General features: G+C 43.5%; 5 protein-coding genes across 10 annotated transcripts; 3 read left to right on the top strand and 2 right to left on the bottom strand.

Annotated features, from left to right (window-relative positions):
* Positions 1-11,323: 11,323 nt before the first annotated feature.
* On the top strand, positions 11,324-65,128 carry LOC139914603 (uncharacterized). Of its 4 annotated transcripts, none has more exons than XM_078289325.1 (14): positions 11,324-11,539; positions 12,902-14,590; positions 15,698-16,039; positions 16,953-17,079; positions 17,329-17,432; positions 41,521-41,700; positions 43,689-43,889; positions 45,787-45,966; positions 47,123-47,355; positions 48,508-48,637; positions 48,748-48,879; positions 50,550-50,648; positions 64,342-64,494; positions 64,611-65,128. In XM_078289325.1, exons 2-14 carry the CDS (start codon positions 12,965-12,967, stop codon positions 64,872-64,874), a joined length of 3,771 nt encoding a protein of 1,256 aa, XP_078145451.1. In that variant the 5' UTR covers positions 11,324-11,539; positions 12,902-12,964; the 3' UTR covers positions 64,875-65,128. The 4 variants fall into 4 exon arrangements, with proteins under 4 accessions (XP_078145451.1, XP_071759076.2, XP_071759085.2 ...); XM_071902975.2 differs by having other exon boundaries at positions 11,324-11,543; XM_071902984.2 differs by lacking the exons at positions 64,342-64,494; positions 64,611-65,128 and adding exons at positions 51,299-51,367; positions 53,515-58,449 and having other exon boundaries at positions 11,324-11,543; positions 50,550-50,793.
* On the bottom strand, positions 59,629-61,293 carry asb12a (ankyrin repeat and SOCS box-containing 12a). The gene is made up of 3 exons (XM_071903017.2): positions 61,009-61,293; positions 59,921-60,449; positions 59,629-59,774 (listed from the first exon to the last, which is right to left on the bottom strand). Exons 1-3 carry the CDS (start codon positions 61,291-61,293, stop codon positions 59,629-59,631), a joined length of 960 nt encoding a protein of 319 aa, XP_071759118.1.
* zc4h2 (zinc finger, C4H2 domain containing) lies at positions 65,107-71,445 on the bottom strand. The gene is made up of 5 exons (XM_071903029.2): positions 71,253-71,445; positions 70,283-70,454; positions 69,798-69,970; positions 65,973-66,135; positions 65,107-65,867 (listed from the first exon to the last, which is right to left on the bottom strand). Exons 1-5 carry the CDS (start codon positions 71,414-71,416, stop codon positions 65,754-65,756), a joined length of 786 nt encoding a protein of 261 aa, XP_071759130.1. The 5' UTR covers positions 71,417-71,445; the 3' UTR covers positions 65,107-65,753.
* A 965-nt stretch (positions 71,446-72,410) lies between these two features.
* Positions 72,411-79,894, top strand: LOC139914976 (moesin a-like). 2 transcript variants are annotated; one of them, XM_071903445.2, is made up of 14 exons: positions 72,411-72,419; positions 73,417-73,500; positions 73,582-73,677; positions 73,876-73,998; positions 74,928-75,079; positions 75,193-75,276; positions 75,369-75,515; positions 75,602-75,698; positions 75,914-76,077; positions 76,220-76,350; positions 76,565-76,725; positions 77,517-77,609; positions 78,120-78,353; positions 79,379-79,894. In XM_071903445.2, the coding sequence occupies exons 1-14, from the start codon at positions 72,411-72,413 to the stop codon at positions 79,541-79,543; spliced, it is 1,740 nt and encodes a 579-aa protein (XP_071759546.1). In that variant the 3' UTR covers positions 79,544-79,894. The 2 variants fall into 2 exon arrangements, with proteins under 2 accessions (XP_071759546.1, XP_071759555.1); XM_071903454.2 differs by lacking the exons at positions 72,411-72,419; positions 73,582-73,677; positions 73,876-73,998; positions 74,928-75,079 and having other exon boundaries at positions 73,442-73,500.
* Positions 79,895-80,716: 822 nt separating this feature from the next.
* LOC139914965 (progesterone receptor-like) lies at positions 80,717-90,137 on the top strand. Of its 2 annotated transcripts, XM_071903436.2 has the most exons (9): positions 80,717-81,950; positions 84,026-84,168; positions 84,449-84,565; positions 84,969-85,079; positions 85,286-85,495; positions 86,219-86,363; positions 87,429-87,559; positions 87,714-87,865; positions 88,865-90,137. In XM_071903436.2, exons 1-9 carry the CDS (start codon positions 81,073-81,075, stop codon positions 89,027-89,029), a joined length of 2,052 nt encoding a protein of 683 aa, XP_071759537.1. In that variant the 5' UTR covers positions 80,717-81,072; the 3' UTR covers positions 89,030-90,137. The 2 variants fall into 2 exon arrangements, with proteins under 2 accessions (XP_071759537.1, XP_078145355.1); XM_078289229.1 differs by lacking the exon at positions 88,865-90,137 and having other exon boundaries at positions 87,429-87,608; positions 87,714-87,845.
* The last annotated feature ends 19,863 nt before the right edge of the window (positions 90,138-110,000 follow it).

Raw genomic sequence — 110,000 nt, 5'->3', positions numbered from 1 at the left:
ATAATTTTCTATCATCGGGCACTGGTTATAGTTTGATCTGGCAGACTGGGGTCTTCAAGAGAAGCTCCATGAATAGAGGGACAGGGGAGAGACCAAACAAGCCTGTCAGACAGCAGTAGTGTCTGGAACCCCTCCAGGTTGCTTTCTCTCCAGGGATCTTAGTCCCAGACACTCTCACTCGCTTGTTCTGTTTTGATCCAGGCTTAGTCCTCAACCGCATTTTGGGTGATCAGTGATGAATGTTGCTGCAAAGAGTGACTCATTTCAAAATATTTTGAAAACATTTTTTTTCAAGTGAGATAATAAGAATAATAATCTATGGCATTCCCAAGTAATGTTAAAATTAATTATTTGGTTAATAGCTACACTTGGCTTAAACGCAACCATAGCATGTCTGCATTTTTTTTTTTTTGCTGCCTTTTTCCCTGTTTTCTCTCAATATCATCACTGCCAATTGTAGGCTACAACATGGTTCATGTCATTGTGTGACCCCCCCCCGTCGGCCGGGGGGAGTACCTCCATGTCTCCTCCGATACACATGGACTTGCCAGCCGCTTCTTTTCTCCTGACAGCGAGAAGTTTTTCCAGGAGAGTGTAACGCACGTGGAGGTTCACGTTATCTCCCTCAGAACCCCCTACAGAACTGTGGGCTAGCATGTTTCTGCTGGTCCACCTGAGCACCCGACATTTCTCTAATGTGAGGTAAAATTATTATCAATACCATCAAACAAAGTGCTATTGTTGATTTAAGTTGATTGCTGGCTGCTCCTAATATGGCTCCACGCCATTTACTGTACTATAAGCAGTAAAAACTGGTTATTGTAGCCTTTAATGAGTGAATATGTTTGAAAAAAATCTTAAATGTAATGCAGCTGTCCAAGAAATACAAATAATACTGTAATAGCAGAAAAATGATGATCAGTGGAAAATCCAATGTTAGCATTCCACTAGTTTTGCTTGCCTATCAAAGATAGTGGATTATGAAATTGCTGTTGACATGTGTGTGTGTGTGTGTGTGTGTGTGTGTGTGTGTGTGTGTGCGAGCGCACATTCTGCGTGCGTGCCTGTGTGTGAAATGCCAGGATATCTTTTTGATATTTTTGTTGAAAAGTACTCAGTGCCACTTTCTGAAATCATCCCCAAATGTAGAGATTAAGTAACATTAATAAATAAGTGTATAACTTTTCTTATTCCAAGTCATTTTTCATTTGTCATTTCTATATAACTTTTGTTTTTTTCTCATTTCAAGATTTCTCCAGAAGCAGCTGACTGCTCACCACTGATCCCTGGGAACTGTAGAGGCTGTACAGGACCTAGCTCAGCACAGTGGCTGCTGAAGAGGTGAGGGAGATTATAGAGCCATCCAGCATCCCTTGGGCCTCTCTAGTTGTCCTGGTATTGAAGAAGGACAGTACCTCACTGTTCTGTCCAGACTACAGTAGGTCTCTGTTGGTCTTTGTAGGCCTCTGTAATGCGCCTGCCACTGTTAAGAGGCCAATGGAGCATGTGCTTGGCAAGATTCCTCAGAGCAAGTGTGTCACCTACTTGGATGATGTGTTGGTCCATGCCCCAGCGTTCCCTGTCCAACCTTTGAGAAGTCCTCATGGCAGTCCGCCAGGCTGGGCTCCACCTCAGCTGAAAGAAGTGCCACCTCCTTCAACTTGAGACTAAGTTCAAGGGCCATGTCGTGGGTCCCCCAGGGGGTTACCTGCTGATCCTGTGGGCCTACCAGTCCAAGAGTCCAGTGGGTGCACCCCTGCCTCAGTGATGTTCGGCAGACAGATGCGGACACCCATGGACTTGGCCTTTGGTCTACCCCCAGAATCAGAAGACCCTGGAGTCCCAGGGATTGAGTACCTGCACCGCCTGAAAGAGAGGCTTTGCCAGGCCTACCGAACTGATGCCAGTGGGCATCAGAAAAGGGCCTATATGACCCCCATTGCCAGGGCCGCCAGAGGAACCTACTGCCCCAGAGGGAAGCGAAGACTATGCCCCAAGTTGTCCAGTCATTGGCAAGGCCCTGCATGGTTCTAGAGCAGCTGTCAGATGTTGTCAACAAGGTTGAGGACCCACAACAAGACTGTTTTGCAGTAGCATAATTCCTCATGGGACTATAATTCAGCTGTACCTGTGTTACATAATTAGTTTGTCCATGAGGTAGATGTACATGGGAGAGTAACCCCTTTTTTTTATCATGATGGAGGAGAAAGGTGGAGGTTGTTCACTAAATGCACTGTTGAGTAAAATTGACTTTGCTCAAAAAGTTGTCTGCAAGTCTACTTTTTATATCTATGCTTTCATCTGTTTTATGTCTCTTTTTTGATGTTCTTTTCATCATTGGCTCAGTGGTTAGCACTGTCGCCTCAGCAAGAAGGCCCTGGCACTCGTCCTTTCTGTGTGGAGTTTGAGTCTTTGTGTGGGATTCCTCGGGGTGTTCCAGTTTATCCCACATTCCAAAGACTTTCAAGTCAGGTGGGGACACTAAATTGCCCATATTGATGGGTGAATGGGAGTGTGAGTGTGATTGTCTGTCTACCTGTGGTAGCCTTGTGGTAGACGGGTAACCTGTCTAGGCTGTCCCTGCATTCCGCCCAATGTATGGTGGGATAGGCTCCACCACCCTGTGAACCTGAATAGGAATGACACAATGAATAAATGAATAAATGAATGAATGAATGAATGAATGTGCCAGTTAACTGACACCTAGTACAGTTTACGATAATGTATGGCATTGCTGCTAATGCTAGCGGTTTGGTTCTACTTCCTTTGAGGGCTTCCTGGAGTTAAGGTTAGTTAACATATTTGAATTCAACAATCCACAACAGGAAAATATGGTTACAAGTGGTGATATGATTGTATGTGATGTCTGGTGACAAACACAAAAACACAAAAAAACAATGAACTGAGACATTAAGACAACAACTATAGACAGTGCAAATGGGAAATACATTAGATTGTGCTCATGTATATCCAATGAAAAGATAAAAGGAACAACTGACTGCCCTTCATAGCAATAGACAGTTTACAATGGCCCTGGGGGGAGATGACACACCAGGGGAGAGGAGACACAAGTGTTTTGATTAGTAATACTAATTATCTTCAGACCGTTAGCAAAGAAGAGAGAGCATTAAGTTAAATGGCCTGTTCCAAATTCTCTTTGTTTCAGCAACATAAATAGCTATCCAACCAATCAGATCTTCATCTCTTTCTTATTCTCTCTCCCTCTCTGTCCCTCTAACTCCTCCCTTCTTTCTCTCTCTCTCTCTCTGAGGAGAGTAAAAATGAGTTGAGATCTAGTTCATTACAATGAAATCAGACAACATTAAGCTGGTCTCCTATTAAATCAGCCCTTTGTCAGATGAGACATCTTCAATACACAGCACAAAATGACAACTCACATACACACTCGGGTCTCTGCAGACCAGTGAATGGACTCCAGCTCTGCTGTCACACGTAGACGATAATTACAGTAGATATTGTCACAGTGGATGCAGCCCGATAAAACACAGACACACCATATGCAGATTGGCCAGTTTAACAGGCTGAGGATAAATCAACATTTAGTGTGCACCAACGCTGGGGAAATATTTATCCTGGAGGACAAACGATGTGTGTGACAAAGCGGCCATATTGGGAGAAGTAAATAAGGCAGATTAACAGTTCTGGGGCTCTGGTGCTGTTGTGTTCCTAGACATGCTCTAGCAGGACAGATGGAGGCAGTGAGACATGCAACCCTCATTGTCATCATCACAGACTGGGCAAAACTATATTTGGATTGATCAAATGAAAAATAAACTAGGCATGAGGAGCGCTTGATTTAGTTTATCTCGCAAGTTCTGTGCCTGGCAACTGCCTGGCTGAAAATCATCATTAACAGGGGCCAAGACTCGACGTTGGTCCATGGAGGATAGGCAGCATCTTTCAACTTTTTGAGTAACCAGCTTCCAACTGCTTCAAATGCATTTTCATTCAGGTCCGTATTGCCACCCCTTTTCTATCTCTCGATGTCTCAGCATCATCATTCTCCTTTACAGGCATTTGTTCGCCTCTTGCATCAAAAACTCTACCCCACTGTTCACTTTACCTCCCCCATCATACTCTAAATAAAATAGTGTCTTTCTCTTTCTCTATCAGACGAGAGCGAGTCTGGTATTGATGTCAATCCGTTGGTAAGCTGTAGCTAGTCGGATGAAAGGTCACAAAACAGACTCAACAGGCCAGTTGCAATCAAAGCCACCCACACCTATACTTTGTGTTATATTATCAATCCTGTGTGAAAAGATGCCATGGCAATCTTTCATCTAACCTAACTGAGAAATGTCATCTCTTTCATTTGGATCCCACCTGTGGTTGAAGCCATTTGTGTTTGTAATCTCTTGGAAATTCGAAATGGCCTGGTTGATCTCTTTCAAAGCGCCAAGGAGCCCGTTCAAGTGAATACCGAAACTGAAAGAGTTGAAAAGAAGCCGGAAGAGAGACGGACAGCCATTTAAAACAACAAAATTTATGTTTTTAAGCTTTCATCTTGCGTGATGTGGATAGATTTGCTTTTAGACTGTGATAAAGCAAAAAAAAAAAATGCATGGATAAAAACACCAGGCTGTTGCTAAGTGAATATCATATATTTCCCAAAAGAAATAATATGCGTGCAATCTTTCAAGCTCTAACAGCATTTACCTTCTGGCAAAGATCAGACTGAGACACTGAGAGGCAGATCAGTGGAAGAGTCCCAGGGGAGAACTCTGTCTCCATCGCACTCTCAATAACACACGCATGCTCACAGACTCAAATATGCAGAGATACCACACGATCACACACTCTCTCTTTCTCTCTCCCACTCTTTACATGCACACATACATACACACTGTCAGTGTGTTTCTCTGCTTATTTACACTGCATAATCAATGTGAAAGGACTCAGAGACATTGCAATTACAATCATTATTACCATAAAAACAATCTCTGTGTATATTCACACACCAGCAGGACCCATCTAATTGAATCTATTTCCTTTGCAGATGATGGATTCACCTTCCGTCATGGTGGATGTTGTCTGATTTCCATGCTGTGGAAATAGGGTTTTATTTCCTGGCTTATCTCTGCTGCCTCTACCTCATCTGTTGTTGGTTCCCTCAGCCTCTCGCCCTCTCTCTCTCTCTCCCCCCTTCTCTCTCTCTCTCTCTCTCTCTCTCTCTCTCTCTCTCTCTCACTAACATTACCTCCACCACCAGCAGAGAAATGATGATAATTGGCCATTCTGGGCTCAGACAGCTGCTAACATGAAAGTGAAAGTGGCTTCAGCTTGGAGGGTTGGCTCTAACCTCTACAACAGTTTTCCCCTAATAACCAGGAATCCTCTCACTCACATACTCTCTACTCACTATAACCACACTAGTGAATGCATGTGCACCCAAGTAATAGCCATAAACAAATGAACACACACACACACCCATACACACATGACCATTGTCTCCACTGATTTGACCTCTGCTTGACTGATCTGAATCTGAGAGCTGGAACAGACGTATGTCTCCCATATACAGATTAAAAAGCCTCTTATCTTGCCTCTCAGAGGCTTTAAGCAAGGACGCTTTGCTCCACTGAATAATAAATGAGAAAGTTCCACTTGACTTGTAGCTTTTAATTTAAACCAAGCCATTACCTAACTTGTTTCAATTAGGCATCCTCGAACTATATGGAGTTGGCCGGCAAAAGTGTGAGATCATGCTTTTTTGACTGAGCCTCTTTGCAAATGTGTAAGGCAAATGAAATCATTTCATAGTGTTACAGTGGAAAATCACGAAATTGAATGGAGTGATTCCTCTATTCTGCAGAACAACCTGCGGCTTGGTACCTTGTAACAGAGATCCAATCGATGCCTCTGAAGCTTTAATCACATCTAACTTTAATGCTAGCCACATCTCCTAGGTCTAATTCTTTACTTTCACACCAAATTACTTTTTGGCCCAAGGCACATTTTCTCAAAAATGTATCTGTGGTCACAGCTTCAGTGGTCTGGCCATGATCCATTGATTGACACACGGCTAAAGGCTGAATCTAGTCGAGAGGGTCCCGGGTAACAAATATGGCTGGCTGTATGGAATTATTGCACATGTAACCACACCTTCATTATCGAAAACTGAGATTGAAGTTTAAGCCTTGGGGTATACTGGACTTATATTTGGGTGCAGACCGGCGTAGAGAGACAGTCATAACAGCTTAACCAGGTTTGGGCCCAATTTTCTCTGTAAGAATCCAATCACAGTGAACTAAAAGACAGAATTGTAGTAGTTAATTAAAATCCTCATAGAAAATCTGGTCAACTTCATTTAATCATTTTAGATCCATTTCACCAGTTTCACTCTATCAAAAATGATTTGCCTCAAATTGGGATTTGCCTGTGTGCTATTATGACTACTGAAACAGAAAATATTCTCAAATATATGCTGTATCTGATCTTTAATAATAAAGGATTGTCTTGTAATCCACTATTCCTTTGGCAAGTACTTTGTCCTGTAAAAGAGTCAGAGTGCCATCATGTGGCAAAGTCCCTTAACTGCAGCCAGGTGTGTAAAATACATTACATGTGTGGTTTCATACACAAAAACAGAGTATTTAGACTGAGAGCACATTTCAGTCGGATGCTCTATTTCTTTAGTAATTCCTCTGTGTACTTGAGATTCATCAATAATATACTGAAATAAATACACATTCACATTCTCTTAGTAAATGCTTGAAGAGAGAAGTTTCTTCTGGTTCCTGTAGATGTCTCTCCTCACCCAAAAGTACTTCTGTGTTTAGAATGGCAAATCCAATAACCTGGAGTAAATGCAGTTACATCACCATAGCAGAAGAGATACAGAGGGTCTCTGTGCATCTGTGTGTGTGCATGCGTGCGTGTGTGTGTATGTGTGTGTGTGTGTTTTGTGTTGGGGATGAGGGAGTATGCCTGTCCCTGTCAGATGGCTAGTCTGCCTGATTGTCCATAGGCTGTATCTGTACATGTGTGAGCTACATGTGCTTCTCGTACACGTGCAAGTTTGCATCATCTGTATCTGCTACGGAAAAAGTTTGGGAGAAAATCAATTTCAAGTAAAGAAACTGGGGACTGGGAAGCCAAATCCAATCACAGAAGCCTGTGTCGACGTTTCAGAGTTCATTTCCACACAGGACACACGGGTGCGATGGCACCGTCAGCATCATCATATTACTGGGATTAGTGTTAACTTGTTGGATGCCTACAGTGCCTTCTGTCTTTGATAATTAGCACTACTTCACACACCCAAATCTAATCCACTGTGGCTGGCCCTCAAATTAAATTGCTTGGTGGTTTGATTACTCACTAAACTTGCTTAACTTGTGAAACCTACGATGAAAGAAGACAGTATTGAAGCAGAAACTTACAGAATCACTGCCTACCTCCCCCAACTCTCTCTCTCTCTGATAAGACTGAGGAAGGGCAGGGAAGGAACGGGAAGAGCGACACTCACCAAGCATATCCCTCCTCTAACTGGGGCATGTATAAAGGAGCTGTAGGGAGGACAGAGAGAGGGAAGGATGGAGGGAAGGAGCGTGCCCTAACTATGTGTTTAATAGATAGGCCTAATAACTCGGCCATTGCTCCCCCTGCACTAATAAAGGCAGCTGTCCAGAGCCCGATTTTCACAGCTAAACCAGCACAGGGGATACTGACCAGAGACGATGATGTGGTCAGAGGTCAACATTCATCAGGGAGATAAAACAGACAGCTTTCTCAATGAGTTATCAGTGAGAGGAAAGTCAGTTTAACCATTGATCACACTACTAATTGTGTACTATCTCGCTTGAGGCCTCCACACCTCACAGGATACTCAACTCGCAAAAATGTTGAACCATTGATCTGGAATAATTTACCGTCCTTTTGTTCTTCTCTGTTAAATATCCCTCCACTGCTGACTCCAATCCTCTCTCTTCCCCGGGTTTTCCCTGTCAGAAACTTTGCTCTCCGAAGATGCGGAAGCTCACAGATGAGCGGAAATGGTGTTTTTGTGTGCCAGGCTGCCTTTCTCTCGCTGCTGCTGACCCACAAACACGGCCAAGTCCAGCTCAGCCCAAGGCCTGTCGAGCTAGATACAGAGCCAGATAAACACTCACACAGATAACTACAATGCAGCGCTGGGATAAACATCTGCCCGCTCCTCTAAAACACACACTGATCACACTTCACGAGTGTGTCAGACTCGGCAGCGCATGCACACACAGAGAGACACACACACACCAACGCAAAGCTAAAAACAAACAATTTACAAAAGTGACAGCTAAAAAAATGACCTACAAATGCTGCGTACTTTTCATAACACATAAGTAGCATATTATGTATCATACTGGAGATGTTCTTCTTTCCGGAGGGTTGATTCTGATTTGAATTCCTAAAAAATCTGCTGTTTCCTCCCTTGCTCTGAAGCAGGAAGTAGAACTCTGGTTGTCTTCCGCTCCTCTTGTTTATTGGAACCCGCCTTCCTGTTTTCAGATTCATCCTGATAATGGCTGAAAGTCCCCCACGCACATTCTCCCTCTTTTTCGCTCCCTCTCTCTCTCACTCACTCCCTCCCTCCCTCTCTCTCTCAGATGGCTGGCAGATAAGTAGTTCAGTGAGACCAGCCTCTCCTCTCTTCCCATCATGAACAACATTCATAACTTCCCCTTTAAACATCCCACCTATTCATATGTTTGCTGTGCGAGTTGGTACATATTGTGTGTGTGTGTGTGTGTGTGTGTGTGTGTGAGAGAGAGAGAGAGAGCGAGAGAGAGAGAGAGAGAGAGAGAGAGAGAGAGAGAGAGAGAGATTGTACAAAACTGTGCAATTCTGCTCAAACTCCATATTGTCCCAAACTGATTGCAGTTAACCTTAAAGTGTCTATGAGCTGATGGGATGAGCGCGTGTGTGTGTGTGTGTGTCTGTGTGTGTGTCTGTGTGTGTGTGTGTTGCAGTGATGGTGCCATGAGCAGCCAGGCCAGGGAAGAATGCAGATCAGTGCAGAGGGAATGTCAGGAATGTCAGTGTAATTTTATCTAACTCTCCTCTACCACTGGAGGCAACTATTACCTGGACATATTTCATATCCCAGAGTGGGCAAGAATGGGTGCGTGTGAGAGTGTGTCACAGTACGTACAGTATGTGTACATAAGTGTATGTATTAGTGGCAAGGAACAATACATGTACGCACACTCACAGCATTTATTCAGTATCTTCCTCCAACCCATACACACAGCAAGCCTACCCATCTATGGGCATGCAGAAACGCACAGCCCTAGACTATATTTCAGCCACAATGTCCACAAACACCTTATAAACACTGAACACCGAGTCCGACTGAACTCCCAGCTGTTCTCATGCTATACTATCCAGCTATACAAGCTGGATCCAGTTCCCAGGCTTTAGTAAGCCATTCATTTGATATCACAACATATCTGCCCCCTCTCCCTCCCCGTCTGGCTGGCTTTTTCACGGCAGCCTCTGTTTTCACTCAGCGGCTTTGACAAAGACTGGTGAAATAATTACAGCTGGGCCTAAACTCGGAGAGTGTTTGTCTCCAGTAATCTCCACCAAGCCCACCAGTGGGGACCGTGTCACAGGAAGAGGAGGAAGAAGTCGATTGTTCGGAAAAACGAGAAGCCGATGACATCATTTCAAAGAGCAGTATTCACAGTGTTCAACACTTGGGGGTAAATAGGCGGCACAGTAAACTAAATGTACACGACTTGCCCAACATTATATGCGAAAGCTGTCATTTTAAGCACAGGTCTAGCTGGTAGACAGACTTAATCTCTCTCTCTCTCTCCCTCTCTCTCTCTCTCACATACAGCTAATCTCTCTAACCCGTCATCTCCCTCTCTCTCTCTCTCTCTCCCTCTCCACTGCTCTCTCTGTTACACACTCAGAAAAACGGTCTGAATTAACGTATTTTCTAAAGCTTGACCGATAGCAGGTCAGTGTTATGTCTGCACGGGCCTGCCGATCTGAGCTGAGCCATGTTGGCCTGTTTTGGCCAGGATGTCTTTTGTGACGGGAGGGGACAGCAGGAAGACTGCCTGGGTCCTGAGGAAGTGAGTGAGTGTAAGAAGGGGAGGAGGGAAGAAGGGAGGGAATGGAAGGGAAACAGAGAGAAACAGAGACTCAGTCGACATAAAAACCATGAGAATAAATGACACTACAAAAAAGCTGCCACACAGCTATAATAAGAAACAGCAAAATCCCAAGGCTGCGCATGAGGCCACGTTCCTGCCCTTGTATTAAAGATGCTCCATTAGAGGAGAGGTCGTCTGAAGATGAGGTTAGTGTAATTCACGGTGACAGTTGGGGGTGAGTTATGGGGGAAGTGTAGCATGTAAATCACCGTGTTACTACTACTACCACTACACCCTGAAGTACCCCGGGCCGCTCCGGGGAGAGAAGCAGGGAGCAGAGAGTGGCTCCGCGGGCAGCAAGGGAAGCATGGACACACAGAGATATTTACATACAGTCAGACAGACTTCCTGGCATTGTCAGCCTGAGAGCGTTGATGTCAGATCCACTCCTTCCTGTGCAGAAGGGAGAACGCCATGCGATGACAATGGGCCCAAAACAGGACAAAGAGGAAATGTTTAAATTTAGGCCCCCTTCTCCACCATCTCCTCTTTCACAGCTATGGTACTCTGGAGCTGTTTAGTTTTTGTGAATTCCTTCAGTTTCCCCCCCTGTGCTCCCTCTCCCCATTGTGTCTTTTCAATAGAAGGATTTTCACATTCAACGCAAATCCCAGAGGAGGTTCAGCAAGTGAGACCAGAGTTCAGTCAATCACTTGTTTTCACTGACATGTTCCTTTGGAAATGATAAGTGCCACCTTAGATCCATCCAACAAACGGGCCAGACAAAATCTTTGATAAAAGAAGCATGGAGGTATATTTTGTGTGTCTTGATTTCAAAAAACAACTATAGAAATGATCGCTGTAATGAATTGAAGGATGCTACACAAATATCACAGTAAAACCACAGCAAGTGCCCCTAGAGGAATAGTTATTATAGAAATATTATAGCGATAAAATAGGAGATCAAAAATGCCATAAAGTATACTATAAACTCGCTATTGAGTATCATAGACACGAGTCCCTTCAAGTGTGTGTGTGTGTGTGTGTGTGTGTGTGTGTGTGTGTGTGTGTGTGTGTGTGTGTGTGGGCGCGCGCGCGCGCGCGCGTCCAAGTGTGTGTGTGTGTGTGTGTGTGTGTGTGTGTGGTTGCTCTGTCTGCGTGAGAGCTTTTATCACAAATCTGAGTGTCGGCGTCTGCTCGAGCTTACAGGGCAAGAGTTCACCGGTCTGTCGCTAACTTGGGGAGTTTCTCTCAGTTTGATGATAGCTGACGAAGTTTAGAGGCAAAACCAAACACATGTGATCTACAAAGGAGTCGCTCTCCGCAACATAACTTCAGCCTTACTCATGGATATAAAAAAGTTTAGCCAGTGTAAAAGGCGGCGTTTTTCTACTGTAACGACGATGCCCTTTTAAAAGGGCGGATTTCTGGGGGTAAGTGGACAGTTTTCACAGCTACGTGTTGTTAAATAGTTAGAAAATGAATTTAAGGCGGGCAGCCTAAATCTTGGTAGGCTATCCCCAGTTTGTGAAATGAGTGAATAGGCTACTTGAAAATGTTACCGATCGGTATTCAGTTTGAAGAAACTTACGTACCACCTTCATAAATTAATATTATGAAATTGAATCAGGCTCCCAGCTGTATTCATGTTAATTTTATTAACGGCATATTTAACAAATAAAGAAGCATACGAATCCATCTGTCGCCAAGCTGCAACGTGCCTAACGTTAATGTCCTGTGCGTTGAACCGGCTCTATTAGATGGGAACCGATAAGCTTGTTGACAGTGTGAAATACTGATGTTCAAACAACTTCCAATAAAAGAGTTGTTATGATTTTTATGGGTTTTTTAGTAGCTTATACTGCAGTTATTAAAACATATAGCCTGAAGAAATTCATATTCATATATGAATAACTGAATTGTTTGTAGTATAAGGAGACATTCTCAACAAGATTCAAAATCATATGAGACTTCAAATACATGGATAATATACTGTATAGGCTATACGTCCTCATCCTTTTTAAGTTATTCAGTATTTACCCTAAAGTAAATAACAGACAGAGAAACCTAGTCAGTCATTTCATCATTTAAATTGTAATATTCTAGGGGAAAGCTGAGCTATCTTGAAACACATCTTTAGTGATGATCTTCATATAATAACAAAGAAGTATGATTGTTGGAGGCCCAAATTATACACAATGCTTCCATACATTAAAGGGTATCATTATGAAATGGGGTTAATTAACATGCAGTTAGTAGACCTAACACTTGTCTAGCATCTTCCTCAGAAGAAGCTTATCCCGAAGCATGATGATGTCACAGTCGGAGCAGGCCTGAAATAACCAGACATCTCTGTAGTGAGTGTTTCCATGACAACACAGGCTCCTGGTTTAAATGGTGGACGGGGGACTGTGTCTCAATAATTACTTTGGATAATATGGACTAAATATGGGGGGAGGGGTGTGGTGGGTGTTTGTGACTGCTGACTCATGGTAAAAGGACCCTCGTACCAGCATCACTGCACAAAGCAAGACCTCTAATGCTTTCTCTGTGTTGCAGAAGCCTACACTACATCCTAAATGAGTTGTGATAAATATCCATTATTCCCCATCATGTGACTGCCTGCATAGATATATAATGGCTGTCCACCACTGAAAATATTTACTGTAATGAAATTCACATATACGGTACCATATACAGACATTCTGAGCAAGTTCAGGCAGAATAAGAGAATGAGTTTAATGTCAGTTTAATGTCAAGACCTCCTGAATAATAATGTGGTTTTGTTCCCGCAGGTGTGTGTGAGATAGACATGATGGCCGTTGGAGCTGATAGTTGACACTGTAGAATGAGAGAGGATGGAACAGACAGACAACCCCGCCCCTGAGAGCAACAACCCTAATGGGTTTGTCAACCGAGTGTTTAATGTTTCCCTGGATGTGGAGAATGAGACCAGCAGTGTGTATATCCAGGAGACTGGGCCTGGGCCTGCAGAGGGGCAGGGAGAGACCCAGGCTGCCCCTCCTGTGACCCCTGTCAAGGACAGGGTGGAGGTTAACCGGAGGCCCCGTGCCACAGGGGGCATCTGGAAGATATTGACCCGAAAGAGAGCAGCCTCAGAGCTGGAGCGGCGGCCCCACTCCATGATCCTCCCCGGGGAGGCTTCCATCCCCAAACTCTCCTTTGCTGACAAGGTTCGCTCCTTCAAGAAGCTTAAATCCCCCTCTGTGTTTAGAGGGAAGACAGGGAAATTGTCCACTGCCAAGTTCAGCAGCTCCTTGGTGGATGAGGAGTCTTTCTGCCGCGACTTTGGCTCTCCTCTGCAGTCCAGCAGGGGCACGCTCAGACACCGTGGCAAGAGGCACTCCTATGCCGGCTACACGGCTGAGTTTGACTGCTCGTTCGAAGACATTGACCTCTCAGCTCCCACGGACAGCCACCAGCCCGCCCCGGTGGGAGAGGCTGTGACCCAGAATGGCTGTAAACCATCAGAGAGAGTTTGCTACACTAAAAGAGGCCACAGCAACTCAACCAGCTGTAACAACTCAGCTGCAGGCTGTGAAGAGCCTGGTGTTAAGGGCAGCCCCAGGACCCACCTGGGGGGAGGGAGGAGACACAAGGGGCCAGATGTGTGGAGCTACCTGAGGAGGATCTCTATTCTGGGGAAGGCCAATCCTGTCTACTCAGAGAGGAGCTTTGAGTCTGAGCTTCACACTCTGGACAAGACCATGGACTCTGACTATGGCTCTGTAGACTTTGAGTCTGTCAGAGACTTCCAGCCAGCGCCCCCCAAACACTCGGACACCAAGGGACACTTTGGTGGTCTGTTCAAGTTCTTCAACAGCGTCGCGGAGACCGCCAGAAAATGGCGGACATCGTCACGCTCCTTCTCCCCTCCAGAGGGAGAGAGGACTCCGCTAGGTTCCCCGCAAGCACCACATCAGGCTATGGACAGAGTTCACAGTGTGTCCCTCACTCTCCACAGCAAAGGACATCCAAAACCTCAACCCACCCCATCGTCACCAGTGACCCCTAAATCCTCACACTCCAGTAGCTTAGACAGCGAGGCTCCAATACCTGTGACTGGTGGACGTTCGCCTAAGGTGGTCCTTAAGGCCTTTAGGGCATGCCCAGGATCGCCCAGTGTCAATGGCTTTCAATGTTTGAGTTCAGAGGGTACAGACAAACATATAGACAGACAGACTAACCACAGGTCCACAGCCATAGTAGAGAACCACGTAACCCAACCAGGTCTGAAGACAGAGACAGAAAAACAAGCTGAGGTGGAGGTTGAAAGAGATCCATTACACCGTCTCTGTCCAGAGGAAAAGGTAGAAGGGCACTCAGGAAATGAGCAGGATTCCAGAGACGCTCCACCTGACTCGCATCAGACACAGGAAGCAAACATCCAATCACAGCCAGGAGACAAAGAGAGCATAACCAATAGCGTACCAGCATCAAACTCCACAGAGGAAATATTCAAGGTATGTGAATTTGAATGGGCTGTGTTAATTATTTGCCACTGAATTTGATAAAAAATTACATATTTATGAATTCAGTAAATTGTGTTGCTATAGCGTGTTATTCAAAGAGAACCGCATTTCCGCATATGTCACTGGTTTATGCCTTAACCACATTCCATTGCAGCCTTTGTTCACCTCATTCACATCGCCAATGCCATGCCTCATGTAACTACAGCATATGGTCAAAATATCATCATTTATGTTTAACAGTTTTAACCATGGTCATTCTTTTGCTTCTTAAAATCATCAACAAACAACTAGACTGAATTATGCCATATACTATGCCAAATATCACACTTTGCCTCATGATATGAGGGGATGTATTGTACAGTTATCCTTTTGCCCCATCTGTTGGAGAGAAGAGGAAATAGAGTCACTATGATCACAATGGTGGACATCATACCAGAAGAGTTTGTCCTTTCCTGCTTAGCCAGCCCCCTGTAGCATGCCAGGAAACCCTGTTTCCCATAGAGCAGGCCATGTGTGACTGCGGTAGCCCTAGAGCTTTGTGACGTCTGCACTTCATGACGGCACCCCTCCCTTCTCACTCCAGCGGAGGCATTAGTCATCTCCCCTCTAGTCTCACACCAACGAGTCAGGACACGTTAGCCCCTTCTAACTCCCAATAACAAAATGAGATATGACATCTCAATAGTCAGCACACTTTCATAGGGGTTTATTATGCAAGGGCAAGAGCTGTGGGAAAGGGTGTTTGGGAGAGGGTGTTAATGTACAGTCATAGAGCAATTTAGGAGAAATGACGGCACCACAAAATCCTCCTCCCTAATCACCAACTGTTTACATTGTAAATCCACCTGTCTCCTGTATTTTTTTTTTCTTCTCTACAAATTAACTGCCATTAAAGGGGCAGTCGGAGGCTTGTGGCTTGTTACTGATGCATTGCAATGCATTGCAAAGTTCATGGCTGGCAGAACATTTTTAAAGGAAGTATGAGGTATATTTTGGTGGATCTATGGAGAGGACGTTATTTTCCCCCTTTGACATATCAGATGTGTTGTTGCCCTTATAAATATGGGCCAGGCTACTGAGTATCTGTGCCCACCACAGCTGTGTGAGCAGATTGCCGGGGGTCTGGCAGGCTGCAGTGTAGGACAGTCCAGCCCAGGCCCGTCCCGCTGTAGCTCAGGAAAGACCCCTGTACCTCACAAGCCCCCGCGGCCTCGTCCTCGCCCTGCCTCAGCCGTACTGGACCTGTGGAGGCCCATCCCAGAGCGAGACCTCTACAACCAGTATACTGAGGGGGGCTCGCTATGCCGGCGAAGACGCAGGCCTGCTCCCATCATGCAACTCTCTCCGGGGCAGAGGCGGACGGCTGCTCGCTCCAGGCCGTGCTCTGTCATAGAGACCAGTGTTACTAGGGAGACACAGTCCACGGAGCTGCACCACAGAGTAAGATGTCAAATCACAAACACAGGCATGCATGCATGAACAAACATACAAACAATTGCACAAACATATACGTGTGCACACAGTTATACAAAGTAAATATATATACACATAAATATATCTCATCCTGGTGTTGAAAGAATGAAAGTAGGAGAGCAGATTCTCTGACCAGTAGTCTCTGCCAACTCACAGATAAATATAGCCTTGCCAACAAGCCCATAATGAATCAAACACACACTACATACTTTGAAGGGGAGCCCAGTACTAACCCAGTATTTATATACTCACTGCTAGCTACAACAATGCATGCATGCTCTGGCCCATTTATAGAGGCCTGTATTTCTGGATGCTGCTTTTCCCTCAGCTCATCTCTCTCCCATTCTCTCTCTCTCTTTCTCTCTCCCTCTCTCTCTCCCTCTCCCTCTCTCTCTCTCTCTCTCTCTCTCTCTCCCTCCCCCGTTTCTCTCTCTCTCTCTCTCTCACTCAATCTCTTTCTTTCTGGCCAATTTTCTGCCTCATCGCTCCCATAAGCTCTACCTCTCGTTGCCCTAACTCAGAGTCAGTTCATTTTAACCTGAGAGACCGCCTGGTTGGCATGATGTATAGTCTCTCATGGTTTGCTGCAGGGCATGCACACCGACCAATGTACCAGAATAGACTCGCTGGATGTGAAATACTTTAATTCACTGCAAAAAGGGGACAAGGCAGTAAGGAAGAAATGCTTTTTCATGTGAAGGGCAGGGGAGCGTGTGCATTCAACCTTGTGCGTGCGTGCGTGCGTGCGTGTGCATGTGCGTGTGTGTGTGTGTGTGTGTGTGTGTGTGTGTGTATTGAAGTAATTGTGTATGGCATAGTAGGAGGTCATACAGTGTGATATGCTGTGGGGGGTATGTCCTAACCACTCAGTACCCTCCAGGCCCTCTCTCGTCCCCTGGGTGTGTCACCGTTAGAGCCCCCGCTCCGGGCGTCTCTCCAGCGGTGCCGCTCCCTTCCTCTGCCTCCCAGCACTCTCACCGCCTTGGCGTTGCTGCTGCCCCAAACAGGTACCATTACGTATCTTTTTTTACATATTTTGCATTAATAAGTAGCTTGCAATATTCCTTAGTTGCATGCCTCAGCAGTGCTTCGTTTTGCAATCATTGACTTGTACTTGGCCCCTCCACTGACACGGAACAAATTTAATTTTCCCAAAATGTGACCAGTATGTGTAATGTGTTGTACGTCTGTTTGTCAGTTCATTCATCTGTCTGCCTGTCGGTCTTTCTGTCTGTCGGCATCTGTCTCTCTCACAGACATGGGTCAGTCGTCATCGTCGGTGCGTCTGCGGTCTGGAGATTCTGGTAGCTGCAGGAGGAGGCTGTTGAGACCCGGGTCCGAACCACTGCAGGTTAACATAGTGAGTCAAACACACACAGACATACACAGAGCCATCCCCTCCCCCTCCCCCCATGCACACACACACACACACACACACACACACACACACCCATAAACACAGATTGATCTGGTCACAGCTACTCTCCGCTCTCTGTCAGGCTTTCATGGCCCTTAGCCTGATTTATATGTTAAAGTGCCTATATACTGCACACACACACACACACACATACATGCCCACACTGGGTTTGTTTGCTTGACGGATAGACAACTAGCCATGAGATAATAGAATTTTTAATTGAACAGGAGCCATGACTTTCATAAATAACCTCTTAACGAACTGTGAAGCTGGTATTGTGGCGCTGATAAGGTAATGGTCAACTTGTTATCCGATAACAGTGGAACTAGTGCGTGAAGATGGTGGCTTTGTGGATTAATGTCATCCAGTCTTCCCAGGCCATTCCTCATTCTGAATTGGGAACCCAACATTTCAGACGTTGTGGATGTAGACAAATGTATTGCTTTTAACTATAGAAAGGGGAATAACACCAAACCATTTTCATATACCTGGTGTGCTGGTATGTCAGGAAAAGTGAAGCATGTCATTGTCTGTTGTGCAAAATCAGCTTGAGAGTGCGTTGCAGTGGTAATACTCCGGAAGTCGACCCCGGCATTTCAGAATCAGTGCTTTGATGTGCAAGTGGCCCTAGGGGGATTCTACTGGAAGGAGATACAGAATTCTCTGAAACATCCTGACGGGGCAGTGAACGTTTCTGGGGCTGTGTCCAACAACTATACCCACAGAATTGAGATGCATAGTGCTCAACACTGTCTACATGACTATGTGAGTACACTTAATTCTGCCTGTGCTGAAGCCCAAACGCGGAGGTGCAACCACTGTGTCATGTTGTTGTTGTTTTCTTTGACTGGCTCATTTTGACATCACTCACTGCTGCAGAGCAACATGAGCAACATTTTGTCATACTATTTCCGCTAAAACATTTATGAATTCAGTATATTTTAAGAATTAACGTGCTGAATAATTAAGTAAAGGTATTTGGGCAGAGGTTGAGTTTTCTGTAGCAGATTCAAATTCTAATTACTTACAAGCACTCACTATGAATTGACTCAATTAATCACAACATTTGAAACTGATGTAAATAGGCAATTTTAATGACAGAGTTGCTGTTGACTCGACTGGGGTTGAATCTCCATCACAACGGCTGCATGGAGCTTAGTTTGGCCGGGGATGGAGCTATCGTTTTGATTATAACTTTTTCTTCCTGGTCTAAATAGTGTTTGTGAGCCGCTGCACGTTGTTGCCATGACACTCGCTGGCTCCTGTTCATCTTCTTGCTTCTATCTTTAGGCAGCCTTTTTAAGTGTGAGCTAAATAGAGACTGTGTGTGGGTGAGAGAGAGAAAAAGGGGTGGGAGAGAAACAGAGAGGGGAAGGGAGATGCTCCCATTGTATGTGCGCTTTTGTGTCGTGGCCCTCCCTTGGGGGAGGGGGAGGGGGGGGGGGGTACTTTTTAATTTGAAACGTGGACAGATAACATTGTGAATGTGTTGTGTGTGTTTGAATGGTGAGGGAAGTTCATTTGTAGCAGGCTCAACTGATGGGATTTATAACTGCATCTTGTGGGCATGGAGGTAGCATGTACGTATGCACTGTATGACATAACATGGTAACACAGCTGTATTGCAGTCACATGGACGGATGATTCTTCAGCATGAATATTGTGTGTGGTTTTCCTATTTCTGGTAAGTCATGCATTGTTTATTTGGTTTGGATCTCATGTCAGGATTGGATCTGTTGTGATACAGTGCCGTGTGTGTTACAGTCTTCCTGTTAGGATGACTGCTGGAGCCTAGAGGCCGCAGGCAGAGATAGAGCATTCTCACTGCAGTGGATTAACTACTAATGCTGACGCCTCTCTTCTCCCTTTCATTTCAATGGATTTCTCCCCCAGCCATCATCCTCTTTCTCCTCTCTCCTCTTCTTCTGTCTTTTCCTCTCCTCTCCTCTCCTCTCCTTTCCTCTCCTCTCCTCTCCTCTCCTCTCCTCTCCTCTCCTCCACCACTAATAGTAGCAGTAGCAGTCTTTGTTAATTCCCACGCAGAAGAGAGGACAGCTTCCAGTGTTAATGGGGCTGTGCCTGCCCCGAAGCTCTGCTGTCAACTTGTCAGAAAGGGGGCTGTTTTGCTGGGAGCTTCGTGCAGAATAAAGGAGTTTCACCAGACCTCTTGCGTGATTCAGTTTGGGCCAACCTGAGTCCAACGGTCCTAATCACATTATGCAACGCCATTTATTATGGATAGATGAGTCAGCAGGCAGTGGATAGTTGGGTAGTGAGGAGAAAGGACAACAACAAGATTTGTACGGTTGCGTATACACACACACACACCCTTTCATATACATGTGCTCATATGTTAATTTAATCTCACCATGCACAGATACTGTATGCAGTTGAAGACCGCCTCCTAGAGCTAGACCTCACTGACACACTCTCCTCACATCTCTCACTCTCTCTCTCTCTCTCTCTGTCTCTCTCTCGCTCTCACACACATACACACACTTCACATGCTCTTCTGATGTATTCAGGATTCATCTGCCAGGGATGCATGAGTCATTGCATTGACAATTTCATTATTTGCCAAGGAATGAATAGCATAGGCTAGTAATATCTCTGTCAAACAGACTGTGAATGCATAGCATTTGTTTCACCCCAAGCTTTATTTCAGAGCCCTGTCATGGGAATAGGTCCTCCTCAAAATAACTGTATGTATGTGCAATCCACGTTCTGAGCCACCGGCAACCTAGAATCCTTCATCAGTGTTGGTTCAATGCTGTTCTTCTGCCAAGTTACCGGCTTGTATCCACAGTGACTTGCTGCAGCCACCAGCTAATACTGTTTTGGAGGATGTGGTGGGCTGTGATAAATAGTAGTACTGCTGACTGAATCCGAGCAGGTGGGTGTGTCAGATCCTCTCTAGACTGTTTCTTCCAAAGAATGGGTTTCTCCTTGTCAGGTGTGTGTGTGTGTGTGGGTGTGTAGCTGCGTAGGTGTGTGTGTGCGGCTCTGTGCCTATGTGTGTGTTGTATGTATTTGTGTCTGTGTGTGTTAGAGAGAGTGAGACACAGAGAGGCTCAGGGCCTTTTCTCTTATATAACTGTTGAGAGGGTTTCCTTTGCTCCCTACAAAAGCCATTTCTACTTTTTTTTCAGATGGCTGCATGCTCCCTGGGACTGGAGGCACATTGCACTATGCTAATTCTCTGACTCACTGGTGTATCCTGTTTTAACTCTGTTTTAACTCCCTGTGTTCTGTCCAAACATGCATGTCTGTACATGCACACATGTGTGACTGTTGCTGCACATTCTGTTTTATACCTCGTGCGGGCCAGTAGTTCCGTCCGTGCATCCTCACTCTTAGTTGTGTATATGTTGCATCATTGCCACAATTTGACAGTGGCGATAAAGTGGTGGGTGATTTCAGGAATGTCACAGCATGCAGTGATTTTGCTATGAGATTATTTTGAGGCCTTAGGCACCCCAGCGCTTGTTATCCTGCATCAGCTGTATTGTTTGTGATGGTCTTTCAGGGCTGCCTAGGTGATTTTACCCACAGTCATCAAGTTCAAGTGCTTATGTCATAGGCCGTTTATTCTGATGGCTATTGTTTGACAGGTATATCTTGAGGATTAAGGCTTTTTGTTTTGTGGCCTCAAGTCAACACATGGAAGAGCGCCATCTAGGGGTTGGCGATATGACAATCTTATATTATCACTGGTTAAAATTTTGTCATGATTTGCTTTCACAGAGAGATTGTGGACATTGTGATATATTCTGGTAGCCTACAATCAATGGGTAAATTCCAATCATAACTTTTGCCATAGATGTTTACATTCACAGCTTTCACCCAACTTTTCACCCCAGTCTCTGCGTAACTGTCCTACTAACCTGAAAGTCTAAAATTGCATATTTCACCATCTCATTCGATTGCATTGTTGAGAACAGCCAAAGGGACTGAACTATGCTGCCTTCAAGTGCTGTCGTAAATATCATAATTGCAACTTGAGCGCACATGAATCAGCAAACAAAGTGGTAAATATGGCTAGGAAAGTCAGAATTTTATATGATACCCAAGTTGCAGAGATGTTATGTTGTTGTCGGCAGAGTGCAAGGTTCATTAAGATTTTCTGTTTTATTATTGTGGGGACCGAGTGTGTGATGCATCACTTGTTGGTGTCTAAATATGAGCCAGCTCGATCTGCCTTACTCAGAAATTGCCTGCAAATGGCAAGGTATTGATTCATAATTTTCAAGCAGGGAAACTGTTGTGTCCACAATGAAAGAAACAGCCTTTTTCAAAGTAACCACCACCATCCATTCAACACATCTCTCTGACTAACTCTGAGGTGGCATCCAATCTGATTGGTCAGGAAAAGCCCAACAGAAAGGAGAGGGGGCCAATGGCAGAGCAGAAAGGCAAGGATAACAGGATTATTACTGGGTGAGAAATAAATTGGTGTGTGCACCAATCCATTTGAGCCAGTTACTGACCAATCAACTGGTCCTTGATTGTAGTCACATCTCTTGATTGTTTATGCACTTTGTAACTTTGTTTTGAAAAGTGCTATATAAATAAAACTATACTGTACATTATGTCTTACTGGCCCTGGGCCATGGGGCAATCCTTATTGTCAACCCCTGAGAAAGCATGGAAACTGTTTACACAATTATTGGTATATTCTGGTTATTCTGATATTCTTGGTTGAAGCTTTAGTTGTCACACATTTCTGTTTTAATAAATTAGTTCTAACATCAATTACATGGTGCACATTTTCTCTCCATTCTGCTGCTGCAGCACAAAGTAGCTCTGTGCTGCTTGATGTCTAAAATAAAACAACAGCCACCAAAATAACTACTTTTGTTACAGGGCCCATTTTTTCCAAAAGTACCAGAATACACAACAAGTTGTGTTTGTGACTTCTGAACTCAGAAGAAAGAACTTAAGAGGAACACTTGAAGGCAGCATCATAACAAATTCATTTGAAAGAGACACTCCTTGTTAAAAGAAAAGCAAATGTTGATAAGAGGCAACGGATGATGTAATGTTTTACATATCTAGGGATGGTCCCTATTAAAACAGTTGAAAATTAAGGTTTCAGTAGATTGCTGATTGTGGTTGACCCTCATTATGAAATGTCTTGCCTCATTATTTTTTCTGACACTGCTGTTCCGTGACTGAACTTGGAATGCTGCGAGAAAATAGCAGGCAACTTAGAAGATTTAAAGCTGCACTATGCAATTTTGGCATGTTGGCGGCACCAAATGGCAGCAAGGGGTAACTGTTTGAATTTTGAGGACTTCAATACCCAGAAATAATGTAACATGATGTCAGTAGTAATAATAATACTATTAATAATAATAAACATTAGCCTTTGTATAGCAGCTTTTGAAAAACTGTTTACAAAGCCCTTTACAGAGACATTACACAAAAAGAAGAACAGAAAGAGAAAGCAATTTTATAAAAATGGGTTCAAAAATAGATTTAAAAGACTGGCCTGATTTAGCTAGCATAAACTCCTGAGACATGGTACGAGGGCTCTAGTGGAGAACTCGTCTCCTTTGGTCTTGAGTCTAGACTATGAAACGGTAGTAAAAGGCACACAGCACACTTGCGTTTATCAACTTGACTGGTCTGTGATTTCTTTATTCCAAAGGATACCAAAGGGACGGGAGAGGCAAAAGATTGTTTTTGACAAAAAATGAGGGGAAAAAAACATTTTCTCTGGATGGAGCGGTCACTCACTGCTGTTTACAAGCCAGTTTTTTGTTTCTCTGTTGCTTCTCTGTTGCAGCTCCACTTCAAAATTTAGGCTGATAAGACTGAGGCATATTTTTACATAAACATCTTGCATAATGCACTTTTAACTACAATGTTTTGCCACAACGAGCAATTTATTCTCTATTCATACTTCAGAGCCATAATTGAGTCTTACTATTCCTCTTGGAAGCTGGAAACTAGAATTTGTTGAAATAGGTCTGAAAATGTACTTACGACAATCTTGAAGGTCTTGAAGGAAGCTTAATAACTCTTATTTTTTGTAAGTTACTTTCATGAAAGGCTGAAAATAGAGCGCTGTGCTGTTGCCATTTGGGTTGCACACAGTAACTTGCAACCTAGCCCTAGAAAAGTAAAATACTGTAATGTATATTGTGAATCGTGATAATATCTGAAAATATTGTTGTTTATGTTATGACATTTATGATATATAGTGTGATATAGTTATATTTTATCCATATCGCCCACCATCAAAGCAAAAAACACCACAGCAAGAATAGTAATAGATATAACATAAGAGGATGCTAAAAGTGACCATATACATATATATACTTTAGTTACTGTAGTCAAGTCATATTTTGGAGTAACACTACTGATTATTGTTAAAGGTGCATATTTTCATGTTTACTTGAGGGTTATTTTAAAGTATGTACTCCTACCTTTAGTTGAGTACGTTTTATTTTTAGACATAGGAGCAGTGTGGACAATAAGATCTCGCATTTGAGTTTTTTGCATTGTCATTCTGGACTTAGCTTTGCTCAAAAGAAACCTTGTGCCGACACTGATCAAGTGCAATCTGTTAACTTTTGGGAGGAGGATTTTGGATCATGCAAGAAATCTTAATGCTTTATGCTCCAAAGTAACTTTGTTTTTGAGTGTTTTTACCAAGCTGCTGTTTTATATGTGTATTTTTTAGACGCGTACTCTGACTTGAATAGAAATTAACTGCAGTACTCTGAATACAATGCATAACAGCTCCGACCGTGCTCCCTTTGTCCCTGCTCTAAAATAATGAGACAGAAGCTTACTGCCTGTACAGTGTCCTGCTAGTTAGAGTGTGTCCTGCAGGCCTCTGAGAAGGATGGGGTGGATTTTTCTGGCAGCTGCCACTTCATGTATACATTATTTAGCTTAACTTTCTTCCTCTGACCTTCCTGGCTCCCTGCTACGCCACATGCGGTGTCAGAGAAAACTCTCCACCGCATATTACGCAACCCCTCGCTCCTTGTATCTCTTCCCCCATTCCCCCCTCTCCATCCGCCTCGCTCTCCCCGACCTCAGAGCTAGTCATCTCTCCCTCCATCACTTCCATCTCTGTTTTCTCCTCTCCTCACGTCAAGCCTGCTCTCCCCCAGTATTTTTTTTTCTCATCTCCCTCACCTTATCTTCCCCCTGTTCACTCCGTCCCTCCATCCTTCCTTCCCTCTAGGCATGTGAAAACACCTGCTGCCTGGGGCCTGCTGTGTGTGTGTGTGTGTGTGAGAGAGAGAGAGAGAGAGAGAGAGAGAGGGAGTTTGCATGTGTGAGAGTTTGCATGTGTGTGTATATGTTTGTGAGTTTGTATGTGCTTGTGTGCGAGTGCGTATGTGTTAGCTGGTAAACCTGCTGCTGAGTGTTTTTCAGGACTGCCAGATATCAGCAGGTGGAGTCTACGAAGCCTTTTGATAGGAGGAATTGACTTATCAACAAGAGACATGGTACTGAGAAACAGAATGCCGAACAACCCTGCACCCAAATACCGTTTCACTGCAGAGTTTTGCATTTCAATCCGGTGTTCTGCTTTTGAACTCTTGCGGCGTGTAAGCAGTTAGAATGTAAAATCATTTTAGCTGTGAGGACAGGTGGAGCTGCAGCTCTTTCATAACCAACTCCCCTTTATAGCGAGCTGCACATCTGTAGCATCTAGTGAGGATGATAGGGTTGATCAGAGCGGGCTCTGTCCTCATTTCACTGCCGACTGGAGCTTTCCACTGTCCCTCAGCTGGTGTGCCTAACCGCAAGAGAAATGTTACAATAGAAATGGAAATATGCATTATTCTGCTCCGATAGGCACATATTAAGAAAACCTAACCTAACCAAACATTGCATGTCATCGTACCAGCCAGAAAACTCCCAACTTGGATGGGAAGGTGCCACCGCTCCTAGCTCCTAGTGTGTGGGGACGCAGGTGGCTGGCGGTGCTCTAATGAATGGTGACACCAATGAGCACGCTCAGTAGACTCGCAGCCAGCACAGTGGAAGCACAGTAAAGCACTGCTGGCTCAGGTAACCAGCCAAGCTCCAGCATAGGTGACTTGGTTTCACGCTCTGTACCCCACAACTGGGCTCTCAAATGCCCAACCCATGGGTTTTATTTAAGCACACTCTGGTATCTGTGCAGAACAGAAACAGAAATGAAACGGCGGACTGTGCTTTTAATGGTGTTTCTTAATGATTCCTTTTTCCTTGCAATTTTTGAAACTGTTGAACTACAATGTCGTCTTAGGGGAGCTCATTACAGTGTCTTTTAGAAGAACCACTGTTTTTACGCTATGGAAAACTTCACAAGTATTTTAAACTTTAGAGACCACACCTTCACCGAAGAGTCAAGAGCATTTCAGTTTATTGGAGATTTGACTTACTGAGGGATATCAGAATGAATAGAATAAGGATTTTGAGTTGTTTATCTTGGGCCAGTTGGTTGAGTCAAGGAGTTGGTTTCATGGATGAGTGAATGAAACTGACATGATGTACAGTATGAGTGAAGGAGCAGACTGGACAGAGAAGTAGAGTGGAATAGATTAACAGAAAATGCTAATGTGATCAAACAAATGGTGGTGACTATTAGATAGGAGGTGCTACTCTTGCTCACAGTGAAAATATAGAGCAGATATACTGTATATATGTGAGCCAGAGCGTAGCATCTCCTATCTAGATTATGCTACTGATATTTCCACCTTGACTCACAGCCATTAGACGCACTGCCCTCATCTTTATCTATCCATCAGAACCCAGGGTGGAAATCATGTCTTCCAATATGATGTAGATAGATTTAATAGACGTAGGGGGAGAGTGACTAGATTGATGGGCTGAGGTTATCTCAGGGTTATCGGTATTTTATCCTTTCGCCTGCTATGAGGCAAGCATGTCACAATTTACCTACTTTTCCTTAGCAGAGAAAGGAGAATTTGCAAGGTGGTAGGTCACAAAGTGTTAGTTAGATTAAATTCAGATTTTATGTTTCTGCCCTGCAAGCTTCTCTGCATCACTCTGTTTTTATTATTCCATAAGATAAGAGATTTTAATCTTTACGCAAATGCTGGCAATGTTTATACAAAGACACTGTGTCTTCAGTCTTCTCTGCTAGAATTGCGCAAGTGTGTCATACAAACTCAAAGGGGGCTGGGATGAAGAGCACAGTCTTAGGGCAGAGTCATCTTGTGCTGCTGTCTCAGAAACAACACAGAAATTGGACAACTGGTTTATCATAAAACATAATTAATTTTTACTGGTCCAATGGCTATTAATCATGTTCCAGCAGTCTCATCTCCTTTCCATGTTTCCTTTCCTCTGTGATTTTCACCTTTTTCTCCTCAACACTCATCCAAGTCATCCTCCTAAATTAAGGATCTGGAAGACAAGAGACGATGAAACAATGTGATGAATGAATATGAATATTTCTGAAGCAGTTATGTCCCGAGAATCTAGACTGTTGTGATATCACGTGTGATATCTTTCACCCTGATCTCTCCACCCTCCTTGGTATGACCCACCTCATCTAATCTTACACTCTTTTTTGACTTTCTCCATTCGCTGACCTACTGACTGGCCTTCATACTAGCAGCCAAACTCAGTTGAACGAATTAACAGCTGATGCCTGAACAATGGTGACGGAGCTGTGTTCAGGAAAAGTCCAGCAATTTATTTTTAGGCGTTTTTGTGGCTGCAAAGGCATGGGAGGAAGCAGGAAGTCAGCGTGGTTGCCGTGGGGACGGGAGGGGAACAAAAGAATTGGGGCTGACTGGAGAGGAAATGGGTGTGGTGGGCTCTCCCTCCCATTAGCTAACCGTTGGCCGCAAATAGCTGAAATTTGTAGACTTCTGTGAGGGAGAACCATTCTGAAGAGGCTTAGCTCATTGGCTAAAGGCCAGACCAGTAGAGTTAGCACTGACCTCAAATTAGATCCACAGTTGGAATTTAAGGTCATGGACTGAGATTATCTCCTAAAGAGCTGATCTCAGATCAGACGAAATACATGGAGAAGTACATGGTCAGTGTTCGTTAATGCAGACTTTTTTCACTATTCTTTTGAAACAGGTGCTATGGGTAGAATCCAGCCGATGCATTATATTTCAACATTGTTTGGATGTGTACTGGTAAATGAATGAAGTACCAGCATTTTCATCCTATGCAGAATAATATCAAAAAAATATGCAGAAACAGGTGGGACGCTCCCACGGATTACGTTGAGAGTGTTTGAGTCACTCATTTCCTACACGTTGGGTTAAACCAATGCTTAAAATGAGGGAGAATCTGAAACAATTCTCAATATCTTCCATCCGAAGGTGAGAGGGGTAAACATACTCCCTCATATGGTTGTCAGTGTGGTAAAGCCTAACGATGGATGAAGTCAACTATTTTGCAGAATATCAGTGTTTGTTACATTAGGAGTGCTTCCTGCCTACATTCCCAGAGTATTCTGGGTAGATGTTGCCCTGAGGCACAGATCTTGGATTAGTACTCAGCTGCATTAGCGCCACGACACCCCAACAGTATCCAGAGACAAAAGCATTTTAGGACAGATCTTGTCCATCCCTGGTGCCTTGCCGTTGCGGATCTCAGCAACCACCGGCTAAGAAGATGGCTCAGACCCTCCAGAATTGTCCAGCACTGCCCTCTGAACAGAGGGTGTATGTGTTGGGTTTAGGAGTTCCTCAGAATGTTCCTTCCACCATCTGACAATATCTCCAGTTGAGGTCAGCATTTCCCTGCCTCTGCTAAGAACAGCCTGAGTGATGTTCTGCCTTCCCCTGCTAAGTTGTCAAATGGTTTGCTTTGAGGCCGCCTGGAAGTTGTTCTCCAAACTCCTCCTATACTCAGGCTTTCACGTAGTAACTACAGCAGCTGCAGCCGTTTTTGCCTGCCAGTGACTCTCTGCTGAATCAGGAGTCCACCATGCCCGCCAGGCCCAGAAGGCCTTGACTTCAGCTTTACAGCTCCCACCACCATCAGTGTCCACCAGCGGATTCTTGGGTTGGTCACCATGACAGGCACTGACCACATTTTGGCCACAGATCCCACCAGCTGCTTCCACAACAGAGGTTTTGAACAGGGTCCATCTTGACTCCATGTCTCCAACCTCCTCTCAAACAGAGTCTTCAACCAGTTGTTCCCAGGAAAATCCTCATTACACTTTTGGGGTTTCTAGGTCTGTATAGCAGCCTCTCCTGGCATCTGACCCAAGTCACCACCAGATGGTGATCTGTTGGCAGTTCAACTCAACTTCAGCCAAGTGTCCAGAACATGTGGCCTCAGGTCTGATGAAGCAGTCACAGAAGTTGATCAGCATCCTTTAGCCCAAGGTGCTCTTGTATCTTGTACCTATCCAACCACCCCACTCCACCCCTGGACTGGACACCACTGGAGGATGTTATGGACTGGGAAAAAAATCTTAGAGATGAAAAGTGCAAATGAAATAGCATACAGTTTTTTTTTTTAGTGTTTATAGTATGTTTGTGTATCAACCTCTTTTTTAAAAACTCTCATTTTACATCTGTTGTTAAATCTGCATATTCTGATCTAAATAAAAATGAAGAAATTGCAAACACTTCCCTGGGAGGAATAGCCTATATCTAAATTAGTAATCAAAATAATTAGACTATTCCCAGAGCAAACAGAAAGTGCACACATAGGCAACTCTATCTCTTTCTCACTCTCTCTCTCTCTCTCTCTCTATTGCCGCTCCGTGTGTGTGTCGCAGTAACGACGGCTGACTGGGGAACACAAACAAACCCCATCCTCTTCTCTTCTGAGTTCAATGATAAAAGCCAAGTTATTTTCAGTTGAACATGTTTTCTCCACGACTATGGCCACATGATTAAAACATTCAAATAATATTAAAAAAATTCGTAAGGAACAAGTATTCATTTAAAAGTCATTATTCGTGCTTTGAGAAATATGATAATCAGATTCTGGAACATTCCTAATGCCTAGCTCAGAAGTCCGATAACACACCGCTCGGGTTCAGATCAGGAAGGCCACTGCCCCCATACGCACAAACAAAGTCAGAGTTTTCCTATCTGCAGCTTGTTGTTGCATTTGTCATATTCTGGAGCAACAATGCAGATTTCATCCTGGCCCCGAACACTGGACCAGCTTTTTACCCTCTTACAGACTCGAGGGGTCATGGGAGTTTGCTAATCCTGTCTACTTGTGCCTTGTGGATTTGAATGGGACCTATGACCATGTTCCCTGAGGTATTCTGTGGGAGGTGCTGCAGGGGTGCCGCGTCCGCTGCTGCAAGCCATTCGGTTCCCATACAATCCAAGTGAGAGCTGCGTTTGCATTTTTGGCATTAATTCAAACTCGTTCAAGGTGAGCACCAGACTCTGACAAGGATGTGCCTTGTACTCTCTTCTGTTTGTCATATTCATGGACAGGATGTTGAGGCACAGCCAAGGTCTGGAGAGTATCCAGTTCGGTGACATTAGGGTGGCCTCTCTGCTGTTTGCAGATGATGTTGTCCTTTTGGCCTCATTGGAGTGTGACCTCCGATGTACTTGGAAGGGCGCCTCCCTTTGGAGGTTTACCAGACATGGCCTACTGAGAGGGCCCCGGGGCAGACTCATGATATGCTGGAGGGACTACATCTCCCAGCTAGCCTGGGAGCAGCTTGGGATCCCCAGGAGGAGGAAGATGCTGGGATAGAGGATGTCTCTGCTGCTCTGCTTGCCCTGTTGTTGCCACCTCGACCCTGATCTCAATAAGTGCAAAAAAATGGATGGATGGACAGATGATCAGATGGACGCATGGATGGATGGATGGAATAGTATCTTCACCTTAACCAGAACAGGAAGGCACACATATGCTGTAGATCAGTAGCTGCAGGCACAAAATTCATCTTTGTTTTTTGTATAATTTCCATAGGGAAAACTGAAGAGCTACATGGCCGTTGGCACATTATTTGGTCACTGCAATAAAGCTTAAAGGATAAGGCTGGTGTTTTTTAATGCATTGCTTACCGTCAACAAATCCTATGAAAATAACAAAATCAACAATGCATTTGCTCTACTCCCGTTACTTTCTGACTCCCCACGTACCGTTTTTAGCCGTCAACCTGGAAGTCACTGGCTCCAATTGTAAGCTAAAAACCTTGAAATACAGCTCACAAAGACTTCGTTTCAATTTTAAAAATCGCTAACTGTTACCACGAAAAGTCAGGCTGTTGTAGTTATTACCAAATCAAATTCAAATGGGAACAAATTCTTCATTATGCCGGGGACTATTTTCGGTGCTACGGAACTACTTTCCTGAGATCGCAAAGTGTTTACAGCCAGCTTATTAAGTTGTGTGAGGAAAAAGTCGGCTAGCCCGGTGCATTGCAATGATTCTGCTGGGACATGGCTGCATTGGGCACCGGCTACATGGATGAGACTTGTTGGCAAAACAACATCATTGTTGATTTTGTTATTTTCATAGGATTTGTTGACGGTAAGCAATGCATTAAAAAACACCAGCCTTATCCTTTAAGCTTTATTGCAGTGACCAAATAATGTGCCAACGGCCATGTAGCTCTTCAGTTTTCCCTATGGAAATTATACAAAAAACAAAGATGAATTTTGTGCCTGCAGCTACTGATCTATAGCATATGTGTGCCTTCCTGTTCTGGTTAAGGTGAAGATACTATTCCATCCATCCATCCGTCCGTCCGTCCATCAGCATACATACTGCAAATATACTTGATGTAAACCTTTGTGTTTGTTGTACCAGGTGGCAGAAAATGTTTGTTTTAAGCAACAAAGGGGCACGTAATGTTTTTTTTAGTTTATGACAAAAGTCTTTCCAAACCTTTTGTCTCCGCCGTAGGAATGCTCACGCCCAATCATTAAAGTATCAAATCACTTGCCTTTCAGATCCCCCCACCTTCCCATTCTGTTCTCAAGTCACATCAATACTGTACCCCCAATCTCCTCCCAAAAAATAAAATACAGTCCAATGGGTGTTTTTCAAGACAACCTTGAACTATGTTTGAGGGCTGACTTCACTCTGCTGCACAAGCATTCCATTTCATTCTACCTTGCCGCATGAATTCAAGACAAATGGGACACCTATTTTTAGATAAATGCATTCTTTGTGTTGGCCTACAGGACATTTGATGTATCTGAGAACCCTAACAAAAAACCCACAGCTCCCCAACTTGTGTCCCATGGTCTTTTTCAGAGGCTTTTCCACACAGCCAAGAATATAATTCTGAAAATAAAATAAAGATATTGAATCTTGTCTCAAAGTATCGGCTATCAGCAGCTTCAGTCCAAAAATATCGGTATCAGGATAGGCCTTAAAAAAACCTATATCGGTCGAACCCAAGTTATAATAGCACAAATCTCTCATAATGTTGGAAGTGTCTTATTAATTAGCTACATCTGTGCTGGTTCTGCATGTAGCTCACATACATATATGGTAAGTTTAAGTTCACACTTATTTGCCATGTGATTCTCCACTGGTGGGAGATGTGCAGACATTTATACAAACTCTCCCTCTCTGCTGTATATGTATGAGTGTATTAGCATTGGTGTCTGTGTAGATTTAGACTTTCAGATGTGACCTTTGTTGTCTAAATGTCAGGGAGATCGGAGAGGAAGCCCACAGAGGCTGGGCAGGCTTATGTAATCTGCTCACTCCGCTTCACACACACACACACATGCGCGCACACACAGGGCAGAAAAAAACCTTGTTTGAGGAAGGTTGTCATATCTCAGCCGTGATGCCTCATCCAGCTCTCTGCAACTCACTGAAAGCCTGGCTTTCAGGAGCCCTTGCTTTTATCAGCATGTATGTGCAGAAAGTGCCCTGGAAATTATTTATGGCTTTAAAAATACTGATATAGCGTACTCCTTTGGTTATTATTCTTTTAAACTTATTCTGAGATCTTTTGATCCATCCCAAAGCTTTCTGCTGAATGTGAAGACAGACTGTGCTTTGGTGAGGGGGGGCTGAGATTTTCCTGCATGAATTCATTCATGGCCATCTTGTGCTCCCCTCATGATCTGCCAACAATGTGCGGCACGGGCACCGGGGCAAATGCTGCAGGCCGGGACGCGCTCATGTGTAATACAATATTCGCCTTAAGTATCACAGTGAACATTCGAGCCAAAATAAGGATGTGCTTGCCAATGGCAAGCACGTGCACAGATGGGAACCGGAGCCACTTTGCCCTGTAACTCGCAACGTTGAGCCTTGATAACTCTGTCCATTTTTATTTTGAAATGGCACTGACTACAACACAAACTAAAAATGATAAGTTGTTCAGTGAGTTCAGTGTTTATACTTGATTAAACATCTTTGCAAGGCGACGTTTGGCTTCTACATTGGTTTCCAGTACAGCCATACCAAATGTTTGGGGTATAATGATACCCAACTGATTCAAAATTCACTTATAAAGCCTTGTTAGGTCAAGCTTTGGGGTCTTTAAATCCATGAGCTACTGATTTTGAGAAATCAATTTTTTGTCAGAATTGTTAGTTTGTTTGCTTGTTTTTTGTTTTCAAGATACACTCACAAAATCTGCTAGATACTGTGTGTTTTGGGGCAGCTTTTGATTGAGCTCTAAACAGAAAGGGTCTGCAGGAAGAGCAAGGTACCTATGTTTTGCAAGTTTCTCTGTGTGGTCAATTTCACCTAAGAGCTAATTTTATGTTTGTCCTTACTAGGGATGTGACGAAGTTTGTGACACTAAATTTCTCAATACAAAAACCGACGCTATGCATCGTGGAGTTGAAAAAATCGTAGCGATTTCAGCTGCGGTCTAATATCAGCACTGTTTGAACACTAGAGAGCTTGAATCATCATTCTTGCGGTGAGCCCAGCCGAACTCACTATTGTGTAGGCGCAGTAAGCTACAAAATGGACTCTGGCGAAATTGAGGACGCTTTGTCAAGTTGAAGTGCTGTGTGGCAGCAATTTGGGTTTCCAATTATGGAAGAAAACAGCAACTGACAAGACAAAGACTGCTTGCAAGTATTGTAAGAGAATCTTGCCTTACAGGTAACACTGGCAACATGTCGCACCATGTATAACAACAGCACAATGAGAAACTATATATGGTTATATGTTGCATTTGAATCTTATGGTTTCAGAGGTCTTAAAAACATATATGTTTGCTGCTTTTTGAGTGAGAAATTTCTGTGGTTGTGCAGATGTATACTTTACTGTTTGTTTTTGTTATGGGGGGGGTTTAGTCTTCAGGCTTATTCTGAAATTGGTCTTAAATTTTATTTAAACTGGCATTAAAAAGGTCTTAAAAAAAGTTTTAAATGTACCATACAGAAGCCTACAGTCACCTTGTTTGTGGTTTGGAAAATCACCAAGCTACTTCCTGGTATGTGGCTGTAAAGCGCACTGCCCTCCTGTTGGTTGATGCTTGTGTGACTTCTACCATACTGCCTGGTGTATGAGCGTCCGCTGTATTTCCTATATGCAGAGCTCTGCCACAGCCATTATAGTCAGGGACAGCCTTGGAACTCGCGAGTTGTTAGACTCTGTAATGATACACTCGTTACAATCGCTGTGTCAATGTATATAAAAAATATAAATGCTGATGATTTCTTGTTAATTGTTTTTCTGAGAGTCCATGCTTGTATATGTCCATGGTAGAATTGGGCTCATGAATAATAAGTAGCTGGCTCCCATGTCCGCACGACCCATTTATGACACTTGATGCCAGCAACCAAGTCAACAAGGCTGAAGCTATTCATTTTGTTTATAATATCAACTCAAAATGTAAATTCTGGATATAATCATCACAGTTCCATTATCACATACTGTAGCGACGGATTATTTACATTCACTTGTTCACGGAAATGACGTTGATGATTGACATCATCAGACGTCTATGAATTACTCACGAGGCAATAGACAAAAACTCACGTTTTATCAACAACAAAACATATTATCATGCAATACATCTAGAGGAATTACTACCTGAGTCGTATTGTACATGTCAGTAAATTCAATCCGCAATTTGAGGTTTCAATTATTCACAAGACACGCTTTTATGCAAATTCTCCATGGGGCCCTATTTTATCTGGTCTCTCTGCGAGGGAGAATACCTCGCAGATATGTGACCACTAGGGGCGCAAATGTGTTTTTTTTTTTTTTTTTTTTTTTTAACCCATAAAAGGTGTGGTTCTGTGCCGCCTAAACAGTGCATACTGTAATTCCCCTAAGCACTTTGCGTGGCAAAAAAGACACAGAGTCCGGGTCTTACAGAGGTTCTCTTCCCGAGCACCTAATAAAGAAAAAGGGTTGATCGCAGTGTGCACCTACATGCCTTGGGAAATAAAATGTGAGATTCATCATGGATATTATGGATTTGGCACATGGCACATGGGACTGTGTGTTTTTTTTTGTGTGTGTTTGTGTGTATGTGGGGGGGGGGGGGGGGGGGTTAGATTCCGTATTAATTTATTATCACTGTTTTGCAAATGTATCTTAGTTAAAAGTAGAATTGAAAGTTACATTTTGAAGACTAAGTCCTCATGGGCAGAACAGTCACAATACTGGATCCTGATTGGCAGAAAACGCCAGCTCCTCTGATTCAAATAAGGTAGACCTGCTGAGTGGAGGCTTTCCACAGAGTGTATCAGTTCAAATGCTGCAAACTGGCCTGAATGGAAGGATTTCAGTAATTCTTTATTGAGGGGAGCCAATCAAGACCAAATCCAGTTGTGATGCACTGAGTTAGTCTGAAACTGCCCGTAAAAAAGGATGGATTTTTGAACATTGTCTTCATTGAACATCTTTGATCATATACTGTATATATTTATAAATAGAGGACATTTTGAATTCCTATAATATGGCACCTTTAAATCCTTTGCCGTTGCCCCAGAGATGTTTGCGGGGAGCCCTGTAGCAGAGATAATAAAGTGTGAATTTGGTTATCAGAGAGATCATATCGGGCATATCTGATCGATGCATGCCCGCAGAGAAATTGGCAGAAAAGGCTGACATTATGCCAATGAAATTATAAGATGGTGAACACTTGGAGGAAAGCGCATTCCATTATTCTGACATTTATTCTCCTTCATCACTGGCTGTTAATGATAAATGATAAATCACCATGGCACGGTGATATTTTTAGATGGGGTGAGAGATGAATGAGGTTATGATTCTGGCCTCTGTGGTCGATATAGTCAGCGAGGGGCAAATTGTGCCCCTCCCCTGCCTCTTGGTGATGGCTGATGCCGGTAGTCTAGCAGTGGAGCGCTGATCAGTATTCATGCAGGACCGCCTCTCTCAGCCTCACAGCCGATCTCCCTGGTCCCTACTCACCGGAAGGCAGGCTCGGCAGCAGCGAACAGCCTGCGCACAGCCTCTCTGTTGTGTGCTTTGAGAATCTATTGGCCTGAGAGTCGGTCGGTTTAGGGGAAGAGGCGAACACCGGCGGGTGTTGACTAGCGAGGAGAAATCGCGGTGCAGACTGATGATGATGATGATGGTGAGGATGATGCATCTGTTCCCGTGCCTTTATGATATACAACGCGTAGTGTGAAGAGGCGTAGAGGCTTATATCTTTTTCCTTTTTTTTTTTTTTCATTTCTTGCCTTACTGTAATGGTGGATTTCTGGGCCGCTATTACGCGTCTAGACGGAGAGCTGAATACCGCCCGTCACTGAGAGCGCATCTCAGCATCGGCCCGCAGCGCTGCGCCATGGCCTTGGACGTCCAGACGTGCGCGGTGTTTACGGTGATCGCGGTTCTGGTGCTTGTGAACGTGCTGTTGATGTTCATCCTCGGTACTCGTTAATGGATCGGCGCTTGGGGCCCGGTTCGCAGCGCACCACAGTTTCACACAGGAGAGGAGAGAGAGGGAGTGCGCGTTGGTCGAGAGCGGGGACACCCGGCGCTCCATCACGGCTACGCGTTGAAATGAATGACGTTGGTACAACATAATGTATTTCTGTTATCTCCCCCACCCCCTGAATCCTCCGTTATGTCTTGTGTCCTCTCACCGTTTGTGACAGCTAGTGGTGTCTGGTGGTGGTCGTAGTTGTGCGGATACAGATCTGTGATGTTCTTACCTTTTGTGGTGACTGGGAATTCATATCCCCCGCATATAAACATGTCCCCCCCTCTACGTTGATTTCCCTCTCTCCTCCATGTTGTATTATGCCAGTTTTGCGCATGGGTAAATTTTGTTCTATAATTGTGCAAATGTTAGGTAATTATTGAATCCGATGGTCTTTTTTGAATCCCGACAATCCTGCTGCGTCAGGACTTGTTTTTCTATGATGGGAAATTGAAACCACAGCATCCACAATATCACAGCTAATGCCTGGGCAGCAGTAATCTCTCCAGTGAAGTGAATGTGATATTTAGTAGCAAATGGTGGTGCGATGGAGAGCTTTGTGCTTATGGTTTAGGATCAAAGACACTAAGGATCACTGTAATCTCTCACTGCACAGTAACCAATAGCAGGCAGGGCTAGGCCTAACAGAGGAGGGCCTCCATCACTTCCAGGTTTCCCCCATTTTAGATGCAGCTACACTCAGCTCCCATTTCATAACCCACAATATTCAGAATTCTCCCACTTGCAACATTTCAGTGTGTACCTGCTTTTGAAGCCCACACATTATTGCACCTGGTCACTAAATAGTGACAGATTAAATTTTTATCTATGTGCATATTTCTTAAACAGATGAAAAAAATTCCCCAAGTGAAAAGACATGTCAAATGAAAAAAAATGCCTTTCCATTTTTCCCACATGCAGTGGCATAATCTAATAAAGGATTGGAGGCAGGTGTCATGAATGTTGAATGAATGTCAGAAATAGATATGCTAAAAGCCTATCCCAGAGCTGTCCATGCAGTCCTATTAATAGGGCTGGTAGCCTGTCTAGGTTTTGAAGATATGTGCTCTCTCACACTCAAGGCTAAGTGCTCTGTCTGTGTTTTTGTGTGTGCATGTGTGCATCTAGTTAAGTGGTAACTGTTGTACTATAAGTGCAGTAGGAAGTGTGTGGCAGCCATGTATTATGAACAGAGATACCTCTATCACATGCAGTGGCATGTGGGCCCGTGAGCATGTTTTCATTACTGTGGTACAATGCACAAACATCCGTCCCAGCAGGGACCCCCAGCAGGACTGTAAACATATCATCATAATGTCGTATATTGCAGTGGCTACGCTTATCACCCAGTTGGCTAGCAGCAATAACAGAGTGCTACTTAAAGATGTGCGTTCACATGTATGCATCCGAGTGTGTCTGTGTGAATGTGTGCATCCGCGTATGTGTGTGTAAACGTCTGTGTGAGTGTTATCTGTAGTTCCTCTTTGAAGCTGAGTCCTGCACGCGTCCCTGGTGTTCACACATTTGAAATAATCCCCCGAGGGCAGGTGCCTCCTAATAGAGTTCTGTTAAATGCTGTGCAGTCAGAAGTGGCAATGTGTGGACGGTGTGTGTGAGCGAGACAACAGTGTGTGTGTGTGTGGACGTGTGTATATTTCTCACCGGTTTTAGGCAGAGCATCTTTGATTGGCTCCCAGACTCAGGGCATAAGTGTATTACATAACAGGGTTGGCAGACACAGGGAGGACGGACCGCGAGACTCACTCGGTGCGTCGGAAAGAGAAGCCTCTTTCTGGAATACAGCACCTCGTTACTCGACATCTCAGGCTCAGCTCTCGCGGAGGACCATCACCTCGACCTCTTCCAAAGGGAATTGATTATCATGATTGTATGAACCGGACTTCTCCATGCATACGCTCTCTGAACAGTTACATGCCACAAACATGGTAAGGCTGGCTAAAGGCGTGTGTGTTTGCTCAGGGATGCTGTGGGTGCTTTGGTGCAGCTGTGCTATGGATAGATAGAGGAGGATGTTGGAATGCAGTGGAGCTGCCAGTGCAGTGAATGCTGATGTGTTGTGGTGCAAAGATGATATTAGCTTCAGTTTCTTACATATTTCCTAGTCATTGTCCCTTCCTGTGATTGAACTTGAAATGGAAAGTATTGTCATATATATCCAAGCGAAGAGATAGATTCCTCTGCATTCATTTGCATTGACCCAAATACAGGTTTTGCGGTTTAAAGCGGCCGTTTCACCCTCTGATCTTTGATGTTGTAACTGCAGTGTAACCATGACGATGACATAGGTCATTACAGCTGGTAGACACACAGGTAATGAAGAGTGTGTCGTGGCAGACTCCTCTGTGTTTGTGTGTATGTGTGTGTATGTGTGTTGACTGTATTTCCTTTGATCAAGCTAGGTATCAGGCTGTGCCAAGGCTGGAATTGGAAAGATTGATTATGTAATGCTTTTAATTTATTCAGACATGTAGAGGGGGGGGGGGGAAAGGATGCAATGTATTGGAGAGGGCAGTGCTGATCTCGTTAGGGAGATGGAGGGACGGGGAAATGAGAGGAACGAGCAGGGAGGAACATTGGCTGTGAATGGATCTCTATCTGTCTTTCTCTCTCTCTCTCCCTCTCTCTCTTTCTCTCTCTCTCTCTCTCTCTCTCTCTCTCCCTCGCTCTCTCTGTCGCCTATATTACAGCAGATTGATGGGGACTGGGGAGATTGTGCTTGGAGTGAATGGGGCTGAAAATGGAGTGGTGTTGGGAAGCAGAGGGGGTTGGGGAGAAGAGGGGGGGATTAGGGCAAGCAGGCGTTACAGTGGGGGAGAAAGAAGCAAGACTGACCCAAGTGCCAAGGCTCCTCTGTGGTGTGAGTTGTTGCAGGCGGAGGTCCCGGTGTCGGGCGGGGATGGTAAGGCGAAACTGTTTTGGGTTCCACTTGTTATTCCTGCATGTTTTTTACTATCCATTTGTAAAAAAAAAAACATGATTCAAATCAAAATCCTCTGCCTGAATCAACAATGAATTGACCCCAGCGCGTTTGAGCACTATTCATCGGTCCTGTTTCCATGGCAGCGTGACACATGTTTTTGCGGTAATCCTCCTCTCTCCCTGTAGTGGAGAGGTCTGAGATATAGAGCTATTGTTATCCCGGCCTCCCAGCCCAATGCGATATGATACCTGATTGAATCAACCTACTCAGTGACATCCGGTAGCTCTCCTTTAATCTAAAACCTGCATACAGAGGCCTACATCATGTACGTTTTCACTTCTTTGACATGGAAATGTTCATTTCAGTGGATTCACTAATGCGATTGGTTTGTCATGTTAATATTTAACAACTTAGTGATTATAGCAATCATATTGTGGTCACTACACCTGCATCCCACGTGTGTATACACACATACACACACACATACACATGCACAAACAGAGACAACCCCTATTTTTGAATATTGTGGTGCATCCTGAAGTGTCCTTGCCTCATCCCATCATCTTGTCAATACCAGTGGAGCATCCTCATCTGTCGCCATGACGACGGCTGTTCTTTCCCTTCCAGGCATGGATGTCCCTCCCCACGTTCACTCCTCCGCCCTGATTGGTTTATATCCCCCATAGCTGTCTCAGCAACCCAACCCCATCAGGGAGGTGGGCTTGTCCACAGGTTTAAGGGCCGATGTAGCTGCTGAGTTTGAGAGCTTAGATCCTCATGGGGCTTGGATTAACAACACACACACACACAAACAGCTATCTCTCTGGAACACGCTCACACGCACACTGCATCAGCACATAGGTACAATTGTGCTGGTGTACAATAGGCCCTGTAATGATCAGATGCATTTCAAAAGGTGCTCTCATCCAGGGATTTGGTTTTCTTGGGGATGAGGCAAGAATTTAAAAGATTTGACTTGAGAAGGAAATATAGCATCTGTTGTGGCTGAGGAAAAAACACAAATAACACTATAATATTATGCTGAACTATAATGCAAGTAAACAACTAATTCCAAGTCCATCCATGTGACATCCCTGTCTCCAGGCCGTTGGTAGCTCCATACCTAGAAACTAAGCAGCTCCTGTCAGGCTTGGTTAGAGCTGGCTGCTCAGCCCACAGCCCCGGGGACTGGATGCATGGTTAGCTGTGGACTGGAGAATGCCGATGAACACCACGTCGGAGAGAACAATTGGAACAAACAGTTAGAGCTATACCACAGATGCGCGCGAGGTTCAAAGGTTGAAAGTGTGCCTGTGTGTGTGTGTGCATGCCAGTCTCAAGGCAACGAAGCTATTCCTCAGTGTGATGGATAGCGGTGCTGTTTGGTAGATGGATGATGTGAGGTCCGGGTCCCTCTCAGGAACATTCTCTGCTGTCTCTGGCCCTTTAATGAGAATAACCTTTACCCTCTCCAAAGCCCCTCTAAAGAATACTGATCACCTGGCAGGCGCATGCTTTCATGCACTCTCAGACGATCCCCCATGCATGCACATAACACAGACTCTGCTCACATACTCTTTTACAGCATTTAAACATTTATTTTCAGTGTCGCATAATGTCTACGTTATTTATTCATGATGATAAAATCAATAGAAAAGATCTGATGAGTCATCCTTCCACGTTTTGTCAAAGACTGTGCTGCAGATACAATAACAAGCTCTGGTGACAGCATGAGAGAAGGGAGATTATCCCCTCACATTTGTTTGCTCCTCAACATTTATATTACATTAACACATGTAATTATTCTAATGTCATAATGGGCCAATTACCGTCCCTGCGCGGAGACTGGTGCTGTGCTTCTGAACGCTGTGTTGTTTCATCCTCCACTAATGGCTTTGCCTTTTTGTGTTTTGTTGTGTTGTGTTGTAGACTAATGTGTTAGCTATTGTGTTGTGTTGTTCTATTTGCGATCCCTAAGCGGCTAATGGACCCTAGCTTTGAGGGTGTGTATTTGCATCCATTAGTAATCGGAGTGGGTTTAAGAACAAGGATTCACACAAAATGAGGCCAAGTGGGGGAGTACTGTGTTACCATCACCCCCAAATTTAATTTAATGCTGTTTCACAATCATGTGGATCCATATTTATGGCTCGGCCAGTGTCTGCAATACTGTTGACGCTGTTTCAGTGGTGTTCCCACAACAGTGGCTTCATGCAACATGAATATAGTACAGAATATTGTCTTGTCTCTCTGTCTCCCTCCAACCTCTCCAGTTGATAAGCGGAGGTTCAATCGTCAGCGCTGAGGCGGTATGGGACCATGTGACCATGGCGGACCGGGAGTTGGCGTTTAAGGCCGGTGACGTCATCAAGGTGCTGGACGCCTCCAACAAGGACTGGTGGTGGGGCCAGATTGACGAGGAGGAAGGATGGTTCCCTGCCAGCTTTGTACGGGTGAGTTAGCTCCAGCCACGGCTGGCCACTGACAATAGACACAACACACACCCACACACACACACACACAAATACAGGCACATGAACGCATAAGGACAAGCAGAATAAATACACAGACACAAAGGTGCACATGCACAAGATGTCTTTCCCATACACACACAAAAACACTAAACAAATACACATGCTCACACACATATGCACACACATATCCACATGTTTGCCCTCCCTCCTCCTCCCCACACACACACACACACATGCACACAGTTGAATAATGCCTTACTTTAATAATACATAACACACAAGAGATCAGAGAACAGCTAGCTAAGTGCCTCTATCTGGTGCTCTGGGAGGACAAAACAAAGAATGCTGATGAGCCCTTTTTTTAGTTTGGCAGCGCCTCCGACTCCTACCCTTGAAAGCCACTCGAATATACAGAACAAGTCCTCACTTTACACCATGTTTATGTAATCTAACCTGTATCTGAGCTCAAATAAGGCCAACAGTGTGTTAGCGCAGAGGTCTGATGCAGTTATGTTTTCCCATACCTCTCTCACATGGCAGTTGCAGGCTTAAAGAGGGAAGCGGTAGGGTCCTCGTAGCAGGCAGAGGCTTCCCACAGCAGAGCACCTCCCCAGACACTCCCCATGTCCATTCCCACCTGTCCACCCCTCCATTCCCACTCCTGAGAGGGCAGGGCAGACAGGCTGACTGACTGTCAACCAAAAAGTGTCTTTCTGTTCTGTCATTCTCTCTCCCCAAGGTGGAACCCCACCCTCCTCAGCCCCAAACAAAACAGGTTTTCTATATCAACCCCATAGCAACTCCACGGTTCCAAAACACCACGTCAAAGGTGCGTTTCCCAGCCTCATCCACCCATCCAGCCCGCCCGCCCACCCGCCCGCTCCAGTCTGTCCACGCAACGTTCCCCCAGCATTACCAAACATTACCGTTCCCATAACCTTCGCACATCATCCTCTACGGGGCCGATAGAGAGGCAGAACGGATGAGTCAAAAGTAAAGACATTCTTAAACGTCTACACTCAAATTAAAAATATATATATACTACTGTATTTTGAAATCATTATTCATATTTACATTCGTGGATATTTCTATTTTAAGTATGGGTCCTTTTTTCAGTACTCTACTCTATTTACTGTTGACTCTGACTATTTCTTAGTCTTAATGCTGCGCTACTAGTCCTCGTCTGCAGTCAGTGCTCTCCCACCCGTCACTCTGCTTGTCTGTGGCGCTGCATTTCTCATCTTGTGTTTGGCATTCTACCCGTCGGTTCTTTGATGTTCTCTTGGCAAACTGTGTGTCATCAGGTGTTGGCTGCTGGGCATCTGAAACCACGCTCACTTGGCCCTTTCTGAGTGGAATACCCTATGTATGTGGGCCTGCGTGTGTGTGTTGGCGTGTGTGTGTGTGCGTGAGAAAAACGTCAGGTTGTGTGTGAGTGCGTGCATACATATGTGTAGAGGGGAGCTTTCTGGGCACAGATTGGGCAGGAGTTGGGCACTGAATATCCTCTGGGCACCAGGCCCAGACAGAGGCTTTTTTATACTCTGGGGTGTTTGGCAGCATGTCCCTCACCTTTCTGACATGCTGGGCCAAGAGCCTCACTCACTGTCCAAACTACCAGCACCCCTCATCAAATGGGGCTGTGTGTGTGTGTGTGGGTGGGTGTATATGGGTGTGCGCGCACATGCGTGGGTGCATTCATACTCAGATTGACTATTACTAAAAATAAGTAGCACTATGTAGATGACAAAGATTTTGTGGTATGAATACTTATAGCTTTTCACAGATGCTATGATGGGGATGTATGAAATCAGAGTATTGCTGAATATTTTATTCAATATTTATATTTAAATGTGCACATTTCTCACTCAAGTGTGCGTGTGTGTGTGCGCGTGTGTTTGATGTTGGTGTATATGTGTGTATGCATTTATGTGGGCGCATGTGTGCATGTGTGTTGCCGTCCTCAGCTGTGGGTGAACCAGGAGGATGGGGGGGTGGAGCCAGCCGAAGGGACCAGTGAGGTGCAGAACGGCCACCTGGACCCGACCAATGACTGCCTGTGTCTGGGCTCGCCCCTCCAGAACCGCGACCAGATGAGAGCTAACGTCATTAATGAGATCATGAGCACAGAGAGACACTACATCAAACACCTCAAGGACATCTGTGAGGTACTAAACACGTGCACACACACGTACGCACTGCTGTCCCAAGGCGCGCTTTAGAGTCACACCACAGAGGCAGCAGCAAAGGTACAGTAACTGGTAAGAAAGTGAGGCATATGACAGAAGGATCTGGCAGAATTTGATGGTAGGCCAAGGCTGCCAACTGTCAGTGTGAGACACATGCAAATGACTCTCTCACGCTTTGAGACCCAAATTTGCCCAAAAACACATTCTCTTTTAGTTAGATATGAAATCATAGGATGTCAACTGCACACAGCAGTGGCAGCAGCCTCACTGGGAGAAAGCTAGCTATTCATATCTAAATGAAAATGAAACAAAAGCCTTGGCTTTGGCTAGTGGTATAAAGTCATTTATATACCAGCGCAGTACATTTCAGTTTCAGTGGGATGCAAAGGTGCATTTAGTGTTACAATGTTAACAAATGTTAAGATAACGTTAATTGCTTTTCATTTTTAGCATGGCAAGACTTTTTTAAATGCCCATGTCATTTTATAGTGGTTATGTTCCTTTTATCTTACAGTGCTTTAACTTTAAGTGAAAGAAAGAAAGAAAGAAGAAAAGTGCTTAATTGTCATTATTACTAGCAGTAGTAGTATATAGCTTAACATGAATTTTAAAGTATTTTGAAGCTGTATATGTTTTGGTAATTAATAATAATAATATGGCTACATTTTGGGTTAGGCCTATAATTAATTGGGATTTGTTTTATGTTTTCATAAATTATATTGGAATAAAGCATGTAATTATTAACCGTTTCATTCCTTAAATTCTGTGAGCTACTATACTTTTCTCTCATTCTGTGTAAATGCAGGTTTCATCTAATTGTGAATTTCTAGAACCTATTATGTATGGACCTGGTTTTCCATAGCATACTACTAGTCCACTGTGTAGCTTACTACATGCATACATGTACAGTCCAGATACATGGGTATTAACTGAAGCAGCATTCTATAAGGTTTTCATACTAACAGTTTTATATAAAATATAACAGTTTTATCAGTGTGAATATGACACAGTTAAAGATTGATCCGTCATTCCTGCTTGAAACTCAAAATGACATTAGCAAATTATGTGTTTTACCCACATAGGCTTGCATTGTATGTGTCAAAACTAATAGAGAGAAAAAGCACTGATATGATAATTACTTCACTAGAAATGTTCATGTTCATGCTGCGAAAGTGTTACCATTTTGTCAAACAAAGAAGATGCCCACTATCTTAAAAATAGCATAATTTGTTTTAATCTTGTGCCATCAATCATTTTTAAAAATAGGTATCACATTTTTCAAATGCTGGATATCCCAATGTGGAACCAGACTTTATGAATCACTGCTTTCATCATGATTATTTTGATTAAATTTGAGTTCAAGAAGCAAAACAAAAAGGTTGAGTATGTTTATTTGCACTTTCACTTACTGACATCACAGAGGCAACAGAGGGAATTCTGGGTGGTGGAGTGTGAAATAGCAAAGACTTACCTCTCGCAGCAAAACTGGCTGCCAGTGTGCCAAAGCTTCAGGGCATAGCTTTAATTAACCACAAGAATGGGACCGCCAAATTGGGGCCAAAGTTAGACCTCCACAAAATTGTTTTTGGCCCTTCAAAGGTTTCTAGAGAGTGGTATTTGTGTTGATACAATTTAATTATATTTGAGGAATTATTTTGGCATAACTTGTTTACTGCAAGGCATTAACAAATATAATGATGACATCAGACCTAAGAAGCTAATGCCTACTTGCTACATTTCTGGGCCCATGGCCCTCCAGCCAATCACATTTCAGCACCAGGCGCTCCATGTGAAAAAGTTTTGGCACCTCTGTACTGCATCATCTTTGGACACCTAACCTTAGTTCTAAACTAAAAACGAAACCCTTTTGTTGCAGGGCTACCTGCGCCAGTGCAGGAAGCGAGTGGACATGTTCAATGATGACCAGCTGAAGGTGATCTTTGGGAACATCGAGGACATCTACCGCTTCCAGATGGGCTTTGTTAGAGACTTGGAGAAACAGTACAACACAGAGGAGCCCCACCTCTCTGAGATCGGACCCTGCTTCCTAGAACACGTGAGTTTAAATAGACACACACAGTGTTGGGTACGCTCCTTTGAAGGCATAGTTTTACAAGCTACCAGATACTTTGCATTGTAAAGGGTTGAATGAGCACAGCTACCGTCATGAGAAATATAACTTTAACTGAAGTTACTTAGAAAAAGTCATTCAAACTACTTTGCAAAAGTGATCGTATCTACATCAGCAATGTCATATAATACAAAATCACATGACTGCAAACAATACCAGGATGTTAACAAAAGTTGTACTTTATTTAATGTTCACTGTGTTGCCCACACTCCAACTACTGCCTGCAAGAATATAAAGTCCGAACGTAAATGCAAACCATATAACCCATCTGGGTTCATCACAGGAAGGACTTCAAGGAATGTTGAATTTATTTTCACATCCATCACACTTACATTTTCACTCGACACCTGTCAACAACAGAAGTAGAGTCTGGACCTAAACCCAAACCAAACAACCCAGTTTGTGTTTTTCACAGAAAAAGGTGGAGAGAATGTTAACTTTGTGTTGAATGTAAACTTAATGTAACAATAAATAACAAGCTTTACAGTGAGTAAACTAAAAGAAAAAATAATAATGAAATGGTGAAAAAATGAAACTTTGTTCTTTTAATTAACTTCTCAAAACACTATCCAACTTGAAATTTAGTTGAACTACCGCCAAACTACTGCAAAATGCAGTTAACCTCCTAGTTTAAATTCATGTGGTGAAACTCCCTCCAACACTGCAGGCACACACACACACACACACACACACACACACACAATGATGTGATGAGTCAACTTGCCTGGGTCAGAAAAATCTATGTGTATAGCTCTTTGAATACTTATATTTTCTTACATATACAGTATAAGCACATGCATACACATACACACATATACACACTCACACACATATGAATTGCTGCACACTCATGCCATGATGTGAAGAACTGACAGTACAAAACTGTATGTCGTTCATTCCCAAGGATTTTCCTTTATTCAACCCACTTGAAATAAAATTCTGTTTAAAAAAAATGAATAGATTCATACACACTGTCCATATTGGCATGCTTCTCCCCAGTGTGTTGTATTCAAAAGAAGATTCATGTCTTCTTGCCTCTTTCTCCTCTGATCATGTACCTCTCTACACCTTTATCCCACAGCAAGATGGTTTCTGGATCTATTCAGAGTACTGTAACAACCACTTGGATGCCTGTATGGAGCTGAGCAAGCTGATGAGGGATGGCAGGTACCAGCACTTCTTTGAGGCCTGTCGCCTCCTCCAGCAAATGATTGACATTGCCATAGATGGCTTCCTGCTCACCCCCGTCCAGAAAATCTGCAAATATCCGCTCCAGTTGGCTGAGCTTCTCAAGTACACTGCGCAGGAGCACAGGTACTGTATGCTTATTCCAGGATCACACTTAATTTGCTGAATGTGTTACTGTCTGATGGAAGTTAATTCATTTCAAATGAGAGAATCAGTTACTGATGCATCATTCCATTGCAGATGCATTGCGTTGCGATGCAGCTGTTGCAAGCATTGGATTTTTCTCTACTACTCAGTGATTATGCATGCATGAACTAAAACAAATGTTGTTTTCTGCCGTTTTTTGCCAGCTCTCTATGAAGAGAGGAAAACATTTCATCACTGAGTTGCAACAAAAATTTATGTCGTAATGCTACAATCGATCGACAACCAGATCAAATCAGTTTCATCTCAATAAATTGCCATGGGATCGTTTTGTAGAACTCCCTACATAGTTTGTACCAACATAAATGCGTTACAGATTAAGTATGAACTCAGCCTCACGTTGTACCGATTACGTATGAAATCGGCCTCACGTTGGTGCAAACATTCTCCACATGTTGAACGTACCGCACACAAGCAAATGACACAATATTATAGACATATAATGCTCTCTTATGCACACACACACACACACGCGCGTGCATCCAGATGTGCAAACTCACGTACGCAAACCCACAGACACACGGTGTGAGTGAGGCAGCGTGTCTCCGCCAGCTCCAGGTCATTCACAAACCACACGTTCCCAGCCAGAGAGGGACAGGTGCCAGCTTTCCCAACTGGGCCTGCCAGATCACAGTGTTTGACTGTTAGAAGCTGTGGAGAATCTGCCAGATATAGGCCTGCTCTCTCTCTCACACACACACACACACACACACACATACACAGCATTGTCACACTTGCACACACATACGCACATTATCTTCCACAGCCAGGATTGGGTGCGTAGCACGTCTAAGCCAGAAGGATAAACCGAGCTCAGTTAGCTTAAGAGTCAGAATTAACTGTGGAGAGAGGCGGTGGCTGATTAGAATTAAATAGTGGTATGTTGTATTGACTGTGTTCCAGTTGAGTTACTGCTGTTACTTGAGTTTATGACCCCTGTCTTTAATAGGCTGTGCCCTGTCTTTCACTGCTGCAACATTATATCCTCCTTTTTTAATGAGTGGCCTGTCTCCGAAGGCTATAACTTGGGCCTTTAATACCCCAACAGTAATAACGTGTGTGCTGTCTCCATAGTGACTATCGCTACGTGGCGGCGGCCCTGGCGGTGATGCGGAACGTCACTCAGCAGATCAACGAGAGGAAGAGGAGGCTGGAGAACATTGACAAGATCGCCCAGTGGCAAGCCTCTGTTCTGGACTGGGAGGTATTGGTTGTGTTTGTGTGTTTGTGTTTGTGAGCGGTTGCATATTCCAGTCCAAGAATTATCTCGTTGGTATCCCTGAATTCATTCATGAATTGTGTGTGTGTGTCCAGGGGGACGATATCTTGGACAGGAGCTCTGAGCTAATCTACACAGGGGAGCTGTCATGGATCTACCAGCCGTACGGACGTAGCCAGCAACGAGTCTTCTTCCTCTTTGATCACCAGCTGGTCCTCTGTAAGAAGGTAAATCTCCCTCTTTCTCTCTCTCTGTCTCCCGCTCTCAATCTTCTCTCTCTCTCTGTCTCTCTCCCTTGTTCACTTTCTCCCTTTTATCCGAGGACTTTGTTAGGTGAAAACAAGCTGATAAGCTGACAAGCGCCTTCATCTTCTGTTTTTAAAAGTTGCGCATCGTCGTATACCGGTGGTAGGGACATTTTGAGGACTTGTGAGGAGACAATTTGACTTCTCACAACCTTACTCAAGAGCTGCAAACATATTACATAATATGAGCTGCAGCCCCCTCAGTGAAAACCTGTCCAAACACTCAGCGCCTGTCACAAAATGGAGCCGTGATAGTTTGGGCCCTAATGCACCAAGGCTTTGGTCTCCTGTCAGAGGGATGTTCACGCTTGGCTGGATCGTACAATACATGCACACAGAGACACAGACACAGACACACACACATACACGCGCATGCACACACACAGTAACAGCAATTGCACAATCACACACAAACACACAACATAAAAAAGGACACATGCACGTACTTTCTCCCTTTCTTTCTGTCCTCCTGTCCTCCTCTCTGTCCTCATCTTCTCCCCTGCTATCAGCGCTGAACATCTCTGGCACCAGGAAAGTGCAGCAGCGTGTCTGTCGACCACAACATGTGTTAGCGTGCTGTTAACATGAGTCTGCCTGTGTTGTTCTGTTCTGGTCCACTCAAAGAAGATGGCTCCAGGACACACTTAATTATGAATTCCACGTCTTTGTTCTGCATTTCCTTCTGCAGGATTCTCAGTACAACATGTGTGCTGGCCGCCCTCAGGGTGTGTTTGTAGTGCGTTGCATGTTGCCTTCCTTCTTTTTCTCTTCCTTATCAGCACAGAGATGCAGATTCATCTCTGCACGCTCATTAGAGGTTTGGCTCAGATAATCCCTTCTTTTTTGTCATTTTACCTTCTTTAACCTTAACATTAGAGTGTGGTTGTTATTTGGCCCCAGTGTAATAGACTTAGATGGAGATTGTTTTATGTGGACATGCAGCGTCTCATTCCTGCAAATAATGAAGGTTATGTTGCAGTACACTTCCTTAAAGTCTATTTTTGTGTTAGGTGTACTGGTGCAGTTGATATGAATATGTGTAAAATAACTATTTATAGTTGTTTTTGATTATTGCTTTGTGTATTTTATGAAAAATATTATATCTCAAAATTGACCAAACCAGCTAAAATTGCCATTTTCACCTGTGGTGCCTCACCTTAATTCATTTGGGAGCGAAAATTATGAAAGCAACCCATAAGTTTATAGAATTTCAGATAAGCATCGTTTTTTACTACAATTCACACGTACTCATTCAGCAGCACTGACCCAATCTAACATACAGTCATTATACAGGGTTTCTCTTATACTCACTGTTGGCAAATGTATCTCATAAGTATCACTGTTAAAATGGTAATTCCTACCATTTATTTTTCTGACGTTGTAGTGACAAGCAGATGTGCCGAGGAATCTCACATTGAGGAGTGTGTGTGCGGAGGGTGTTTGTAAGTGTGTGTTTGGCAGCAGATGGAGAGCGTTGCATAAGACAGATTCTCAGGATACGAAGGGAAAGATGCCTTCATGCTGACACCTCTGAGGCCCAGCACACACACACACACACACACTAATAAACATCATCCCCGCCTCTCCCATAGGATCTGATTCGCCGGGACATCCTGTACTATAAGGGGCGCATCGACATGGATCGCTATGAGGTGCGGGACGCCATAGACGGGCGTGACGATGACTTCAATGTAAGTGTGAAGAACGCTTTCAAATTGTGCAACAAAGACAGCGAGGAGATCCACATCTTTCTGGCCAAGAAGCTGGAGGAGAAGATCCGCTGGCTCAGGGCCTTCCACGAGGAGAGGAAGATGGTGCAGGAGGATGAGAAAATCGGTTAGTCATGCACCTCTCTGCGCCTCCCTATTTGGAAAGCATTAGTTTCATTCACAATGGGCATAGGAGCTTCAGTTATGTGCAGTATTTGCTGCAGCACACTACAAGGCGACTTTACCACAAAACATATAGCCTAACGAGAGTTCCCCACTAATACCACTGAAATTTAATATACAGTAATTCCATGTACTGTACATAGAATTATTGAATTATTGCTGAATTAGTACTGATTATAAATCAAAGTCTCAATGGACATTTACGTTCAGTCTGTATAATATAATGGTGTGTTAGTGCCGTTTTTTTTAAAAGCAATAAGCCACTTGACAGTGTGATTTTTGAAAAGCAAAAGCATTGCATCGTGCTTAACAATGCTTCTAAACTGTTTGAAAATCACTGTAAAGGACGGCTTCTCGTGGCTTATTGCTTAAATTTTAGCCTTTTGCACATGCACTACAGGCCTGGGTGTGGAACATTAATCGAATGTGCGATATTGTGCGTTGTTTAGGTTTTGAGATCTCTGAGTACCAGAAGCGGCAGGCGGCCATGACGGTGAGAAAGGTGACCAAACAGAAAGGTGAGGCAACAAGAAGATATCAGGTGATTTCCCTTTTCTTTTCCTCGCTGGTGTGCTCTGTCTTCTCATCGCTGTTTACTCTTCCCTTACCTGCTCTCTTTTTTACTCTCTACACCTTTTAAACACACGTACTTTGTTTATGAATGAACCTAGACTAGCTGTATACTAAATAACTTAGAAAAGTGGATTTATGTCTTTCCAGTATATTACTTTGAACATTTGGTTTCCTTTGAGTTAAATGTCTCTCAGCCCATATATGAAGATGACTTGATTTGATTTGTAAAACAGCTGTTAAGCATCAATGAAAAGACAGAGGGCTGTTTGCATGAAGTATGAAGTTTAAAGGGCAATACCAGTGTTTATGACATGTGGGTCCTATGTCTTCCTTATCTTGATACCATTTTAGTACCTCAGACAATTGTTTGGAATCTTTTTGCATTACTGAGCTGTTAGGGGAGGCTTTTTGTGCTTATCACTGCCATTCACATCTAGTGTATCTACCTTAAACACCCCGAGAAACCTGCAAAAATCACCTCTTTTGGGAAAATACCATACTTACCTCTGAGGTGCCATTTTTTGTCAGTAGTTGCTGCATTGTGTCTTCATACAGCATCCAGCAAGTAAGAAGAGAAGCCTTTCCTTCACATTGTGTACTCAAGCACAATGGAACAACATGACACCTTAAAGGCTGGGAAACATAAAGGTTACCATGTCATTTTCAGCAAATATGGTCTTTTTTGTGATTTGACAGGTTGTTTAAGTTGTGGTTTAACATCTGATACATCAAAATAATATGGCAGTGATCAATTTGCCCAATGGCCACCGACTATCTCAGTAATGGCAAAAGATGTCAGACATGTTAATCGAGATGTTAGCCCCTATCAAGGCAAGAGAGACAAAGGACCCACATGTCAAAACTGCTGGTGTCATCCTTTAAGATATAGCCATTTTAGTGCCAGTCTAGATGTATGTACATTTACCATTACTTACTGTTGTTGCTATTGCCAGTTTCACAATAAGCATGACCATCCATTAAGGTATTAATTAACCAATGACCACTGCTGGAATGTTCTCTCTGACGTTAGGATCCCTGTAGATGTCTGTCAGAAGTATATGTTGTGTGTTTCTAAGTGCTGTATGTGTACATGGCTGGCACAAGGTGAAGTACTCTCTTGAATTTCAGATTCATTTATAGATTTCATCTTGAGAAAGAGGGCCATGTTGTATGGACATGGTTTGAAAATGATAAAGGTATATGCATTAGAGTTCTACTTAGAGCTAGCGCAATAAGATGCCATGGCAACTGCTAAGCAGCATTGGGAGCTGTTGTGATTAGCGTTGGCATTGGAGCATGCAGTCACTGTCCAATCTGTTTCCAAGCATTATCTTGACTATCCAAGACAAACAGGTTTCACTAATACAAATATCGAACCCTTCCTGCTAAACAGTGTTTGGGAAAAGATCCTTAACAAAAGACACTGTTTTCATCTTGTTTTTCCCAAGATGCCATGGCAACTTTTGAATATTTCATCTCCAAATATTGATTGTACCTAGTTTTTAATTACACTAGCATAGTTGTGATGCTTGTAGACTGTAGTTAAACTACATTGTAGACTGTAGTTAAATGCATATTAACAGCTTTCTGTTGGATCTATTTTTGCCACTCTTGTGTTCTCAAGTCTTGAGGGTGCTATTCAAACAAATGTGCTGTCAGCAAACACGGAAGAACAATGTCTTTTGTCCAAATGCCTGGTTTCATCATTGTATCAGATGTAATCCGTTGGTTCTCTTGTTTGCCTGCTACGGAGTTTGTTTGAATAGCGTCTTTAGTCTCCCTTGTGTCATTACTAGAGCTGAATTCCACTATCTACCATTTCAGCTATCATCATATGATCATACTGTATCATATATCTCAGGTTTAATATGCAGGAATGTTAACACACTGACGATTCATTATGTATGTCTTTGTGCCTGTTTTTTGTGGAAGCATGACTTGATGTTGTGTTGTAGTGTCTGTTTCTGACGCAATACTGACGATGTTTCCTCTTTGCTACCCGCCTCCTCTCCTCCTTTCTCTTTGCTTTGTGCCCTGCACTGCCTCCTTGTCCCCCCACACCCCTCTTGCTCTATTGCACCTGCCTTCCCAGGTGTAAACAGGTGCACGCCCCCCTCATACCCGCCCCCCCAGGACCCCCTCAGCGCGGGGCAGTATGAGGTAACGGAGGACATGGCACAAGGAGAGGTTTTTGAATTCAGTCAATCCAAAAGAGGCCAGGCTCCTTTCTGGCAGAATTTTAGTAGATTAGCTCCATTTAAGAAATAGAGATACACAGACTCTTCTGAAGGACCAGCTATTTTTCTTAGAAGCACTAAACATCGGATGATCATGTCCCATGATGAAGAAAATATAAAAACACACATACACAAGAGACTTTGAAGTAAAGGACCAATGTTAATATAGAGTGTGATTGGAAGCAGCAAGAGGACTGAAGACTTGGATTTAAAAAAAAAAGAAAAACAAAAAAAAAAAACTTTACAATTCCTGTATGTTAGTAACGTTTAGTTATCATGCTTCTCCAACTGAGTCAACTGTCATGAACTCTTTCCCTCGGATTCTGCAATGCCCATAATAATCATGCCATCTGAATGTCCTGGAGTTATTGAGATTGTTTTATTATTTCATTTCAATTCGTCATTTGGAAAGGAACGCAAAGTCTTGCTATCCCTTGCGAGGCCAAGCCGGGTCATTCCTAGTAGTATGATTGTGTCCAGAAGCTGAGATCTTGCTGTGCTGCTATGTGAGATTGCTCGTTGTATTCTTCTGAATGTGTTGAGCTTGAGTAACGACAGGCCTCGGCTATGGGCTGTGGCGTCTGTGAGGCTCTGTTGTCAGCATTACCCTCGAGTTAGATCCGTTCTAGCACTGATCACAGACTGGTTAGACCATCTTTTGCTCTACTGATGTCTGTGTCTGGATCTCCTCCTCCCTCTCAATGTTTCATATTCCTCTTCCCCCTCTCTCTAGCTCTCCCGCACTATCTCCCTCTTTCTCACATGCTGGCCCTCTCTTCACCCGGTCTCACGTTTTCAGTGTAGTCCTCACTCCGTCGCTCTCCGCGTCCCTCTCTTGTCCTCTCTATCTCTCTATCCACCTGCTCAGCCTCTGTGAGTCAGTGGTTCTCGGAAGATGAGGTTCGTCCTCTTGGAAGCCTGCCATTAGCCGTGATATGACGGGTCAGGGAACAAATCAATAGCCGTAACATCAATGGAACATTTACATCCTTTCACCAACCACTTTTGACAGGGTATTCATATCCTATCAAGCCGAGGGGCTGCGGGTTGCGTCTCATGGAGAGCTTGTCGTTCAGATGAAACAGCTGGGAGCTGTAGATAGGCAGGCTGCGGTCTACCTGCCTGGTGTTAGAGCCCCTCCCCTCTCCTCCCCTGAGACCACCCCTGTAGCACTGTGCTGGCAACTCATTGGGTATTCGGAAAGAGCACAGCCTACCTCTGGAAATCCACTGAGAACTAAAGTGAAGTTGATGCATTGACCAAGACCTAAAATAATGTCTTTTTTTTTTTTTGAGTCAGCTGTAAAAAGACTTCTTCGGTTGAGTTAATCATTTTTGTATTGCTCACACTGTAAAAAAAAAGCACAGCCCAATTTCAGTCAGAGGAGTACTTTTTCCTTGTTTTGGTAAGAGTGCTGCACAAACCTGTTCTGTGAGGTATAATGGCTATTCCGGTTATGAAATTGACTTGCATGCAACAATGTGAGAAATTAGAAAAGTCCGCAACCAAAACAAGGTGAAATGGTCAAACAGTAGCATTAAGTTTGTATGAAGTGGACGACCATTTGAATCAGTTGGGTTTGTGAGTCAATACTGAAGTGTGAGTCAATGTTGTAGGGAACCAGGGAGGTGAATTCAGTCTGTAGCACGCAGGTTTTCTCTGACAGATTCATGCATCTCGAAATACTGCAGCTTCAACCTTGGCACCAGTGTGCCTCCTCCCTCTCACATTGTTGTCCAGATCTGATCCATGTTCTGGCAGTCAGCATTATATTGTTTAGTGATTTACTATGGAATGAGGCCTGTTCAGATTGGTTTGTTTAATCAACAATGCCCCTAAAGCTGCTGTGTTCAATGAACGAGATCATGCCATAGAATCCCACGTTACTTAAACAGAGGTGTTAGACATGTAATGCAAAGAGTGGACCTACCAAGAAGAAACTGTCAATTTACACACATGAAGGTGTATTTATTTTCTACAGTTGGAATGTAAGTAAAACATCTGTCCATGGTGTGTGATCATATTTTGACCTCAGAGTACATTTTTGTGTTGAATTATATCATCTGATGGACAGTACATATACAGTATGACAACTTGTGCAATGTGATATATCATTATATATCTTCACTATTCACTACCGTGATATGAAAGAGTTATATATCGTTCTATGTCATTTGTTTGCCTTCTTATAGGCCTTATAACCTATTGGAAAAAAAGACCTTAGAATTGCTTTGTATGTTGTGTAATTTATGTTTTGTTTCAGTAAAGAAAGTTGAGAAATGGGTGAGTTGGCTGGTGGTGTCTATAGAGATGGCTCCCAGTGAGATTGTTGTGGAAGATAATTCCCTTGTCTGGCACAGCGAAAAGATATGGTTCCCAGGCCATGATAACCTCAGGTCCAGTGCACAGCCCCACCACCACCGCCACCACCACCACCACCACCACCACCACCACCACAACATACACACATAGCTGGCACGCAAACGCATACGACGACACAAGCATGCAGGCATATGCGCACACATGCACACAGACACACAGACACATAATCATGCGCACTCGCTGGCCCGTTCTGCTGCGGAGAAGAGAGATGCTATCTAACAGTGCCTTCCAGCATTCCACTAGTGATTATCTATTCAGTTTCACAGGCAGATTTGAATTAGTCATGTATTTTCCCCTCAGTGTGGGACTTGCATCTCTCTTTCTCTCTCTCTCTCTTTCTCTCTCTCTCTCTCTCTCTCTCTCTCTCTCTCTCTCTCTCTCTCTCTCTCTCGCTGGGAATTCCGTTCCCCAGTGCATGAGATCCACTCGGACAGAAACATAGAGGTCAGGCCTCTTCCATATGAGTAGATACTGTGCCATCTGACTTAAACACTTAAAACGTAAACCACCTCATTGTTATATCACACTAACATAGCAGTAACCTAATTTTATTGCACAATAAGACTGAATATGAAGTAAATTCTAATTTCAGACACTTAGAAACTACGTAGAATTCCTTTACTATCTATTTAACTGTTATCTGTGACATGATGCTGAAAGAACACTATGGTTTAATTTGAATATACAGTAGAACACTGACGTTTTCTTCGCTCAATTAGGTTTCACATTTCAAAGCTAAGTATACTAGGTGAGTTATGAATCAAAGGAACAATCATCTATTTTACATTTAGCAGCTACACACTGTAAATAATGTAAAAAGGACAGATCATATATTTGGATATTGGTATTTTGCGTTGGAGACGAATGTTGTTCCAGTTCTAGCGTGCGGTAGACCTCAGTACCAGGTAAATGCATGCTTGTGGCATCCAATATTTTGCATGAGACTTAAGACACCTCTTAACAGATTGTTTTGTTTCATTTACTACCAACGTGATTCCCACAATCTGGAACCATTCATTAGTGAACCTATACCATCTCACTTAAGGGAGTTCTTTTCTCTGTCCACCTGCCCCCTGCTCACTATACAGTAGGGGTTGTAACTTGCATTCTTCTATCTTTTATCTATTGTCAAATAGAGGGGAACATCATTGCCCATGCTGAATGAAAGAGAGGACTGTTGATAAATGAAAGGCACTGATGCTCTCTTGCCCAAATAGAATGGGTATTATAAAACTGTAACATTATTCTAAACTTTTACTTTGAGTCCAACCTACGCTGTTTTGTTCCAACTGCTGGTTATTTGTGCAATGCCATCAACTGCTGAGGCTAAACGGGTATAATTTTTCTATGGCAACAGTGAACCAAATAGGAGTTAACACTGATCATGGGTGTTTGCGTATAGATTTGTAGTCAAGCAGAAGAGCTGAACAAATGCAAAACCTCTTGGGATGAGCTAAAAATAAACATAATCCTGAAGACACAGTACTTCATTGTAATTCATATCATGCTCTTGTTTCTACTTTAAGCATATAAATGATTCTTTGAAGTACAATGATTTGACACTACCAATTATTTCCTCTCTCCTATTTATTGAATTCAGTGTCATATATTACCATTTTGGTCATATTTAAAGGATTTATGTATTGGGTTTCTTTTTCTTGCCTAATTACCTTTCTGACCTTATACTGAGAGCTGGGAGGACAGCCTTCTGTGCAGTTTAAGGAGATTACTCTTAAGGAACTTTCAGACTTTCTTTTTTTTTTGTCATAAATCGAGAACCTTTTGTCCTGTTTAGATTAGTTAGCAGATTGTCAATTGAGTGCATCAAACGTTGCTCAGATTTCTGTAACTTTTTTTGGTCCAGGGTGCACATGAGCCAGTAATCGCGTTCACAAACATTTAGCATAGTAACATCTTTTTTAGGAGTTTCTTGCAGTTGGTTATGCAGTTCTGTGTTGTTTTCGGAATAGTCAGGGTACATTGGAGTCTTCAAAGAGCCATATTTGATGTGGTTTTCAATGACAACAAAGTAATAGAAGACTGACATCCCACTTTTGGAATTACGCTCTATCCATTGTATATTACCATCTAGTTTGAGGTCTGGATTTTGACTACCACAGAACATTTACTCACAATGTCGATCCTTTGTAACCATATGCAAACATTTGTAATTTTATTTCTTGCTGGCCTTTCAGTTTTGATTATTTGTTGTAGAAATGAAAAACCTGAAAAATAATGCCTATTCAATCCAGAAACTGTGAATGGGAGAGTGGAGATGTCTACTGTATGTACATTATATGTTTTGATGTAATCAGAAGCACTGGGAATATGTTGTACTTCGCTGTAAAAATGAATCCATATCTGATATAGCTGTACTTTTGTTGAAAATAAAACCTCTATATACAGAACTGCGTCTCTAGGTGCCATAGTGTGAGTGAGAACATTGTGCTGGATTTCCTGGTGTGTGACATCATCATCCTGTATGTAGGTCCCATTCCCAACAGCTGACAACAACCTAGCAAATAAACTCCTCACTATATCAGAGGAGAAAAGTGGCAGTTCCTTAACACATTGAACACTATCAGGCTGGTCTTAAAAAGTCACAAAAGAAACATTTTAACGAGTTTCCAACCTCAAATTGTAGCCTGCGAATAACTATGCTGTAATAAATAAGTAATGAGACTTATGTTAATATATTCTCCCAGTTGGCCGTGCTGAAGTGTAGGCTGATAGCTCCACTTCCTAGCCTTTTGATATCCACAGATGCAAGACTGTTTTTCAAGCAAGATCTAACACATCTTAGTGCGATGCAAAAAGTATGCGTGTGTGTGTTTGTGCCTGTGTGTGTGTGTGTGTGTGTGTTTGTTGGGTTGTGTCTAGATAAATCAATAACTAAAATTAGACTATATTTGATTGTGTAAAGTTACCTATAAAGTGAGAGGACAGAGCCGAGGGCGATGCGGAGAGCCTTATACAAACGGATCATCAACATTTTCTGAGCGAAGCATCATATTTTGGCCGGTGCAATATGCAGTGCTGCTCTGACCTCTAGTGGTCAGCTGTGGTGTTACACTTAGCACACTTCACACATTCTCATTCTGTTAAGCATATGGCAGGTTATTCAGCGTGTAGCACTTCACAATGCTTATCCTTCTGTGTTTGTATAATAATAGAGCCGCCTATATCACTTTAAGCTTCGTAGCATTACCAAGAGATACATCTACAGCCTACACAATATATTCAAACTCAGTTTATTTAATAAATACATCTACATCTATTCACAAACTTCAATCTTCACATGAAAATAGTAAAAACAAGAATTTACAGCACTGGACAGTTCAGTTCAGTGACTTCCAAAGGCACCAGAGAGCAATAGTTTACAACACAACAATATTACAATATTCTCATGTACATGTTGAGACGTGTTGTGTGGGTGTCACCATCTTCTGTTTCCTATCATATTTCACCATATATCATGGGGAAAATATATAAAAAAAAAGTTGGAACCCACCAATCCAGTCATGAATGTATAATAATAAGGGAAAAATGAAGTCACTGGCCACATCTATCCATGGATAACATGAACATTATGTGAGTTCAGTGGTGACATGCTTCAGGTAGTTCCTCAGGATCTGAGGAATGTCCAAACTGTCGATGGCAGGCTCTTTGTTGGCGAAGGGGAGGTAACTTCGAATTGCTAGCCGAGTCTGTGACATCAGTGTTTTGGGGCAAACTGATATAAAAACAGAAATAATCAAAAGTTGGTTAACATTTGCATTTTGAGAAATTCCACTGTTCGCATATCTTTATATCTGTGAATAACATATTACAATACCTAATGAGCTACGTATTCGACAAAAAGTGATAATTGTGTCTCACCTCTCTCCTTGAGCAGCAGAACCACGGCTTCATTCTGCTTTGTAGTCTTGTCAATGATCAGCGTGGGCAGATACACGTCTGCCCCAAAGTCTATGAGGAGCTGGATGTACTCCACCCCACAGCCGTAACGGAGACACATCTCCAGCACTGTCTTGGGCTGCTTTATCCTCGCCAGCATCTTCTCCTCTGTGCAGTTGTAGTTGGGGTTGGCCCCGTGGAGAAGCAGCAGTTTAAAGCAGTCCAAGTGTCCGTACACAGCGGAGATGTACAGAGGCCCCCTGCAGGCCGTGGCATTGGAGGCCCACTCTGGTACTTTGGGCCGGACGTCCACCTCGGCTCCGAACCGCAGCAGCTCTCGAAGCACGTCCACGTCCCCCTCCCGCGCCGCCGTCAGCACCGGCGAGCAGTTGTTGTATTGGCTGCCGTTAGGATCGGCTCCGGCCTTCAGCAGAGCGACCACACAGTCCAGGTGCTTCCCACTGACCGCCGTGAACAGAGGGGTCTGGGCCTTCACATCCAGGCTGTCTATCTGGACCAAACACAACAACACACGGACATGTTTTAGCACTTCGCTCTTACACGATCAAGAGGTCAACAGAAAGACACTAAGGCCTTAACCTGTGCACTCCAATTGGTAGCTTCTAATTTTGGTGATGCAGGAACTTAATGCACTTATTGTCAGCTAAATGCCTAAAATGTAAAATGTGATGTAAATGTGTATCAGTCGTGTCTTATTCAACTTATTCATTTCTTAGTCCTCATTCTCAAGCAACTATCTGACACAACATTTACCAATACACAAGACCTGCTGTACCTATACCTTGTCTTAATGTGGGTGAGCACATGATGTAGAAACCTTACTTGGCTGTTAGAGGAATGGGGGGTGGGTTAGTGCAGGTATGTCATCGGTGGTTATTAAATGGGCAACCTCCGATCACAGATGTTTAGTTGAATTAGGCCCATTATACCTCCAGAAGGCTCGACAGTAAATTCTGGCATGCCAGAACCAGCCCCGCCTCTCTCACAGAGCCATTTCATTAAGGCCCTGATCTGAAAACTGTGACGCAAATGCCTGCTCCGTGTCTCACCTCTGCGCCGTGCTCCAGCAGCAGCTCCAGGCACCTCAGGTGTCCCAGGGCAGCGGCAGTGCGCAGGGGGGTCACTGGGATCCCCCATCCACTACGAGCATTGATACACCTCCTGTAACTCTCCTGAGACAGCAGCTCAGAGAGCAGAGGCACGTCATCACTGTTCACCGCCTGGTTCAAAGCCTGACACTGCTCATTGTCCTCATCCTCTTCCCTAGGCTGCAGCAGGGAGAAGATCTTAGAAATGTCCATCAAACTCATGTTGACAGCTTGGCCCAGAACCATAATGTAACTGCAGGGCACCGCGCGTCAAATCCCCTCCATCTGGAATGGTAGACAGTACCGATAAGAATACACCCAGACATACAATTCACACACACTTGTATATGACATTTTTGGTTTATTTTGTTCCACATTAATTTTAACATTACAAACTTCCCCACAAAAGTCTTGAACATTACAGACTTCCCCACAAAAGTCTTGAACATTATAAACTTCCCCACAAAAGTCTTGAACATTACAAACTTCCCCACAAAAGTCTTGAACATTACAGACTTCCCCACAAAAGTCTTGAACATTATAAACTTCCCCACAAAAGTCTACGACAGAGGCAAAGCCAAAAGTTTCTTACCATGACCATGTGCTATATGTGTGAGGGTAAATAATGCAGGTTGTTTATAGTAAATGACACAACTATATAAGACCAATCACCATAAAATATCCTGAAGACCTGGGGTGTAATATTATGTACATGGCTTCAAATCCCAACCCTAATTCATTTTACTCTGTCACTAAGGCACATAGGAAAGTTAATGCTGTCAGCTAAAGGTCCATAAAACTTGCTCAGCACATATAAAGGATGATTTGACCTCTCAACACAAGCGAAAAAATACCAAACACCAAAAATAGAGGTTACAAGGTTTTCACACAGCCACAGCAAAAATAAAAAGTTACGATGACTCCCACTTACCTCCCCTTTACAGGTCACTTCCCAATGATGTTATTGCCAAAGATGTTAAGCAGGGGAGTTGTAAAAAAAAAAACACTTTCAAAACTCCATTATGAGTCACGTGGAAAAAAGGAAGGCTCTCCAAGGAGTGTGTGATGCATCCACAGGGCTGAGATTTCTGAACGCTTCAGTATGGTGTGTGTGCATGTGTGAGTGTGTGTGTGTGTGTGTGTGTGTGTGTGTGTGTGTGTGTCACTGTCTGGCATGGCAGAAAGGGGCCTGGGCTCCGGTGGGTGGGAGTAGGGGGGAGGTGGGGTGCTAATTTTAGGCCACAGATGGGCCTGGCTAAACTTCCATTCTTGGAGAGTTGAGGCTCCGGTTTATAATTAGAAAGGTGATAGACTTGTGACACTCTCTCACTCAGTGGTCTTGATTGGTGAGTGCGGCTGCGTTGTGTTCCCCTGCGTCCTGAGCGAACACTAAAATGACAAATGAAAGCGAGGCGGAGGAGAGCATCATTATGATACTCTGGGACTGCAGTGTGTGACGTTATAATTCTTCACATTAGGTTTCAGCTGGTTGTGTTAGACTCACAACAGCCCGCAGTTGCATTTCTGGATTTTCAGTGTGATGACAAAGCAGAAAAAGTAGATGATGAAATGCTGCTAGTTGGCTGTATTTTTGGCTGTAGCCGTGTTATCACCCTGTTCCCCTCATTCACACCTAGGAAGCCATTTTAGTAAGTGTCAGCTGTCCCGAGTGTCAGAAGCTTTGGAGGAGCAGGCGGTCAGCTGTTCCCTCTGCCAAACGTCATGTCCTTATATTGTCCGGTGTTTAGAGGTTAGGCTGTGCCACGCCACATTCTTTCACCAGATGGCACGAGAGACCAGATTCCTGGCATTTTATGGGTGCGTGATGAAGAAGCTTTTTCAAATTCAACACACAGACATGGAACAATTATGTGTGACGGGATAATCAAGGTTTGCTTTTAATGCAAATTTCCTGTCCTGACCCAAGATCAGCGAAAACACAATAGACTCTTTGATATAAAACAATGGCAAAATTAAAGCATCGGTAAGTAAAATAATAAGAATACATGCACTGCGTTGTTAAGACATTTTACATTTATTAACATTTAATGAAAGATTAATTTAAGGGGTTCATTCCAAAATGCTATTTGGAATAATTTTGCTACCTGAAATGCATCAGGCAATATTTCAAAAACATAAATGATTCTGCCATCAAAAAATTTAACTATTTTATAGGCAAATGTCTTAAGATGACTTCAACAGTAACCCATATGTTTTCATGCCAACCGTCAATATGGGAGAATGGGTGTCATTTTTTTTTTTTTATGGTGAATATATCTCATTTCAATTACACATCTGATGTCAAGAAGTTGGACTGCATCAAAATAAGAGCATGTGCTTCCCCTCGCAGTGCCTCCCTCTACCACAAGATGGCGATAGTGACTCATCGTTGGCAGTGAGTGCAGCTCTACCCAAACACTAAAAGAAGAGGACGTGTAAACAATTGTACTGCAATGTTGCTTGGTAATGAGAACCATTTAGTAACCGACCATTTTTTCTAGTGTTAAAACTTTTCATGTTGTACTATAATCCTAAAGGTCCGATTTTGCTGCACGAAAAAAAAGGTTAGATGTTTATCGATAGGCCTGCTCACTTTATTTACACGGGAAAACTGATTTGACCACCTATCGTTAATTGTTTAATGTTAGCTTAACGTTAACGTACCAAGTTAACGCTGTGACGTTGAAATTTCGTGCAGTAAAGCTACGTTAAGCTACATATATTTAAAATGGTCAGATAACTGAAAATCCATCGCCTGATCCGTGATCCCTCTGTGTTTCCAGGTGCTGTGTCTTAGGACAAAATGGAGGAGGAGGAGGAGGAGGCTCTGAGAACCTACTGCAGAAGAATGATTTCCCATGTCCTCAAAAAACAGCACCTTGACTCAGAACAGGGGGAAAGGAGAAGAAGAAGAGAAAAACACAAAGAGCCCAGCGGGGAGAGAGGGAAAATGGCTCAGCCCACACCCACAGAGCTGAGTGCTAGACGAGTTGAGGCAGGGGATGGGCCTCGTGATCACAGCGAGTGTAATCTCCCTCTCCCAGAGCCTGCAGAACCAGAGAGATACGAGAGAGAGGGAGCCCTAACCTCCCCCGGTCTCGTGTCCCAAGGTCCCGCGGCCCAGCTGGTCCCCCCTCGGCTCATTTCCCTGCTGAAGCACAAAACTTTCAAGGAGGAGATGAGACGGGTCAGGAGACACTTAATCAGGTGGCCGTGGTGTGTAGTTTAGGCTAGTAAAGCAAATCAAGTGCCCCTCTCCACTTCATGCGTTCTTTATCTTTTTTTATGTGACAGGCGGTGGAGGTGGAGCTACATGATCCCGCTGTGTGTGATGTGTGTGAGCAGAAGCAGGCTTCTCTGGCCTTGAACACTTTTATCAGGAGGAAGAAGACACAACTTGAAGTCCAAACACTGGAGGACAGACTAAACACACAATTGTGCTACAGAGTAAGACGAACAAGCTCAGTGTCAGCTCTTTCCTATCCGCCTTGCTAATTGATATTCATGTTGATTTGACTGATCAGATTGCATGACTGAAAAAAATTACCTCTCTTTTGTTACAGGACAATTTGTGCCTGTTGGGGGAGTTTGTGCAGAACCTTCCACAGCCCTCCAATTCCTCTCACAGGATTTGGGAGGAACTACTTGGTAGAGATATGCGGGTCACAGCAACCTTAGCAACTAGTCAGGAACGTTGCGTTGCCCTGGCAACAGATGAAATGAGGGGTTACCCTGACAGAAACGCAACAGGAACTCATTTAGCAAGACCTCGCTGTCCTTTTTTCAGACAGATAGCTGCAGACATGAAGGGCACAGTATTAATATGACAAATGGGGCGATGTGGTGGTGGAGTCAAGAGTGTACCAAGCCCTTTATGTTGACAAATATACAGTATACCCAATCATTAGCCCACTAACCATTGATGCATACAGTATGTTGATGACGAGGTCTTCAGTCACCCTCCTCAGATACCACTGTGTCTGTACCGCTAAATGTGAAAAATGCGTCTTGTCTTTCATAACACTTTAGTTTTGTATAAAAAAGGACATACTAACCAACTTCAGTACAAAACAGCCATTTATTTTCGTATCATTGTATTAAAGTTTAACACACAACACTATTCAAAGCAAGTAAGTCTGGCTTTTTTCTCCAGTTTGTGGTCACTTGTACGCTGTAAACATTAAAACAACATTGTGGTTTATTTAACTTTATGAATAAACCCCATTACATTTTTATATCGTCACAAAAAAATTACACGAGAGACAGCCATGGGAAACAAGCATGCATTGAAAAAAATTAAATAAGTACAGTACGATATCTAAGGCAATAAACAATAGCAACATGGGCACAATTATTTGGACATTTTTTTTCAAGTTCCTTTTCTCATTATTGCAGCTATATGGTTAGGGGCTAGTAAACCTAATATGAAGAGTATACAGTTACATATCAACACACCCAAAGCACTGTTAAAAAAAACAAAAGAATGACATTAACACCAGACCCTCAATGGATTGTTGACAGGTTATGATCAATGTAGTAATACACTTTGTTAAAAGTGGGGTCCATGTGTGGAAATTGTCTTGAACCACAGATTTTACCATCAGACTCTTATCTCAGCCATATATAGAAATGTACATGGCTGACCTTAGACTCACGTACTGGACCAGTTCCCTTTAACACTAATGAAACTGAAGGTTCAGTAGGATCTACTCGTCTGGCTTCCTCTTGGGCTTCTTTGGGTTGCGGGAGCGGCTCTTGGCCTTGCACAGCGGGCAGATCGGAGCATTACGATGGATCTGCTGGTGGCACGACAGGCAGGCCTGGAGAGAGAGGGAGAAATAAGAGTAATCTCTCCATCTCATGTTCTTAATTCTGTCTTGTAAAGATAATTTAGGTAGGTCGGTACAGTGTATGCTTGTCTATACCTTCATAGGTGGGGGTTGCTGTCTGAAGGTGGCCGTCTGGCGGGCGTCTTGCTTCCTGGAGACCTGAAGCTGCTGGGCTGCAGCCGCCGCCGCAGCTAGGGATTCTGGGATGGCGGGCTCGTGTGGCTCCTTCTGCCACTCCGCTTTCTGCTTCTCAAAGTAACTATTGAAGCAAGAGAAAGAAAGAAACCTGGCTGGCTGTGATTCTTACATAGAGCCTGTGAATCACATCACAGTTGAGATTATCCCATTTACGCTGTGTATAAAAGGGAGATGGAGTGGGAAAACCAAATACAAAAGAGAAAAGAGTCAAACTCACACATCCTCTTTTTATATACAATTTTGAACAAAAGTACAGTCATTGTGAGTGTTTGTCTGCACGCATGTGTGTGTGTGGGCAGGGGCAGACTGGGAAAGAAATCTGGCCTTGGACTTCATGCCTCACTGGCTCACTTTAAAAAAAAAAGTGCGATATCCCATTTCATTACGCTCTCAGCTTTCTCTCAAAATAGGTTTGGAACAGAGTAGAACTTTGATGTCTTAAAAAAGTATCCACAGAACTCATTAAACATATGTTGATTGTTATGTGTTTGTCATTGTGATTTACTGTTTGTTTTGATGATGATGTTTTTCACTTTTTATTATCCTGTTTCTAAGCAATTTTTGGCCAGGACTCCCTTGGGAACAAGATTTTGAATCTCACTGGGTTTATTTCCTAGTGAAATAAAGGGGGAAAAAATGTCTTATTACATGTTATTACATCTACCATGCAAGATCATAGTCCACAAAAACACCACAAAATTAGGCTTGTGTAATGTGCCTTCACCACATCAAGGCACATTACAGTAGTTCAAGGTCAAGGACAATACCAGTGTTTTTGACATGTGGGTTCTACATCATTTGTTTTTGATAAGAGTTAAAATGTCAGGCAATTGTTGGGAATTTTTTTTCCATTACTGAGGTGTGGAGTACTCATTTTGTGCTGATATATCACTGTCACAGTGTATCTTAAAATGTACCTAACACCCCACAGGCTTGTGAGGTGTCACTGAATTTTCTGAAACGTTGCTCCATCATGCCTTGCAATACAATAATAGTGGGCGCCATTACAATTGGATTAGGATTACTCAAGAACTACTTTGCTGGCGGTAAGATGTGCAAGTGATAGTTTTGACATCTCCACAGACACTGTGATAAATCCCTTTCTGTGAGGAAGACTGCCTGCTAAAGAAAACCACTGTGAAGAACAACACTGCTAAGCCATGACTTTCTAAGGAGCTCACAAACCCGAGGAACATTAAGGAGCACGCCCACAGCAAGGGGAATAGAGAGGACTACCACCTGGCCAGAAACCATTTCAACAAGGCCATCAGACCGGCCACACTACATGACCAAACTGAAGAGCCAGTTTGCCAAGAACGATACCCACACAGTGCGGCAGTTGCTCAGCACACTCCCTCAAAACCAGGGTTGTAAAGGGATTTAATATTACTGTTTTTTTTGCAGAAAACGTCCTTGGTGAATTATTTTCCCCCAAATTCCCCATGTTCTCTTAAGTTAGGAAAGGATAAGTAGGAATATTACATGTCTTTACAACCTGTGAGTGAGCTGAGCAACCACCATAATGTGCAGGAATCACTGTTGGCAAACTGGCTCTGCAACTTAGTTCTTACTTGGCGAAAACAATCTTACAGATAAAACATATTTCTCTACAACTGTTCAAACTTCACACTCACTCAGCTTGCTTTTACTATGCACCTTCACAATGGAATAAACTGCAGAAATTGCTCAAACTAGACGCTCTCATTCCACTGACTCAATTTAAATCAGTAGCCCGTCACTCTTCCTGGATGGATGTCCTTGTTTCATGTGATGTCCTTGTTTTGTTTTGCCTTACAATTCCTTGTCTTCATTTCTGTGAATTTGACTTCACTGTAATTATCTGTTGTTTTTGCTTTATTTTTTATGTTGACTTTGTTTTATGTACTTTATGGTTTATTTTTATTTTATTTTTTATGTTCTTATTTGGTTGTTATAAACAGGGCCCACCTGAAAAAGAGGACTTGCTCTCAGTGTGTGTACCCCGTATAACTAAAGGTTTCAATTCAATTAAAAACATGGTAGGTGACCCTCAGCACATTTAACGACCACTGTTCAAAAGCAAAGTCCCTTCCCACTTCACATCATCCACCTTCATTCCTATGCCCAAAAAGCACAGGCTTACCTGCCTCAAGGATGTCAGGCCAGTGCCACTGAACTCATAATCATAATTAAGTGCCACATAATATGCTCCTCCTGCAGTTTCCCTACAGGGCCAAAAGGTCTGTGGATGATGTAATAAGCATAGGCCAACACTGACTTAAATACCTGGGAGCCCCTGGCTGCAACACCGGGATCCTGTTTCACTTCCATGTTCCAGCACAATCATCCCAGATCTACTTCACGGTAAACACCACCCACTGTTGATGGATGTCAGACTTCCTGACAGACAGCATTCAGTTTGTGTGTCTGGGAGCCTACCTGTCAGACCCCCTCGATGTGAACCTAAGTGCACCAGAGGGATGTATGCTCTCTCGCCTCCTCTACTCCTTGTACCCCAACGAATGCACCTCCAGCCACCCATCCATCAAACTGCTTGTCTGTGGATGATGCCACCAGCAGTGATGAGTCTATGGAAACTCTGTGCTCAACATCCCAGGAAGATCAATGGCTCAACAGTGAAGTCAGCCAGGTCATTCAGGTTCCCACTCCCACTCCCACTTAGGGAGATGTTCTTACTAGAGGATATTCTTTCTGTGGCAACCGAAGGAGATAAATGTCTCACAAACAATCCTCAATTCTCAAAATTCTTCCTCACATCGTCCATCACACCACCTCTTCCTGATTTAAGTACAAGCTCCAGTATCTTGTCTGCACTTTTCCTTCATAAAAAACTAACTGCATGACACCAAGCTCAATGAAAGGGCAGGAACTGTCATCAACCCTGTACACGCACCGTACATGCACGCAACCATCTGTTCCAAAAACTCTCTTTTGGGCAGCAGCCCCAGTCCAATACGACCAAACACCATCCATCATCTCAACAGCCACTTCCCTAATCTCTGGACTGTTTCTCACCACCGCATTCAACTACCTGTAAAGCTACTGCTGGTGCTGTTTATTACCCTGCCATTTGTGATTAGCAAACTACTATTGCCCCGGCATGCACTACTCAAAATGTCTGCACAGTCCTGTTTGGTTTCAGACTTTGCACACTACGCAACTTCAGCCTAGGGAATTATGTCTGTGTTCTGTAATGCTCATATCTCAACAACCCTATCTCATGGTGCACTGGAACTTCCTCTACTGCTGCAACCATATTGTGTGCCATGCTACTCAAATGCGCATTTGACACAGAACACTGAACGCATTTATGTAGTGATACAGTCTCCTAGCTATTGTATGTCTTGCACTCTCCCTTGGCACTGTATGTGAGGTTATGTTGTCCTTGTCCCATGTGTCAGTGAGTTTGTGCGGTGTGACTGTGAAGGATGGTGACATGTCTCTGCACTAATGCCATAAAGACATAGTCCTGTACGTTTGCTGTATTTAGCGAATTAAGTAATTCTGGTTGTTTGGATGTGAAAAAGCACAATGACTATGCAGTTAAAATGTAAACGGTTAGCTGTAATTTGGTGTATGTTCAGGCATATCATACAAAAAGTTGAAAAAAGCTGTCCTTTTTGGTTCTGAAAAACTTGTATAGAGCATTTTCTCAAATGGAGGTACCAAGTAACACTTTTACAAAATAATTCATTGTGTCTGTGTGTCTGTGTGTATACTGACTCCAGAGAGAGCTTCTCCTCCTCCTCGTTGAGGTTGGGGAGCCTGTGGAGACCGAGGGTCATCCTCAGGGCATCAACATGCTCCTTCAGAGGTTTGTACTCATCATGCAGGCGCCGAGTTGTTTCTAGCAGCTTGTTCAGGTCATTCTCCGACTGCTTGATGGTGCTCTCCATCTAAGAGTACAGGATAGGTGTTTAAGAACTGGACATGCAACATGCTCAGTTTAAACTATAACCTCCAACTACAAAAATAAATTGTCGGTGGTTAATACACATGGTCATCATATCTTTTCTATTGAAAAAAATACAGCCATTGAATGCATTCACCAATGTATTATGTGTAGCTGGTCTACCATCACTATTCTTGATGCTGATACTGAATTTTAAAGATACCTTACCCATCTAGCTCCTCTGCAAGACAACTGAACTGGCACTTCCACACCTCTTCTTATACAGAGAGTGGACTGCTCATCTCTCCCTACTCACCACATTGATATCCGCATGGATGAGCCGCAGCTCCTCCACATGTGCCATCTTCTCCTGCAGAAGGAGGTCCATCTCCTGTTTGTACTCTTTCAGATGCTTCTCCTCAGACTCCAGAGCCTCAAACTCAGTCTTCAGACGAGACTTAATCTTCTGCATCTGGATAGTCTTGTTTCTGAAGACAGTGGCAGAGACAAAAAGACATCAGCTGTCAGGTCAATTACTTCAAACAGCCACAACAGAGATTTGCTCAAAAAAATTAGAATCTTTGGTTTGCCAGTTCTCATGTTTTCTACCAACATCTCGACTAAATTATCACAATCAATAATGTAAACAATACACACTGATAATATTCTATTTGATATGCACCAATTTGTTTGAATTGATGTAAATTAAGTTGTGCATAGATGTGAGGCTGAGTGGCTTATTACTCCAGCTACTTCTTTCTAATGTGAATGAATTCACTGCCATTCTGTACACTTATTACTCAGTTATTATGCACTGCTGCACTACAGACTTCGGGGGAAAGCAACAACATTTTGCCACCACTGTTTGTTTAGCGAGCTAATGACAGTCTGCTAACTGCCTCGCTAGCTAAGTGGCTAGCTTACCCATGGTAACATTAGCAGCTCACATCTGGCGTTTGATGATACACATCTGGAACGTTAATGCGTGCGTGACCAGGAAATGTAGCTACAGTTCCAGGTTATTTTTGTACTTTCTTAAACAAAAGAACGACTGCTGTGATTGCTTGCCATGCCCCAGGCGAGCTAAGCTACAATAGCAGAAACCTATCAGAGTACATGGAGGCAGCAGACCAGCTAACATTAGCTAGCTCAGTAACAAAAGCCAAGCCAAGGAGCTTGTTCTTGGCCGGCTAGTATGATACACTACGCTTTGCTCATTTTCGTGAAACATCGAGCCACCATATTTCCCACATGTGCTTTCATTTTATCCTATAAACGTGTCTTACCGTATTTCCAAGATATTTTCTAATTTGCACATTATTTCTTGTTCGTCCGCCATGGTTTTGTAACCCTGTATCTGCAAATTGGCCAGCTCAGTCTCCTCGTAAGGCCAGGGTGGTCGCCTTGTTAATAAAAACACAATAGATGGCGTGGGCGCGCAGACGAGCATGCACGCGCGCTGTTTTCCCCAGTGGCTACGTGTGCTGTAGTCTGCAGCCTAGTGACCCGCACGAGCCCATTGTTGTCACACCTGACCTGTGACTACTGTGTTGCAAGTATCCAATTATCTGTTACATTGTAATAGAAACTATAACCTGACTGTTATTTAGTAACATTGAATAAATTAGAATTTTCGCATTGTTAAAACAAATAACTATACTAATCCTATAATACATTTTAGAAGGATACTATACAAATATGAAGGCAAAAAATAAGATCTATAGGATATCCTGTATAAATATTAAAAAATAGGCCATAATAAAATAAGATAAGGTCACTCTAAACTCACTGAAGACCACATACACACTACAAATCCCCAATGCAATATTGTAGGAATAATATAGTGATTTCTCCTGAGGGTATTTTCTTTGCAGCGAAAGCGTATTTAGACCAATGCAAACACAATAGCCCACCACCTACTACTTAAATAATTAATTCAGTTATTATAAACATGAATGCGTATTTTCATAAATTAGTCGTTATATATGTCTAAATTATTCATTCGTGCACTTTACATAAAGGATTAGTAGATTATAGCAGGAGCAAGAATGGGTCTGTAGCCTATTAGTTTTGGCATCCTTACTGCTACTAGAACTGGGAGGATCAAGTGCTGCTGCAGGGGCCTATCATGAGTTAGATTTCTGTGACTACACACAAAAAAATAATTCTCTGAAAAAGATTACTGATCTAGGAGCTATGATCCGGTCACATGACCTAATCAATTTAAGAGGGAAACTGTTCTCAGATCAAGACTCCTTCTCTTAGACATGTATGGGCCCCGGGCTGCCGTTGGATTAACCAACAGAAATGCTTGGGAACAATACAAGGGTCCATTTTAATTCAGTCTAATCCCAGTAGGTATTGCAAGCACTTTCATATGACTCTGTAGAGAAAAGGCTGCTGTGAACACCTCTCTGAAGAAGTAACTACAGAAAAAAATACAAATGTCTACTGTAAGTAGCTACCTTTTACTCTATTTCTGTATCTTCATCTTCACTGTCTTTCATATTTGGTTAAAACATTTGAGTTACAGTTATAGAGGTTTGTGTTAAACTTGTGGACCTTCCTACCTCTGCACTTGATGTGAGAAGGCTTGCCTTATCCCATAGTTGTTTTACTTCATAAAGAAATTTGTTGGAGCGAATGCAGTGTGGATATCTTGTATGCTCAGTTTTCAGCTGTTTCTTATTTGTTGCATTAGTGACCCAGTTTTTCCCTAGAGCTATTGTGGCATTACTGGCATCTTGTTACAAAACAGCACTACCAAAATGGAGGTTTCTGTTCTTGATTTGTCATAAATGTTCGTAGGATTCAGTAGGAGTCAGTCAGTTCAGCAAATCTTAGACTGTAGCACCTTCAGGAGCCATGGGCTGAAAGTGTATTTTATTTCTTTGTTTTTATAACTTTTAGATACCATACTATATTCAAAACATGCCTTGCTTTATAAATCTCAGAAAGGAGATTTATGAGGAATGGAGCACACAATCTCTCCTCTACTTGCTTTCTTTGATTTTATACCATATTCTATACCAACAACAGCAAAAACAGAAAAAAATATGGTTCAGTTTTCATATGCAAGATTTATGTTAAATGGGTGTCATGGTTTGACCCAGTCGTTAATGCATCATGGAATGAACCCCATGTTCTCAGTTTTTCAAAGTCTAAAATACATTGTGGGCTTCATGTTTTGATTGTAGTCCCCACCAACCTCTTGCGATTGGATTCTCCTGGTTGAACAGAAGAATGTAAGGAACAACCTTGTATTTCTTTTTTGGTCTTTTACTTGTCAAAGAACCAACCAATTTACCATTGTCTCAAAGAAACAACAAAATAGTTTGTGTTTTGTGTTTCACCCAGTTGTTGATCTGCATGCTGCTTTATACTTCTCTCCAGTGACATAGATGAATGAACTCTCAATGTGGATCTCAATGTGAATGTTTTCTGTGGCAGATAAATGTTCGAGTCACAACCATGGATGCTGAGCTGGAGTTTGCCATCTTGCCCAGCACAACCGGCAAACAGCTTTTTGACCAGGTATACTGTGCAAAACAAACAAACAGGCAATTAAATAGACAAATGTGTAATCATATATTTGTGGTAATTTCTTATGTTTAGATAGTGAAGACGATTGGGCTGAGGGAAACCTGGTTCTTTGGCCTTCAGTATCAGGACAGTAAAGGCTTCTCCACCTGGCTCAAACTGAACAAGAGGGTGAGGAGAAAGTTTGGTTGCAAACTGAAGTCACCTGATGGCATAACTTCACTCCCCTGATGGTTGAATTTGATTGTAGATGTAATCCGGAGTCACTGTTATTTTGATTTTGATGATGCATTTGTGTCACCCCGCTGAGACTAATTAGTGTATTCCCTTCATTCTCTGTCATCCCTCTGCTGTGGGCTGCAATCCCAGGTGACAGCGCAGGATGTAAAGAGGGAGAACCCTTTGCTGATTAAGTTCAGAGCCAAGTTTTACCCTGAAGATGTTGCTGATGAACTCATCCAGGAGGCAACCCAGCGCCTCTTCTTTCTGCAGGTTAGAGACGAGTGCATGTGCAAGAGCACTGAGGTTTTCTGTGGGATTCCCACTGTGAATTTGCACCCCTGAAACACGGGATCGTAATGGGGATCTAATAGGTTGAAAATGAATAAAGATGAATGGGAAAGCCAATGATAACCCACATTGGGTCATCTTTATTCATTTTCAACCTAGATCCCCATTACGATCCCAGGTTTCAGGGGTGCAAATTGGGCGGCAACATCTTTTAATTTGTATGCCATGGCGATTTTGAGGAAAGATCCACACACTTGAATTTATATTTTTGGGGCATTTTGCCTTTATTTTGGATATTTGACAGTAGATATAGACAGGAAAGATTGAGAGAAAGAGGGGGATGACATGCGACAAAGGTCCTGGGCTGGATTCAAACCCAGGACAAGGCACCCGCTTTAGACCACTGAGCCACCAGGACACCCCAAATACTTGAATTTGTCCTTGACATATGCTAAAGGGAAATAAAAATCATATAATATAATATGATATAAAATATAAATATAATATTACATTTATATATATATAGATACACATTACTATGATATTTTGTAAATCTGGTAGAAGTGGATATCATGATGTAGTTATAAGAAGCTACACATTACATAAAGTGTCTTATGTAAGATGGGCTCCCTGCAGGGGCAAAGATGAAAAGGAATCTCAATCAAAACAAAGGCAGAACCTGTTTTAGGTTCCATGGTGACCCACAGAGATCCCATTAACTCTCACAAGTTTCCCATAGGGGTTCCCCATAAGGGAGAGTATGCACACAGAAAATACATCTAAGTGTATTAAATAAACACAAGGACATAGGGGTTTTCTTTCCCTGTGAGTCACATCAACTCATACCCTCACCACCATGTGTACACACACACACATAATTTTGCATCACGTCTTTTTATGCTGTTTTTTAGGTAAAAGAGGGCATCCTGAATGATGACATATACTGTCCACCCGAGACTGCAGTGCTGTTGGCCTCTTACGCAGTTCAGACCAAGCATGGAGACTACAGGAAAGACTATCATGTACCAGGATACCTTGCAAAGGAGAAGCTTGTGCCACAGAGGTGTATAGCGAGCCCTTTAAATGGATAGTGTCATCAGTATTAATCTAAATCTTAATCTTAATTCCCTTATATGAATTCTGACCGGTGTGTCCTCTTTTTTCTGATAAAACCAGGGTTTCGGAGCAGCACAAGCTGAATAAAGACCAGTGGGAGGAAAGAATCCAAGTGTGGCATCAAGAGCACAAGGGAGTGCTGAGGTACTGTGGTCCCATCACACACACAATCCAAAATACAGAGATTTAAGAGATTTTTTTTTTTTTTTTTATCTCATTAACTTATTCCTCCACAGAGAAGATGCCATGGTGGAGTACCTGAAGATATCCCAGGACCTGGAGATGTACGGCGTCAACTACTTCAGCATCAAGAACAAGAAAGGATCGGAGCTGTGGTTGGGAGTGGACGCGCTCGGTCTCAACATCTACGACAAGAAGGACAAGTAGGGTGCTATCCAAGAGAGTAGTTGCCTCTGATAAAGTCATCGTGGATTTAAATATGCTCACTGTTGCCCCCCCCCCCCAACAGGATGACCCCAAAGATTGGCTTCCCCTGGAGTGAGATCAGAAACATCTCCTTCAATGACAAGAAGTTTGTCATCAAGCCAATCGACAAGAAGGCTCCGGTACTCCAAAACTTTGTTATTGATCACTGACAGATCTGTCATTACATGAGATACATATCTTTATTGCTGCCATGCCTGTTAAAGTTGCTGATGACAATATTCTGTGCTGGAAAATATCCCACAGGGTGCTAATGATGCGGTATGGAGCAACCCATGTGTAATCTCTCTTCATTGACCTGTGTGTGTGTGTGTGTGTGTGTGTGTGTGTGTTCAAGGACTTTGTTTTCTATGCACCTCGTCTCCGCATCAATAAACGTATCCTGGCACTGTGTATGGGGAACCATGACCTGTACATGCGCAGACGTAAGCCTGACACCATCGAGGTGCAGCAGATGAGGGCCCAGGCCAGGGAGGAGAAGAACAAGAGGCAGATGGAGAAGTGAGGAAGAAGAAGAAAAACAAAAATAGAGCCCTATTTGTTACAGTTTACAATCTGTGCTCTCTGCTTTAACAAAGTTTCATATGAACTGTCAAGAGACATGGTTTTTCAGATGTGTATTTATGCACAATTCTCCTGTCAGGGCTCTGCTTGAGAGTGAGAAAAAAAAGCGAGAGAACGCCGAGAAGGAAACGGAGAAGATTGCTCGTGAGACCATGGAGCTGATGGAGAGATTGAGACAGATTGAGGAGCAAACAAAGAGAGCTCAGGATGGTCTGACAACTTTCTGAATACAAATGCCTTCCAACTCCAGTATTATTTTGTCTGTGTTGTTAAAGAATGGAAAATGGGTAGTTTGGTATATTGAAGTATTCCTCAGTTCAGCGTCTGTAAAAAGATATACATATATATATGTACAGTATATATGATCTATGTGTCTGTGTATGTGTGCTGGATGTTTGTTTGTACATGTGTGTGTGTGTTTCAGAGCTGGAGGAGCAGACTCGCAGGGCTCTGGAGTTGGAGAAGGAGAGGTCCATTGCCCAGGAGGAGGCTGAGCGCCTGGAGAAGGACCGCAGAGCGGCAGTGGAGGCCAAAGCCGCCCTGCTAAAGCAGTCTGAGAACCAGATGAAGAATCAGGAGAGCCTGGTACACTGATACACATCGACACACCTGCAAGCACACAAATACCCTCCAGGGCTGGGTTTAATTCACATTACATTACATTACATTACGTCATTTAGCAGACGTTTTTGTCCAAAGCGACTTACAATAAGTGCATTTTGTCAACAGTAGTCAAATCTGTATTGTATATCACAGTCTTCATCAGCTAAGCCTTTAATAGAAGCATTTGTAGAATCTGAGTTTTTATTTTTTTTATTAAGAGTAGAAGGGGAAGAAGATGATACATGATAGGTTAAGTTAAAAAGTGGGGTCCAGATGGATTTTCTTCAAAATTAACAAATTAAAAAACTGAGAAGATTTTTATATTAAAGCCTTCATCCAGCCTGAGACCCATTTACCACATTACACTATATTTGGATCTATAAACACGTCTCTCCCAAAGCTAGGAACAAGGTAGTCAAGGCAATGAATAAAAAGAGGATTTTGTGGACAGTGACAGTATACAGGGTGATTCTGAGGACATATGAGTTTTTTTCTGATTCACAAGAATTAGCACTGCCCTGATGTAAATCTTTGGGTGAAACATTTTATTTTACAAATTTACACTGTTGGACAGTGGATTTTCCCTTTAAGAAAACAAGTAGAATGCCTTCCATTTTCAATTGATTGAATAGAAACTAAATTAACCCTAGAGCTGATGCTGCATATGAACATACAAACACACGTGCAGACACACACACATGCACAAACAGAGCACAGTGACCTTAGATCAGGAACACTCTTAACTCTCTCCCTATTTGTGTGTATGTGTGTAGGCCACTGAGCTGGCTGAGCTTACCTGTAAAATCTCGCAGCTGGAAGATGCCAAGAAGAAAAAGGATGAGGAGGCAAAGAAGTGGCAGAAAAGGGTGAGAATTAGTGAAAGCACCCGCAGAGATAATGGATGGATTAAACATGAGCAAACAGGGCTCTAAACACTACTAAAGGTGTGAGACCTGGCGTCAGTTGCGGAGAAGTATATCAAAAACACTTTCAAATCTAAACTTTCAAGTCACTGCGTGGCAAACCTCAGCCATCTGGTGCCATAGTAGGCTAAAACGAACCATAAAAAGTATTTGCAAATACAATTTGACCCAGGTCGAATGTGTGTGCAGATGTCTGTGTGCATATGACGAGTTCTCTTCCAAAAACATCTTTACCTGGGGTTCATGATTAAATATCTCTAAAATATAGAGAATCCAATCTGTAAAAGTATCATAATGATGTCTGGTACCAATCATTTTGCAAGAGTAGGTCTCCCATTTTTCCAATAGCGCATATCTCGTTTTGGAACAAAACTCATGGTCATGCATATAGCTGTGTATTTGCATTCTATTATCTAACCACAGCGCTTCAGTGCAAGTGGTGTGTGTTGACAGGCGATGGTGGTGGAATTTGATTTGGAGCGAACCAAAGAGGAGCTGAAGACTAAACTCATGGGTGTCCACATCCAGGATTCAGTGCACTCTCACATGCACGACCACGACGAGACGGATGAGAGCAGTGCGGAGGCGAGTGCCGAGCTGACCTCGCCGGGCATGGTGCGAGACCGCAGTGAGGAGGAGCGAGTGACAGAGGCCCAGAAGAACCAGAGGCTGCAGAAAAACCTCAAGGTCAGGTTAAGGAGAATGGTGAAATGTCGTACTTTATTAATCCCTGCAGGCAATTTCTCCTTGTGTTTGCCCCCCTCCACAGGGAGGTCAGAGGTCAGGGTCGGCTACAGAGCAGCAGCCCTGGAGCTGGTGGGGATTCAGTGTCTTGCTCAAGGACAATTCAGCAGGGCGGAAATTTGCCGACACAGGGGCTTGAAGCCAGGCAGCCTGGTTGAAAGACTGTCACTTTAACCTCTAAGCCAACCTGCCACCTTAGTAGTCATAGTGAGTCATTTTGGTTGTAAAAAAGTACACTGATAAAAGAGCATGGCTCAAAACAAGTAAAGCAGTGAAATGAATGGAAGAACTGGCATTTGGGAGGGAAGTGAATGTAATTCCAATTTTGCAATGCAGAGTTTGGAAAACCATTTAGGTACAATAACCAAGACTTGTTTCATAGTAAGTTCAATTACACATTGTCTTCTTCAAGAAACACTTGATATATGGAATAAAACTCTGCAAAATGTCTTTGGTTTTATGAAAAGTTCAATTCTGTTTTAAAGCAGTTTTTGTTGCTGCTCCAAAACATTACTTTACATTTTGTGTTTTAGTACTCGTGGCGTTTTTTCTATTGACACAGCAACACAGATGTTTTTATTCTGCTGTAATGGTGACAGCTTAATTGCCACCAAAATTGGGTTTCAGGACACTTCCCCTTAAGAGTGCACTCATACATAATTCAACATTTTCATTCCATCAATTCCTTTCCAAGTGTTGATAAAGCAATTGCATCTCACCCAGACCTATTGTAACTGAAATAAATTTGGTCTGTATCTATCAAGATATGATGCTGAGTAGTAGACTAGACACAAAAATGAACTGAGTAACCACGGACAATGGGATGTTTTCAGATGGGGAGAAGAGGGGAGTATGGGGGGCGGAGGGGCGGAGGGGCGGGGGGAGAGGAGTAAGGCTTCTGAATAGTTTCCTAAAGAGTTTCATCGCGTAAAAGGATTTCATTCACTGTGTGTCTGTGTTCCTCTCAGTTCCTGAGCACCGAGCTGGCCTGCGCCGTAGACGAGAGCAAGAAGACCCCCAACGACCTGATCCACGCCGAGAACGTGAAAGCGGGCCGCGACAAATACAAGACCCTGCGTCAGATTCGTCAGGGCAACACCAAACAACGCATTGATGAGTTCGAGTCCATGTGAGACGGGCTGCTTCAGGACCGCTCGAGCTCAATCCAGGATAAAGATATAGATGGTAAAATCGGACCCAGAGAAATACATGAGAGATTTTAGAAATGTAGGTGCAGATTATTGCATGGGTAGTAAAAATAAATAACTTTGTGTCATGCTGTCATGTTCAGCCTGTAGGCTTAGTGATACTGTGCTATGATGCCTTTTGTGCCCATGATTTTAGTGCCATTTAATCTGAGAAGGGGTCAGTGAAAGAGTGCCTCAAACCTCTTGGGAAAGCCATTTTTAATCTTAAAAAGAACAATGCACACTGTATAAAACATGTCCTGATGTATTCATGCTACGTTCTGTTTCCTGCATATATCAGGGATCGTCTATGCAATCATTTATGAAAATGTTGTCTGCTGCTGCCCTGAAATAGGCTATGAAAATGAGAGAGAATGCATGCAAGTGTCAGTCTTATTACATGCATTTGCAATTTTAATATGCCAACCGATGATTATCTGCTTTGATGGTAAAAATCTTATTGAATAGGGGTTAATGAAAGGAATGATATTCAAGGCATCTTTTTTTGTCCAACTAAATGTTAAATCCTAGCTCTCTTCTCACAAAATAAAATATGAAATATGAATATCACCAGTGCTTGGTATTCGTACAGTCTTGTGTTCATAAGTGCCCTATGACAGAAGTAGCTTCTCATCTAATGCCTTTAAAATTATTAGATTCGAAAACTTGCTCAATGAGGCAATATTTTGTGCAGCATAAAAACACACAAAATTCCAGTCAAAATTCAAGATACCCAGTCAACTTTCATTTCAGCAATCATCCCACAATTGTCACACTGAAAAAGATTTGTGTCCTAAAAAAAATGAAATTAATAAACCAGCTGATCAATATTGGCACTCATCTTCAGTTCCCATCAAACTTCACATCTCTTAAGGACAAAGGAAAGGTGTTGGTGAGAAGTAGTGAGTTCCTACCATGGAAGTATTGTAGGCTATTACTAGTTATAAGCATTAGGATTGTTTCTACTGAGTCGACCCGGTTTATCTCGCGAGACCCGAGAGTTAAGTCAACGCGAGATTGGGGCCAACAAGTTTGCAGCTAAATATCAGGAAGGAGGGAGGGCGGCACTGGGATTCCACTTGAGATAATAAATTACATTGAAGGGGTTGTAGTTCAGTTTGTGAACTGGCCGGAATGCCAAAACTGCATTCCAAAGGCCGCCTACAAATTAATAAATTGGGAGCGTTTACAAAGTGAGCTAGAGTTTGAGAAACGTCACATTCAAATAAGACCTCAGTGCAGAGTGAACGGTCACTTTACTTTGTATACACACTTTGGACCTGAAAGTTCGCCAGCGCTTCATTCGCGGAGCACATCGGCGGGACTTCTCTTCAACAACCTACGTCGACGACTAATCTCTTTTATCCTACGGGGCAACGAGTCTCATTGGTTATGCGTTTGTCTCGCCGGCAAAGTGTTGTTTTGTTTTATCTCTTGTCCGCGCAACCAACATTGCTGAAATTGTAATCTTGAGGATGTCTTTCCACCCGAGCGCGTCCGAATTCGAGGGAACTCAAAACTCTTCAATAGTGAATGAACGAGATCGAGCAGACACATCGGACACCTGTGAGTGTCAGAGTAGTACTGAGCTTAGTAACGCAGTGTCGGTGTCCTTGGGCTTGGACTCTGGGTGTTCTCAGCAAAACAACATAAATGATGGCTGTGGCTGTGCCTTTGCAGAGTGCGTCCCGACTCTGGGAAACACTCCCCCTGAAGCGTCGGAGTTAGGAGCGCCTGTGAGCGTGACCTCAGTACTGACCGGGGACCCGCCGAATGAAGTCAACCCGAAAGCAGACGACTTTGAGCAAGTGTGCCATGACATCTATCGGGTGAGCTGTATGGACTTGCTCAGATCAAGCGAAATGGACAGCGCGCGGACCGTGACCCGTGGCCCGGCGATAGCCCGATACATCTGCAAGGAATCAAACTTGTTTATGACCCCGGCGGATGAGCGGCCGGTCCCCTCTCAGGTGGACGAGCTCTTACCTTTAAAGCCGTACTCTGCGTACTCTGCAAATCCAGCCCTATTCAGAGACACGGCAGGTGTATGGTGCGTCAATGAGCGCATATACAGCGGCCGAACCGAGCCGGAGAGAGGCGCATCGGGCGGACATAATGTGTTCTGTAAATACTGTAACTACGGACAAGCTTCTCTTGGATCCAGGCAGCAGTGCTATTGTGTCCCCTACCGCGACGGCCAGGACGGTGGGAAAGGAGACATGCGAGCAGGGATGGCACAAGGGTATGGCCAAGTGGAAAGTTACCAAAGTGCATTTCCACAAAGGCATGCCAATTATTCCACTATCAAGACCGAAGCTACCGGCTGGCTGGATTGTACCGATACGAGTTTCAGGTAAATAACACATTTCATATGAACAATATTTTGTACTGATTTGTTTCTGTTTGGCGTCAGACCAGGATGGTAATCCTGGTAATTGTTTTGGTAACAAAAGGTTTCAAGGCTGAATGGGTGGTTAGGCCTATTTATTATTATTTATTAGCTACCCAGAGCCTAAATAAAACAGATTTATTGTATCAGAAACAAAAGGACAATAACCAGTGAGGATCCACCATGTCTCATATTCACACCTTTATCTGTCAAGCTGCAAGTTCCAATGATTGTCACCCATCTCCATCTTCATTCATTTATCCTTCCTTAAAGGCAGCTTTGCCCTAAAATGTGCTTGGCTGACCTGATAATCTCTTGACATCTATGCAAAAGGCTTTAGGGTGTACAGGATTGGACTATGGCTGTGAAGGCTGCACAAATTACTTGAATCCAGTACGCTATAAAACACCATTATTTATTTTTTTTACAATTACTTAGATGCATTGTAGAACCATTCTGACTGCAGAGGAAGTTGCGGTGTAGTATGCATCCCTATCAGCATTAAATCATTTGCACTCCCACAACTCTGCTCTTGGCCTTGGCCAAGTGGTGTTTCACACACAACTCAGCTAAATCAAAGTTTGCCTTTTCCCTAACTTTACTGAACTGTCCCTATTTCTGCTGTGGCTAACTATACACACACAATACGAGTTAATCTATCAATGTCACTATAAACAAGAGATACAGCACCTGTTGCAGATCCTGTGCCTGGAAAGTACGCTGGATTTCCTTTTATTGATACCCGTTAAACAGTTAATAGGCTTACTCTGTATAATCCTTTAGAAACAGGTTAATTGCTGTTCATCATCTATGACTGGAACGACTTAACTAGATGTATTAATCATAGAATGTCCTTATCAATCATGAGATGGGCAAAGCTCTTATTAAATTTGGATTTAGGGAATTACTACCCCAAGTTTCATGACAAGTAGCCTAACGGACTCAGACAGAGGGCTTAGTGACCCAAATCTGATCATCATTCATTCTTCATTTTAACCCTTACACTCTATTACATTAGTGTGTGTGTGTATGTGTGAGTGTGAGAGAGGAGAGAGAGAGAGAGCGAGAGAGAGAGTCTGTTTGTCCAACCCTATATTATCAAAGGTATTTGGTAACTGGTGTGTGTTGGCATTAAAGCCTAAGGTAAAATTGTTGTTGAAAATGCTTCGTGTCTTATCTGTGCACACATCATATTGTGTAACCAGATTGGTATCAAATCTGTTACTGATTCTCCTTAAAAACCAACATTTCATTTCTCTGCCACAAGCAAGTAGGCTAACAATAAATCACCAGCTTGAGCAACATCTTAGCAAGATAACTGTAAACATGTCGTCTCCCACAAATGATGACGTCCCCGCCTCTGCCAACCAGTAACAAATATGTCCCCTTGTTTTGAGCTGTAATTATAGTTCCCTTGGCCTAATCGGTGTCATTTTGAATGCTCTAATGTAGTGATGAGATGCAATCAGAAATCGGAAGACGAAGCGCTCTTTTGCTCTGCTCCATGTGCTGTCCTCAGGACGTCCTCCATGTCTGCAAAGTTAGATAGGCTAACCTTATGGCACACCAAGCCAGGGTAAGTTAGTAAGGTTAGCGGATGGGGGGGCGCTCTCTCACAGCTACAAGTGAGTTTTGCAACACATTTATAGCAAGAAGCGTTGCAAAAGTCAAGGCGCGCAGATTCGTCACTTTGTGATGCAAGAGAGCATATTTGTGAAGTTGCAGTGACCGATTCGAGAGGTTGTAATCACGGCGTACTGGAAAATGGACTCAAGTAAAATAAATAAATATGAGTAAATGTTGGATTACAAGTTTGCAGCTGTCATTGTATTCATGTAAATATCAATCTACACATTTTTGAATATTTTTTCTGTGACTTCTCACATTGTATTTTACAAGTTCTCACATCAAGTCTACAAGCTCTCGCATTTTGCAACATATTTACCTTCATACCAGATCCCCCAATTTCAACATGGGGGACAATTCTATCTAAATATATGTGTGTGTGTGTGTGTGTGTGTGTGTGTGTGTGTATCCAGATATGAGGGTTTGTTCCCAGGTATGAGCGTATACCTGTCTGACCGGAGAGTGTGCCAGGTGTGTGGTGACGATGCCTCAGGTTGTCACTATGGAGCAGTCACCTGTGGCAGCTGCAAGGTATTCTTCAAGAGAGCCGCTGCAGGTGGGTCTGACACACACACACACGCTAAAACACACGAATGCACATAACACAAACATGCTCAATTACTCGCCCGCTTATTCAATCGCTTACGCCCACTCACTCACTCGCTCATGCAGGCAGGGCACAGTGACCGAGGATTATGAGGGTGAGTTATTTGTTATCAGTTCACACCCACATGTTGTTGCTATGAGTGGTAGCTGAGGCATTGCTGAAGTACCTCCCTCATCCCCAGGACTTGTGTGTGTGTGTGTGTGTGTGTGTGTGTGTGTGTCCCCCTCAGGTAAGCAGAACCACCTGTGTGCCAGCCGTAACGACTGCACCATCGATAAGCTGCGGCGGAAGAACTGCGCCTCTTGTCGTTTAAAGAGGTGCTTCTTGTCGGGGATGAGCCTCAAAGGTGAGGAACTCAAAATTAGGATAAAATGAGAGAGAGAACGAGAGAAATACTTGTGGGGTGCATTTAGAAAGTGAGGTCAGGGCGGTCAGATACCTTAAATGTGTTGGATCTGAACTTACTGATCAAATGTCCCAGCTTAAATACACTGTTACAAATGTATTTCAGCAGAGGCCAAAAGAGTGTTCTTAAACACAATGGCAGAAATGACAACCCTCCCACAGTGTTATGGCATCGAATAACTCCACGGGCTATTATTCTTTTAAGGATGGCCCCATGTCTGCTTATTCTTTCTACGCTGTTCATTCTGTAATAAGCAGAGGAAACAGTCCAAAGTGGTGGCTGTTTCCTTTCTGTTGTATCTTTTTCTCCTCTACTTGTCATAATTGTCTGTGTTGGATTCTAGGCCGTAGACTGAAGGCAGCCGGCCAGACAAGGAGCGGAGAGGAGGAGCAGCCTCAGGCTACGTGGGGAGCTGGGATCACGGAACCTGGGAGTGCAGCTGCTGAGGCTCAAGGTGAGTATCGGTGTTACCCATGCTCTACTGCCATGACGAATCAAGGCACATAGTCGATATTGTGCGCGCTTCCCTTGGAACAGATGCATGACTCATGAGCACATATTATAAAAAAAAAAAAAAAAAAGTTTGGATTTATTTTTGTAGTTTTGAAATTCTGCTGCGATGCTGCTCAGTTTGTCATTCGGAAGTGTCTGTGGTTGTAGCATCATCCCAGGCCCTGGCTCTAGGTCCTGCCCCCAGCCTACGTTCCTGCCTATCCTTGCTCAGCATCCTGCAGGCCATCGAACCGGCTGTGGTCAACGCGGGACACGACCACGGCCAGCCAGACAGCCCCGCATCCTTGCTTACCAGCCTCAACGAGCTGGGAGAGAGACAGCTGGTTAGCGTGGTGCGCTGGGCCAAGGCGTTACCAGGTAAACTAGTCAACTAGTCAACACCTTACAAGGGAAACTATTGAGGTGTAGGTAGGGTGCTTATGCCAGTTGATGTGTGCTGAATTGCTAGCCTAGTTGTGACAGGTCCAGTATAATCCTAGATAAACCATTAGTCACTGGCACCTCAACAAGGTCATGCCAAGCAAAATACACTGCAAGGTCTGGCTTGGCAAGATAATGTACAAGAGACAAACACTTATTTAACTCCAAGTCCACAGTAACCAGGATGAGCTATGCACTGATGAAATCTAAAAAATGTTGTGCCAGGTTAACCAGGCCATGTCACCACTGTTAGCCTTGGGCAACGCTTCATACCTGATAAACAAGACCTCAAGAGGCCTTTGCCAGAAATCCATCCAAGTTAAACTAGTATATTGAAGCAGTCAAAGTCATTATAAGTAATTGCTGTAGGGTCAGATACAAACTGTCACCAAGCCAACAGTTGTGAAAAAAAAATCTCATGCCACGTAGACCAGCCTGTTTCAGATATTAGCCACTAGAGGGGGATATGTTCATATTTAACCCAAGAGTGACAGGCTCAGTAGCCAGCCATGAATATCCATACTGTGCATTCTCCTTTGTTTTCAGTATGAAGTCTTCACAAAGTTTTTCACTGACTCATAAAGTGGTATTATATCATGTTTCATTATATTGTTCATCTTAACATGACCAGAGGTTTGATCAATTAAATGTTGGTAACAGGTTTCCGTGACCTGCATGTGGATGATCAGATGTCAGTGATCCAGTCGTCGTGGATGGGGGTGATGGTGTTCGCTCTGGGATGGAGGTCCTACACACTCACCAACAGCTCCATGCTCTACTTCGCCCCAGACCTGGTCTTCAACGAGTAAGTCACTGATACACTCAATTCATTTAGCATCCCTCTGTGGAGATCTCAGCCTAACATTTAATTGCTTAATTAAATAAAGTTATTAAAATGTTTGTCCACTTCTTTTCAAACCGGGATCAGTCTCTGTATCAAACAAACTTTGTTTGACCCTAGACTGCTGTGGTAATCGTTGTGACAACTTAGTTTGTTGGACTATCATGACATTTAACCTGTCACCATGATTGGAAAGAAAAACACACAGTGGAATACAAGCTTCAGATGAACAAAAAAAAAATCACACAAAGAACTGTCTGGTGTCTTTTCAGCCTAGACAGTAAACAAGTCTATTTTGTTCTTACCTTTTCCTTGCATCTGCTACATGTGGCCACAGAGGGATCACCTTAGTTGATGATTTATTCCAATTTATCATTGCAAACTGCTGCTGCATTGAGCTGTTTTTCATCTTGACACTCGTTTTGATTCATACCACATCCTCTTCCAGCCTCTATCCAAATGCTTGTGACAGCTAAACTACTGTCTTTTATCTTTTTGCTGTACTGCTAAAAACTTAACACGGAGTTTGTCAACCCCGAGTTACATGATATACATAAAGAACATTTCTACCGCCTCTTATCAGTAAGTTGTCTTCAGAGTAGAGCAATGTTGAGAGAGGATGGTGCTTCGAATGCTAAACCAAGCCAAGGGCCCTTGGAGCGGCCTACACTTGGCTGATGTTTCATGCAGCATTAGCAAAGCACTCATTCTGTCTGCATTAGACCTCTGTCACTCTGACTGGCTGCTACTGACCTGCATGGTAATGGATACGCCTGCCCTTGTTGCTGACCCTCATTTTTCTCTGCCTCTCTGTCTCATTCTCTTTTTCCATTATCCATCTCACTCATTTTTCTCACCTCTGCTGCTTTTTCCTCTTTCCTTTCGCTCTCTTTTCCGCTGCCATTAATTGTCTTCTTCCTTTCATATTTTTCTCTGTCTGACCCCATCTTCGCTACTCCCGTCCCCTTTTCCTCGCACTTAATGCTTTCTCCTCTCCCCTCCCACTGTTCCTCTATCCCTTCCTCGCAGCCAGCGGATGGAAGTGTCCAGTATGTACGACCACTGTGTGAGGATGAAGCTGCTGTCCCAGAGGTTCTGCATGCTGAGAGTCACCCAGGAGGAGTTCCTCTGCATGAAGGCCCTGCTCCTCTTCAGCCTGCGTGAGTCCATCGGGACCATGTCTCAAATAATAGGTTGACTGTCAACTCGGCAAGTGAAATACGAGTACAATAGAACGTAACCTTAGTTCAGAGCATTGATGGAAAGGATAAAGTCCATGGGGATGAATGTTGTGTTCTGGCTTTGTGGTCACAGTGCCAGTGGAGGGCCTGAGGAGCCAGCGTTGTTTTGATGAGCTGCGGACCTCCTACATCAAGGAGCTGGACCGCTTGGCTAGCCACCGCGGAGAGACCACCCGTACACAGAGACTGTTTCAGCTCACACAGCTGCTGGACTACCTCCAGCCGGTAATAGACCCAGCTCCACTTCACATACGAAAACACATCGTACCCTGACTCTGAACTAGCACAGAAATGTCGTTTTAGCTACCAATAACTGGACTACTTCTAGCTGGAAATAGATTCAAGTTTACCCCACACATACAAAAGCACCACACTTGGCGTACAACCGTATGTATATAGCGCTGACTTATAATAAACTAACTGGGCTAGCTCAGGATATTTAATCATTTCATTGCCAGGAGTTTTAAGTAGTTTGGTTCGCGAGGACCGATAAATCACCACATTTAAACCTTTATTGTCTTTCAATGACACAGAGAGACTTATACACACTTTTATATCATCTTACCTTGACTGCTTTAATGCCTTCTCCTCTTGCCTCAATTGACAAGCCGTGGCACAGCTCCGGTTTGTGCAGGATTCTGCTGCCATCGACCCAAAGCTTAACACACATCACAGATTCACATCACTCCTATTTTAGCCTCTCTATACTGGTTGCCTATTACTTTTAGAATCGATTTCTAAGATTTTACTGATCACTCCCTCCGATCGTTTTAATACCCTGTGAGTTGGAGCGTAGCCTGAGATCCTCTGGTGGGGCCCTTCCGGCCATTTCACAATCTAGGCTGAAGATCAGGCCTTTGCGGTTCAGCCCCCTAGGCTTTGGAAGGCCCTGCCTGTGGAGCTTAGACTGACAAAATGCGTGTCATCTTTTAAATCGCCTCCTAAAGCTCATGTTAAAAGACAGGCTTTAATACAATTTGTTTTTGGTTATTTTATTTCCTGTTATCTGTGTATGGTTTGTTCTTTTTCAGTCAAATGTGGTACAGAGTTTATTGTCTTCTTCCTATCATTATTATTTTTAGGATTATTATTATTAGTAGTAGTAGTAGTAAGTTATTATTCTGTTATAATTTAACCAGTTTGCTTTCTCTGTCTCTCTCTCTCTCTCTCTCTCTCTCTGTCTCTCTCTCTCTCGCTCTCTCTCTCTCTCTCTCACGCTCTCAGATTGTGAAGAAGCTGCACCAGTTCACGTATGATCTGTTCATCCAAGCTCAGTCCCTGCAGACACGTGTCAGCTTTCCAGAGATGATCTCGGAGATAGTGAGCGTTCACGTGCCCAAGATCCTCACAGGCATGGTCAAGCCCATCCTTTTCCACAAAACAGCCTAGAGCACATCTCAGCCAAGTGCTTGTCCCATATATCTTAACTTTAGCTTCTACACCCAGTCCTTTGACCATTTTTGGTATATCTGAAATAGCTGGAGAGGGTTAAGTTATGAGGTAAAAGCCCCACTTTACCTACATGGTGTCAGTGGGGCATAGTGGGGCTGTGGGTGGATATTTAGAGAGGGGGATACTTTCTTCTAATCTATTGTAATTTAATAATATCTAGTCTCAATTCTTCTTGCTACTTATTCACTATATCACAGACATCAAATGTTTCTCAAACTGAGCTGATTACGTGATTACAAACTATATTTTACTTGAGTTGAATACTTTTTAGCATGCATATGAGGTCATGAATGGTCAACCTCCTAGCATGTAGGCTTTTTTTGACTGTTGATAATGAGAGGGAAGTATATATCTTCAGACATCACCATAGTTTCTCTGTGTAGTAATATTTTTAGACTAGCTCTTTCACAATGCATATAAGTGATTGTGTATACCTGAGGTGAACAAAATCGTCTGACAGTTCATGAAGTGTGATGGTATGCAGGTGTCTCACCCATGTGAAATATTTCTTTAGGTCAACTCTTGATATTCTCTACATTTATATATAAATATATAAAAGCATTTTTGAGGGCTGTCCCCAACCATAGAAATGCTTAGTCGACTAATAGTCGTAAGAGTTTGTTGGCAAAATGAAAAGGTGAGTTAATCGACAAGTCTGTAAAATAGATTTTCCTATCTTAAACTTCCTGCACCTGATTGCATTCACGCAAAGTGATCTCTGAATTTCTAGACAAATGGACAGATGGATATTTCTGAATATTGCTGTGATACCAAATATGTTTCTAATTACGGAGGACATATCTCAAACAACATGGAAAAAATGGATAAAAGTAATGAATTAACTAAAAATAAGACCCCGATAGCTTATTAGTCGACTAACACAAGAGGTACTGGGGAAACTCTATTTTCTTGTTTTGTTATGTTTGCTTGTTTTTGAGTAATGTAATACTTTAATCCAAAGTATGTTTTGCCCTGAAAGGACATTTCGGTCTGTTGTAATTTTTCTACTGTTGTACTTTCACTAAAGTGTTATTTACAAGTGCTATATTCTGTGTATCATCATGCATTCATTGCAGCTGCAGCTAATGACTTTCAGAAAGCAATGTTTTTGTTACTGCCCATTTGTTACAACACATCCAGCTTTATATGTAATAGAATATAAAGCATGAGTGTACATTTGTCTGTAAATAATGAAGGCAGAATGAAATGAGATACACACCATATGTTGCATTATTTTCCATATGGCATGGATCTCTTTAAGGTGTGGTCTCTTTTGAATGCTTGCTAATGATAATACAGTCACGTCCCTGGTGTTCTCTGGCTCCTAGACTCATTTCTGAAACAGTTGAGTGGTTTCTTAAATGTTTATTTATTTGTTTTGCAGAAATGCGGACAGGCAAGTTATGCAAAGCGTCAGAGAGGCAGACAGGCCTTTTCTACCACTGCATTATCTAGCGTCAGGATTGTGTCTGCCTCCACCCAGCCAGGTAATAGATTACAGCAGGAACCAGAACATTCCACAGAGGGCTGGCTGGTCATGGGAGGAGGACAAGCTGATATTATCTATTTGCCCGTCTGTGAGAGACGGGGGTGTGTGCGGATCATAAATCGCCGCCTATGTTTTAGTACCATCTAGTGGTGGCGGCGGAGTCTACAGCTTTAAATCAAGCTCGGCAGTAGGACGGCATCTGTTGGATTTGCTGACATTTGCTTTGTAATGTAATTGGACACGAACGCACTTAGCGTTTGAACAAGGTTGCTGTTGAATTATAGAAGTCATGGGGAGAGGGATTACGCAGCATGATAGATGCCCAGTAATGAATAAATGTATTTCAATCAAAAGAATAATTCAGGGTTCGAATCTTGGAGTCTATCTTGTGACAGACAGTAAGGAGTCTGAATTTTCAGATGTGGTGTGAGGCACTCCTGTTTGGAACATATTATTGTAAACTTTATTGGACTGCTTTTGTTGCATTTGCTTCTTTTTGTTTATTTATTCATCAAGTATAGATGTGGGAAAAAAATCCATGTTTTTGTACATCTGTAGGCCTACATAGCAAATTGCATTACTTTAAAAGCTGGTTTATTTTAGCTCTATGGTACATTTAAAAGCCCAAACTGTAAAAAGCAGTCCGTCTGGGTAACCTCTACTGGCTTTTTAAGTACCATTTCCTGAACAAACTCTTTCAACAAGTATTTGTCCCTCTCATAAATGAATTGGAGCTGAACGGACTCGGGATTGAAAGACATGCTGAAATATCACTTATTTCTAAATATATTCCCGGCTTCATTTGCCCCTGTGGCTTCCTTTAAAAGGATTGGCGTCTTGTAGGTTTGCAATGATCAAAAATGTATGTGTTGATGTCGACATTTGAACTTAGTTTAGATTCCATTTGATTTCTGTGTTTCTCAGAGTCTGTTCTGCATCAATATTACATGCCTACTCTAGCAGAAGAGGGACTTTTCCTGTCGGGCAACAACAACCACAGAAAGCACAAACATAGTGCCCGCAAACAACAAAGTTTAAACTATTTCCTTCTTTGTTAATCAAGAAAAGAAAGCCAAGGGCCCTCTTGATTAACTACAGGAAATACTTTTAACTTTCCAATTCTCTTTCTAATGTGAGACGATGTTCCACGGAGGAAAATGGATGCACAGCTTGAGTGTAAAGGAGAGCTGGAAGGAGCCTCGGCACTGAAGTAACCGAATACCTACAATGCCACCCTCACAAGGAAATGTGGTTGGCACATGGGCACAGGGGACAATAAAGCTGGCAGGACCTTACATAAAACTCAGGCAACAATAATGACTTTAACACCCGGTTACCGCAACTCACGGCTACAGTGACCGGAAAACAATTAGATCGTGTAGGCGGTAAGTTGACACCCCTGAATGGGTTGTTTCTGTGGCCTATCTAATGGAGGGCGATTCCTACCCAAGCACCAGTCCATTAACAACCAATTAACTTCCTATTAATATTTTACCAGACAGGGCCTCTCATCCTGACGTGTTTTAAGGAGCTTTTCCCAGGAGTGTTTGAACATGAGCAGCTTTTAGCGCAGCATAAAGAGGCCTGTGTAATGGGCTGGAGGAGGAGGAGTGGCAACCCGATAGCACTGAGAGCAGAGGAGAGAGAGAGAGAAGAGGAGACAGACTTCTGCAGCTGGCCCGCCGTGTGGGCCGAGCCAAGGCTGAGCCGGGCCAAGCAGACTGGGTAAAAGGGTTTGCAGCATTTAGGAAGTACATGTTTTTATGGCTCAATCACAAGATTAGTCATGACTAGTGACCTCGTGCTATGTGTTGAACATAATTCCTGCGTTTTAATACTCAAAGAATTGACTGGCCGGATAATGAGGAATTTTCTCCCGATTATTCAGAATTGCAGCCAAACAGCAGTTTTGTCTTCGGGGGCCTGAAATGCCGCTAGCGAGCACACACATCACAGAATATGGAATAAGGCTTAGAGAAGGAATGTCCGCCCTGCCGATGTTCTGCGCTGAAGTAGCTGTGTGCTGAGCTGGGCTGGGCTGGGTGGACATTTAAAACTAGTCTGGGGAAACTCCCTGCCTTGAGAGAGAAAGAAAGAGAGAGAGGGAGGCAGGCAGAGAGAGAGAGAGAGAGGCCATTATGACTATAGCCTCAAGCTACTCCCAACGGATAAGGCATTTGTCTTCACTTGAAAGTATGATTTATTTTTCCACCAGTCAGTAGGGTTATGTTTGTCACCGCACACTGAAAGGACTTTTGGAAATAGCAGCAGAAGCAGAAATGGAAAAAAAAAAAAAAAAAAAAATGTCCACCGGAGGTTTTCTAATGCAGTCTTCATGTTTTCTCAAAGACTTCCCTTCTGTAGTTACCTTGTTTGGGATCAATTTCAGTCTTCATTAACTTTCGTATAATCAGAAGATTTCTGAACCTTTCGTCTAATTTATCAGAAAGAGCATGTGTGCTGATGATTAAGAGAAAGAGGGAATGTGGGAAGGGGGGAAAGAGGTGGTTGTATCAGGTTCCCTCCACTGGGTGTAGATGTGGTCTTAGATTTCTCCCAGGGCTGCTGATTAACCATGTGTGTGTAAGTGTGTGTGTGTGTGTGTGTGTGTGTGTGTGTGTGTGTGTGTGTGAGATGGGAGTGCACTGAGGAGGAGAGGAACTTCAGCTTTAATTTCCCCCAGCTCCAGATATTACACCCCCGCGCTCTCTGTTTTTATTGGAACAGAGACCAAAAAACACCAAGTGTTTATGATGCATTAAAACATGGGGGGGAACTCGAGTGTGGAATTGTAAATCCATACATTTGGCTCTGTCTCTCCAAAGGAGAATTAATTCTTTTATAGAGGATTTCGTGTGTTTTATGAAGACTGATGATTGTAACGCGCCATGAAATCATGTTTATCATCTTGATATGGAGGACAGAGGCTACAGAGGATTCTCTGTCGAGGGGAAAGAGAGAAAAATGGAGGAAGAGTTGAGGATAGAAAAATGTGGTGGGGCTCGAGGGAGATGGGAGGAGTCACCAAGTTTTAGCCTGAACCACAGAAGGAAGGAATTATTCTGCATTACCCTAATGACCATTTGAACAAACGGGTGGGCGAGGAGACCACATTACATTCTATTAACTCTGCTTTTGTTGTCAGTGAACTGTTAATGATGTACAAAGGGAGCTCTCCACCGCTCTCCTGGACAATGCATGCTCTGTGCGTCTAATTACTCTGAGGAAAGTGCCGACAGCCTTTATACCTGGAGACACATTAGCTGGCTCTAATTAGAGTAAATATTCTTCTGGTGTAACACCACAAATTCCTCACCAATCCAACAGCGTTTAGCTCTCTATTTTTCTGCGGGTTGGTTATGCATTCCCAACCTTTTCGGTCTCCCGCTCTCTTTGTCTTTCTGGTTTTCTGTCTCCGTTATTGCTTTTGCTTCACTCTTTCTTTTCTTCACTCGATTCCCCCCCCCCCCCCCTCTCACCCCATCTCTCTCTCGCTCTCTATCCCTCCGTCCTTGCTTTTTAGCTGCAGCGAATCCCACTAGCTGTGACAGAATCACAGTTTCACCCGTTCCTCCCAACTATCTCCCAGTTCATTATATCCATGCACGGTGTCCATGCCCTCCGCCCCTCGAAGCCCTTCGTAGCTCCTGTGCCCCAGCCAAACCCAATGTGACAGCCCCGCCACAGCTCTCATTTACAGCCATCACAGGACAGATTTCCCCAGCGCAGGCTCCCGTCTGCATCCTGATAGATGGCGCCCCTGCTTGTGTGTATGTGTGGGTGCGTGTGTGTGTCTGAGCGCGCGTTCTTGCATGCGTGCGTGTGTGTCTTTGTGTTGGACAAGGCCTAAGTTGGAGCAGCAAGGTTTTATTCCCTGTCAGTAGTGATCCCTAAACCAATGTATTATGTGATTACTGGGCTATCCACTCACTCTCACTGTGTCGTTATATTTAATGCACTCTGCATACATTGTGCTGATTTTCTGCTTGTACTTTCAGAGCACTGCTTAGTTTTAAGTGCATAGTTTGTGTAAGGCCTTCCATTTCTGTGTTGTGCTTGTTGGAGCACCCCTGGGGCAGGCATATCTCAGTTCAGGAAACACTGCAGCACACTTCAACTGCAGTACCCAGATTCTGATTTCTTGTGCATGTCTTCCCTCTCATCTCCCCTCTCCTCCCCTCTCCTCTCCTCTCCTCTCCACTCCACTCCTCTCCTCTCCTCTCCTCTCCTCTCCTCTCCTCTAAATATTATAGTTGTAGTTTTAGCCATTAGCCCCAGGCACTGGTTCTATGTCATACTATGAAGGTCAGAACACACACAGAGACACAAAGGCGCGTGCACACACACACACACGCATACACACACACACACACACCCATAGATTTCAAATATCTTTATCAGCCCTCAGAGGATCAGATTGTTTTACGGGAAATCATGTCATGGGTCAAATGATTGAATTATTAATGGAAGTGCGGTGCAATAACAATCGGCCCTTGTCTATTGTGATTCCAATGTGATACTCACAGGCCCCTCTCAGTCTAACTTGATACTACCATGTTACAATCCAAATCCAATAATGCCGACTCTGCAAAAGAATGTTCCCCTCTATTGTTTCATCAGCCGAAGAGCATCTTTAGTCCATTGACTTCACAATGGAGAGTATTACTGAGTCTATAAAACCATATTGACTGCTGTGCCACATTTCCAAGGACAAAGCAATATGTTTTCATCAAAATGGTCATGATAAAGTAAATCACAATCATAGGACACTTTCACAATACACTAGTCTACTGAAGTGAGTGTGTGTGTGTGTGTGTCTGTCTACAGTGTGTGTAATCTGGCATTCACATTCCCTACAAAACTCAAATCTTTGTTCTTATTTACAGTGCCAACTATGGATTTTGTTTTTGAGCATAGTTGGAAATCGACCAGGCAAATCTAAGACGCATTCATGGTTCACATTATGGAAATTAAAGCAGACAATTCAGTATTCTCACATTTGCATATGTAAGGAACAGCACTTAGAGAGGTATAAGGATTTTAACCTTATTTAACTCAACGAGAGGCTAAATTGAAAGTAATATGCATAGATAGTTCGTGTGAAAATATTTTCAGAGGGGGTTCACCAGACCAGAGGCAGTTCTCTGCTGTTCCCTCAGGCCTATTTCTCACAGAGCCAGTATGTAAATGCATGTTATTATAAAACCCTGGTGATGGATTCTTGACCTCGGCTCAGGAAGATTTCTGGGTCTGTTTTGAGAATGACCGTAGAGCAACACAGGGAGAGACACGTAAGGTCACCCCTTTAGCATTTATTATCAGCCGGTGCCAGAAAACACAACTCTTTTAGACATCCCAAACATAGCACACTGGACACATGGGCTGACAACTTCACTATGGAGCGGGAAATCAAACAGGCTTGTTAATGCAGCTGCTGAAAACTTGTCCGTGAGGGACATTCACTCCTATTCTTTGTTGTTTTATCATTTGTACTTGCCTTGTCATCGTCTCCCCCAATTGGGAAACCACAGGATGTCGTAGCTTAAAAAAAAAAAAAAAAAACGAAACATATTCGCTGAAACATTTAATGAAGACATTTCCCTACCATGTATAGCTCGAAATGGATATCATACAGAATAAAAAGAGAAAGGGAAAAAAAAAATGTTGTAATAGGTTTTGGTTTCATGTTCCTGAATGAATGCGCTTCAGTGTCTAGCTCTATCAAGCTCGTTTGCGTCATTATGTATTCTCATTATGGCATAACAGAAGTTTTCCATCTGGAGAGGCAAAGTCCCTGTTTACAGTCCTCTCCCCCCTCTCTCCCTCTCCTCTCCTCCCATTTCAAACCCCATAGAGTTTTCTGAGGCCTAAATGAGGTTGAATACAAAAAGGGTTCCATGTAGTATCTTTGTTTTTTTTCTAATTTGCCTTTTCCCTCATTATGTTCCCCTCTTTATGGGAGATAGAAAACAAAAGCCGACACATGTAATTACCGCGTGACTAAAGCATAAACATGCCTTATAGGATGAGGCTATGCTTTCAGCGGGAAGCTAATTGTAACTTTCTCCTTCTCCCTCAGTGCCCGCATTATACGATAGCTCACAGTCACACACGTACCCGCACACGTGAACATACATATGCGCTTACATGCTGGCACGCTGTGTTCACCCAATTCTCATATTCTCTCTTTCTCTTTCTCTTTCTTTATCTCGCCTCTCTTTTCTACTTTGCTCAGAAACATATGGTGTTCCTCCACGTTGTTTATGGCCGTTTTTACTTTATGGCGTAATCTCTCTGGCAACAGCGAAGGAGGAGTGATATTGGTGCCATTTTCATAAACGCATGACTGTCATATAGTTGTGTTCTCTGCACTTTGTTCAGCTTAGCAAAAGACTCTGTAGTAGCAATCTTTATAAAATTACAGCACTTGAGGAGCTCTTGAGATTGCACCAGGCCATGTGTTAGAACTACTGTATGGAACTTGCCAGCCACAGCCTCACAGCCTCCTCTGGCAGTAAAAACCACAACACTACAACCATGAATGGCATCTCGGCCTTGGTCTACACACACATCATTCCACGCATTACTTCCCTTAGCTCCCCTTTTGATGTGTCAGAGAGAGAACTAGCCCACAGTTCCACTGTTTTTTTATTGCTCACACAGCAGTGTGTATGTGTGTGTGTGTATGTGCGCGAGCGAGAGTGTTTGCTCTTCAAAGGCAGCGGAGGGGGTGCGCTACTTAAGGCCTATTAAACCTGGAGCTCTGTTCATTGTAGCCGGGAGAGAGCGCGCTGCGTGCTGAGGCAGACAGAACGGCAGAGGCATACCTTTGAACTGGAATCATGTGGGAGCTCACATTTTCACAAGTGCTGCAGAACTGAAAACAATGTTTTGGCGAGTCCCCAGACGTGTGTTTTTTTCTGCTAAGGGCCAGCTAACAGAGAATCTGTTAGGGATTTGCCCTGACGGTGTGATATTACAACCCCACAGTACATAATCCAACATACTGAGAGTTATTAAAATATGACCATAGCAGCTCCCCGGGGCTGTATAACACACACACATACTGTCTCTCTCTCTCACACACACACTCTGATACACATTCCTGTGGTACACATGCATGCACGTTGACCATACCTTCTCTCTCTATCTGTCTAATGCAGACACCCACACTTGCACACACACTCTGAGTCTCATATAACACTACACCAACTGTCCCATCTTAGAGTAGAGAAGGTAAACCTCACCCACAAATCAATACATTAATAGAGTTTCATGCTTTCATTACACACCTTACACTGCAGTGAGTTGGCCCGCAAGGTGAGAGAAGGCATGTCCCAGGAAAAAGAGTACCGGCTTACGTGTTACTCTATATCATCCAGGCACAGACAGGCAGACAGACAGAGAGCTCCGCAGACTGAGCTCTCTCAGGAAGCAGGAAGGAAAGGAGGCACCTTGAAAGAGGCTGAGATACAGTAGATCTGATCAATGCCACAGACTGTAGTTTATGTACAGGGAATCCGTAAATAGATGGAAATTACCATAAACCTGCAGGGTGGTTGTGCAAAGCAAAGTATGGCTGAATTGATTTCCAAAACTTGTCCCATATAGAGAGCCAAGCTGTAGTCCTGTGGTTATGATAGATATGCCAGTATTGGATTCATTTATAGAGTGGGAGTGGAACACTATTGTTAGATCATAATTCAAACAACCTGCTTCTTTCAACTATAGTAGATGAGACTCCCAGGAGGATACGGCTATAGTCATCTATATCATGTGTGTTCACACGCGCTCGCATACATGCACATAGGGGCGCAGGCACACACACATGCACACACGTACTATAGACGCACGCAGACTCGCACAGTTTTTGGTGTTCATGCAGTCCCCAGGGCGCAGAGCAGGACAGGAGATTTATGTTCTCTGTCGTCCAGACACGGTTCTCCCGGCTAGCTCACCGCTCATTAGGGCTCCTACATGGTCATACGTGTTACTCTAACAAGCTGCGTGGAGCCCCCCTCTAAAGCCTGATGGATTCGAGGGGTGGAGTGAGTCCCCTCCCGGCAAGAACCCGGAGGAGACGTCACAGTACATGAGGCATCGCAGAAACAACTCGTCTCCACCGAGGCAGAGGAAGGACTGCGAACTTGTTCAGTCATCCATCATGGTTAGCTGCGTTTATTAGGCCTCAGTTTAATGATCCTTGTACAGACATGAAGATGCACTGAAATTAAAATGTTTAGTCTGTGCTGTGTGTGTATAACTGAGGCAGGGAGTGTTGTTATCAGCACTGTGATGGCAACTGAAGCGGGAGAGTATGTTTGCCAATCTCTATAGTTACCTGATATGAAATGAGTGTCATAGTCATTCTCTGTTGGTTACAGAGACTGGAGCAAATATGAAGGCTAAATGAACAAACAGACAACTTGTTTGTCAACTGCTCTGCCTACAGGGTTTATCAGTTTTGCTCTTAATCCGGTTGATAATGCATCCTGAGCCTATTTCTCAACGCACGCCTGGCTGATCATGGTTGGATTTTGTGTGTATGTGTCTGTCTGTCTGTCTGCCTGTCTTTGTGTGTGTGTCTTTGTGTGTGTTGTTTACAGCAGAGCTACTGACACAGCTTCCTGTGAGATGGGTACTTGTCATGGAAATCACCCGCAATGGAAAAAGGAGCTTTGCTCTGTTAAAATGTCTGTGCTTGTAGAAGCTCAGGCAATAAATAGTAATATCATCGCCAATGAACCTCATTTCAACTAAGTCTGCACCTTGGGATTTAATCAAAAAGCCTGTAGCTGTTCATTTACAACTGGTGCAATCGGGCTCTCCACTATTGAGGAATACATTATAATGATTTCTATAATGAAGACATATTGCACATTCTTAAGGCTAACCAGTGAGGCGGTGATCAAAAAAATAAATTGACCTAACAACAGCTAATGATCTCCCACTGGCTTTGTTCACCCCTTTTTATGATGGGGGGTGCCAAGTTATACAGAGGTGAATGTTGCAGTGGGGTGGGCAGCCAGATAGTGGGCGAGGAGAGAAATGGCAGACATGCCAGCAGTATTTACAACCTACCGAGGGGCTGTCTGTAAGATAAGCTTAGGTTGAAGAGGGAGATAGATGCCCCTCCATGCACCACACTGCCCATATTTCTACCACAGCTATCAAGAGGTGGCAAATAAAATGTCTGCAGTCAAATTTTACAGACCAGTAAAGTGTAACTTAATAAAGGCGGTGAAATGCCTTGTGTATTGACTGCTTGTGCAACAACATAGTGATTCCAGGATGATGGAGGATGTCATTAACAGCATCATTAATGAGCCAGCTCAGTGCCTTTGTAATCAAATGGTTCCGTTCAACAGTCTAACTTATTCAAACAAACAGAGGGAAGTGAAAACAGTGGTGATAGCAGAGGCACAGCCGGCAGTATGTTCCTCCTAAGCTTTTTCTGATTAATCATGCTGCAATTTTGCGCGCGAGGTCATTCACCTCGGCAGCTTTGGCAACAGCAAGGAGTTTGATGGTTCTTGGAAAGTGCCGTTTTATCATCGTACCAAGTATAGGGTTTTTAAATTTAGGACAGGTCAATTCATTCAATCTAAAGCTGTTTGAGTTGGCATGCTGTGCAGGTTTTTAAAAAGATATTTGGGTGATCTGCAGAGGGTTTCACTTTTCTATCACAACATCCAAAGTAAACCTTTTCATTTCCAATGATACAGAACCAGCACAGCAGAGACGGAGAGCAGTGCCATGGTAAATTAATCAGCCTTTGGAGGAGAAACGGGAAAAAGCATTCCTCAAATTAGACAAACCCCAGCCCCAGCTTGATGCGGGCAGGCCCTGGCTGTGATATGGCTAGCATCCATGCCTCATACAGAGCCAAGGCAAATTTAGAGCAGATAATGCTGGCCAGGTCTGTTACAGTTAACCTCTGTGTTATCAGTGATGTGGCCAATTATCTTTTCACATTTCTCCACTCATAAACTATCTACCACTGCAATACACAGATGAGAGGGGATGAGTGGCATTACAAAGTAATGTTTATTTGAGGAAATAACTACAAAGTCAAGCTGAGTCTCTGAGTTTTTATCCGGACACATTTCGCTGCTGGGTCTTTGTCAGATTTGTGCTGTGCCTCTGATCCAGAAACACAGTTAAGGGAGAGCGCTGTGTTGTCAGCCCCACTCCAAGCTGCTCTGTCTGGGGGACACTAGGCCGGCCCGGCCGCCCGGCCCCTCCACAGAGACAGTGCTGGGTTTAATTATCCCCAGCTGTGCCTCATCTCCCTCCCCAGCTGGGCTCTGTGTCCCAGTGTCCTCTACAAGTACACCACATTCACACAGAAGTCAAGGTGGGACACACACACACATGCACACACATACAGCTTGCATAGACTCACATCAAGCACACACATACGTAGATACATAAATATGTAGATACATACATACATGCCCACAAACATATACATACAAACAAACAAATACATGCATACAAATATACATGTATACATAAATACATTTGTACACACACACACACACACAGGTCTGGCCCTGTTTTCAGTGGCATGCAGAGACACAACCACAAACCTGGACACTGTTACAAAGCCGCGCACACACACACATCCACACTAACTATTTAACACAAATACAGATCACAGCCACATATAAACACATACATACCCACATACAGACACAAACAGACACACACATGCATGCACACACACACATTTACAGTTCCCTTAAACCAGATGTGACTGTTCGGATTGCAGGATACCAAAGCACCATACTGATTTCAGAACGAGACAAATGCCTATGAAAGCAGTCACTGCGTGAAGCTTTTGCGTGACCACTGGTCTGGCAGTTTTGATTGAATCCCAATCTGACTGGGTTTGACTCGGTCCATCTGTGCGACTGTCCTTGGCCTCGGTTTGGGTCTTGGGGGGGGGGCACGGAGTTATCACACTGAGAGGCTGTTAGGGTCATTACAACCCTCTGCTTCGATATTCCCACTTTTTTGATGGGAGCCAAATGTTGTGCTGGAATCCCTGTGTCTGTCTGTCTTTGTTCCCGTCTCTCACCATCCTGTCCAGGGCTATGCCAGCACAGCTGTGAGCGGCAGTGTGTAATAAAAGTCTAATGCGAGCAGCTGCTGGGGGTTTAAACTGTAATGAGATGGTGTGTGAGATTACCACACTTCGCTAGTCGCTGAGAGAAAGCTTGGCACCCCGACAACACTGTCCCCCCCAACGGTACAATTACACTTTAGATATGGCTAATAGAATATCCACACAACGCCTGTAAGCAAGAGGCATAATGAGCTTTAGCTTGGCCTCTTCTCTCTCTCTCTGTCCCTCTCTCTCTCTCTCTCTCTCTTTCACACACACTCAAACCTACACACATACCCACAGCTGCAAGGAGCGTCCACCCCAAGGAGCCGAGGAGCTGCTGTAAACTGCAAGGGGTTGATGTAGGAAACAGAGACAGTGTTTCTGAAATCAAAGGCGTGCCTAGTCAGGAGATTCCCACAGTGGGGGAAAGCTTTTGCAGGGCTTGATCGTTGGAAACACAGTTTGCCTGCTTGCATCAACCCAACAAATAATTCAGGCCCCGAGTCATGAATAGTTGAAAGCCCTGTGTCAACTTCATTAGTCATCATGGGGGAGTTTGTGGTACAGGATGTATGCATACCCACATGGTGCCCATGCATTGAATAGAAGCCGCAGCACAGTAACAATGGGAGGGAGGCTTGCTACGGAGTTGCTTTAGGCCTGCTGTGGAGCTTTTATTATGTGCTACTTTGCTGGGTTACTTTATCATGCAAAATTTGATTGATAGGATATGCAGCCTTCTATTCTTCTCTTCTCTTTTCTTTACTTCTCTTTTCTTATTCGTTTGCTTATTTTCTATTATCATCTCTTCTTTTTACTTCTCTTGTCCCTTCTTCACTAGATCTCTTTCTCTTGTCCTCTCCTATCCCACCCTATCCTCTCCATTCTCCCCCTCTCCTCCTGTCTTCTCACTAATCACTTTTCACTATATCCCATTACGGACCACTGTCCCAGGCAAGACTGGATGGATGCAGGAGCATAAAAGTTGGGCTGCTTTTGTCCTTGTTATGATTCCTCCATCTCCTCTGGGGCACTCTATAATGAAAGTTCAGGGTGTCTGGGTATGAAGCGTCTGTACCTGTCATAGCAGCAGTGGGATAATAGGCCCAAAGGTGCCACTGCCTCATCGCAGTGGAGGAGGAACTGTTCTGATTGCATATGGCTCTTCATTACCTCATGTAGAGGGCTAAACTCTAGATTCACAGCTCTGCCGGGCTGGATATTCTGAATGTGACCCCAGGGAGCGCAGCGGTGGAATTTCAATACGCCGGCCGGTCAGAATTATTCCACACCTGAATGCAGAGCCTTCCAGACAATTAGTGGAGAATTATAGAAGGCGAGGCGTTGGGTAATTTACAGAGTCCGTCTCGCCTCAGCCCTAGCCTTGGCCTTGCAAGCCAGCAGTGATATTTCACATTTTCTCAGTAGGGGGGTTGTATGCTGCTGGCGGGGAGAAAGAAAATGGATGCTCTCAGAGAAGCTAAATGGGTGCAGACTCTATTCTTATAGATATTTATAAGACGTCTGGTGAGGTCTCTTCCACTATTCAATTTCTAAACGTTATTCCTAAGTGTCTATACAAGTGTCTGCCTTTGTTGCTCTATTTGTATTTGCAATATGTCTGGCTTTCAGTGCAGTTATGAGGTATATACACACCTGATTGAATGCTTGAATGTTTTTCATTACCTTACAGCCATTTTTATCTAAAGGCTTATGCTTAAATGCTTGCAATGTGTTTCTTTAAACAAATATAAATAGTGAAATTGATGCCTATGTATAAATTTCTTTCCAAAGCCTTTGCCTTTCCATCAAGGCAAAGGGCGGCTACTTTAAAGAATCTAAAATATAAAATAGTTTTGATTTATTTAACACTTTTTTGGTCACTGCATTATTTGATTTGTGTTATTAGGGTTAGGGTTAGTTTTGATGTCTTTACTATTATTCGCAAATGTGGAAAATAGTAAAAACAAAGCAAAATGTGATGTGTCCAAATTTTTGAGTGGTAGAGTAGGTCTGATTTTTAGACAGTGGGATTTAATGTCAGGAATAAAGTTTTGCCATCAGCCTGTCATAGCACGCTGTAACACACTTTTATCAACTCAGTGCAGACAAGCCCTGTCCCATTATATATGCACAGGATGATCAAGTCATTAAAGTAATATCTGAGGCTGGACTGTCGCTGGGCAGCCTTATCATTGTATTCCACCGTCCCTCTCATTAGCCCACCTCATCTTGTTATTATCTTCACCAACAGATATACTCTGGTGGAGATAACAGTTGTCATTTAACTACACCACAGCCCTTGATTAAAGTGCTCTATTACATTTCTCATTAAGGGGCACTCTGTTGTTATTTCATCACTAATCCATCCCTTTATCTCTAGAGAAATGTGGGTGATTACATTGGCCCGGTGAAATGACATGAAATCAATAGAAAGTCAAGCACTGGCAGAATGTCTGATCAGTGGACATCAATATGTCGTAACGTCAAATAATACAACACCAAAACATACGATTCGGTTCATTTGCCAGTCAATTAAATTCTGTTCTCCTTGTCATCTGCTTGTCATGTGATGCTATATCACAGCTCGGTGCTTATTGTGGAATGCTTATTGCCACATGAGATCCTCGTAGTATCCCAGCTCTCTCCCTGTGAAACGTGTGCTCCAGCTGTTGCCACTCTATGGAGTTGTGAGGTAATAATGAGCATGGAAGCAGCTGCTTCCTCCTACAGTAGAGGCCCCAGCTCCTCTAATCCTGGTCATTAAGGAAGGGAAGGGTGTGGGGAGCCAGAGCAGACAGACCTGGGATCAACGGTGGGCCTCAGCACCCCAGGACTTGCTATGGAGACTTGGGTTACCCAGCAGTTTTATTAGTCGGACCAGCAGGTATGAAACCTTGTTGCTCTGCCCGAAGTGTTCAAAAAGACTGTGCAAGGCAACTGGACCGAAAACTACACAAAAGTGTGTTGGTTCAGTTTTTTCACCAGTCACTGTCCAAACTCATACATACGCATAAGTTGATGTTGCACAATTTTAGCCAGTGTTTTTCTTCTGTTACAATCTGATATTGCCTAGGTAAGAGAAAGGGAAAGTGGCTTGATATTTCTGTATTCTTACAGCCTTAACGTCACCGTGCATAAACTCAATCTAACATAGAAATACCAGATTATGAAATATTTATGTTCTGACCTTTCTCAGTGATGATTTCATGATTTAATTTTCTCTGGCTTTACCTTAAAGTGCTGAGAGAATACCAAACAGACCCGACCACAGGCACAAGGGGAAAAAAGATGATATATAGAGAAGATGACATTTGCATTCAGCTTGTAAATATCAACAACACTCAGACAGATTATTCATAGGCCTAGCCTTGCTTATTCCACTGGTGTCTCCCAATAAGGTCTCAGACACCAGCAAAGACATCTCTTTCTTTGAATTTCACTCTTAACCATGAGCTGAAAGAGTTCTGTGACCAAAGTTTTAAATCGACTGATATCCGATACAAGAGATGTAAATCACAGACCATGAATGCACTGCCACTTAGTGAAAATATATGCAAGCCTATACCATGGAATGTACCAGCGTAAAGTTAATAGTGTTACATTTACGATAACAGGCTTACTGAACCTTTTCATGGTTGAGTCGAGGTGAAACCACGCACAGAGCTGTGACTCTAACAAGACTATGTCTTTGGAGCAATTTTATGTAGATTAGTAATATGCTAATTTGAAGCGTGGCCTCGCTGTTTGCCAGAGAAAATCTGTCTCTTTCTTGATCTGCATATTAATGCCCAAAGAATAGATGGAAGTTGAGACATGAAAAGGTTTAATAAAATCAGCAGGTAAAAGGCAGCCCCATAATTAATCCTGCAAAGAGGAGAGTTTCCACAGACAATGGCCGCACCTCAAATTCATAATTGGGCCCTTTATTGATATTCCACAGCCTCTCCAGCGCATCTATTGAAACAGTGATTAATCTTTCAGCGAAAAAAAAGTGCAGAGAGACGTGCTTAACTTCTTCCCATACCTCTGACACAACTGGCTGAACCAATCACAGGCCAGAATGACCCCGGCCGGAATCATCCCCCCCTCCCAGTGATAAATACACAAACTAGCAAAATTACTAACCAAACTCATTTTTCAACAAGAATCACAAATCTAGCTGCAGCTCAAGGGACAAGCCGTGGCTTTGTGTGTGATGGTCTGTCATTGCGTTTGCTCTACCTAACCTCTCCTGACACCTGGAGTCAGGGACCCCCCTCTAAATGTGTAATATTCAATCTTCCTGACAGCTCTGCTAATGACCAGGAGGAACCAAAACAGAGGTAATAGGTGAGCCCCAAAATTGCTTTCAAATTATCCCTAATAATGATTCCCTTCCAAGTAATAAACTCTGTGGTGGTGGTGGTGTGCGTGTGTGCGTGAGTGCATGTGTGTGAGTGTGTGTGTGTATGAGTGGCAGTGTGTTTACGTTGGTAGAATGTAGAATGGCAGGGCTAATTATCAGCGCTATTAAAGGTAAGTACATCCAGCTGCATCCCGGACAAGTCCTAATGAAGGACAGCAGACAGGCTGGACTCTTTCATCTGTCGTCTGCTGTTGGTCAACATCCACACCTCCGGCCTGCTGCTCTTGCCCTTGCTCCTGCTCTGGTTTCACACTCAGGAACAAAGTTAAGCATCTTTTCTAGCCGCAGCCACAAGTATCACGCCTCAGTTCATTTCAGTAGAATCTAGCGGAGGGGGAGAACCCACCTGAACTCACTTTAAAGCTGATGTGAATCCTTATGGCATAAATTCATAGGATACAATAGAGTTTACCCTTGTTTTTATTTACTAGAAAATCATTGAATAGGATATTTTGTTTTTAACACACATGGTACCCCCTCCTCCTCCCCACCCCCACCCCCCAAAAAAATTCAAAACGAAAAAAAAAAGAAATAAAAAAATGAAAACTGCAGATCTTTCCCTGCAGACCTTATTACGCTCTTTATGCCAAGTATTGATAGACACTGGCACATTTAACAGGGGCCACACTCCTGGATTACAGTTCAGGGTATTTCAACACCACAGTGCACTATATTGCATTCCAATGTACAATATATCTCTTTTTCTCCTCTAATGTAAGTACCATAGCAATTTGTACATTTCTAATCAGTGCTGCTTAAATACATCACTGTCAACATGCAGCATTACATTGACTTGTTACTTCTCTCAAATTACGACCATTGTAAGTGCTCTTAATTTTCCAGAGCTGGTGAATTATGAATGATATAAAATATTTAAACCCGACATAGAGCAACAGCAGAGAGTTTCATAATCAAGCTAAGTACGCGGTGGTCTGTACTTAACTACATGAGCCCAGAGCTGTGCACTGCATAACTGTTTGACCTCTAAGCAGCACATTCATTTTCCAAACATATGTTGGCTATTTCAACAGCTCTGGACTGTGAAACTGAGACAGGAGGAGAGAGGTCTGCCTTGCATGTGAGCATGATCTAACTGGCTGTGAATATGGGGAATGGACCGGCGGTCAGCAGTCGGGGAGGAAAGTTAGCAAACTAAATGACATGTTTGTGTGATTTGATGCAGATTTTTCTAAGGCATTCTGGTGGGATGGGGTAACCCACAGCCTTTGGGGCATGAACGCCCATACATTTACAAACTTACGCACACTCCCACACACACACGCACATGCACACAATTATCCCACCAACCCCCGCCAACATACGCACTCGTAACCTACAGCTGTTCTAGTGTGTCTGATATTAAATGACAAGGTGACTTGGTGTCCTGTGGGCCACCTGAGAGGTAGAGCTCTGCAGGGGGACAGCAATCTATTCTCCTCAGTGCAGAGAGGAACTTACTCAAGCACAGCAGCAGTCATTTCCCCACTCTGCTCTGCTCTGCTCTGCTCCACTCCCAATCCCTCTCCCGTTTGCCTTCAAGTCAGCACCAGTTAGTAGTTTATTCTGTGTGTGTCTGTGTGTGTGTGGTGTGTGTGTGTGTATGCGTGTGTCTGTGAGACTGTACGCCAGGCTAATTTCCACAGCAATGCACTGCAGTGTGCTGTGAGCGTTCTCCAGGATATTGATGTGCTGCATATTAGGCAGCAGAGTGAATCAGCGCCGTGTGCTGTAAATATTCTATTGTCACTTTAATGCCTCTGTCAATGGCTTTGTCCAGGGTAATTCAGTCCGCTGGTGTTTCTGTCCCCCATAGCTTCTGCCAGCGAAGCATCTCACACTCACACACACACACACACACTGGTAGATACAGTTAGATTGAAACAGAGAAAATGAGAGAGAGAGAGAGAGAAGGACACACACGTCTCACTCACACACACAACTCACGCTGTGCCTCGGGCTTTTCTTGCCGTCACAGATGATCAGGCCCGGTTTTGGCTTTAGCTCAGCTCTGGCCAACCCCTGGTCCTGGAGCCAAACTGTTAAAAGACATTAAGTCAGCACAGAGACGCGCCACTGCTTCCTCTCTCACTGCTAACCACAGGACACCGCATGTGTGTGTGTGGGTGTGTGGGTGTGTGCGCGCGTGCGTGTGTGCGCGTGGGGTATGTGTGCGTGAGAGAGAGAGAGACAGTGGATGGGGGCTTCATTGTGCACGCACATGTGTATCTTAATGAGTCTTTGCATGTACTCATGCATGTGAAGCCTTCTCCTTGGTGAGGTCAGATAGGGAGGGAGCAGAATATTTGGAGCAGCCTTCCGGTCTCTCTGGGCGCACCACATGCCTGTCGCAGCTCAGTGAGCAGACTGTGAAAAGCTTATGTAAATGACGCGCTGCTCAGATGTGAAATCAGCCCTGTATTAAATTGTTTTGTTCCACTTGTCAGAGCTGATTAGTCCAAAAGCTCTCCAAAAGCTGCACAGGTATTGTGTTTATTGTATTCATATAGGGGCGCACACAAAAATCCGCAGATCACTTCGGTAAATAGCATCTGTGTAGGTAGCGGGGTGCAATTGCTTTCTGAAGTGTGATCACTAGTCAGTTATCCCATGACACATTAGTCTGGTGCTTTTGAAGATGCTGGATGGCCCTTCACAGATGCACACTGATTGCGGTCCTCCCCCATATGTATCCAGATACACTCCACCTGTCTCTTCAAAGCAGACCGTTCTCGCTCCATTACAAAGACCAGATCACAGGTCCCATTAGCCTAACCTCAGTCCACTGCTGTCTGAACGCCACAGGCCCGGAGCGTGCACACATACACACACACACACACACAAACGTGCGTGCACACACACTCACGAGAGTAACACCTCTGAGACACAGCACAGGTGGCATGGTAGCTTCAATCCTGTGAGTGGGGATAGCAGGGGAAATTAGAGTGGAAGGGAGAGGGAAAGTGAGAGACAGGGTGGGGGTGAGGAGGAGAAAGGGAGAAAGTGGGCAAGGTACAGTTAGACGGGTAGATGGGGAGATGAGTGGGCAGAGAGAAAGGGGGGGGGGGGCGGAGAGAGAGAGAGAGGCAGTCAGGGGATTGCAGCAAGACGGCTGGATGGCTCCCGGCATAAAGCAGGTCTTTGAAAAGGGCAGACAAAGAGAAAAGGTCTCGGCCAAATACCTGAAAGAATGTTGAGAGGAAAGAGGAGCGCGGCCAGAGGGAGATAAGGCAGTTAGCCGCACACTGAGGCAGCTCCTGTGTCATTGGATCAGGTTGCCTCTACTTGCATTTGTGTGTGTGTGCGTGTGGGTGCGTGCGTGTGTGCCCATGCATGCATGCATCTGTGTGTGTGTCCATTTTGTGTGTGTGTGTAGGTCGATACCGGCCCTGCCGACATTCCGGAGTGGTCTGTCTGTGTTCATGGTCCAGTGAGGTCGCTGACAGAGCTGTGCAGGTCCAGGCCGTGTGTGGCGCCTGGAGGGCTAGCCCAGGTCCCTGTGACAAGACCAGGTTAACACCACTACCACAGACAAGAACCGCAGCATCAGGCCGGGGAGGCTGCCGAGTAAAGAGGGGTAACAGACTAGCCCCAATGTTTCTGCTAGACTCAGGAGGATTCTGGTTCCCAGGCGGAGGTTTTTCAAGCCCTTCTCCTGGGCTTCAAAGCATCTTAAGAGGAGAGCCTGCTTTGAAAGTGATTTTCAAGTCTGGGCTTTATCTGTGTGTGGGAAATCACCCTCTAGCTATTTTGTAAGCTTAGCTACCTTTGAATAGACTAACAGAGCCTTAGGATAAAGGGATCTTCTGAGCTACCGTAGCAACAAACCGAAATGAGGTGCAAACCGGCTTCTGCCTGTGTCGCTCTGGAAATGACAACAAATCTATCAGGATATTAGAAG

The sequence above is a fragment of the Centroberyx gerrardi genome, chromosome 16, assembly GCF_048128805.1.
Source record: "Centroberyx gerrardi isolate f3 chromosome 16, fCenGer3.hap1.cur.20231027, whole genome shotgun sequence".
Lineage (NCBI taxonomy): Eukaryota > Metazoa > Chordata > Actinopteri > Beryciformes > Berycidae > Centroberyx > Centroberyx gerrardi.
This window is presented reverse-complemented; position numbering and strand designations above follow the sequence as displayed.

Bases quoted from the DNA above. Each gene is read 5' to 3' on its own strand.
- asb12a (XM_071903017.2), bottom strand. From the start codon at position 61,293: ATGGTTCTGGGCCAAGCTGTCAACATGAGTTTGATGGACATTTCTAAG. The intron at 60,450-61,008 runs GTGAGACACGGA...TGTTTGGTCCAG, and splicing joins TGCTGGAGCACGGCGCAGAG to ATAGACAGCCTGGATGTGAA. The intron at 59,775-59,920 runs GTGAGACACAAT...TTTTTATATCAG, and splicing joins TCTGCTGCTCAAGGAGAGAG to TTTGCCCCAAAACACTGATG.
- LOC139914976 (XM_071903445.2), top strand. The intron at 75,080-75,192 runs GTGTATAGCGAG...TGATAAAACCAG, and splicing joins GAGAAGCTTGTGCCACAGAG to GGTTTCGGAGCAGCACAAGC. The intron at 78,354-79,378 runs GTCAGGTTAAGG...TGTTCCTCTCAG, and splicing joins GGCTGCAGAAAAACCTCAAG to TTCCTGAGCACCGAGCTGGC.
- LOC139914965 (XM_071903436.2), top strand. From the start codon at position 81,073: ATGTCTTTCCACCCGAGCGCGTCCGAATTCGAGGGAACTCAAAACTCT. The intron at 86,364-87,428 runs GTAAGTCACTGA...CCTTCCTCGCAG, and splicing joins CCAGACCTGGTCTTCAACGA to CCAGCGGATGGAAGTGTCCA. The intron at 87,560-87,713 runs GTGAGTCCATCG...TTGTGGTCACAG, and splicing joins CCTGCTCCTCTTCAGCCTGC to TGCCAGTGGAGGGCCTGAGG.
- LOC139914603 (XM_078289325.1), top strand. From the start codon at position 12,965: ATGGAACAGACAGACAACCCCGCCCCTGAGAGCAACAACCCTAATGGG. The intron at 45,967-47,122 runs GTGAGTTTAAAT...TTTATCCCACAG, and splicing joins GACCCTGCTTCCTAGAACAC to CAAGATGGTTTCTGGATCTA. The intron at 48,638-48,747 runs GTATTGGTTGTG...GTGTGTGTCCAG, and splicing joins CCTCTGTTCTGGACTGGGAG to GGGGACGATATCTTGGACAG.
- zc4h2 (XM_071903029.2), bottom strand. From the start codon at position 71,416: ATGCTCGTCTGCGCGCCCACGCCATCTATTGTGTTTTTATTAACAAGG. The intron at 66,136-69,797 runs GTCAGTATACAC...TTGCTTCAATAG, and splicing joins GAGGAGAAGCTCTCTCTGGA to TTACTTTGAGAAGCAGAAAG. The intron at 65,868-65,972 runs GTATAGACAAGC...CTCTCTCTCCAG, and splicing joins AGCAACCCCCACCTATGAAG to GCCTGCCTGTCGTGCCACCA.